A 140,879-nucleotide genomic window follows, 5' to 3' on the forward strand; every position below is an offset into this window, starting at 1 on the left:
TGAGTCAAGGAAAGCGCGAATGAAGTAGCCACTTCTAAATGGGACCCACTACACAGTAGCTTAAGGTGTTTTGCTAAAGCAGCCATAATGAAATGAAGGTGTCATTGTTTGGATACTTCACACACACGTGCTTTTTAATTTCACAGACTACAACTACCAAGTTGTAATCAAAGCACATCGATTCCCCTCTCACACCCTGCACGCACTTAAAACAAAATAAACAGGCGTCTCAGTCTCACGCATGTATAGGCAAAACTGTATCAGACCGGTGTAACGTTGGTAAATCTTCCATTGCACAGAATGATTTTGTAGCACGTGCAATAAATGACAGTCGAAAGATACAAACAGTGCTGCTATACATTTGCTTGGTATAACCGCATTTATAGTTTTCTACAAATGCAATCAATCAAATGCCTCCATCACTCAACCGACGCTAATGGTAACATTACCTAGGTCCTTATTGATATTAGAAGATTAACGTACCTGCAGTAAAAACCAAGCATGTCCGATAAACATCCTCACTTCATCCTCACTTACACTTCATGTGAACATCGTCCTGTCCTTATTAGATGTTCGCTGCGGTAAATTACAGTCCTTGTAGGAAGTGTCCATTATTTTTTCAACCCACTTTTAACTTCCAAACAAATTACGTCTCACTGCAACGATGCGCCATCTAGTGGACAAACGACTACTTATCGCCAATACTGAAAATGGGGGGGGGGGGGGGGGGAATCACAAATGAGTGATTATGAGCCAGGTTCGCTGCGCGGCGGTCATAATTACATGAAGTTGGACTCAGCACCTGCAACAGCTCCAGCATATGCAACTGGATTCAGGACAAACCACACTCAGTATGTAAGGGTCGTCAGGCACATATCATCTACCTTGCCCAATAACACCCCCCCCCCCCCCCCCCCCCCCAAGAGCCATGGATGCTGCACCACAACCCCACCCCGCCCCCCTCCCTCCTAAGTCTTAAGTGATACATTGTTTACTTGAGCTTGGATGTGATTAACCCAGGTCAAGTCCTCAAATAGCCTATATGTACTCCAACATACTTGAAGCTGCTCTCTCTTGGGCTCCGCCTAGTGGGCTGTCCTCCTTCAGTGACAGGTTTCTTCAATGCAGGTCCTTTTCTCTTGCTGCTCTCAGACTTTACTGTTTACTCTTTACTGTTTTATTAATTGCATCATAGTTGCAAAGATAGAGCTGAATATCACTTAATTAAAGATGAAGCGGAACAGAAAAAAAGCCACACAAACATCATATTCATTATAGTTATGGTTATGATTTAGAGACAAAAACAACCCTTTCATTAATTAAGTGTATGCTTAAGAGTATGCTGAACCGATCTTTAAACCAGATCTTTAGACACCAGATGTAGATCTTAATAACAGATCTTTAGACACAAACGAGGAACCACTGAATTTGACATTTAAATGTTATTCTGGCCCCTATAGGAGCACAAACAGGTAGGTCAATTAACAGTGAATTACACCAGTACAATAAGTTGTGTGGAATCCTGTGTCATATAAGGTCTGACCATTATATATATTATATATATATATATAAAAAAGTGAATGCACTTTGCAATTGTAAAGATTTGTATAGCCTACAGTCACTGGCTAAATTCCCAGAATAGAGCCCTTAGAAATGTAATAATATGCACAAATAAAATCTCTCATTAATAACTCAGGCTACACTGCAAGTGTGATTACAAAGGTCTTCATAACCTACAAAAGAGTGTTAACTAATAAGAGCCCTAACCTATATTATAAGAGCCCTGGCTGATGAATCTATAAAAACAAAAACACATATGCAATCACTTAAATGTAAGAGCCCCAAGTGCAATAAGAGCCCTGGCCTATATTATAAGAGCCATGGCTGATGGAGCTATAAAACAACAAAAGAACAAGAACAACAAAAACACAAAAACATTAATATATTAGGTGAATAAATTTTGCAATTGCAAAGATGTGTATGCAGTGACTGGCGAAAGTCCCCCAAAGTAAGAGCCCCGAGCGCAATAAGAGCCCTGGCCTATATTATAAGAACCCTGGCTGATGAAACTATAAAAAAACACCCAAAACAAAAAACATAAAATGCAACCAAATGGAAAAAAAACGTATCAACTTACTTCCAGCCGTTTTCCTGCGTAAAATTATACTTTTATACTACTTTTATAATTACAAAACCTCTCTTAGTTGAGCGTTTCGGCGTTCGTTCGTGTCACTTCGTCTCTCTACGTACACATGCTCCAGACGCCAGCGTTGACGTTACTGGCGTTGCTGACGTGGTTGGTTGCGTGTGTCACATGACCGCAACCAGCCTATCACACCGGGGCTCTTATACGGGGCTCTTCGGCGTTTTTCGAGTGTTTACATACCTCCCATGGTGGCTAACGGAAGGAGTGTGACTTCGGCTCTCTATACGCCTGCTTTTTTGTGGAGAGTTGGAATATTAATACAGAAATGTAATATATGTAAATTACATATATTGTGCCCATGTACAGTATGCCTGCTGCCTATATGACAATATATGCAAAATTCATATATATATTACATGAAGTAATATATATATATATATATATATATATATATATTTACATATATATTACATGAAAACAGCCATTTTTGCTATATGTGTATGTGTTTAAAACACATACACATATAGTAAAAATATCCGTTTTCATGTAAGTGCCCTATATTTTCCCATATATGCACATAAATGTGAAATACGTAAGACGCATGTGTATACATGCATATATGTACTTATTTCCATAGTATATACTTTCACTTACATTAGGGATACAAATGCGTCTAATATGATGACACTAATATGATGATACATTCACTTATATTAGTGGCACAACTATGTTTCTTATACAGCCTGCATATACAGTATACTTGTACGCATTCTATAGAACACACAATTCCACGTCTTTTCAAATACAAACTTTACTGCATTATTTCTTTTTTCTTAACACATTTTCCAATTTTTTTAAGAAAAAAAAAAACATTGAAACATTTCAAAACTCGCCACCATTTGGGAAAACACACTCATATTTAATTAACATTTTTTCCTGGACATTGCCAGTCTTAGTTCTGGCATCTTCCCATTCAGGGCTGTTCCGATCTGGCCAGCCGAAACCGAGTGCTTTGACATAACTGGATCTGAGAAGGTAGATTTTAAAGAAAAAAGCTTTAGGTATAAAGCAAACAAAACACTGGTGAATAAACTTATCACCAAGATTAAAAAAAAATCTTTATTGGAATTTCTTCTAGTGCAAGTCAGTTAAATTGAGTGAGAATGCAAGTAAGGCCACACTTACACTGTCAGTGTGTAAGTGTGGCGGCCAGTTTTGCACCGATTTAATTTGCAGGCGAGATAGGGTCATAGTGCCAAACACCACTACCACCTCTCAACGAAAACCAGAGACTTTCTAATGTGGAGACACAGCACTCAAAAAATACTCCATAGAAATGCATGGGGCTAGTTTGTCACGCCAATATGGCCGTTGTCTACACATATCCCACCCCTTTCTCGGCAAAACCAGAGACTTTCTAATGTGGAGACACAGCACTCAAAAAATACTCCATAGAAATGCATGGGGCTAGTTTGTCACGCCAATATGGCCGTTGTCTACACATATCCCACCCACCCCTTCCTCGGCAAAACGTCGACATGTGTATACGTTGAGCCAATCATGTGGTATGATGTGAAGACATCGTGCCAATCATGTATTGTGATCTCGCCGCTGGAGCAAGATTGGTGTCGTGAAGCCTTGCGCACGCGCATTTCTATCGAAATGGATGCCCGGCGAGTATGGCGCGGGAATCGTGCCTAAAACCTTCCGACCGTCCATCTGATCAACCAACCGATCGACCAACCGAACGTCATACCACCCGCCTTACTTACATGTATCAGAATAATTGCCTTTTTATAAGCAGCCTACATATACCTACATAAACCTACACGTATCCAACATGTGCCCAGAATTGGTGCAACATGTACTTATTCTGTTGGAACATGATGGATACATGTAGGCTTGTGTTGGAACATGAATACGTATATGTAGGAAAACTGTACACTGTTGAAACTTCATTAAATGAGCATTCATTAGTCTATTTGTGTCGTTATTAGTGACAAGCTATTGCTATTGTTGCTTAAACTATTATGCGTAATAACCATCTGCAAAACAGGACTACCAATTATCTGCGAGATATGAGAAATGCCATAGGCTGGCCTTACCACATGTTCTCTTTCTTACATCAATACGTTATGGAAGCATATGAGCCCACTTCAAATCATCTCCAAATATGTGATTATGTATCCAAGCCTATAGGCTAAGTTTAACAACGTTCTTTGGACAATATCCCTCGGACTGCAATTTGAACAGATTTTGCTGTGCTGTACTGCAAGAGTGGCTTGAGATTAACATAGCCTAAATACTGTAATGTTGACACTAATAAAGATACATTTATTAAGTAGGCTAACAAATGAAAAGTGTTTTCAGCTGAAATGGCATGAAGGCTATATGTGGACCGCCTGGACCTTTGAGCAAAACATCAGCAGACAGAGAAGCCCTCAGTGTAGCAATGCAGACTGCTCGGGGGAACCTGCTTATCCAACTGTGGGTCGCCAGTCGAACTGACAGGCTTGGGTCACAACTACTTGCAATATGCTACCGACACCAGTTAACCACAATGTGTAGCCCTATTGGTCATGTTAAGCGTTACTTGCAATGTGAAACTAAAATCTAAGACAGTAGAAAATTATGTTTAAAGACAAGTCTAAGCATAATTTTCTACTGTCTTAGATTTTAGACAAACAGACAAAATGCACCAAAAACAAAACCTCCGAAAAACCTCCAAAACCTCCGTATAGAGAGGTAGCTACACATTTGTTGTTGCATGATAAAGCAATGAACGTGCGTGTAGGCGTTTGACATGATGTTTGATGGATCCACCGGTTGGTAGGAAGGGAGGTTTTTGGCATCATTCCCGCGCTATAGGACGAGTGCCCAAAAAGCGTTGTCAAATGGCCGCCGAGTGGAGGGACTTGCCTAAAGTGACTTTGGCAAAACGTCCATGTGAATACATTGAGCCAATCATGTGGTGTGATGTGAATACATTGAGTCAATATGGTGTGTTGTGAAGACATCTTCCCAATCATGTGTTGTGAACTTGCAGCTGCAGCAAGATTGGTGTCGTGAAGCCTTGCGCACGCACATTTCTGCTGAATAGGATGCCCGATGAGTGCCCAAAAAGCATTGCACTATGGCCGCCGAGTGGAGGGACTTGCCTAAAAGGATTTGGTTTGGTTTTGGTTTGGAACAATTATTTTCTTGAACATGTAGACATTAACAATTAAAATATTTAAGAATCAACATAGACATAGACAACAAAATAAAAATGAAACGTCACATTTTGTTCAAAAAAAAGGAGTAGAGGGAAGCAAAAGCCTGTAGGTCTCTACCCCCATCTTTCAGTTAAATGAATCTTTTATCATCAACGTTTAGTATTTACATATATATATATATTTTCAAACCTTTATCTTATACTTGCACATTTAACAATCATACCTCCTATGTTTATTTATATTCACAAATAATATATATTACGTTGAAGATTAAAATCACTCCTATGTTCATCATATATACATACACCCATACATACACACACACACACAATATATAATTGTACTCATTAAAGGCCATGCATGCATGCCTGCATGCATATTATACATACACATATACATACACAGCCCCCAACGAGCACAATTTAAGATAGTAAACTACTTGTCATTTCCATCACTGAATATTTTCACACATCTCATATTTTGCTATTGTGTATAATTTAAGATGCTTTTTAAACTGTGCAATATGTTTGCAATCTTTGATCCTATCTGGTAAGTTGTTCCACAACTTCACCCCACAGACAGATATGCACATGCTTTTGAGTGTAGAGTGTACCGTTGGTTGCCTCAGTTTCAATCTCCCTCTTAAATTATAATCACATTGTGTTACATTTGCCAAAAACCATAAATTTGGTTTTCTTTACATTGAGTGATAATCTATTTATATCAAACCACAATTTCAACTTGGTTAACTCAGTAGAGACAACCTCCAACAACTGTTTGAGGTTCCCTCAAAATTTTTGAAAACTGGTAGAGCAGGGAAACTGGTCTGTAGTTATTGTAGAGATTTTTTTCACCTTCTTTGAAGATCGGAATTACCTTAGCAGTTTTCATTTTGGTTGGGAAGGAGCCCGTTTTAAGTGAAAGGTTACAGATATGTGCTAAGGGATCTGCTATATTAATAATAACTTTTTTTACTATTGTCATATCAATACCATTCCAGTCTGTTGATTTTGGACTTTGTCTAACCAAAGTCCTTTTAGGCAAGTCCCTCCACTCGGTGGCCATTTGACAACGCTTTTTGGGCACTCGTTGGGCATCCATTTCGGCAAAAATGCGCGTGCGCAAGGCTTCACGACACCAATCTTGCTCCAGCGGCGAGATCACAACACATGATTGGCTCAATGTATTCACATCACACCACATGATTGGCTCAATGTATTCACATGTCGACGTTTTGCCGAGGAAGGGGTGGGATATGTGTAGACAACAGCCATATTGGCGTGACAAACTAGCCCCATGCATTTCTATGGAGTATTTGTTGAGTGCTGTGTCTCCACATTAGAAAATCTCTGGTCTAACTCCACAACCACCACCTTGAAAGAACATGCTTCTCACAACAAACCAAGGGTAACATTCATGATTCTGTGTAGGCCTCACATCCTAGCTTAAGGGGGCACCAATTGAGGTGTAATGCATCTGCATGTTGTTCTATTCACGTTTCTCTAAATCACCTCTGGACATGAATGGAATCCAATTGAAGAGCAAAAAATCATATCTTCACACATATATGTGTGTTTATATATATATATTTTATCACATTTGCCATGTGCTGTACCTTTCCACAGATTATAAAAATTATAAATTGCTGTCACATGATAAAACGTGTTGGTTTCCTAGGGGTGGCTCATCTTACTCCTATGCCTGTTGGGTCGTGTATACAATTTTAAAATACATTATATTGGGTAATTTATTACGGTAACACGTCATAACTTCTATCTAATGCAACAGATGCATCCAAACATGAAACAAAGTACTACAAGTACCAAATGTGCCAAAATATCTCAGGACGTCTCGTTAGTTTACTGGGTATTATACGTTGAACATCTGGAAACTACTTCTCGAATTTGCTATACGTTTTCTTTTTTATAATTAAACTAACGGTATAAAAGGAAGGTGGAAGTGTTATACGCGCCAAATAGATTTCAAAATGACGTCATGCAATGAACTACACGTTGATTGGCTCTCACCTTTGTGTTCTCATCCAGTGAGGCACGGAGTAGCACCGTGGCGCTGTGGGATAAATAGACTTGCCTTGCCACAACTTTGCATTTGAGTATTCAGACGAACTCTCAACACCTACTGAAAAATGAGCGGCAGAGGCAAAACCGGTGGCAAGGCCAGAGCAAAGGCCAAGACTCGTTCATCCAGGGCTGGACTTCAGTTCCCCGTGGGCCGTGTCCACAGGCTGCTGCGTAAAGGCAACTATGCTCAGCGTGTCGGCGCTGGTGCACCAGTCTACTTGGCTGCTGTGCTTGAGTACCTGACTGCTGAGATTCTGGAGTTGGCCGGCAACGCTGCCCGTGACAACAAGAAGACTCGTATCATTCCCCGCCATCTGCAGCTGGCTGTACGTAACGACGAGGAGTTGAACAAGTTGCTCGGCGGAGTGACCATCGCTCAGGGTGGTGTACTGCCTAACATCCAGGCTGTGCTGCTGCCCAAGAAGACTGAGAAGTCCAAGTAAATCTGCTCCCTCCAAGTACCCTAAACAAAGGCTCTTTTAAGAGCCCCCCAAAAAACAATAAAAAAAAAAAACATTCCAAGTTGTCTTCGCCATTGACGTGTTTTGTGCAAAATCAAAAATATTTATTCACACCCGTACATACACAATGTACAAAGTCGTCGAGTAAACCGTGCTTTCCGGCCAATATCTGATCACTCTTACCCCAGAAAATGTCAACCACTAACTAAGACAAATAAGTCTGGTTGAAGAATATAAATCGTTCTTTCATTTATCACTCTGGACTGTTAGTTAATCATGAATGGCTGCGAGATGTTCCTGGGGCCTCGTAGTTCAAGGTGATGACAGTCTTGCAATTGGATCATTTAAATTATATATAAAAAATATGGTATATTCGTGGAAGCTTGGGGTTTTCTGTTTATAAACAAGCAACTATTTGTAGGCTTTAACGTAGTGAATACAAGCCATCGGTCATAATTTGTGTACATGACGTCTAACAAGTTAATTGTTTGTCGTGCTTGTTTCTATAACAGTCTACATGCACTGACCGATGGAATGTTTCAGTATGTTTCTTTTATTTATCATTTAAAACACAATGATATAGGCCATTACGGGGGTAAGCTTTGTATTTTGAATTTCAGGCGGCACTCGGATGACCAATCAGCGGCTCCCAACAACCTGACGTACAAGGGGGCAGGCTGAGACCGTAGGCCTTATATACCCAAGATTCGCAGTTGTAGCTATACTGTTCAATTCTGAAGAATAAGTAGCAATGGCCAGAACCAAGCAAACTGCCCGCAAATCTACCGGAGGAAAGGCTCCGAGGAAGCAGCTCGCCACCAAGGCTGCGCGTAAAAGCGCACCTGCCACCGGTGGCGTGAAGAAGCCTCACCGTTACAGGCCTGGCACCGTAGCTTTGAGAGAAATCCGTCGTTACCAGAAGTCTACTGAGCTGCTGATCCGCAAGCTGCCCTTCCAGCGTCTGGTCAGAGAAATCGCTCAGGATTTCAAGACCGATCTGCGCTTCCAGAGCTCTGCTGTCATGGCTCTTCAGGAGGCTAGCGAGGCTTACCTCGTCGGTCTGTTCGAGGACACCAACCTGTGCGCCATCCACGCCAAGAGAGTGACCATCATGCCCAAGGACATCCAGCTGGCTCGTCGTATCCGTGGGGAGCGTGCTTAAGTGATTTGAAGTCAATAACTGAAAATTCAAAGGCTCTTTTAAGAGCCACCCAAACATGTAAAAAAGCTGGTTTCCATGTCTTGGTTAAATTGGTTCATGGGTAGTCGTACTATTCTTTGGCATATCTGCATGGTTCGGTATTTTGTAGTAAGTGTCGCGTCTTCATTGCTAAATGCACTGCCAACATGCAAGAGGGATCGATGCTAGCAAGTTAAACGTAATCTACACTCCGATGATCCCTCATATGATGTAGTCATGTCCCCTTCACACGAATTTAAGTTTCGGACTTTTGACCAGAGCCACACAAAAGGAAGTTTAATCTCGTTTTGCCATGACGAGATCAAACTAGACATATTGACATTAAACTCCAATATTCGTGAATGAAGTTGAAATATCGGGTAGACTAATCTCGACATCCCATATTTATTCTTGACATTCAAACGTGGTATAGCAGGCTACAGTAAATACACAAATGAGACCAGTGCAACACCGCTGTAGTCTTCCTTATCCAGTCTTCCTTCCTGGTCAGTGTTTCTACCACTATCGTGCAGTTTCTCTCTCTCCAAACCACACTAGGAGTTAATCATGTCCTTTGATGGCGTTTGGAGCATCACTCAGCCGTGGCAAAACACGGGCAATATGGTAAATAAAAGGTTCTAAGTGTAGGCTACGCATTCTACCTAATCCAGGAAGTAAACGGCTTTGGATACCTGTTCGGTCCAGCGAAATATGCTCTTTAAACAAATGTATCGTCCCTGTCTGGACACATGTGTTAAAAACAAGTTGTGCCGTTTTCGACATATTGGTTTTAAGAGTGGGCGCTTTCTCAGATAACTGTTGAATGCAAATGAATGCAGTGCAGTATTGGAATTACTTTTCAAAGAGAACGTGGTGGCTCTTAAAAGAGCCTTTGGATTAAAGCGCGTTCAAAGTCTGGCTTTACTTGGAGCTGGTATACTTGGTGACGGCCTTGGTTCCTTCGGACACGGCGTGCTTGGCCAGCTCACCGGGCAGAAGCAGACGCACTGCGGTCTGGATCTCTCTGGAAGAGATGGTAGAGCGCTTGTTGTAGTGAGCCAAGCGTGAAGCCTCTCCAGCAATGCGCTCGAAGATGTCGTTCACGAAGGAGTTCATAATGCCCATAGCCTTGGAAGAGATACCGGTGTCAGGATGGACCTGCTTCAAGACTTTGTACACGTAGATAGCATAGCTCTCCTTCCTGCTCTTTCTGCGTTTCTTACCACCCTTGCCGGCGGTCTTTGTCACGGCTTTCTTGGAGCCCTTCTTTGGAGCAGGTTTCGCTGGATCAGGCATGTTGATGTCTCGACTGTCTGTTAGATAAACTGACTCTTCAAGTCACCCTGTATATGTGTGTTTTATGCAAATAGAGGACTGCGTCACTTTACACGCCCACGGCCAGAATTCTCTGTCATTTCCCTCCGAAATCAAATACCCACACGGTTGGTCGTTTTGAATCGAAGGAGGCAGAGGCGAGAAGGTTAGCACCACCCACAGATAATCGGTTTACAGTACACCACCTTCTTTTGTTCTTATTTCCCTCACTTTTCTTTTGAATGACAGGAATCCTTCGAAATGGCAAAAAACATTAAGCGTTACAAATCAGTTAGTTTTTCTCAGTGTTCCTGATTTCTCGAATTATGATTAAAAATGTATTAACTGATCAACAAAACTAGGGTAAAAAGGACAACAAACTGTTCTGTACTGCACTGTGGCTTCTACAGCATGGTGTGAAGGGAAATGACAAATTTACAGTAAAATATAGGAAAACTGTATTTACTGTAAAAATGAATCTTTCTATACACCCTGACGTTCCTGTCTGTCAAGCCACATGTATGCTTGACAGATTATGAAAACTAGTTGACACCAACTACTTTAAGACTTTGTAATGGCACACGCGACTTTTCACCATGCATTTTCGTTTTGTTGTTTCTGCAGACGATTTGGTTCCATCATTTGTGAACCCTAAGTTTAGACTTAATTTATGTCATTCTATAGCGCAGTCATGGGTCGCACTTCATACATATGAGAGATTATGTTCTGCATTCAGATTATGATATGCAAATGTTCTGGCGCTTCTTGGGTTGTTTTCATATGAATACATGGTTTTCTTTTGGCCACCACGGGATGAGGACTGCACGTCTGAGCGTCTCATGAGATGGCAATGCACCAGTCAAATCGTGCGACAACATATTATATTGCCGACAGGCAACAGCATGCAAGTGGTTTATTTATAGATTTTTCATAATTCAAACTTCCCTATACTTAATGGAACACAACTTTTTATGAGAAACTGGGTGGCTCTTAAAAGAGCCTTTGTGTATAAATCGAGAAACAAAGCTGATCTTTATCCACCAAAACCGTACAGTGTACGACCCTGGCGTTTCAGAGCATAGACGACGTCCATGGCGGTCACGGTCTTTCTCTTGGCGTGCTCGGTGTAGGTGACGGCATCACGAATAACGTTCTCGAGAAAAACCTTCAACACACCACGGGTCTCCTCGTAGATGAGACCCGAGATACGCTTCACACCACCACGGCGGGCAAGACGCCTGATTGCAGGCTTGGTAATTCCCTGGATGTTATCACGAAGAACTTTGCGGTGACGCTTTGCGCCTCCTTTTCCAAGACCTTTGCCTCCTTTGCCTCTACCGGACATCTTTCAAAATTCTTGCGACCGAGAGTTGCACGAATGTAAAGCAACTATGGCTCGCAGCTCATACTACTTTCCACAGAGAGGACCTTGTTGAAAACTACTAAGCACTGCCCCTTCACTCTCCCTCATTTTGATGAATGGAGTGTGCGCGGGCATTTAGGCGAATATACGTCACCGAAAAAACGCCCACATCTGAGCTTCACCCCACCCCACATCACAATGAAACAAAGTTGGACCGACATTGTTACTTTGCACAACTGTTTTTTGTTTTTGTTTTTTATTTTCTATCACAATTCGACACAGGACAGGCATACTTAATCTTTGTGCGGTCTCCGAGTCACATTTACCCTTTTTATTTGTTTCTAAGAAAAAAAAACTGTACAAGAATGTTTTTTCTTCCTGATAATGGCCTTACCAATTTGGTAAGGCCATTATCAGGAACATACCCCTACACATTTGCAACCTTCAAAAGATGTTTGGGTGAAATTGACCCAAAGACACATGAAACACAGATGTAAAAAAAAACACAATAGACACACACACACACATGCTCGCACACACACTCACACACATACTCTCACTCACTTACATGCTAAAGTTTTTTCAAACCTAGCCCAGAAGTTCCTGTTGTCCTGCAGTCTTTACACTTTACTCACTTTCACCAGAGACTTTTTTTAATGTGGAGACACAGCACTCAAAAAATACTCCATAGAAATGCATGGGGCTAGTTTGTCACGCCAATATGGCCGTTGTCTACACATATCCCACCCCTTCCTCGGGATAACGTCGACATGGGAATACATTGATCCAATCATGTGGTGTGATGTGAATACATTGAGCCAATCATGTGGTGTGTTGTGAAGACATCATGCCAATCATGTGTTGTGATCTCGCCGCTGGAGCAAGATTGGTGTCGTGAAGCCTTGCGCACGCGCATTTCTGCCGAATAGGATGCCCGATGAGTGCCCAAAAAGCGTTGCAATATGGCCGCCGAGTGGAGGGACTTGCCTAAAAGGACTTTGCTTTCACTCTCATGTTGTTTCTAAGTTAGAGTTTCTGAAGACTCCTCTTCCACTTGTCCCACTCTCGTCCAGTCCTTGCTTCATGGTTCTCTGAACAGATAATCTTTTTTAATATTTTCTCAATCTGTAGTCTCTCGCTCAAGATGGTGGTGAATTACTGTACTGAAGGGCCTATACAGGGAATTTATCTATACACTGTCAGGTAGAGCAGCTATTATGAATATTTGAGGGTGTTGAAATACCAACAATATGTTATAACATTGTGCTGGATCGATACAGAGTAAATACTGAAGGACTGCAGGACATTTTAGCATGTATGCAGAGACTTTTTCTCATGAGGAGACACAACACTCAAAAAAACTCCACTGAAATGCATGGGGTTATGGGTCTATCCACTTGTCTCGTAAGTCCCCCTCCGGAGTTGGAAAGTGTAAATTACCCAGCTTTCTTGCGGCATTTCACTGAGGCACGCCCCATTTAACTCGGAGCTCTTGAGGGTACCCACAAAGTCCTTATAGGCAAGTCCCTCCACTTGACGGCCATATTGCAACGCTTTTTGGGCACTTATCGGGCATCTATTTCGGCAGAAATGCGCGTGCGCAAGGCTTCTTGACACCAACCTTGCTCCAGCGGCGAGATCACAACACATGATTGGCACAGTGTCTTCACAACACACCACATGATTGGCTCAATGTATTCACATGTCGACGTTTTGCCGCGGAAGGGGTGGGATTAGACAAGTGCCATTTTGGTGTTACAAACTAAGTCCATGCATTTCTATGGAGGGTTTTTTGAGTGCTGTGTCTCCTCGTTAGAAAGTCTCTGGTAGTAAATGTAATGTTTTGTTTTCGATCGGGTTTTCTAAAGAGGCTAATGTAGCTAACAATAACAATGCATACCATAACAATGCATACCAACGGGCCTGGCTCTTTGCCGTTGCGGTCAAGCTGCAGGGTTAGTACCCTGGAGACCCGGGTTTAAGACCGGGTGGGGTCACAGCTCTCTCCATTCGCTACAGTGAGTATGTGTGTGTGGGTGTGTGTGCGAGCATGTGTGTGTGTGTGTGTTCATGCAAATGAACGGGAGTTAGCGTCTTCTTTAGTGCACCCGATGGGAACCAAAGAGAGGAGGGTTTATTTGCAGTCTATCAGAAATGAGGGCAATTACAGACACAATGCAGAGGTGATCAGGACCGGCAGGGGTGAACTAGTTCCCCGAAAAAGACCAATGACGAAGGCAGAACGCTCTGATTTTTTGCATTGTTTGTTTTGCCATGGAGAAAGAGAGGAAAAAGTCTGCAACACTAGTATATGCTCCCAATAGTTATGTTTTTATTACCGTGACGTTTCAAGCCAGCTCAAGCCCTTCATCAGACGTCATTGGTGTTTTGCCATGGACTCTTTCTGAGAAAAGTTTTAAGGCGACATCACAAAACATGTCCAATGAAACCCAAAAGTTCATGCACAACCCCTGGCAACAGTAGAAAGAACAGAGGCACACTCAAGGGCTTGATACTCATACAAATATGTATTGAGAGCCGAGGTTATTACAATAAGTCTACGGAAGGTTGCGAAACTTGGAAAGAAACACCTGAATGAGAGGAAATGATGAGATGGTTGACTAAGCTGTGGATTTCCAGAAGGTACATGAAACCAGATGGTCTGACTATATATCCTCGACTGCAGTCAGAACGAGGCCAAATGGAACGCTCCGATGATCCTTCCATTTACGGAGGATATCCAAAAACTTCATTTGTACTTGGGCTCCAAGAATGATGAGTATCCCAAACTTCTTCCTTTGACCCTTCAGATGTTAAGATGGTCATGTTTAGCCCAGACATGTTTGGAAAGTGTTTTTCTACTTTTACAACCACACAAAGACATAGGCTGGGCATTAAGTGAAACGGAAAAACAGCTCTGTTGGCATTTTTCTAGAATCAAGACAAGGGGCAAACGTGGACGCAAAGTGTCCATACTCCTGACCCCAAAGATGGTCTGCTCATTAGATTGGCTTGTCAAGACAAGAGAGAAGTGCGGCATACAGAAGGACAACCCATTCTTCTTTGCCAGACCCGGCTCAATGTTTCATCACAGAGGCTCAGACTGCCTTCGCACATGTTTACAATAGAAGGATATACTCTTCATTCTAACTCATCAACTTCAAAACTATCTTACAATCACACAGTAGCAGAATAATAAACAAATTTAAAATTTGTTTTTCTCCAGACTTACCACTAATCACCTTATTATTAAGAGGAACACAACACAAATAATTATGCAGTCCTAAATGTCTATGCTGTTCAAACACCACTAGACCTCATTTCCTAATTTTGACAGGGGAATCTCATGCTTACAGACCCATAAGATAGATAGATAGATACTTTATTGATCCCCAAGGGGAATCTCCCCCTTACAAAAATTAAATGTTTGTGGCAGATTTGCAGCAAACTTGTGAGTGAACTTTGTGGGAGACAAATGAGTTCACTAGAAAATATCGCCAGAAGTTTGCCAGTGTTGGCCGCTAGAGGCAAACTTCCAGCAAGTTTGGCACTAGTGGCAAATGTGTTCGCCAGTGATTTGCCATCACACTTCGCCAATAATGGCAAACTTCCAGTGAACTACTGTTGACAAACCTAATTTGCATAATGGCATTGCTGCAAATTTGCTGCAACATTACCAAAGTTAACCGCAACTGTTTGCCAGAAACCTAATTTTAATGTAAAAATATGACCTGCGTCAACTTCGCCAGAAACCTGAAATTTCTGTAAGGGCCTGCCACGCACAAATCATCAGACAATCTCCTCACACACCAACTCATTGTTGCACCTTCGCAGAGCTGTAAAGGCATCACTTATAATTAAATTTCAAGGGTGATGAGCACACACACACACACACACACACACACACAGACATCCCAGCTAGAGCAGGTCTGTCACCCACATCACACACAAAGAGAAATGTCTTTCTTATATAGACTCTTTTCGTTGAAATTGACACAAAATGTGTTGTCTCTGAGCATCATTTTAACACATCACTTTTTAGAATGGATTACTGAAGCCCAAGTGAAGTTCCTACTCCATCCTATTCTTTTCTTTCCACAAAAATTGTAATTTACGTTTATTATTATTATTATTATTATTATTATTATGACCGCCGCGCAGCGAAGCGCCCCGGTCTTTCAGTGTCCCGGGAATCCTTGTCAGTGTACGTCACTAAATGTACACACACACACATACATACACACACACACACACACACACACACACACACACACCCACACACATAATATAAACATAACACAAACAATCAAGAATTTCTCAGAATTATGAACAGGCAAGATGGAGGTGGGGTTGTATAAAATGACATTTACATGTGAAATCTATGAACTAATCATGTTTTGGTACTTGTTGTCTAGCAGATACCAGTGAGAATTGAGTGTGGATAATGCAATTTAGTGAGACAGTTAGAATCATATAGGCCTTTCAGCGTGATTTCTTTTTGTGGAAAAAAAGTGCTGGACTGGGCGGCGGTCATATTTTGTACCACTCTGCGGTACATCTAGTTATTAGCGATTTTGAGCCAAATGAGTCAGAAAAAGGCACTGAACTTTTCCCCCTTTATTTTCAACTTGTTTCAGGAAAAGGAAACTTTTGAAAAAGATGTGAAAAAGAAACAAAATACAAATTAGGCCTATGTGAAAATAGATGTTTGAATGCTGTAGCTGGTTGGGGGCTGTAGAGCTGCTTGAGAGTGAATGAGAGCAGACTGGAATGGGAGGAGGAGCTTGGCCTTGCTGGAATGCTGCTGGTGGGCTTCTGCTGGTCTAGATGATCCTTTGTTGATGCCAGAAGTCCTTCTTAATTTGGATCAGCGACTATGTAGGGATGGTGTATTGCTTAAGACGCATTCTCATTTTTTTGATCACAACAAGGTGATTGAAAAGCACATTTTTCAAAATGTTCAGGGTTGTGTATAGACCAGTATTTGTTTATTTCAATGGATATTTCTGTACGGGGGTGGCAAAATGACACATTACTAAGACATTTCCCTCTGGATTCTCTGAGGTTAAATTATAATAAGTAGAAATGTTGGCAAATTTGGCAGATTGGCAGATTTTGACAATTATAGATAAATGCTATGTGTTAATGGTGTCCTCCAACGGTTTGCACCCACTTTTTTTGGCATTTCTTGATGATGTCCCTGACGGTCCCTTGATCTCTCTGAGGGGCGAACCTGTCCACCATCTTGATAAGGTCAGGATGGGAAGCCAAGAATGCCAGCGTGTTACGGGCATGGGTCCTGTTTAAGACACAAACAATACATCAACGCCAATAATGACAGCATTAAAACAATAATTGTGATGTTTTTGTACGTTAAATTAACATTCAAAATATGTTTGATGCCACAATGACTTTTCATAGGCAGAACCGCATGCCTATTTTCATTTCATAAGAGGGCATGAGACACACACTCTCTATTTAAGACAGTGGAGTAGAATCATTTGACCGACATCACACTTGACACGCTTGGCACATTAGCTGAATACATTTGAAGTGGCTAAGCCAGACATCACATTTAGGGAGAGTCAATCAATCTACTCCAAACTTCTCTGTCATCAAATTTTGAATTACATTATTAATTCTATGTAGTATTGATATATGACATGACATGGCTTTTGGATACCACATAATAAGTTGATTGTTTGGTTCGGTTAGCTGAGTGTTTATTTAGAAACTAGAAGCAAAGTCCTTTTAGGCCAGTCCCTCCACTTAGCGGCCTTTTATTGTAAGACTTTTTGGGCACTTATCGGGCATCTATTTCGGCAGAAATGGGCGTGCACAAGGCTTCACAACACCAACCTTGCTCCAGCGGCGAGATCCCAACACGTGATTGGCACGATGTCTTCACAACACACCACATGATTGGCTCAATGTATTCACATGTCAACGTTTTGCCGCGGAAAGAGGGTGGGATATGTGTAGATAACAGCCATTTTGGCGTTACAAACTAACCCCATGCATTTCTATGGAGGATTTTTTGAGTGCTGTGTCTCATTAGAAAGTCTCTGCTAGAAGTAGTGCTCCCACCTGACTTCCTGTGCACTGTCGAGCGCCAGGTAGCTGATGGAGTGAATGAAGCGGTCAGTCAGGTCCTTTTTCCCTGACAGGACGCGGGATGCCCCCATGATCTCTGCCAGTCTCTCCAGGAACTGTGCAGTGGTCTTCCTCACGGCCGCATTACGGTGCCTAAGAAGTAGAGAACCATTGAGACAAACCAAGGGAAACACAGAGACAGAGAATGAGTAAGCCAGAGAACCAGAGGAGACAAAGAACCACAGAGCCAGGAGAGACAGGTGAGAAACCAGGTGAAACAGAGAACCAATTAACAGTTGTTGTGGACTAGAGGAACCATTAGTATCATCAGTACCACAGAGAACCAATAAACTTCAGAAAGTCTGAAGTAAAGGCTCATCAGGGTTCTCTCTCCCCCTCACCTGAGCCCTGTGTTGATGAGGGCGTTCATGCTGCGAGAGGGGGTGACGTTGAGCACCATGTACCCCAGTGCCAGCTCCATGTCCTCCCTGATGAAGCCGCTGGCCTCTCCAGCTTTCGGCAGCAGTGTCTGGGCTGTGCCCTCGGCCTCTGTGTCCATGCCTCGCCCCAGGTGAGCGTGCAGGTGGGCCAGCGTAATCATGGCAGCGCGGGACACCATTGAGCGCAGGTTCTTCACCTGGGTGTGTTGAGAAAGGTAGAATTATAAAATGTTACAAGCTGTCTCAAAAATACTCAAAAAAACACAGAGAAAGTTTGTTACAACGGTGTTCTAATACTGTCTAAAAAATTGAGTCCAGGCACAACATGATTATACATTGTAGTGGCACCAAGACGAGTACTGAAAGTGTGCTGTAAAACTAAGTCATTTGAATACATATTCTCAGGTCTGAAACAGAACAAATGCAACATGAGCTCCATCTTGTTTTCCAGCAGAGAGCCTCTGACCTCGCGGTAGACGGCCAGACACACATCATGCAGCCTGGGCAGCAGCACCTCAACGTGGTGCTGGGACAGAGACCTGATGGATATCAGGGCCTCGATCTTCTGCTCCCTGCAGAAACAACAACACACACACAACTCAGAGGAGCATATACAGTACTTGGTCATACTAGGCTGTCTTAAAAATAAGACACTCTTTGCACAGAAATCATTTGTCTCAAGTAAATATGTTAAAGTAGCCTATCATAGCTATATCTTATAATTTGCATAGATTTAATGTGTTAGCCTAGCCTATTTTGGCTATACTCCCACCAGTCATCCTCTCTGAGCAGCCTGAAGGCCTGCAGGATGGCCTCCTCGGGACAGGACACAGGGGGCAGTTTGGCCAGCTCTGGGAGCTCCCTGATCTGCTGGGTGCTGCTTGTTTGCTTCTCTATCACTCTCTTCTTCTTCACCTCCTTCCCTGCCAGACACTCCACGGACTTTTGCTCTGGGAGGTCAAAGGTCAAATCTGTTTGTCTCTCTACACTGCTATGGCAAATTATGCTATGGACTGATGTTTGAGTAATGTTGTCACGACTGTATGAGATGGTCTGCATGTGCTCCTTGGCTACACTCATGTGTTATTAAGTTTGATTTGTAGATCCTATTCCTGTGTTGCAACTAAATATATATCAGACACAGTGTGTGTCAGTGAGAGTGTGTGTGTGTAGGAAGGTTAGGGATATGTATCTAACTTTACCGACTTCACTGCTCACCTGTCACAGCAGTGGCCACACTAACTGAAGCCGTCTTCTTGAGGCGGGGTAGTCTACTGACGAACCGTCTCTGATTGGTTATCTGGGGTTTTGCTGTCTCTGGGGGGGAGGGGACAGCATGGCCAATGGGTGGAGTGGGGGTGTTGAGGAAGGGCAGAGCGCGCAGTGCGGACGGGGTCCTGAGGTCCACAGGGCTGAGGCTGCTCGTTGAACTGCCTGCACGGTCAGAAGCACTGGCATTGCCACTGAGGACACTGTTACAGCGGAGACTGGTGAGTCTGATCTCCTCAGCAACACGCAGGGCCTCCAGTCGGAGGTTCTCAGGGATCTGGTAGACGTTTAGGGGTTCCAGCACACACCCCATATCCTGCTCCTGCTGGGGTTGACAACCGTCATGGTTTTGGCCACTGTTAATGTTGTCCTGTTGACTGCTGGTTTTCAGGCCAACATCTTGAACAGTTTTAATACAGCGCCTGGCCTTGATCTTCTTCGGCTCGTTGTTATGACTTTTGCCCGTTGCCTTGGTGATGACAGGTGGAGCAGGTGCCATGCTGCAATTGGCAACGCCACTCGGGGCTCTGTTGTGATGGAGTGGCATCAGTGGGTGAGCGCGATCAAGGCCAGTCAAATTCTTCCTACTTAGGGAATGCGGAGCACCTCCTTGTGGAATTGCAGAGAGCCGTCTGTCACCTAGCAACAGCTGGACCGGGTCCTGGCCCTGGGCAAGCGCAGGCAAGGAGGGGAATGAGCCACAGGACTGCTGCTGCTGGGCTCGTGCAGGGGTGATAGGGGGCAACAGATCATGCTGAACAGACGCTACACCGGCTCTGAGCGGCTGGAGAGAGCCGCAGAGCATTGTGGGATTGTGGTCTGGCAGCATCACAGGCACAAGATGAGGATGGAGATGTGGGTGAAGCAGCTGATGATGACACTGTAGACAGGGAGGAGGAAACATGTCAAACATGGCCACCACCTGCACCCAACACCACAACCCCCCCCCCCACACACACACACACACACACACACACACACACACACACACACACACACACACACACACACACACACACACACAGTTCTTTAGGCCTATATGAACCTAACATGAAAGTTACTATAAGTAGCCCATGGTATGATTTCTAAAATTGATTAACAGCCAGATTGAGCCAAAGCTGTATTCGTATTTGGCCCCAGGGAATATGGGCTATTAAATTTACATACCCGTAGTAGCTTAGGCTATATTGTACTACTACTAGATTTTATAGGGAACTCACACATGCTGGGAAGCAGGTCCTGGAGCCGGTGTACTGCATCCGCTCCAGGTTTTCCCTCAGGAGTTGCTGCATTATGTGTTTCATCTCCTGGTTTTGGGCATGGAGTCTATCCAACTCCTCTTCAAGGCTTTGGGAATCCATTGAACTGAAAATGTCCAATTCACTGACTGGAGCTACACATACGATGAAAATGGGCTGAAGTTAAACGTCCTGAACTTAAAATATAATATGGTATCAAATTAGGAAAATTATGATGTAAAAGATATATATCTTCGAATATAATCGAAACGGGAAAACAAGCGTGTATATCTAACTGAGATGTTGCAACAAGTGAAGCAAAGCAGTATTTTGGCGGAGGATGACAGCTGCGCTATTGTGAACTCACCATTATGACGTAACGAGTTCCAATTCACAAATCGCCTCTGTCTACATATAGATAAACTAACCAATAAACATCAGTAAATGCAACCTCATGTAGTCTTCTTAGGCTACCTTCTCAGGCTTGATAGCAAGCAAATTAGTCAGTATGAATTAATTGATAGTTACAGGCCTACTTAATCTTGTGCTAAACCGCTATTAAGTAAAATACAAATATAAATGAAGGACTACGGTTTGATATCATTATTTCACTCCAAAACACGTAAAATCAACCACTGAACAAGAACGGTCATCAACCCTGTAAGGCAATTTGTCAAAGTGAAACCAAATTCCTGAATCTGCAGATTCTGAAGCTTAACCGGATGATAATGGAGAACTTTACCTTCAAGCCTACATACAATTATTTGCAGTACGTGTTTTAACTGTAAATTTGTATATTTTACACAATGTTGTGAAATGGTTTCTGTCAACAAATTGCAGTTCAGTTAAATAAATATTGTTTTACATGAGAAATATGTTGCACACACGTTAATAATGATTCGAGAAAACTGCAATCATGAACTGAAACGCTAAATGTAAAACTATGTTGCAGATTTCAAAGGATTCCCTCCCTTCAGAAGAAAAGTGCGGGAAAATAACAAAAGATGGTGTAAACTAGTGGTCTGGGGGTGGTGCTAACCTTTCACTGACGGCCCCCCCAAAAACAAAATGACCAACCGTGTCTGAGTATTTGGTTTCGGAGGGAAATTATACAGCCATTTTGGTCGTGAGTGTGTGAAGTGACGCAGTCCTCTATTTGCATATAACCTGGAATGTATACCAGATAACTTTATGAGGAGCCCGGCCATTATAAATGAATGGGTGAGAAAATGGTCAGTGTATTAAATTGATTGCAGACACATACTTATTGATCATATGGACTGTATATGTGCTACATTAAAACACACTCACTCTTTGCTTCTTTGCCAGCCCCCACTGGAACCTTATTTTCCCAATATTGTCTTCCCCCTTCTGACTTGCACGAGCTCAGGTCAGTGAGGCCTGAAGACCTGGCAAATGGAAGTGCAAAACTATTTTTTATATCAGAGACTTTCTAATGAGACGACACAGCACTCAAAAAAACCTCCATAGAAATGCATGGGGTTAGTTTGTAACGCCAATAATGCATATGGCAGTTGTGGCACCATAAATCATTAGAACCGCTTAGTTATGTGTATGCTTAACATATATGCGTTTAAACCCAGACCAAAACACCGGAACACTAAGCAACCCAAATGCGTAAGTACCCATGTTCACAGCAAACCAAATAGGGCTAACAGTATTGAGCAGATTTTAGATCCTTAACAGATGCAGATTAATCATATTTCAAAGTCTTTGATAAATTGATTAGCAGTAATGAGTCCTTACAGGTAAGTAGGATTACTGGAATTACTTTTCAAAAGAATGTGGGTGGCTCTTAAAAGAGCCTTTGTGTTGAAGAACGTGTTAACACTTTACTTGGAGCTGGTATATTTTGTGACGGCTTTTGTTCCCTCGGACACGGCGTGCTTGGCCAGTTCACCGGGCAGAAGCAGACGCACTGCAGTCTGGATCTCCCTGGAAGAGATGGTGGAGCGCTTGTTGTAGTGAGCCAAACGGGAAGCCTCTCCAGCAATGCGCTCGAAGATGTCGTTCACGAAGGAGTTCATGATACCCATAGCCTTGGAAGAGATACCGGTGTCAGGGTGGACCTGCTTCAAGACTTTGTACACGTAGATGGCATAGCTCTCCTTCCTGGACTTTCTGCGTTTCTTCCCTCCTTTGCTGGCAGTCTTGGTCACGGCTTTTTTGGAGCCCTTCTTAGGCGCAGGCTTGGCTGGATCGGGCATACTGATGTCTCAAGCGTTAGTTTGTTAATTAGACTCCTCATGAAGTTATCTGGTATATATTCCAGGTTATATGCAAATAGAGGACTGCGTCACTTCACACACTCACGACCAGAATGGCTGTATAATTTCCCTCCGAAACCAAATACTCTGACACGGTTGGTCATTTTGTATCGGGGGGCAGTCAGTGAAAGGTTAGCACCACCCACAGACCACTAGTTTACACCATCTTTTGTTATTTTCCCGCACTTTTCTTCTGAAGGGAGGGAATCCATTGAAATCTGCAACATAGTTTTACATTTAGCGTTTAAGTTCATGATTTTCTCGAATCATTATTTTTCTCGAATCATTATTTTTCTCGAATCATTATTAACGTGTGTGCAACATATTTCTCATGTAAAACAATATTTATTTAACTGAACTGCAATGTGTTGACAGAAACCATTACACAACATTGTGTAAAAGATACACATTTACAGTAAAACACAGGAAACAACAGAGACTTTCTACTGAGGAGACATTAATCCTCCATAGAAATGCATGGTAGTTTGTAACGCCAATATTGCATATGACAGTTGTCTACACATGTCCCACACCTTCTGCGGCAAAACGTCGACATGTGAATACATTGAGCATATCATGTGCTGTTTTATGAATACGTTGACCCAATCATCTGGTGTGTTGTGAAGACATCAGGCGTGTTCGTCTTCATGCAGATCTAGAGACAGATCTGACTTGATGTGATTGCATGCTGGGTTGAACACAATGGAGAGCTCACTTTGCAATTTTGTAACACACACTTTGCACAACTGTAGGCACAATCCACTGCACAGCACTCTTTTTGCGGAACTGTAAACACAACTTACTTCTTTACACTCAATTTCCAAATGATCAAAACACTCCTAGCAAATCTATGCAGATTATTTACACTATTTACACTATTTTGCCAACTCTCTGGCACACTTTCTCATGTCAAAACTGTGGAATCAGTTGGCCGACGACTCAATACAATGCCTTGTGTAGTCTAGAAGATTTCGTGAAATTGTCGGCTACTTATAGCCTACTAACTAGTTTTGAATGTTGAGAATAAAGATGAAATGCCAAGATTAAAGTTGACATGATATTTCAACTTTATTCTCAACATTTCGAGTTTACAGTTTACAGAATACTGTACTCAACCTGCACTTTGGTATGTAATGCTTCTTTTGCACTTCTTAAATTGTATTGAATTCTTACTTCCTGAATCAGCTGTGGGTGGGACTGTTGCTATACTCTGATTTATTGGCGGAAGCAGTTACACATGAATGAGCACACATTTTTGAAGGGATTTTTTTTTTGTTATTGTTAATAATCAACTCAAGACATTGCACAATGTAGCCATTGCCATTGATATTGAATGCAAGTGGGGCTTTTATAATTCACATTACCATAAAGCATCATTTCCCAAACTTGGGGTCAGGACCCCACGTGGGGTCATCTGAAACATCAACATTGTTGTGTTGTGTTGTGTTGTGTTGTGTTGTGTTGTGTTGTGTTGTGTTGTGCTTTTTCCAGGCGGTTTGTGTTACTGTGTGTGTGTGTGTGTGTGTGTGTGTGTGTGTGTGTGTGTTATAAACAACAGCATAATAATGTATATGACAAAAAAGACAGACCATGACAATTTTAATAGAAAACTTTACTCATAGAAGTACTCATAGCTCGGTCCATGTCACAATAATTGCTTTCCATTTACAGATCCAGAGCCGTTATACAAATAATGCTTTTTTTTAGATCACACAAAGAATAGAAAGTTCTGAGAGGTATAGAAAATTTAGCTGAGCACTGTGAATTTCACCTATTTAACTTCTGTCCTACAATAAACTAATTGTTTATTGTACAATAAACTAATTGTTTATTGTAACCAATTGAGTGGCTTCCTCATCCACTTTCTAAAGACAGACCATGACAATTTCAATAGAAAACTTTACTCATAGAAGTATAGGTTACTAACATTCTGATCACAATATTAACAGAATTATTCTAATAGGAAAACATTTATGAAGTTAAGAAAATGAAAATAAAACACATATGCTCGCTCTGGTACTGTGCAACATTTTATATTATATTTCTAAAAATCAAGCTATCAAAAGGATTGATTGGACTTAAAGATCACATTTGCATCTAATTATAAAATATATTTTAATCACAAAATCAGTTTCTAGTTCATACTTTTTAAAATTATTTTTTTTGTCTGCCACAATTGAATCACCAATTCTAATAATTGATGGTTATGGTTATGGTAGTAGTCGCTCATGGTCACCACCTCTAGGGGGCTTTTCAGCCTTCTCTCTGCCCATGTAACGAAGGGAACTGATGTTGTGCGCACATTTCTTAAAAGGATTTCGCCCACTACTTTCGCTCTCTACTTTTTCCAAAGCGACTTACCGAATATATGAACATTACAATAGTTAAACCTTTTTTGTTTTTGTTTAAAAATGAATAAGACTGCATTAAGCAAAGAAATATAATAATTTAATCAAAATGTCTACAAGTTAGCAAATATGACACAGGTTTTGGACCAATGGAACAGTTTAGGAAGTGTATTATCTTGGCAAAAAGTTGGTAATTGGACTCAGATGCCAAGAAAATTGCTCTGATGCACTAGAATGACTCATAGCTCGGTCCATGTCACAATGATTGCTTTCCATTTACAGATCCAGAGCCGTTATACAAATAATGCTTTTTTTTTTTAAGAACACACAAAGAATAGAAAGCTCTGAGAGGTATGGAGAATTTAGCTGAGTACTGTGAATTTCACCTATTTAACTTCTGTCCTACAATAAACTAATTGGTTTATTGTAACCAATTGAGTGGCTTCCTCATCCACTTTTCTCTTTGTCGGAATCAGTCTGCTGGGCAGTGTGCAGAGAGGTCTCACCAGTCTGTGAGTCGCTGCAGGACCGAGTTGTTGTGAGGTGGCCAGAGGCCGAGGTCCCTGGGAGCTTACTGCTCAGGCCACATTTCTTCCACCAGGTGGCGTACTGCTTGCGCACCTGCGGACAATCCCGAATGACACAAGCACGGACATGGCGTGAAACATGTGAAAAGACGAAGGCCCGAAAGATACAACCCCAAACAAAAAAGTCGGGACGTTGTGAACATCATGGCAGATGAAGTGCTTGGCCTTGAAACACCACACATGAGGTGGTAAACCATTAAATCTATTTGGAAGCAGAATCCGGTGTGCAAACCCCTATGCTTTTTACTGTAAATTGTGTGCACCTAACTGTAACTGTAATATCTATATCAGACATGATACCATAATGTATTTTGAGGTTAGCTGCTACATAAAGAGTGAATAATCTAAAACATAAAGATAATCTCCCCTATCCACACTGTCCACTGCATAAGACAGTGGACGGAAGCCCATTCATTTTACATTTACATTTATTTTCTCATTTGGCAGACGCGTTTATCCAAAGTGCATAACATTTCAGCTACAGAGCTACAGCTACAACAAACAGAATAACATTTAAAGCTACAGTGCAGATGGGACTAAAGCTAGGAATTACCACTGCATTTTACTAGTACTAGAGGATAGAGGAGTGCCTACATTTTAAGTAGTTAAAGTGGTAACAGGAGAAGTGGTAGAAGAGGAGGTAGAGGAGAGGAAGGAGGTAGAGGAGAGAAGAGAGGGAAGAGGAGAGGAAGGAGGTAGAGAAGGGAAGAGAGGGAAGAGGAGAGGAAGGAGGTAGAGGAGAGAAGAGAGGGAAGAGGAGAGGAAGGAAGTAGAGAAGGGAAGAGGAGAGGAAGGAGGTATGACAGAGAGAAGACAGAGAGGGACTGTGGCACTGACTGACCTCGTTGTTGAGTAGACAGTGGATGAGGAAGATGACGGTTCCTTGCTGGGAGGTGAGGAAGACGAAGAGGAGCTCCAGCACTCTACTCTTCTCTGACGCCATCAGAAATATCCAGGGGCAGCCGAGGATCACACACTGGGCCATGATTTTAAACAGGAGGAGTCTGCAAAGAAATGACCATCAAACTCTGTCTGTCTGTCTGTCTGTTAAAGGAGAATTCCGGTGTGATATTGACCTAAAGTGTATTGAAACATGATACCGAGTGTGAACGTATGTCTCATAGCCCATCTCGACTTGTCCCCTGCACTCCAAAATCTGGCGCTAGTTAGCCGATGCTACCAACAATTCAGTGGAAATGCATGGATTCCAGTTTCTTCCAGTAGCAGCAACTGGAATCCATGCATTTCCACTGAATTATTTTTGGAATCTGATCCCTTATCATAGCTGTTCATTCTTACTCGTTTCTCGACTTATCGTGACTAAATTCAAGATGGCTGCAAGCGCTAAACTTCGTGAAGATACTGTCTGTATAAATCGTCTTGTAAGTAAACTACCAGTGCTTTTTCAAAGTTCTCAATGTCTCGTTTTAAATGTCAGGGCCCTCGGAAGTCTACCAATGAAGTGTGGAGATACATTGAGCCTCGTAAATGGGTGTAAAACAGTGATTTATTTGCATGGCTAGCCCGATGCCGAAGCACCACTATTGAAAAAGATGTTGGTAGCATCGGCTAACTAGCGCCAGATTTTGGAGTGCAGGGGACAAGCCGAGATGGGCTATGAGACATACGTTCACACTCGGTATCATGTTTCGATACACTTTAGGTCAATATCACACCGGAATTCTCCTTTAAGGTGTGCTTGCTTGAGGGAGGATGTGATGGGTGTTCTGTTCTCATACCTGGTGTATTTGACCTTAGAGGCTTCACTGCAGTTTGCCCTCAGAGTAGTATGGATGGTGATGAAGATCATGATGAAGAATATGATATTTCCCTTAAAAGAAAGAAACAAAGGCAAATCTATACCCATGCAACAGCACAATTCTTTCTATCTCTCTCTCTCTCTCTCTCTCTTTCATCCTTTTTAATAACACAATATCATAATTTGTTACGCACAGTGAGGATTAAGCAGACAGGACCAAGAAAACTCCAGTTGAATCCTTTCTCTGTCACCAGCCAGCACCTGTGAAAAAAAAATATTTGAAAACTTGGGCTAAAAACAGACCAGCCCATTGGATATAAATATGTTGCCTGAACATGTACAGAAATACAAAAATGGGCTGAAACAACATATGCAAATTGGCTAATATATGGAAACCCTATTTGTTTATTGTGTATTTGCAGTTGCATCATCGTCAGTCCAAAAGCATCTTGTTTTTTGTTTTTATCAACAAAACTACTTGTGGTATCTTTAAAAACTTTACTTTGGATGTGCGCACCGACTCTTCGAAACGTATCTTTAAAACCCCTCACACCCCCTCCCTACTCACTTCTCACTTCCATGTCCATCAGGCATAGCCATCGCAGACACACTCACGATGACCAGTGGGATCCCATAGCCAATCAGAAGCTTGTATCGCCAGTGCGGGCCAGTGCGGTCCTTGGCCTTGATCTGCCGCAGCTTGCGGACAGACAAGAAGAGCAGCACGGCCTCGGCGGACATCCACACGAAACAACACAGGAAGAGGAAATGGAGCACGCCGGCCAGCAGCTTGCACAGGACCTGCAGGACAGACAGACTTCAGCTAGTGTCCAAACCAAATTAACCTAATATGTCCCATAGACAGGTAACACTATTTATTACCTGAAGCTACTTTGGAATCAGTAAAGGTCATATTATTCCTGACCTAAATCTACTTTGAAATCAGTAAAGGTTATATTATTCATGATGACCTAAATCTACTTTGGAATCAGTAAAGGTTATATTATTCATGATGACCTAAATCTACTTTGGAATCAGTAAAGGTCATATTATTCATGACCTAAATCTACTTTGGAATCAGTAAAGGTCATATTATTCATGACCTAAATCTACTTTGAAATCAGTAAAGGTTATATTATTCATGATGACCTAAATCTACTTTGGAATCAGTAAAGGTCATATTATTCATGACCTAAATCTACTTTGGAATCAGTAAAGGTCATATTATTCATGACCTAAATCTACTTTGGAATCAGTAAAGGCTATATTATTCATGACCTAAATCTACTTTGGAATCAATAAAGTATCTATGTTTCGATATATAGCATCCACACCACCTGCAGAACCTTTAAAGGTATACTATGCAGTTTCAGGTATTTTTGGTAACTCTAGACCTCCCCTTAGAGTCGTGATATATTTATATTTTACTTTGCCATTGTAAATAGCCTACTTCTCATGGCTTGCTCCCCCTGTACACAATGAAAATGCTTTTTTTTGTGGAGGCAGTCTATCTCCAAAGAGCTATATCTACTGACAAGGTAATGTTTCACGAGTATCGTAAGATGTCAGCAATTTTTTGAAGTTACATTGCTAGCGACCCACTACACGGCTATGCTCTATGGCTATGCTAGATGAACGATTCCCCCGAGTTTGTTTACGATCTCATCAGTTTTCTTTACTTGTGCCCTTCATAAAGCATTATAGATTTCCTGCCATATTTTATTAAACTGCTGCTTTTTATTTCTGTCCTCACACATTTCTTTTTCTATGTTTCAATAATATCTCATCAGTCCCCTCTATTCTTGTAAGGTCGGGGCCTGTGTGTCCTTCCAACGTTTTAAAATTATTTTTTTAAGGAAACCTGATGGGGAACCTTTTGTGTTTGTGAGTGTGGATGTGGATGTTTTGTCTACGTTAGGTGTGTGTTTGTGAGTGTGAATGTGGATGTTTTGTCTATGTTAGGTGTGTGTATGTGGGGGTGGGGGGCAGGGTACCAGGGGCAGAGCCAGAGGGGTGGCTCCGGGTGGCACAGGCCACCCTTGAGATTCGATTGGCCACCCCAGGTGCCACCCCAAATCCTAGTCTACGATTGTCCATTAACATGGTGTAAGGCGGGACCTTTCTTGATGCACTTGCAGCAGTGTGAAGTGTCAGACGTCAGAAATGTAAGTGGCAAACACACTTGTCTTTATTGGCCTGCGGCACAATTGAACTGCAGAACGAAAGGTTTCCCCGATCAGGAAATACTCCTTAATACACAACTTTGTGTAGGCTTAACAGAGGTAGCCTAAATATCGAGCCTATGACGATGACAGCTTTAAAAAAAAACATTTATTTTACTTGTCTCGCTGGATTGAAGGCAGAATGTGGGCTGTTGTGCAAATAGATGAATGAGGGTCGGGAGATTCCGTTAACAAAAACCTAAAGTTTTGCTATCATTTTCTCCATTATTATTGTAAAATATGTCTCCATGCAGGGCAGGGCTGGTTCTAACCTAGGCTAGGCTACTATATTTGGGTGGGCTGGTAGAAATTTTGGGTGGGCAACATAGCAAAGCTGTCAAATTGGATCAAAACTAACATAAACACAAAACAAACACAAAACAATCAGTAATTGCTGCAGCCAACAGCCAGGGATAGGCAGTATGTCTGATACATGTATGTAAAATACAAAATAGTATGTTGTCATTTTTATTTTATTTAGTTGGAAAAAAAATGGCATCATATTTTGTATCAAAATACTTTATAGGCTTGTAGTTTAAAAATAGTGCCAAATTCTTGGAACCAGTTATGTGGTTGCCCTGCAAGAAGTTGCACCATGTGCAACGTGCACAATGTTTGCACACATCCACAATACACTCCTTCATACCAACCTCAAGTTTCTTGAGAACTTTAAAGTTCTCAAGAAACTGATGATTAATCATCTAATCGGAAGACATGGAAACGGTTATGGTTGCCCTGCAACAAGTTACCCCATGTGAAAATGTAATTAATAATTTGCCCAGACTTGTTTGATCATAATATTGAGATTCAGGAAGATGAAATTGCTCACATACACAATACACTCCTTCATACCAACCTCAAGTTTCTTGAGAAAATAAACAAATAGACAAAAAGCAGGTCAAATTATTGTAACAGCTACAAAAATAGATGGCCATAGAGTGGGGGAAATGTCTTGGATGAGTATATTTTGTATATCTTCATTTACAGTAATATAATAAAATTGATTATATTTTAATGTCCCCATGATGGAATTTGTTTTAGAGCAGCATAGCCCAGTGACAGACAACTTAGATAATTAACTTTAATATGTTTGTATTACATTGTATTCAAATACAAAGACATTTTATGTGAGAGTAAGGTATTTGTGTTTTTTTTTGTCCTTCAATTTATGAGTATGGTGTTTGCATCTGGTTTTTCCTAATGTATTTGTGCTAATTTCACATCTTGAGCCTGTTTCTGTTTATCTGGGTGTTTTGCCTCATGCCACCCTTGAATTAATCAGTGCCTCACTAGTGCCACCCTTGTTAAAAATGTCTAGAATCGCCACTGCAGGGTACAGGGGTAGATGGATGGTATGTGGATATGGGTGTAGATGTATGTTGTGTGTGGAAGACTATGTATTGTGTGACTGAGTGATTTGTTGTAAATCGAGATTATGATGGTAAAGTTATAATATTCTGTTTGATATGCATATTGGGACTCCAATGTAATCTCTGAAAAGTAAATAAAAATAATTATAAAAAAAGACATTTTATCATAACTCTGTTGCCGCTTTGGGTCGAATCAGTGACGCATGCACGTCATGTCAAAACCAGGCCATTTTCGTGGGTCTATCACTAGGTGGCAGTCTCGCCAGGTCTCGCTGATCACTTCCCGGAAAGTTTACACAATTAAGTAACAGGCAAACTTCATATTTCATGAAAGATGTTATATCTCCATTTCTAGAAAAAAACAGTGATGTTGATGAAAACTAGCCACTGTTTAGCTTGGGATTTCTCAGGAACAGAGGCGTGTAGAAATACACGGTTTGCCCCCACCGAGAGCTTAAAGTCTCACCTTTTAATCGAGCCATTGTATGTGTTCATAGCTATAACACAGAATATGCTGTGGCTGTACAAATATCATCAACAATGGTCTAGATTGCTGGCACTCTAGGACAAAGCTCCCGAAAACAGCTTGGCATTCAATGAGTTAAGGTAAAAATATTGCATAGTGTACCTTTAAGTTGAACTTTGGAGGCTATTTGTTTGGAAAAATAATTTGTTTGGAGGCTATTTGAGTAGAAAAAGAATATGACAATGGCATTTTGACAATGGTCAAAATTCTACATTGATCTTGAATTGAGCTCACATACTAGTCAAAGAAAAGATCTTCTTTTGAATGGTCCTTTCCTCTGAGTACAGTATCAGAGTACCTACCTACCGACCTATCAACCTACCTACCATCATAACCAATACTCCACCTCCTCCTCCTACTACTACTACTAATACTACTACTACTACTACTACTACTACTCATAGCAACACAGGAAGGTATGTAGGAGAAATATATGAAAGATATACTGAGAAATATATGTGAGCACCCTGTGTGGCTGGATGAGTCGGATGGCCGTCTGAGTGAGGAGGAAGAGGGCGTGAGCCAGCAGCAGGCACACAGAGAGGTTGAGCCGCGCCATGTTGGACACTCGGGAGTTCCTCCGGCAGAGGGCAAAGGTCAACACGGCAACGGTCAGGAAGACGAGGCCAACCAGCACGAAAAATGCACTCAGTGCCTCTACAACGGGATCGCTCTGAAAACAAATCACAAAAGTGAAATATTAAATAGATCATACAAATAATAACATAACAATAAGAATTATAAAATAGCAGGGATAACAACAACAACTACAACAAAAAATAAAAAGGCTGCTCTCTCGACGCTGGTCTCTCATAACAACAACAAAAATAACAAAAATAATAATAATAATAATAATAATAATAATAATAATAACTTGACATTGAAGTTGTAGTCCAGACCTCAGTGTTCGGGTTTGTCTGCATGATCAGTGCAAAGGTGGACAGGTGGCTACAGGAGCACACCGTGTGTGTGGAGTTGGACTCGCTGGCAGAACAGCCGTCCGTGACCCAAGCACCCTCACTCCAGTACACACAGGCAGGCTCATCCGCTGGGTCTGAGACCTAGCACAGAAACAGTGTAAAGACGTTTCAGGATTCAAGATTCAGAATTCAAGATTCATCACACCTCATTATATGTGTATAAACAGAGTAAATTTATTTGGTAGATGTACACATGACTTACAACATGAGGATTAAAATCCAAGCTACATTGCAAAGGGGACCTTACAGAAACAATAAATACTATTTTACAAACACTACAAGACTTCCACTGGATGAGAGTGCAGATGTTTAAGCCCTCAACATGTATTCAAAAGGGATGGTGGTTGAAGGAGAAGGTAGAAGAAAGGTACATGTTAGGTAGGTGCATGTTAGGTGTATTGGGCATGCATGAATGCTCTCCACACATAATATGTTAATCAAACAATTTTGCTTCAAAACCCAGTCAATAACACTCTCTCCCTGGTCTGAAATATTGATTTGTAGGCAAAAACCTATAGGAGCCTTATACAAAATAAATGCTCATTTAAAAAAAAAACTGCTCAAACGGATTTAGAGCGTTTTGCATCTGAACTCTTTATGAGAAGAGGTACTCTTGGAATAGTTGGGTCTTCAAGAGCCTGTATGTTATGTAAGTGCTAATGGTGTGAGTGTAGTGCTGAAGTTGTTGTGGCAGCTTTGTCTGAGTAGGACAAATGTATCTCCCAAAAACTTCACTAAGAGACAACTTGTGTCTTTAACTTAAATCAATGCACTATCAAACTAGAAAATATGACCGCTGCCCAGTCAAGCACATTTTTTCCACAAAAATAAATCACGCTGAAAGGCCTATATGATTCTAACTGTCTCACTAAATTGCATTATCCACATTCAATTCTCACTGGTATCTGCTAGACAAGTACTAAAACATGATTAGTTCATAGATTTCACATGTAAAATTAATTTTATACAAGCCCACCTCCATCTTCCCTGTTCATAATTCTGAGAAATTCTTGAATTGTGTGCATGTGTGCATGTACATGTTTATGTTATGTGTGTGTGTGTGTGTGTGTGTGTGTGTGCTTGTGTGTGTGTGCCTGCGTATGTGCCTGTGCATGCATGCGTACATATGTCTACTGTGTGAGTATGTGTCATACGTATGATTACTGTGAATGTATGTGTGTGCGTGTGTATCTGTTTGTGCACATGTGTGCACATGAAATGGGTTAACATGACCCCTGGAGGCAAACATACGGAAAAAATTGGTCATCCTAGGCCCTACAGTTCTCAAGATATTCACAGAGAACTGTGTCTGCCCTACCCTCCTTTCGGGGATCCAGTCCAGCGGGGGGGCTACAGATCAAAACGAAAAACGACGGTTCCATGCTATCCATGTGGGGTTACATGCCCACCAAGTTTTGTGTACCCCGGTCTTTCAGTGTCCCGGGAATCCTTGTTGGTGTACGTCACTAAATGTACACATAAATTACTTTATTGTAAGGCCCCCCATTAACGAAAGTACACAAAACTTCGCATGCATTCGGAGGGTGTCATAATGATCTTACACTTTTAATTTCGTGCAGTTTTGACCATGTCAGCCAGAGATATTGTGATGAAAACACCTAACACCCTTCGCTGCGCGGCGGTCATAATAATGTCTGTTAATAAAACTCCACACAAAGTAAAGCAAAGTTAGACCTTACGTTAAAGTGTTGCAAGGTCAGGATGATTGGCTTGGACAGCCTCTTGACCATTACTTGGGGCAAGATGACTAACACCACTTTGGCACCCATGTATGTACGTTTAGCATTTCTTGCACGGAAATGGCTGTTGTTGAAGACAGTGTGCATGTGGTTGGAAGTTAAGAGGACCACTGATGCTGAACCTTATAAAAGAAAGAAGGACTTTAATACATATTAACAACTCTAACAAATAAGGTAAAAGGACACTGGCAGATACATCCATCGACACATAGAGTTCATAAATTGGATTCCTTAAACATCTTGAGGCAGAAAAGGGTCTTTGTTTATGCCATATTCTTCTGTTTGAAATATAAATCATAAGTTTGTCACAGACACTGTGCTCTGTGCATAAGTAGTCGTACCATTATTGTTTTGTGCGATCGCCAGAAGATCAATTTCAAGAACTATGTCAACAGTCTTCAGCTGCAAGGACCCAGTTAAGGAAGTGTTTGGTCCTAAATGCATGATGTCCACCTCTAGGTAAGAGAAACAAAAGAGAAACACACACACACACACATTTTGTGCCTGGTGTCACGGCCCCTCTACCATGGGTGCCTGTGCCATGGCCATTGCCCTGTCTTACTGCAGGGGTCCACCGGGGCACTAGGTGTCCCTATCTTGTCTTGTGTGTCTTACAGGCTTCCTGATTGTTACACCTGGGCCCGGGCAGAGACTTTCTAATGTGGAGACACAGCACTCCATAGAAATACATGGGGCTAGTTTGTCACGGCAATATGGCCGTTGTCTACACATATCCCACCCCTTCCTCGGCAAAACGTTGACATGTAAATACATTGAGCCAATCATGTGGTGTGATGTGAATACATTGAGCCAATCATATGGTGTGTTGTGAAGACATCGTGCCAATCATGTGTTATGATCTCGCCGCTGGAGCAAGATTGGTGTCGTGACGCGCAGTTCGACCCAAAGACTGTGCCCGATGAGTGCCCATAAAACGTTGGTATATGGCCGCCGAGTGGAGGGACTTGCCTAAAAGGACTTTGGCCCGGGTGTACCTTTATAGGCTAGCCTGTGGGAGTGTCCGGTCTCTTCCCTCTTCCCACTCACCTCGCCTGTGTCTGGGTGGCTTGACTGCAGCAGGCCCAAGTGTTGGCTGAGGCGTCTTCTGCTTTTGTTTTGTTACTTTCTTTTTTGTAAAGACCTTTTTTGTAAATAAATTATTATCTTATTAACGCTAACCCCTCGAGTTGTCTCCATATTTGCCATGGTCTTGAGCCAGATCGTGACACTGGGTACTTGAAATAAGTTGATCTATAGCATCTAGTAGTTTTGTTGATAGTTGATCTGAAACTAACCGAGATGACAGGTTAGAGCTGAATTCATTGTATTTGATGTCCACACACCTGTATTGTTGTATGTGAGATGTTCCGTGTGTTCCGTGGTGAAAGAGGAGGTCTGCACGTTCTGCACCAGCTTCTCAATAAGCTGGAGCACAACATCCTCCTGACCCACCGGGGGAGCTTCCAGCAACACGTCCAATGATCGGAACAAAACCTGCACACACACACACACACACACGCACACGCACACGCGCATGCACGCACACACACACACACACACACACACACGCACACGCGCACGCACGCACGCACACACACACACTCACACATACACACATACACACACACACACACATGCATCACAGGGATTCATGCAGACCAGGCTCATAGAAAGTCAGACCCTGACCGTGCAACCCATTAAAAAAGACACAATGAAAAATTGAGCCAAGTTGATAAGAAACTATACTTGACAAAGAGGATGTTTCTTTAACTCACTGGGCATAATATGTTCTACACTTTCACATTCATATTTATGACAGTGCATGCAAAGCAGTGTTATTTCGTTTTTTAAATTTGTCAAACATTAATTCAGCTTGACCCACTTGACGTAGAGAGTTAGTTAACATTTTTTCACCTAGGTCACCTAGGCCCTTTAATGGTTATGGTAATTGGCAGAAACTTTTGTCCAAAGCAACATACAACAAATACTATAATATACAAACGCATAAAAAATGTTTAATAAACTAAGTGCATGTTGAAGAGATATGCCTTCAGCCCCCTCTTGAAAGACGCAAAACTATTACCAGAGACTTTCTAATGAGGAGACACAGCACTCAAAAAAATCCTCCATAAAAATGCATGGGGTTAGTTTGTAACGCCAATATGGCAGTTGTCTACACATCCCACCCCTTCCATGGCAAAACGTTGACATGTGAATACATTGAGCCAATCATGTGCTGAGTTGTGAATACATTGAGCCAATTATGTGGTGTGTTGTGAAGACATTGTGCAAATCATGTGTTGTGATCTCACCGCTGGAGCAAGGTTGGTGTCGTGAAGCCGAAATAGATGCCTGATAAGTGCCCATGTAACTACTGAGGAAAAGAGCTGACCTAGCATTTATGGCTGACACAACAGACGCTCATCAGAAAACCGCAGTGGGCGGTTGGGGATGTAGGCCTACATCTTAATATAGTGAATTAAGTAATTAACTGAATTAAGATAACAGGAAGCAGATCCAGTCAGTGTCCTATAGTATATGTTATATGAAGTTATATGATATGGGATTTAAAAAAAACCTAAATGAATGGCCGTTCCATTAGGTTAGCGAAGAGATAACCACAGCTGTTTCAACAGGGTGTTTCAACTTCCGGGAATTCGCCTGCCCCCTTGATCATGACTTATGCCTATGCCTACATGAACTGGTGTTTCCTTCAGTAACTTGGGGTTAAATGCCTTGCTCAAAGGCACAACCGTGGGAGCCGGGAATTGAACCTTCAGCTTTTTAGGCTACTGCATGCTAACCCAGCTCCTTAGCCACTACACTAATGCACTGCAGATGCTGCAGATAGAGTGGTGCATAGATCAGCTGATCTATAATGTTTGCATGAGATTTGAGTGAACTGAGACGTCTGGGACATTCTGTCAGTGCATTGTCAGTTAGTTGAACTCACAGGAGGTGAAACTCTGGAAGACTCTGTCAAGTTCTTCGTCAGATCCTGCAGGGTTTTCAGCTTACAGACATTATCAGCCTTCTGTAACACAAAGGTCAAAGGTCAAATCAAAGGTCGCTAGAGAGGAAAGAGGGGTGTTGTGTGGGGGCGTACAGTTTCACAGCAAACACAACTCAGCAAGGTTTGTTGACCCCTGACCCGAACACTTGAGCCCTCTCACTGTTTATCAGAGTGTCTCAAAGCAAAGTTGTCAAGGACATCGTAAAGATGTTAGTTTAATTGGCTTGGTTGATTGCACCATTCATGTTAACTATTGCAATAAATACCATGTCCATTTCCAACCATACCTTGCATTTCTGTTGCAATACATTGACCCATTCTGAAAGATAGAGAGATAGAGAGAGAGAGAGAGAGAGAGAGAGAGAGAGAGAGAGAGAGAGAGAGAGAGAGAGAGAGAGAGAGAGAGAGAGAGATGAAACTCAAAAGGGTAATATTGCATCAGAGAAACAAAAGAACAACATAGATGTCAAGTGAAACATTATGAAAGATCAAATCTAGAAACATGAATGTTGTATTTTAAAGGTGTTTGTATCTTGATTCAGGGGCGTAGATTTGCGTGGGGACCGAAGGACGTGTCCACACCAATGTCAGATTACGACTGAAATGTCCCCACCAATATTCAGGTTGAAATGGGGGGGAAAGCGCTCACATGCGCTACAAAGAGTTAAATACTTTCTCACTTTGCTGCGGATCATCTCGTACAGATCGTGTAGTGTGCTTACCTCGAGTAGGCTACTCATCACACATGTGTCACATGAAAGAGCCTTTTCTCAGCTTTTAAACGGTGCTATATAGCCACTATTTGCTGTGATAAACAGTTCGCGAGAAAAAATAACTTCAAGAGATTTAATAATTATTCTCTGTGCCAATCTCCACATCCATTCGTCTCGGTGGAATATCATAGGCCTACACACTCTTCATGCAACACATGACAACCCTTATATCAGAATAAACAGCAGACCTTACCGAACACAAAGGGTGTAATGCATTCCCGTGTATAGTTAGCTGTTCCAGAGTAATCTGGTTTTGAAATAAATTGTAGAAAAATTCAACATGGTCTTTCGGCTTTAAGCATTTCTTAAAACTGAGCTGTGTTTACATTGTCTAGATATCTGTAAATATTAGAATCAGAGAATATACAGGCAGCTATGGTTAAGAGTTGTCAATGTAGCCTTAATGATTCTTTTCTCAAAATGCTAAGCATGCATGTATTTAAGTTTCTTAAAACTGAGCTGTGCTTAAATGGGTCAATGCATGATTTCATAACAGACCAAATAGAAAATAAATGTTAAATATAGCCTACATATGTATACATATTAAAATCAGATTATGTGCTACACAGTATAGATCAAGTTGGACAGTAGCACATTTTAATCATGGGTAGTTGGACAGTAGCACATTTTAATCATTTTATATATCTAGTGGCTGGTGAAAGAGTTGAGTGGCTTTTCCTTTTTTTCCGGGGAATTAGTGGGTAGAGTCCCCACCAAAGCTCAGACCAAACCTACGCCCTTGTCTTGATTACATGAAAGTTTTCATATTTTTGTTTCCATGTCACCAGGAAGCATACCAATAGAAATTGGGTTGCCTGGAATCTGACACTATAAGAATCATGATGGTGGGATACTGAATGGCTTAACAATGTATATAAATTAGGGCTGTCAAAATAACTGATTAATTTCGACTAATTAATTTGAGAAAAAATAACTGATTAAAAAAAATAACGCAGATTAATCGATTCCATATGACCTTTGACCCTGAGCCGTTGTAGTCAGTAACCATTAGACTGTAAAATGAAGGAGAGAGAAGAAAATGTGCTGACTAGATCATTGATTGGAACATTTACTTTTAAACAACTGCCTGATGGTGTTGATAAAAATAAAGTGTTGATTAAAATAAAGTCCTATGCAATGTCTGCAGCAAGGAATTTGCATATCACCAGAGTTCATCAACTCTATAGTCGCACATCAATGCAAAGAAATAGTGTTGACATTGAGGGAGGTGTTAATTTATTTTCATTGTGTCCCCTAGGTTATATCTGTGGCCTGAAATATCTTGTATGTGAAAAACAACTTCTTCCCGAAGCACTTTTGAATTTAGTTCCTCAGCATATTAGGTCATATCCTAGATTATTATAGCCATTATTAAAATAATAATAAAAGAGTTTTTCAACTTTAATGTCACTAATGCTGATTATTCAATGATTTATTTGAATTTAAAAAAATTAAATACTTTCACAGCAAAAATTATATATGCAATTAATTTAGATTAATTAATCACAGAGTATGTAATTAATTTGATTATTTTTTTAATCGATTAACAGCTCTAATATAAATAAATATGCAAATATGTGAATATGTAAATATATGTGAGTCACTTAACCGAAAACAACAGTTGTTTTCAAGTGAATTTGGAACCAAAATGCATGACATGATCAGACTTCAATTTAAAATACATATTCAACAAATATCAAAATAGTGGTGGGGTCAGATTTAGGAGATATCAGTACCGTCCCTAACATAAATCACGCCCATGCTTAGTATTGCTATATTTTTCTGTTATGTAGGGCTTTCTTTAACTAGTAGTATTTATTTCATTGCTGTTTCAATTCTAATGCTAATTGTTCAGTCTGTGGAAAAACATTCAAGGAAGAATCATTTAAATACGTAAATAGTGCACACGCTTCATATCATCAATGGTACACATGCTTCATAACATTTTGCTGTCAATGAAGTCAGCAATTGCATATGTATATATTTTTTAAGTACTGAGACTGAATATCTATAGATAAGTATTCATTTTAGAATCAACTTTTCTTTCTTGGAATAGTGTAACATTTTGCAAGAGCTCCATGCTATCCCTGTTTTTTCATTGCATTGATGAGAAACGTGTAATTTCCTCAATCATAGTAGAGAGAGAGAGAGAGAGAGATTTCTCTGTTTGTGTCTGCAGTCAAGGCTCAAGTCTTGCTGGCTTTGTATTATTTGGGAGGCAAATAGTGTTTATAGAAGTCAGCATTTATCATTTCAGATAGTACATACACCCGTCCTTCCTGTAAACTATTCAAATTAATTTGAAGATGATACAAAAGCTGTTTATACAACGAACAGCCAAAGTTATTGTAGTTAGGCTAGTAGTCAACAAAGGATTTTGCCATATTCCTCAAAGTCACATGATTTCAAACATGACAAATGTCCACTTAACTGACTGGCCAACAACAGACCTCCTCAATTTGTTGCATATTTAAAAATGTTGGTACAAGAACAGTGAGAGAACTGCTGGTACCATCCTGATAAAATGGGGTATATGTTCCTATTTGTAGTCATGATGTGTATCATTTATATAATGAAATTAAACTTTTCAGTAAGTGAAGAAGAAGAAGAACAAGAACAAGAAGGAAAGTTTGTAACGACAATATGGCAGTTGTCTACACATATCACACCCCTTCCACGGCAAAACGTCGACATGTGAATACATTGAGCCAATCATGTGGTGTGTTGTGAAGACATCGTGCCAATCATGTGTTGTGATCTCGCCGCTGGAGCAAGATTGGTCTCGTGAAGCCTTACGCACGCACATTTCTGCCAAAATAGATGCCCGATAAGTGCCCAAAAACCGTTGCAATATCGCCGCTGAGTGGAGGGACTTGCCTAAAAGGACTTTGATAGACCATCTGTCACCAAAGCTGGAACTGATGTATTTGTGAACGTATATATGTACTCACCCAGAGTTGGCTTAGCTCCCCTTCCCTTAAGTCACAGTCTCACCTTCGCAAGGGGTTCTGGTGCTGTTATTATTGGGGTTCCTGAAGCCCTCAGGACAGGTGCAGGTGTAGCTGCCTGGGGTGTTTGTGCAGTTGCCATGTGTGCCACACACAGGAAGAATCGCCATACACTCATCCTCATCTGCAACAGAACAGAGAGAGAGAGAGAGAGAGAGAGAGACAGAGAGAGAGAGAGAGAGAGAGAGAGAGAGAGAGAAGACATACATAGGTAGAAATTCACTTGCGTTTGACAAAAAGTATTGGCTTTTTAGCTTCCATTCTGCAGCACCTCAGCCCCAGGAATGAGTTTTCTCCTGAGCTCTTGTATCTCTTCCTCTTCATTAGGGTCTTTCAAGGTATGTGTTGTTGGCCCAGCTAGTCAATAACCTAATTGCTCAATCATACAGCAGAAATCCTCATATGGAGACTGTCCCTCTTCTTTTTGGTTTGGACCTGACTGAAGAAGATTCTCCCTCGTTTTTAATTTGGACCTGACTGTACCCTATATTAGCGCTCTTGATTAGCTTGATAGTATACCTGGTAGAGCTCTGAATAGTCTACACAAAATACTGTAACAAAACTACAGAGAAAGGGGGAGAGAGAAACAATTAGAGAGATGTTGATTTTTACCTTCACAGACCAGTCCATATCTAAATTCATACAGAAATCTCTGTCTAAACCCGTCACTGCAGACACAGTTGTAAGAGCCAGGTGTGTTCTCACAGGTCAGACTGGGCGCACATATATGACTTCCATCCCTACACTCATCTATATCTGCAGAGAGGAACAGAGCAGAGAGAGAGAGAGAGAGAGTAAATTGTTTTACAACAGGTCCATGATCAGCCTACTTCAGTCTAGAACAAAAAAAGCCAAAAAAAGCTGGACGCATCAATCAAATCATCTGTGTGGGCTTATATCATGTCAGATGAGCAACAGTACCTAGTCATCTGATTGCGCTTCAGTTGATTTTGTTCAAAAAACAAAAAGACTGTCGACAGAGAAGCTAAATTGTTAAATTTAGCTATCACATCTGTAACATAAATGCAATAACTTAAAAAAAAAAAAACATCAGAAAACAGCGATTAAGGCATTTGTTGAAGAAGGATGTTTTTGCTGTTCTACAGGATTTACGGTATATACTGTAGGCTATTTTGTTGCTCTGATTGGTTAATTGTGTGCAGAGGCATATTTCCTTCTGTATCGGTTGAAACATGTCCCATAATCACCTCCCAATCATGCTACATCAGGCTACATCAGACAGCGACAGAGAGAGAGAGAGAGTTAGTTATGTGGCTGCACTTACCTTGGCAATGGTCATCTGTTATAAACACCTTCTCTGTATTTGATACATATCCTGGATTACATCCGCAGTAGTAGCTGCCTATTGAGTTGATGCACTGGGCCTTAAGACCACAGACAGGAACATCAGACTCGCAACATTCATTCATGTCTTAGTTGTTGTCATGTAAAAAAGGATGGAAGAGTCTGTTGAAAATAAATCTAAAGAAATATTGTTTTTTTAAAGTGAATAAGCATGTTTTTTTTTTACCTTCACAGGCCAGTTCACCACGTCCCTGCCTAAAACCATCAAGGCAGACACACTTGAAAGAGCCAGGTGTGTTCTCACAGGTCTGAGTGAGGTTACATGCGTTTGTTCCATCCACACACTCATTAATATCTGCAGAGAGGGATTACAGAGTTGGGTATTTCTCAGATTTCGGGTCAATTTGAGTTACTGAAATTTTGAAAAATAAAATAAAAAAATTGACTAATTGTTATGCATCAAATTATCAGTCATTTTGATGTCATTTTGAAAACAGTAGCAAAGTGCCTTTATGTAGAGTGTGCTGGTAATAACGGCTAAACCATGGGACAGGTAAACATTAAGCAAAATAAAGTAGGAAATGCATGCATAATGTGTGCATGCAGTTCATTAGTTCAGTTAACATTTAATTCATATGCATGATTTTTTTTTATTAATTTTTGATAAATAATGTTTGAGATATGGCCCAACATGTAAAAACTCTGGTTGCGGACAACACCAAAACACAGATATTGTACCACAAAACATCAATAAAATGTGTCAAAATCATGAGAATGAGCAACCATTAAAAAAGTCTAGGCTTGTTTTTGTTTATACTAATTAGTGGTGCTAAACATTATTAGATTTAATGTAGTTTTAATAGAATTACACCCTGTGGACAGACATAGGCCTGAATTCTGGGAAATACCCAGTTATATGGCTGCATATCTCTATACTCTTTGAGATAGGTCTGCAAAAATAACACAAAGAAACCAATCAGGATGCCCCCTTCATCATTCTCTCTCGCTACTTATGTCACGTGTTCGCTCTGTCTCTCACACTTGCTAAAAAAAAATCCGAATTGCGCTATTTGCCGGAGGTTGTGTCACTGGCACCCTTACCTACGCATTTTTCATTCTGAAAGACAAATCCCTTTTCGCATGTTCCACTCACACGCCATCCAATAATCAAACACAGGCCTGTGACAGACAGACACAAAAACACAATTATAATTCAATGCACTAGTGATCAAAATTACCAAATTGCTCCTCACTGTGCTTTTTGAGACATTGAGACTTGCTGGCATCAAATTCAAAATGTGCTGATATTTTCCATGAAATAGTCAAATTTCTCTCCTTCAACAGTTGATATATTGTCTTTGAACTATTCTCAATTAAATATAGGGTTGACATGATTTGTAAATCATAGCATTCTTTTTTTATTCAAATTTTCCCAACTTTTTTCCGGAATTTGGGTTGTACACACATGGCTCTATTGTGCACCCGGCGCAAGGTGGCACAAGGTGAAGCTTAAGCAAAGCTTATTCTTATCTTACACTCAATAAAGTGTTGATTTTTTGCCATGCGCTCCTCTGGTGGTACAAAAAGTCCCAATGCTGGTTCAAGTTTTATTATAGAACTGTAACTCATACTATAAATATACAGACGTTAAAAATGTTAAAATGGTTTGTGTGTCTCATGCTGTATCATGTGAAATATACTGTTTATATAATGAGATTGTGTGTGCATATGTCAAGCTGACTGACCAAGGGCATTTAGCAACAATACAGTTGCATTTCAAAAGATCTAGAAACTCCAGGAAGTGTCACTGAAGTGGACTTGCAACAGACAACTTGCAAAAGTCTCTCTCTCTCTCTCTCTCTCTCTCTCTCTCTTAAAAACTACATCCAATTATTCTTTATATTCTTTTGGCATGAATGTATGAAGTCATTGTTGCCAAAGCTACATGTATGACATGTATCAACATTTGAATTGACATTATGTAGGGTGCAGTTTTGATTTAAAGAAGAACAAAACAAAAAAATAAAGTCTCTCTAACTCTCTCTCTCTCGCTCCCAGTCAATAATAGCACATAGTATTCTTGCCGCTCATCAATCAATTATTCACCTCTGGAAAAGGATTTGCACAGTGAGGTGAGGTGACAGTCATATTTGAACATTATATTTGAAATATGCAATACATGACAAAACAGACAAAACTACAGAACCACTACAAACTCTCTTTCTCCATCTTGGGAGCTATTTGTATAATTAATAGATGTAACTCATAAATATAAATCAGGTTTCTCAGCCAAGGAATTTGGTCTTAAACACAGAGTCAGATGAAGCACACACTAACTCAGTGAGCACTTAGGTGCCTTGCTCAAGGGCACTTCAGCCGTTCCTACTGGTCGAGGATTGAACCGGCAATTGTTTGGTTACAAGCCTGAAGCCCTAACCAGTAGGCCATGACTGCCCAGTAAGCCACGACTGCCTTATTAGGGCACATTGCCCTTGTTCATATAGATAGCCATTGTTTTGGTACTCACCTAGTATCAAGATCATGACTTTAGTTTCCATAGAAGCGGCAGGGACAGTATATGAAATGGTTAATTTCAGTGGTGAATTAATCCATTAATTAATCCAACCGGCTGGTAAAGATTGGAAGCAGGAAGGGGATTCTATCTGTTGTGCCTGCAATGACTTGTGGCTATTTAGACCTTACCCATGTTACTTCATTGAAGATTTCATCTGAGATTTGCCTCATCTGAGGTTACTTCATCTGAGATGTACCAAAAAAACATTTGGGCACAGACAACAACACACACACACACACACACACACACACACACACACACACACACACACACACACACACACACACACACACAGGGTGCCATGTTTTCTGAATAGAAAGCTGTATTTATATATTGTTTTGGCTAAGAGCATTATTGTGCAGAAGTAAGAAGACATTTCTCAAAGATGCCTTTCACACAAGCTGGAATTGCATTTGCAACAGACATCTTGCAAAAGCCAGTTTGTCCACATCCCTTTTCTCAGCAGGGGGGAGGGTGCAGACAGACACTCTCTTGTTGTTTTATAAAACAATATTACAAGCCTCATTCTATCTATATTGAACTACTAGCTCACAAAGTTAAATATGCTTGATAAAAGTATAAACTCCCAATAATTAGTAAATGTTTTTTTCTTTAAGTGCTCTGCATTTTACACAACGTCCCAACTTTTTCTGTTTTGGGGTTGTACAAATGTGTTAAATCAAAGCAGGAAAAGAATAACATCAACTTCACACACATCATATGATGGAATATACTGTAGGCTACTTACAGTACATGTATGTTGGATTATGTTGCAATATTGGGGTATGCACAAATAAAGGCAGAGACTTTCTAATGTGGAGACACAGCACTCAAAACATACTCCATAGAAATGCATGGGGCTAGTTTGTCACGCCAATATGGCCGTTGTCTACACATATCCCACCGCTTCCTCGGTAAAACGTTGACGTGTGAATACATTGAGCCAATCATGTGGTGTGATGTGAATACATTGAGCCAATCATATGGTGTGTTGTGAAGACATCGTGCCAATCATGTGTTGTGATCTCGCCGCTGGAGCAAGATTGCGCATTTCTGCCAAAAAGGATGCCCGACGAGTGCCCAAAAAGCGTTGTCAAATGGCCGCCGAGTGGAGGGACTTGCCTGAAAGGACTTTGATAAAGGCAACTGATTAGACAAGTAACCAAAAAAACATCATGTTGGAAAATCTCATACATGGCGCTCTACTCTTTATGAAAGTAGGCTAGGAGATGTCTGAAATACTTTTATGAATTGTGCATATACGTCATGGTTAAAAACTTCAGAAGTCATCAGAATCTCAGAAATAATTATGCAGTCAGTTTAAGGCGGTAGCTACAAGTTGAATCCCCCTAATACTACAGGCAGATGGGAATCAACATAGGCTAGTTCCTGTTTTCAAGAAGAACTGGGGGGGGGGTTCTAGCAGAGCAGGGCTCCAACATGGGCGCATGACTCATGTAAGTGCAGTAGGCTGAAGACCAGAGGCGGACAGAGTACACAGCTTCATTACTTGAGTAAAAGTACAGATACCCTTTGCTAAATTTTACTCAAGTACAAGTAAAAGTACAACAGTCAGATGTCTACTACTACAAGTAAAAGTACTTGTTTTTAAAAGTACTTGAGTATCAAGAGTAGCCTACATTTTCTAAATATTGCATTACTACTGCCACAGTACTTACATTTATGTACAGAAATGTCCTACATGAAGTTATGAAAAATGTTAATGTTAATACCTTGGAGAATGTAAAAGGAATTAAAAGTAAAATCAAGTCATTTTCATCTTTTTACCATGTTGCCAGGGATGGGCAGTATTTCTAATACATGTATGTAAAATACTTATTTCAAATACAAAATACTATTTTGTAATTGAAACACTTGAAGCGAACACTACCATTAACTTGTTCAGAAAATTTAAATAGTCTGGCGAGGTGGGGCGACGGGTTGGCACATTCCCGGGATGGACCTGCTGCGTCTTCATCCATTGTTTTGTCCATGGTTTCGTCTCTTATCTAAATCTTACCATGGAGTTGACTTTGGCGGAAAGCTGAAGGTGATTGCTGATAGGCTGTCCCAATCAGTGGTGCCTGCACAATCCAATCACGTTTGAGAGGGAAACAACAAATCGAGGGTTTCCGAGATTTTTCTTTTTTCCTTCTTTTAGTAACGTGAAGGAATCAGCGTTACGTTTTCAGAATACAAGTTATGAACTGTATTCCGTACAGTTACCATTTAAATAGTTGATATTTAGAATACAGTTATATCGTTGAAATCAATGGATTACATGAAAATACTTCTCTGTTTCACAAGTTTATTCACTCTCTAAATAAATTAAGGCAACTCCATGCATTTCCACTGAAAGCAATATATGATAAAAATTGTTTGCATGTTTAAATCCAAGCCCCGCCGTCTTGCACTAGCCTCACATTGAACCCGTCAAAATGCAGCCAGCACGCATTATCTGTGACCTTGAAATGACTAATTGCAGAGCAAATTAGGAGTAAAGTAAGGGCAGGTAACTTCTGTTCCTCACTGATCATGGTTCTTGATATCTGTTCAAAGGATATTTTCCCAAGTAGCTTACTTACCCCAATCGGTTTGCTAATCAATAAACAAAGCCTGGTTCATGTGTTGATTTAGACCTACAATAAAACACATCTCTAAAATAGGCAATGCATTCTGAGTTTTTCCATTCTAACTTAAAATAGCTTATGGCCTAACTTGATCTACTGTACATTTATTTATATTTTAAAGTTTTTCATTGCCATTATGCGATCACGTTAATTTTGAGAGCACTGACATACAGTATTAGTGTTTCCAGATAATTTGCGTCCCATCTGTCATATGCGCCCCTCACTTTTTGATTGATGCCACCTAAAGGGTTAATGCCACCTAAAATCTCACAGGCACACCCTAATTAACCAAATGTACATACTGTAATTACCCTTAATCTGCTCTTCATACTATCCATCCTGCACATACACTTATTCTTACAGTGTTCTGATTGCTTAAGCACATTTTTTGTAACTATGGCATTTTGCAAAACTCTTCACACAAATAGGAAAACCTTTCACCCAATCAGCAAAACATTGTAGTTCTCTTTGACGTGTTGCCAGAACACCAACCGTATGGACCCCAGAGCGATAGCACAAAATCAATACGTCTTACAAGGCGAAAACGCAGAAAGGCTAGATTCAGCGCTAGCTATCAAGGTAATCTCTTTGATCTAGAAAATATGATTAGACAAATTAGGAAAGAAACCGACCAGGAATTGAATCGTAATGACCAATAAACCAATGACCTTGCAACCTACTCTTGAATTAAGTTCACCTGAAAGCGTGGAAGTGAATGAATGTGTTGAAGATGTTGAACAATGTGCAGGATTACTAAACCAGATCACCTTGACCTCAGAAATAGTTGATGATTATTGAATGTGAATAAAAGAATGGAAAAATAACCATAACTGCAAACAATGACCTCATAATAAATAATAAAGTGCGATGAATGAAATGTATCATTACAAGTATTTTAGTAGCCTGACCTTGTTAAGTCTAGGGAATTATGCATGTAAAAAAATGTATGTCTCAAACTGTGAAATGGGTAAAGTGCCTTAAACTGTTTAAATGAATGTATTCAGATTGCATTGTGTGAAGAGTTAATGCCATAAGTGTTTGTAACCTGTAAGAATGTAACCAATCTCTCTTGATGACTGTAAAAGTGTATGTTGCTAAATGTAATGTGTCACATGGTTATAATTGCCATTAAATGTAAACTGTTTGTGTAACCTCTGGAAACTATCTGTAAACGTGAATGTAATGTATCATCTCCGAAATGTAACCCGGAGAAGTATGTTAATGCGTTAAGATCAGTGACTTCTAGAATGTATTAGCTATCGTGAGAATTTTCCCAGCTATTGTGAGAATTTTCCCAGCTATTGTGAGAATTTTCCCAGCTATCGTGAGAATTTTCCCAGCCATCGTGGGAACTTCTAGAAGGTTCTAAACTGTCATGGGAAAATAGGATTGATTTGTCTCAGGAATGTGTGGGGGAGATTAAGTCCACCTAGTATAAATAGGGGTCGAACTAAACGGTCGGGGCTGCTTCTTCTTTTTTCTTCTACTGCTACGTGCTTTTTGCTGTTACGCTTGATTGTCAGGATTCGTTGTCCGTATTTCGTTGAGAAGCCAAGTGTTGGAACTTTGTGCCAGGCTGAAGCCGCGGACCGTAACCGTAGCCACGGACCGTAACCGTAACTCCGCACCACCTGTTGCCGGGATCGCACTGCTACTCCGACAGTAAGAGACTGCAGAACGATAATCAGCGGATTTTTTCCCTTCTTGAGGACTTACTCTTTTTTTCCTTATATACCCTTTTTCTCCGTTGGTGGATTTACTATTGTATTCTCTTCTCCGTATGTGGATTACTCTTTTTTATATTTTCTATAACATTGTAACCTGCAAGTGGATATTACGCCGCATTTTGTAACATCACCAAAGTGCTGAAAAGTAAAGAACTCATTTAACCTTGGCATCCAATTCTTCAAGCAGTATTTTTTCTTTTCTTGGTTTTTCTACGAATTCCATCAGGAGGGTAAGATAACTGGTTCCTTCTGTGGTTATTCATCTGCTCTGTCTAAGACTTGGGTTAGTTGGACTTGAGTACTGCTGGACGGTAACAAAATCTCCATCCTTATAAAACCTGAGCAAGAAGTAGCCTATAACCTGTGTCTCTAGATAACTTCTAGGGTCAAACAACTTCGCACGTTAGCCAACTGTTCGAGACCTAGGCGTAGTCGCTCCTTATTTCATAAACAATAAATCAATAAATCCACCACGGAAGCCTGATCAACTTCCGAGGGGGATATTTAAAATAGGAGCAATTGGTTATCTGCGCCGCAGAGGGAAGACGTGCGACTGCACTCGACAGTAGGTCCCTGCTATCTACAATAACCTCAAGGGGGTATCGTAGGTCTTAACTGCCTAAGCCTGGGGTTACGTCTGAGAAACGGCTGACGTTGACTAGGTTCTGGGGGTTACCTGCAGGGGGCAACACATCTTGCAAAAGCTAACACACCTTGCTTAACTCTTCACACCTTCGTAAAAATTGTGTTTTCGTATCAAACAGTAAACACAAGCCATCACAATAATAAGCACACAATGTGCCAACTACACACTGATGGTATGAATAAAAAACACATCTGGCTTTTGCTTTCCTAGGGTTAAACTGTCAGTTTGAGGTCATACTTTTGTCATAGTTCTGTAAACATACAGGGATCCAAACTTCAAGTATTAGTGTTTATTTACACACATCGAAACAAACACAAGTGTGTTTTTCCAAGTCAAAACACAAAATAGCAATTTCACAAAGACAACAAAAAAATCAGTCTACATCGTGTCGTCTCTCTCAAAATTTCATCTACATCACATGCAATGTCCTAGTCCAAGGCACCAGTGAAAATATATTGTGGAATGCCGTCCTGACATGACAATATCCCCACATGTAGACTGATTTTTTTGCCTGTAAAAGGGCTATTTCTTTCTCTTGTTACCCTTCCTCTTCCCCCTCCCCATCCTCCTTGTCCTCTTCCTCTAACTTCACCTCCTTGTCCTTGTCATCCTCTCCCTCTCACTTCTTCACCTCTGCGTCCTCTTCCTCCTCTTCTTCCTCCTACTTCTTCGGCCTCCTCTAATTCTTACTCTTCTCACTCTTCCAGCTCCCTCCATTGTACGCATTGTACATTACCTGTGGCTTATTTACAGAAGAGTGCTTAGGCTGATTGCAAAGTTAACTAATTATCTAAAACAGTTTTTACATGAGAAAGTGTGCCAGAGAGAGGCAAAATAGTGTAAATAATATCCATACATGTGTATAGATTTGCTAGGAGTGTGTTGATCATTTGGAAATTGAATGTAAAGCATGTAAAGTTGTGTTTACAGTTCTGCAAAAAGAGTGTTGTGCAGTGGATTGTGCCTACTGTACAGTTATGCAAAGCGCGTGCTACAAAATTGCAAACTGAGTGCAAAGCAGTGTTTGTGCTTTTAGTTTTGTGAACTCAGTAAGTGGTTTTGCTATAAGTATTAATAGTTTTAGAAATTGTGCTATAAGAATCACGGTTGTGTTTAAGCATTCAGAAAAAAAACTCTAATACACTTATAATGTTACTCTATCTGCACTACAATGGTACTGTTACCACACTGCACATAGCTGTACAGTATATCTGTCTATATGGTTCATACTGTATATCCATATTTATTCTGTTTTTCTCATAATATATTCTGTTAATACACTGCATATATCTATCTTTATACTATTATATTGTTACTGCTACATTTCACATATCTGTACATGTTCTTTATATATTGTTCATATCACATATTTATTTGCCATATTTATTCTGCTCTTATATAGTAACTGCTAAAACACTGCATATATTTATATCTCATTTATATTACTCTAAACTTCTGTAAACCTACTGCATACTACCGTCTACACTGCACTATATTCTTTTCCTGCCTATGCATCACCTGTCTATACTTTGTGTCACATTGCACTTTTCTGCTTTTTTGCACTTTTGGTTAGACGCAAACTGCATTTCATTGGCTTCGTACTCTGCACAAAGACAAAGTTGAATCTAATCTAATCGAATCTAATCTAATCTAATCTAATGATAATTTATGACTATGCTCCTGCTCCAACCTGAAGAAGCATCTTAAAGTAGCCTAGCCTAAGTTTAGAAAAAAAAAAAAAGTCGCCTGTTGTAGTTTTACTGGTCACCTTGCTATTTTATAGTTGTACTTATATCAGGTAGCTTAGTTGACTTTACATTCTCCTATGTGGGCCTAACACATTCAGCCATTTGGAACAGAAGAACACACCATATGCCTGTTTAGTAAGTAGGATTTGATGGCCACATTCCTACACTTATAAAATGCAATTCAATGTGGAAGTAATCCAAGTATTCAGAATACGTTACTCAGCTTGAGTAATGTAATGGAATACGTTACAAATTACATTTGTGGGTATGTATTCTGTATTCTGTAACGGAATACGTTTTTAAAGTATCCTTCCCAACACTGACGAATGATTACCCACCCTGTCAGAGAGGTCTGACTGGGGCGCTGTGGATGCATAACCTGTTAAAAAAAATAACGTTTTGGTGCCCCTAGTTGGCACCAATTGGCCCAATATGGGCCACTGGCTCATGGACTATGTGGTCCACTGAGTGTTTGTGTCTTGAGGGAAGAAGAGGAGAATGTGTTCCAGTGGAGGGAGATCTGGCCTGAGTAGATTCTGTGAAGTTAACAAGTGGTGCAATTACATATAAATCAAAGGGTTTGTATAAAGGCTGTTATTTTATTGGCAACTGTGAACAACTGCATGATTATAAAGAGGCAAAAACCTTATAATAAATGTCTAAGCCATCCAACCCATGCATGCTTTCACATAGCAGTAATATTTTATCAATCCAAGCCTGGTGCAAGATGTTATCTAAACCCGAGAAATAGATTGCCAACTCATAATGAACAGGCAAAATGCAACTGCGTAATGTCCTCCCAGCACTCACTTACAGCATATGGGCAGTCCAAAGAAAAGTCTAAGCCAAAGTGTTAGAAACATATATGCTATTGTTAATCATTCTCGGTCACATCTGCATGAGCAGCCTCATCAAATATTGCCACAACACTTGTGTTTCCCATGACTTGGTCCTATAATATTTAGAACTTTGTGGTATGTATCCGTGTGGTGCGTGTTTCGCAGTGTCCAAAAAGGTGTGTTTCGCAGTGTCCTAAAAGCGCCCGATTGGAATGTACACATTCGCAAAAAAGACATCGTCATTGCTTTTACGTGTAACAGAGGCTCATGTCTTGGTCTGTGGTACTTCTTTGTCGACGTATTGCGCGGTTTTACTATCATTATGTGCATGTTTTCCTCACACAACTCAGACTGACTGCAACCTCTCCACCTAGAGGTCCGAATGTTTCAGTTCGTTGCAAAAGTGATAATGGGCAATCATAAGCCCCCGTATATTCATTTTAACGTGTAGTCTGTGCTCTTCACAACAGACATTTTCTTGTTGGTAAATGTCGTGTTGCTACTCGTATTTCTTACAAAGAAGTGTGTGGAGAAAACACAAGTGATCTCTTCTCCACAGTAAGACCGGGACAGCTCTCACTCTGCTGAGTCTAAATGGTTCTCATGTTTATTTTAAGTCCAGCCCACCGGCTTTCGCAGCCATTCATTCTCTCAGGACTCCCGAGTAGTCTGTGCGTGAAATCTAAACGACACAATGGCAGAAACAGCTCCAGCTGCGGCACCAGCAAAGGCCCCTAAGAAGAAGGCGCCACGACCCAAGAAAACTGGCCCGAGTGTGGGCGAGCTCGTCGTCAAGGCAATCTCTGCTTCCAAAGAGAAAAAAGGAGTTTCTCTGGCGGCGCTGAAAAAAGCACTGGCGGCTGGTGGATACGACGTGGAGAAGAACAACGCTCGTGTCAAGCTGGCCATCAAGAGTTTGGTCACCAAGGGAACTCTGGTCCAGACTAAAGGGACCGGCGCGTCCGGCTCCTTCAAGCTGAACAAGAAACAGGCAGTGGAAAAGAAGAAGCCGGTAAAGAAGGCAGCTCCTAAAGCCAAGAAGCCTGCAGCGAAGAAACCTGCCGCGGCAAAGAAGCCCAAGAAGGCAGCAGCCAAGAAGCCTGCGGCCGCCAAAAAGTCTCCGAAGAAAGCAGCCAAGAAGCCCGCCACGCCGAAAAAGGCAACGAAGAGCCCGAAGAAGGCCAAGAAGCCCGCTGCCCCCAAGAAGGCAGCGAAGAGCCCAAAGAAAGTAAAGGCAGCGAAACCCAAGGTGGCTAAGCCTAAAGCTGCCAAGCCCAAAAAGGCCGCGCCTAAAAAGAAGTAAATGTTGCGCGCATTCTTCGGGTCTATTTCACCATGTGTACAGAAAGGCTCTTTTAAGAGCCACCCAAACGCTCTCTGAATGCTTTTATTCCATCAGTGCCTGCTGGTTGGCAAACCAAATTCGGTTTGCAAATACACATTCATACTCGGCTCCTTTTACATGCTCACAAAACCCTTACTGCATCATAGATCAAATTAATGAGTCCATAAGCTATCCGAGAGGGACATATTAACAAAAGTGAGTGGTATTAAGTAGTGTCACTATTCACTAATGCAATACAAGTACTAGTTAGCTAGCTCAACTTACCCCAGCCTTGGTGGCTTATCTAACCCCTCAACCCACCATCTTGAAAGAACATGCTTCTCACAACAAACCAAGGGTAACATTTACGATTCTGTGTAGGCTTCACATCATAGCTTAAGGGGGCAACAATTGAGGTGTAATGCGTCTGCATGTTCTATTCACATTTCTCTAAATCATCTCTGGACATGAATGGAATCCAATCCGAGAGCAAAAAATCATATCACACACACACACACACACACACATATCTATCTATCTCTATATATATATAAAATAGAAAAGTGGTACTTTAAGACAACATCTCCTCCAGAATATATATGTGTGTGTTTATATATATTTTACCACATGTGCCATGTGCTGTACCTTTCCACAGATTGTAAGGAATGAAAAATTGCTGTCACATGATAAAACGTATTGGTTTCCTAGAAAAAAAGGGTGGTTCATCTTACCCCTATGCCTGTTGGGTTGTGTATACAATTTTAAAATACATTATATTGGGTAAGTTATTACGGTAACACATAATAACTTCTAACTAATGCAACAGATGCATCCAAACATGAAACAAAGTATCCAAAACCTTGCAATACAACAATTTCAGCTTGTTACATTGTAATAGCCAGTACTACCAGTGCCAAATGTGCCCAAAATATCTCAGGACGTCTCGTTGGTTTACTGGGTATTATAAGTTGAACCTCTGGAAACTTCGCTGTAAGTTTACCTGGGAAACTACTTCTCGAATTTGCTATATGCTTTTTTTATGATTGAGCTGACGGTCTAAAAGGAAAGTGGAAGTGTTATACGCGCCAAATAGATTTCAAAATGATGTCATGCAACGAACTACACGTTGATTGGCTCTGACCATTGTGTTCTCAGCCAGTGAGGCACGGAGCAGCACCGTGCCGCTGTGGGATAATAAGTCTTGCCTTGCCACGTCTTTGCATTTGAGTATTCAGACGAACTCTCAACACCTACTGAAAAATGAGCGGCAGAGGCAAAACCGGTGGCAAGGCCAGAGCAAAGGCCAAGACTCGTTCATCCAGGGCTGGACTTCAGTTCCCCGTGGGCCGTGTCCACAGGCTGTTGCGTAAAGGCAACTATGCTCAGCGTGTCGGCGCTGGTGCACCAGTCTATTTGGCTGCTGTGCTCGAGTACCTGACTGCTGAGATCCTGGAGTTGGCCGGCAACGCTGCCCGTGACAACAAGAAGACCCGTATCATTCCCCGCCATCTGCAGCTGGCTGTGCGTAACGACGAGGAGTTGAACAAGCTGCTCGGCGGAGTGACCATCGCTCAGGGTGGTGTACTGCCTAACATCCAGGCTGTGCTGCTGCCCAAGAAGACTGAGAAGTCCAAGTAAACCTGCTCTCTCTAAGTCTCCGAAACAAAGGCTCTTTTAAGAGCCACCCAAAAAACAATGAAAAAAAAAACATTCCAAGTTGTCTTCGCCATTGACGTGTTTTGTGCAAAATCAATATGTATTCACACACGTACGCAATGTACAAAGCCGTCGAGTAAACCGTGCCTTCCGGCCAATATCTGATCACTCTTACCCCAGAAAATCAACCACTAACTATGTGTCTGATGAGAGAAGTCTTGTTGAAGAATGTAAACCGTTCTTTCATTTATCACTCCGGACTGTTAGTTAATCATGAAAGGCTGCGAGATGTTCCTGGGGCCTCGTAGTTCAAGGTGATGACGCAGTCTTGTAATTGGATCAATTAAATTAAATATAAAAATATGGTATTAGTGGTAGCTTCGGGTTTCCTGTTTATAAACAAGCAACTATTTGTAGGCTTTAACGTAGTGAATACAAGCCATCGTAGGTCATAATTTGTGTACATGACGTCTAACAAGTTAATTGTAATTTCTTGAATTTCCACTTGGGGATCAATAAAGTATCTATCTATCTATCTATGTTGTTTGTTGTGTTTGTTTCTATAACAGTCTATATGCACTGACCGATTGAATGTTTCAGTATGTTTCTTTTATTTGTCATTTAAATTGAAAATGGTTTGTAAATAGTCCATCAACACAATGATGACGGGGGTGGGCTTTGTATTTTGAATTTCAGGCGGCACTCCGATGACCAATCAGCGGAGCCCAACAACCTGACGTACGCAGGGGGTAGGCAGAGACCGTAGGCCTTATATACCCAAGATCCGCAGTTGTAGCCATATTGTTCTGAATTCTGAAGAATACGTAGCAATGGCCAGAACCAAGCAAACTGCCCGCAAATCTACCGGAGGCAAGGCTCCGAGGAAGCAGCTCGCCACCAAGGCTGCGCGTAAAAGCGCACCTGCCACCGGTGGCGTGAAGAAGCCTCACCGTTACAGGCCTGGCACCGTAGCTCTGAGAGAGATCCGTCGTTACCAGAAGTCCACTGAGTTGCTGATCCGCAAGCTGCCCTTCCAGCGTCTGGTCAGAGAAATCGCTCAGGATTTCAAGACCGATCTGCGCTTCCAGAGCTCTGCTGTCATGGCTCTTCAGGAGGCTAGCGAGGCTTACCTCGTCGGTCTGTTCGAGGACACCAACCTGTGCGCCATCCACGCCAAGAGAGTCACTATCATGCCCAAGGACATCCAGCTGGCTCGTCGTATCCGTGGGGAGCGTGCTTAAGTGATTTTGAAGTCCGGAACCGAAAATCCAAAGGCTCTTTTAAGAGCCACCTAAACATGTTAAAAAAAAGCTGGTTTCCATTTGTCTTGGTTCAATTGATTTATGGGTGGTTGTACTATTCTTTAACATATCTGCATGGTTCGGTATTTTGCAATAAGTATCGCGTCGTCATTGCTAAATGCACTGCCAACATGCAAGAGGGATAGATGCTAGCAAGTTAAACGTAATCTACTCTGATCCCTCACATATGATGTAATGTCCCCTTCACACGAAGTTTCGGACTTCTGCCCAGAAAGCCACACAAAATGAAGTTTAATCTCGTTTTGCCATGACGAGATTAAACTAGACTTTAATCTCGACATCCCGTATTTATTCTTGACATTCAAAAGTAGTTAGTATAGCAGGCTACAGTAAATACACAAATGAGACCAGTGCAACACCGCTGTAGTCTTCCTTCCTGGTCAACGTTTCTGCCGTTTCTGCCCACACAACACAAGAAGTTCATTATGTCCCCTGACGGGCGTTTGGAGCATGACCCAAAATACGGACAATATGGTAAATAAAAGGTTTTAACTGTAGGCTACTCATTCTACCTAATCCAGGAAGTAAACAATATTTGATATGCGTTCGGTCCAGCAAACTACGCTCTTTAAACAAATGTGTCGTCCCTGTCTGAGTTGTGCTGTTTTCTACGTGTTGGTTTTAAGAGTGTACGCTTTATCCCATAACTATTGAATACAGTGCAGTCAGTGTTTATTTGGAATTACTTTTTTAAGAGAACGTGGGTGGCTCTTAAAAGAGCCTTTGGATTAAAGCGCGTTCAAAGTCAGGCTTTACTTGGAGCTGGTATACTTGGTGACGGCCTTGGTTCCCTCGGACACGGCGTGCTTGGCCAGCTCACCGGGCAGAAGCAGACGCACTGCGGTCTGGATCTCCCTGGAAGAGATGGTGGAGCGCTTGTTGTAGTGAGCCAAGCGGGAAGCCTCTCCAGCAATGCGCTCAAAGATGTCGTTCACGAAGGAGTTCATAATGCCCATGGCCTTGGAAGAGATACCGGTGTCGGGATGGACCTGCTTCAAGACTTTGTACACGTAGATGGCGTAGCTCTCCTTCCTGCTCTTTCTGCGCTTCTTGCCACCCTTGCCGGCGGTCTTTGTCACGGCTTTCTTGGAGCCCTTCTTTGGGGCAGGCTTAGCTGGATCAGGCATTCTGATGTCTCGACTGTATGTTCGATAAACTGACTATCTTCAAGTCACCCTGTATATGTGTCAAGTTTTATGCAAATAGAGGACTGCGTCACTTTACACGCCCACGGCCAGAATTCTCTGTCGTTTCCCTCCGAAATCAAATACCCACACGGTTGGTCGTTTTGAATCGAAGGGGGCAGAGGCGAGAAGGTTAGCACCACCCACAGATAATCGGTTTACATCTTTGTCACGGCTTTCTTGGAGCCCTTCTTTGGGGCAGGCTTAGCTGGATCAGGCATTCTGATGTCTCGACTGTATGTTCGATAAACTGACTATCTTCAAGTCACCCTGTATATGTGTCAAGTTTTATGCAAATAGAGGACTGCGTCACTTTACACGCCCACGGCCAGAATTCTCTGTCGTTTCCCTCCGAAATCAAATACCCACACGGTTGGTCGTTTTGAATCGAAGGGGGCAGAGGCGAGAAGGTTAGCACCACCCACAGATAATCGGTTTACAGTACACCACCTTCTTTTGTTCTTATTTCCCTCACTTTTCTTCTGAATGACAGGAATCCTTCGAAATGGCAAAAACATTAAGCGTTACAAATCACAGTTAGTCTCAGTCCCTTTGGGGCATTTCTCGAATTATGATTAAAAATGTATTAATTGATCAACAAAACTACAGTAAAAAGGACAAATAAACTGTTCTGTACTGCACTGTGGCTTCTACAGCATTGTGTAAAGGGAAAGGACTGCATTTACTGTAAAAGTGAATATTTCTATACACCCTGACGTACCTGTCTGTCAAGCCACATTTATGCTTGACTGATTATGAAAACTAGTTATGACACTAACTACTTTAAGACTTTGTGATGGCACACGCGACTTTTCAGCATGCATTTTCTTTTTGTTGTTTCTGCAGACGATTTTGTTCCATCATTTGTGAACCCTAAGTTTAGACTTACAACTTATGTCATTCAGTAGCGCAGTCATGGGTCGCACTTCATACTATCTTAGCAAATGTTCTGGCGCTTCTTGGGTTGTTCAAATGATTTTCATATGAATACATGGCTTTCTCTTGGCCACCACGGGATGAGGACTGGACGTCTGTCACGACTGAGCGTTTTATGAGATGGCAATGCACCAGTCTCTCATATAGCGCGACAACATATGATATTGCCGACAGGCAACAGCATGGACGTGGTTTATTTATAAACATTTTATAATTCAAAATTCCCTATACATACAGGAACACAACCCTTTATGAGGAACTGGGTGGCTCTTAAAAGAGCCTTTGTGTATAAATCGAGGGACAAAGCTGATCTTTAACCACCAAAACCGTACAGTGTACGACCCTGGCGTTTCAGAGCATAGACGACATCCATGGCGGTCACGGTCTTTCTCTTGGCGTGCTCGGTGTAAGTGACGGCATCACGAATCACGTTCTCCAGGAAAACCTTCAGCACACCACGGGTCTCCTCGTAGATGAGCCCAGAGATACGCTTCACACCACCACGGCGGGCCAGACGCCTGATTGCAGGCTTGGTGATTCCCTGGATGTTATCACGAAGAACTTTGCGGTGGCGCTTTGCGCCTCCTTTCCCAAGACCTTTACCTCCTTTGCCTCTGCCAGACATCTTTCACACTTCTTGCGACTGAGAGTTGCACGAATGTGAAGCAGCTACGGCTCGCAACTCATACTACTTTCCACAGAGAGGACCTTGTTGAAAACTACTAAGCACTGCCCCTTCACTCTCCCTCCGTTTGATGAATGGAGTGTGCGCGGGCATTTAGGCGAATATACGTCACCGAAAAAACGCCCACATCTGAGCTTCACCCCACCCCACCTCACAATGAAACAAAGTTGGACCGACATTGTTACTTTGCACAACTGTTTTTTGTTTTTGTTTTTTATTTTATATCACAATTCGACACAGGACAGGCATACTTGGTCTCCGAGTTATTGACCCTTTTTATTTGTTTCTATAAGAAAAAAAAACTGTACAAATATGTTTTTCTGCCTGATAATGGCCTTACCAATTTGGTAGACATGCCAACATACCCCTACACATTTGCAACCTTCAAAAGATGTTTGGGTCAAATTGACCCAGAGACACATGAAACACACAGATGTAAAGAAAGACACAACAATAGACACACACGCACACATGCTCGCACACACACATCCACACACATACTCTCACTCACTAACATGCTACAGTTTTCAAACCTAGCCCAAGAAGTTCCTGTTGTCCTGCAGTCTTTACACTTTACCCACTTTCACTCTCATGTTGTCATGAGCTCTCTCTCTGCCTGGTAACACGTGCTGATTGAAGTCTGATGACCTCCACCTGTTCCTGCTCTGCTCTGCCTCACCCTCGTTACCTACCAGCTGCACTGCATTCACCACTCATCATGCCCTCTATATAAAGCCTTGCTTTTCAGTCCACACTTGTCAGATCGTCTGCAACCAGCACCAGTTACCTGCCTGTTTATTGAATACGCCGCTGACTCTTTGCCTGTGATCCCGGACCCGCTCGACTACTTCTGTGTTCTCCAGCCCCGGTAATCTTGACCTGCCTTCCGTCCCTCTTCTACGAATACCGCCTAGTCCTTGACTGTACTGCTGCTTCGTTTCAATTGCTGTTGTGTGTGTGTTTCCCCCAGGACTTCCCGGATCATCCAGCTCCTGCCTTCGCTGTTCGGCTACTGGGGGAACACACACACACGCAGACTCTTGGAACTCCTGTACCCCCCCCGGAACCCCTGAAACCCCCAACCCTTAAATAAACTTTTGAACGTGACGCAATTGTGGTCCTCGTCCTGTTTGGTGTCTGACACATGTTGTTTCTAAGTTAGAGTTTCTGAAGACTCCTCTTCCACTTATCTCACTCTTAGATAGTCTAGAGTCTATTAGATAATATTTTTCAAATATTTTCTCAATCTGTAGTCTCTCTCATGAGGAGACACTCAAACACTCAAAAAATCCTCCACAGAAATGCATGGGGTTATGGGTCTATCCATTTGTCTCGTAAGTCCCCCTCCCGAGTTGCAAAGTGTAATTACGCAGCTTTCTTGCGGCATTTCACAGAGGCACGCCCCATTTAACTCAGAGCTCTTGAGGGTACACCTAAAGTCCTTTTAGGCAAGTCCCTCCACTTGACTTGCATATTGCAACACTTTTTGGGCACTTATCGGGCATCTATTTTGGCAGAAACGCACGTGCGCAAGGCTTCACGACACCAACCATGCTCCAGCGGCGAGATCACAACACATGATTGGCACAGTGTCTTCACAACACACCACATGATTGGCTCAATGTATTCACATGTCAACGTTTTGCCGCGGAAGGGGTGGGATAGGTGTAGACAACTGCCATTTTGGTGTTACAAAGTCCATGCATTTCTATGGAGGGTTTTTTGAGTGCTGTGTCTCCTCATTAGAAAGTCTCTGGTAATACAATGTAACGTTTTGTTTTCGATCTGGTTTTCTAAAGAGGCTAATGTTAGTGGTGTGCGATACTGTAAAATTTGGTTTCGATCCGATACCAATTAAATATAGGGCCAGTATTGCCGATACCGATACAAATACTGATATTTGTAACTAAAGCCGTTTATATACTTTTATGTAGGGGAGAACAGTGTGTTATGTTTTATGACGTGAATAAAACATGCTAAATTTGAATACATTTCCATGACCACTAATGATTTTAGGATTTCCACTGTTAATAATTTACAAATATTTCAGCAACGAAACATTGCAAAGCGGGCATGCAATATGTGAAAGAAATGTTGTTTGCATGACTGTAGGCTAGCCCTTGGTGAAACAGGAACAATGCATTTTGAACAAATTGAGAGATTAGAATTAGATTAGATTAGAAGTGAACAGAAATTACAGTATCGATCCCATCACGCTAGTATCGATCCGATACCAATACCAATACCAATGTTGGTATCGATACTATCGATATTTGGATCGATATGCCCACCCCTAGCTAATGTAGCAAACAATAACAATGCATACCATAACAATGCATACCAACGGGCCTGGCTCTTTGCCGTTGCGGTCAAGCTGCAGGGTTAGTACCCTGGAGACCCGGGTTTAAGACCGGGTGGGGTCACAGCTCTCTCCATTCGCTACAGTGAGTATGTGTGTGGGTCTGTGCGAGCTACCAGCTCTCTCCATTCGCTACCAGTGAGAATTGAGTGTGGATAATGCAATTTAGTGAGACAGTTAGAATCAAATAGGCCTTTCAGCGTGATTTCTTTTTGTGGAAAAAATGTGCTGGACTGGGCGGCGGTCATATTTTGTACCGCTCTGCGGTACATCTAGTTTCATCCTGTGACAGTACTTCGCACTGTCCAAAGTTTTTCACTTATGTGGGAAGGTATGGGCTCCCTGAAAACACACATTTCCTGTACCCATTTCTTGCCAGGGGTTCTGTCATGTTTTTTGTGATGCGATAAGCACTTATGTGGATCTTGTATTATTGTGTATACTGTTGTCTTGTTTCCAGATATGTATACATTATGTCTGTATATATTTTCAATGTTAATTGCACATATGGTTGTTTTTTGGTTTTGATGTAGCTGTTGTGTTGACATTGAGTATTACGGTAATTGACACGTCACGTCTATAAAAAAACCTGAACACCCTGTGACGCGTTTCATAATAGAGACATTGATAATGGGCTAAGCCCATTTTGCTACTGTGTGATTGTAAGATAGTTTTGAAGTTGATGAGTTAGAATGAAGAGTATATCCTTCTATTGTAAACATGTGCAAAGGCAGTCTGAGCCTCTGTGATGAAACATTGAGCCGGGTCTGGCAAAGAAGTGTCATGAGCTCTCTCTCTGCCTGGTAACACGTGCTGATTGAAGTCTGATGACCTCCACCTGTTCCTGCTCTGCTCTGCCTCACCCTCGTTACCTACCAGCTGCACTGCATTCACCACTCATCATGCCCTCTATATAAAGCCTTGCTTTTCAGTCCACACTTGTCAGATCGTCTGCAACCAGCACCAGTTACCTGCCTGTTTTTGAAAACGCCTCTGACTCTTTGCCTCTGATCCCGGACCCGCTCGACTACTTCTGTGTTCTTCAGCCCCGGTAATCTTGACCTGCCTTCCGTCCCTCTTCTACGAATACCGCCTAGTCCTTGACTGTACTGCTGCTTCATTTCAATTGCTGTTGTGTGTGTGTTTCCCCCAGGACTTCCCGGATCATCCAGCTCCTGCCATCGCTGTTCGGCTACTGGGGGAACACACACACGCAGACTCTTGGAACTCCTGTACCCCCCCGGAACCCCTGAAACCCCCTTAACCCCCAACCCTTAAATAAACTTTTGAACGTGACGCTTTTGTGGTCCTCGTCCTGTTTGGTGTCTGACAAGAAGAATGGGTTGTCCTTCTGTATGCCGCACTTTACTCTTGTGTTGACAGGCCAATCTAATGAGCAGACCATTTTTGGGGTCAGGAGTATGGACACTTTGCGTCCACGTTTGCCCCTTGTCTTGATTCTAGAAAAATGCCAACAAAGCTGTTTTTCCGTTTCACTTAATGCCCAGCCTATGTCTTTGTGTGGTTCGGATGTATTTTTTGACATGAAGGCTTTTCTCAGAAACTTTTCTCAGAAAGAGTCCATGGCAAAACACCAATGACCTCTGATGAAGGGCTTGAGCTGGCCCGAAACGTCACGGTAATAAAAACATAACTATTGGGAGCATATACTGGTGTTGCAGACTTTTTCCTCTCTTTCTCCATGGCAAAACAAACCCTCAAGAGCTCCGAGTTAAATAGGGCGTGCCTCTGTGAAATGCCGCAAGAAAGCTGCGTAATTACACTTTGCAACTCGGGAGGGGGACTTACGAGACAAATGGATAGACCCATAACCCCATGCATTTCTGTGGAGGATTTTTTGAGTGTTTGAGTGTCTCCTCATGAGAAAAAGTCTCTGCATACATGCTACAAATTCCTGCAGTCCTTCAGTATTTACTCTGTATCGATCCAGCACAATGTTATTTAACATTTTGTTGGTATTTCAACACCCTCAAATATGCATAATAGCTGCTCTACCTGACAGTGTATAGGTAAATTCCCTGTATAGGCCCTTCAGTACAGTAATTCGCCACCATCTTGAGCGAGAGACTACAGATTGAGAAAATATTTGAAAAATATTATCTAATAGACTCTAGACTATCTAAGAGTGAGATAAGTGGAAGAGGAGTCTTCAGAAACTCTAACTTAGAAACAACATGTGTCAGACACCAAACAGGACGAGGACCACAATTGCGTCACGTTCAAAAGTTTATTTAAGGGTTGGGGGTTTCAGGGGTTCCGGGGGGGGTACAGGAGTTCCAAGAGTCTGCGTGTGTGTGTGTTCCCCCAGTAGCCGAACAGCGAAGGCAGGAGCTGGATGATCCGGGAAGTCCTGGGGGAAACACACACACAACAGCAATTGAAACGAAGCAGCAGTACAGTCAAGGACTAGGCGGTATTCGTAGAAGAGGGACGGAAGGCAGGTCAAGATTACCGGGGCTGGAGAACACAGAAGTAGTCGAGCGGGTCCGGGATCACAGGCAAAGAGTCAGCGGCGTATTCAATAAACAGGCAGGTAACTGGTGCTGGTTGCAGACGATCTGACAAGTGTGGACTGAAAAGCAAGGCTTTATATAGAGGGCATGATGAGTGGTGAATGCAGTGCAGCTGGTAGGTAACGAGGGTGAGGCAGAGCAGAGCAGGAACAGGTGGAGGTCATCAGACTTCAATCAGCACGTGTTACCAGGCAGAGAGAGAGCTCATGACAACATGAGAGTGAAAGTGGGTAAAGTGTAAAGACTGCAGGACAACAGGAACTTCTTGGGCTAGGTTTGAAAACTGTAGCATGTTAGTGAGTGAGAGTATGTGTGTGGATGTGTGTGTGCGAGCATGTGTGCGTGTGTGTCTATTGTTGTGTCTTTCTTTACATCTGTGTGTTTCATGTGTCTCTGGGTCAATTTGACCCAAACATCTTTTGAAGGTTGCAAATGTGTAGGGGTATGTTGGCATGTCTACCAAATTGGTAAGGCCATTATCAGGCAGAAAAACATATTTGTACAGTTTTTTTTTCTTATAGAAACAAATAAAAAGGGTCAATAACTCGGAGACCAAGTATGCCTGTCCTGTGTCGAATTGTGATATAAAATAAAAAACAAAAACAAAAAACAGTTGTGCAAAGTAACAATGTCGGTCCAACTTTGTTTCATTGTGAGGTGGGGTGGGGTGAAGCTCAGATGTGGGCGTTTTTTCGGTGACGTATATTCGCCTAAATGCCCGCGCACACTCCATTCATCAAACGGAGGGAGAGTGAAGGGGCAGTGCTTAGTAGTTTTCAACAAGGTCCTCTCTGTGGAAAGTAGTATGAGTTGCGAGCCGTAGCTGCTTCACATTCGTGCAACTCTCAGTCGCAAGAAGTGTGAAAGATGTCTGGCAGAGGCAAAGGAGGTAAAGGTCTTGGGAAAGGAGGCGCAAAGCGCCACCGCAAAGTTCTTCGTGATAACATCCAGGGAATCACCAAGCCTGCAATCAGGCGTCTGGCCCGCCGTGGTGGTGTGAAGCGTATCTCTGGGCTCATCTACGAGGAGACCCGTGGTGTGCTGAAGGTTTTCCTGGAGAACGTGATTCGTGATGCCGTCACTTACACCGAGCACGCCAAGAGAAAGACCGTGACCGCCATGGATGTCGTCTATGCTCTGAAACGCCAGGGTCTTTTAAGAGCCACCCAGTTCCTCATAAAGGGTTGTGTTCCTGTATGTATAGGGAATTTTGAATTATAAAATGTTTATAAATAAACCACGTCCATGCTGTTGCCTGTCGGCAATATCATATGTTGTCGCGCTATATGAGAGACTGGTGCATTGCCATCTCATAAAACGCTCAGTCGTGACAGACGTCCAGTCCTCATCCCGTGGTGGCCAAGAGAAAGCCATGTATTCATATGAAAATCATTTGAACAACCCAAGAAGCGCCAGAACATTTGCTAAGATAGTATGAAGTGCGACCCATGACTGCGCTACTGAATGACATAAGTTGTAAGTCTAAACTTAGGGTTCACAAATGATGGAACAAAATCGTCTGCAGAAACAACAAAAAGAAAATGCATGCTGAAAAGTCGCGTGTGCCATCACAAAGTCTTAAAGTAGTTAGTGTCATAACTAGTTTTCATAATCAGTCAAGCATAAATGTGGCTTGACAGACAGGTACGTCAGGGTGTATAGAAATATTCACTTTTACAGTAAATGCAGTCCTTTCCCTTTACACAATGCTGTAGAAGCCACAGTGCAGTACAGAACAGTTTATTTGTCCTTTTTACTGTAGTTTTGTTGATCAATTAATACATTTTTAATCATAATTCGAGAAATGCCCCAAAGGGACTGAGACTAACTGTGATTTGTAACGCTTAATGTTTTTGCCATTTCGAAGGATTCCTGTCATTCAGAAGAAAAGTGAGGGAAATAAGAACAAAAGAAGGTGGTGTACTGTAAACCGATTATCTGTGGGTGGTGCTAACCTTCTCGCCTCTGCCCCCTTCGATTCAAAACGACCAACCGTGTGGGTATTTGATTTCGGAGGGAAACGACAGAGAATTCTGGCCGTGGGCGTGTAAAGTGACGCAGTCCTCTATTTGCATAAAACTTGACACATATACAGGGTGACTTGAAGATAGTCAGTTTATCGAACATACAGTCGAGACATCAGAATGCCTGATCCAGCTAAGCCTGCCCCAAAGAAGGGCTCCAAGAAAGCCGTGACAAAGATGTAAACCGATTATCTGTGGGTGGTGCTAACCTTCTCGCCTCTGCCCCCTTCGATTCAAAACGACCAACCGTGTGGGTATTTGATTTCGGAGGGAAACGACAGAGAATTCTGGCCGTGGGCGTGTAAAGTGACGCAGTCCTCTATTTGCATAAAACTTGACACATATACAGGGTGACTTGAAGATAGTCAGTTTATCGAACATACAGTCGAGACATCAGAATGCCTGATCCAGCTAAGCCTGCCCCAAAGAAGGGCTCCAAGAAAGCCGTGACAAAGACCGCCGGCAAGGGTGGCAAGAAGCGCAGAAAGAGCAGGAAGGAGAGCTACGCCATCTACGTGTACAAAGTCTTGAAGCAGGTCCATCCCGACACCGGTATCTCTTCCAAGGCCATGGGCATTATGAACTCCTTCGTGAACGACATCTTTGAGCGCATTGCTGGAGAGGCTTCCCGCTTGGCTCACTACAACAAGCGCTCCACCATCTCTTCCAGGGAGATCCAGACCGCAGTGCGTCTGCTTCTGCCCGGTGAGCTGGCCAAGCACGCCGTGTCCGAGGGAACCAAGGCCGTCACCAAGTATACCAGCTCCAAGTAAAGCCTGACTTTGAACGCGCTTTAATCCAAAGGCTCTTTTAAGAGCCACCCACGTTCTCTTAAAAAAGTAATTCCAAATAAACACTGACTGCACTGTATTCAATAGTTATGGGATAAAGCGTACACTCTTAAAACCAACACGTAGAAAACAGCACAACTCAGACAGGGACGACACATTTGTTTAAAGAGCGTAGTTTGCTGGACCGAACGCATATCAAATATTGTTTACTTCCTGGATTAGGTAGAATGAGTAGCCTACAGTTAAAACCTTTTATTTACCATATTGTCCGTATTTTGGGTCATGCTCCAAACGCCCGTCAGGGGACATAATGAACTTCTTGTGTTGTGTGGGCAGAAACGTTGACCAGGAAGGAAGACTACAGCGGTGTTGCACTGGTCTCATTTGTGTATTTACTGTAGCCTGCTATACTAACTACTTTGGAATGTCAAGAATAAATACGGGATGTCGAGATTAAAGTCTAGTTTAATCTCGTCATGGCAAAACGAGATTAAACTTCATTTTGTGTGGCTTTCTGGGCAGAAGTCCGAAACTTCGTGTGAAGGGGACATTACATCATATGTGAGGGATCAGAGTAGATTACGTTTAACTTGCTAGCATCTATCCCTCTTGCATGTTGGCAGTGCATTTAGCAATGACGACGCGACACTTATTGCAAAATACCGAACCATGCAGATATGTTAAAGAATAGTACAACCACCCATAAATCAATTGAACCAAGACAAATGGAAACCAGCTTTTTTTAACATGTTTAGGTGGCTCTTAAAAGAGCCTTTGGATTTTCGGTTCCGGACTTCAAAATCACTTAAGCACGCTCCCCACGGATACGACGAGCCAGCTGGATGTCCTTGGGCATGATAGTGACTCTCTTGGCGTGGATGGCGCACAGGTTGGTGTCCTCGAACAGACCGACGAGGTAAGCCTCGCTAGCCTCCTGAAGAGCCATGACAGCAGAGCTCTGGAAGCGCAGATCGGTCTTGAAATCCTGAGCGATTTCTCTGACCAGACGCTGGAAGGGCAGCTTGCGGATCAGCAACTCAGTGGACTTCTGGTAACGACGGATCTCTCTCAGAGCTACGGTGCCAGGCCTGTAACGGTGAGGCTTCTTCACGCCACCGGTGGCAGGTGCGCTTTTACGCGCAGCCTTGGTGGCGAGCTGCTTCCTCGGAGCCTTGCCTCCGGTAGATTTGCGGGCAGTTTGCTTGGTTCTGGCCATTGCTACGTATTCTTCAGAATTCAGAACAATATGGCTACAACTGCGGATCTTGGGTATATAAGGCCTACGGTCTCTGCCTACCCCCTGCGTACGTCAGGTTGTTGGGCTCCGCTGATTGGTCATCGGAGTGCCGCCTGAAATTCAAAATACAAAGCCCACCCCCGTCATCATTGTGTTGATGGACTATTTACAAACCATTTTCAATTTAAATGACAAATAAAAGAAACATACTGAAACATTCAATCGGTCAGTGCATATAGACTGTTATAGAAACAAACACAACAAACAACATAGATAGATAGATAGATACTTTATTGATCCCCAAGTGGAAATTCAAGAAATTACAATTAACTTGTTAGACGTCATGTACACAAATTATGACCTACGATGGCTTGTATTCACTACGTTAAAGCCTACAAATAGTTGCTTGTTTATAAACAGGAAACCCGAAGCTACCACTAATACCATATTTTTATATTTAATTTAATTGATCCAATTACAAGACTGCGTCATCACCTTGAACTACGAGGCCCCAGGAACATCTCGCAGCCTTTCATGATTAACTAACAGTCCGGAGTGATAAATGAAAGAACGGTTTACATTCTTCAACAAGACTTCTCTCATCAGACACATAGTTAGTGGTTGATTTTCTGGGGTAAGAGTGATCAGATATTGGCCGGAAGGCACGGTTTACTCGACGGCTTTGTACATTGCGTACGTGTGTGAATACATATTGATTTTGCACAAAACACGTCAATGGCGAAGACAACTTGGAATGTTTTTTTTTTCATTGTTTTTTGGGTGGCTCTTAAAAGAGCCTTTGTTTCGGAGACTTAGAGAGAGCAGGTTTACTTGGACTTCTCAGTCTTCTTGGGCAGCAGCACAGCCTGGATGTTAGGCAGTACACCACCCTGAGCGATGGTCACTCCGCCGAGCAGCTTGTTCAACTCCTCGTCGTTACGCACAGCCAGCTGCAGATGGCGGGGAATGATACGGGTCTTCTTGTTGTCACGGGCAGCGTTGCCGGCCAACTCCAGGATCTCAGCAGTCAGGTACTCGAGCACAGCAGCCAAATAGACTGGTGCACCAGCGCCGACACGCTGAGCATAGTTGCCTTTACGCAACAGCCTGTGGACACGGCCCACGGGGAACTGAAGTCCAGCCCTGGATGAACGAGTCTTGGCCTTTGCTCTGGCCTTGCCACCGGTTTTGCTTTTTTTTTTTTTTTTTTTTTTTTTTTTCAATCAGAATGGGGTCATAACGAGAATAAATTCACGATCTCAAAGCAAACCATTCATCATTTTGATACATATGTATATATTTTTTTTCACCAAATTCAGAACCCCATTTTTTTCTCTTTTTCCCCCCTTCTTCTTTTCAGTAAAATACATGCAGATATATGTGAAAAATAATATTCACCTACCATCACCAAAAAAAAAGGCACATGTATACAAGAAAATCAAAGATTTAAGGTATCCCATGGTATGTCCAACCCTCTCTTCATATCTATATTTTTCCTCCGCTTTAATTCCTTAATTAATTGTTTACATACAATCTGACTGGAGACATATATATGGTCAATTGTCATTCGGCATCTGGTTTTCCAAATTTGTGCATTTACTAAGAAAATTATTTGTTTGTACAATTTCTTTTGTTTGTTTGACATATTTCCTTTAATTTCACCAAAAAATATTGTCTTACTATCTAAATCTATCTGTACACCAATTGAGATCATTTTTGTCCATATTTCTTTTGATCTTCTACAATCTAATAATAAGTGTTCAAGAGTTTCTTCTTCACTACAGTTTCTCATAGGGCATTTTGTGGTGGTTACATAACAGCTCCACCTCACCACTGCTCTAACAGGGAGCCTCCTTACAGAAATTAACCAGGTTGTGTCTCTGATTTTCTCAGGTAAATTCTTTGACCATAGGAACTTGGCAAATTTTTCACATTCTTTCAAATTTAGATCTCTATAATTAATAAGGCCTCCGTACAAAGATTCTATGACACTATTATATATAGCTTTTGCTGATAAACTATGCCAATTCAAGTTGTTACATTTATTTATAAAGTCTCCAAACATTAGTTTATAATATGGAACATTGGTCCTTTGTCTTCCTTTCTTTTTGTTCCATTCTGCATGAGTAGCCCATGGTGCTTTTCTCATCAAAGCCCTGCAAACATAGGCACAGAATTTGACTTTTAAATAAAGACCTATGCATATTGCTCCAAGTCCTCCATATTTCCGTGGTTTGTACATTAATTCTCTTTTTGCTACTTCTCGTGTTGAAGACCAAATTAGTTTAGTACATTCACGTTCTATCATTTGAATATTCTTATCCATAGGTGGGAAAATGATGCTTAAGAAAGATAATTTTGATAAAATATATATTTTGATCAGATCAATCCTTGTCTTATATGTTGTACTTTTGTTGGTCCATTTTTCTATTTCTTCCTTAATCTCATACTCTTTCTTCTTCCAATTATTTTCTGCACTATTTTGATTACTAAAAAACATTCCTAAAATTTTTATTTCTTCCTTTACAATAACATTTATTGGAAATTTCCCTTCAGGTCGACCAATCCATACAGCTTCTGTTTTAGCATCATTTAATTTAGCTCCTGATACCTCTTCATACTTTTTAAAATGATCGTTTATTATGTCCATTTCATTTAGAGATGTAACTAGAACAGTCAAGTCATCAGCATATGCCAATATCTTAATTTTGTTTTTCGGATTTAAATTCACCCCATTTAACCGGGTATCCTGCTTAATGTTTCTTATTAGAGGGCTGATTGCAATTATATACAAAGCTGCACTAAGTGGGCATCCTTGTTTCACTCCTCTATTAACTAGAAAGGGGTCTGTTAATTCACCATTCACTTTAGCTTGTACTATTGATGTATTGTACAGAAGTTTAATAAGACTAATAAAACTGTCAGGAAGACCAAACCATTCTAACACTTTCCACACGTATTCTCTTGATATAAAGTCAAAAGCCTTTTTTTGGTCTAAACCCACAATATAAAAACCTATGATTGATCTCCCATCGCAAAGTTCTCTCAGGGTGCTTAGATTATCCCATATATTTCGGCCCTTAATTGCACATGTTTGTTCTTTTTCAATTTCTTGTAATAAGGGTTCAAGCCTTTTCATTAATATTTTCGCAAAAATCTTGTAGTCAACATTCATAATTGTTAAATGCCTATAATTGTTAATATCAGACTTGTCCCCTTTCTTATACAGGAGGGACATAGTGCCATGATAGAAAGATTGGTGAAAATGTCCTGATTCGATACCTTCGTTTAAGACTTTCTTGAGGATTTCTGCCAGTGTGGAAATAGACATTTGGTAAAATTCTACCGGAAACCCATCCGGTCCAGGAGTCTTACCTTTATTCAGGCAGTTGATTGCATTTTCTACCTCACCAGAAGATATCGGGTTTGCAATTTGCTCCTGCAGATGGTTATTCTTGATGGTTCTACTTCCTAAAAAATGATTAATTTCATCTCTGTTGATGGTGATTGAGCTGTACATGTCTTCTAGCTGGGCCTTCGTTTCAGATTTGATTTCGTCAATTAGATGGACATAACCATTTGCAGTTTTGATTTTTTCAATCCAGGTTTCTTCTTTTCTCTTTTTAAAACTATCCAATAAGGAATGAATGGTTGGGGTAGATTCATAAGCGTGGCCACTATAAAGTTTCAAGTTCGTTTTTGATTCTTCATTGAATACATCCAATTTCTTCTTTAGTTTTTCCAGTTCATGTTCATTATCCTTGGCTAGTTTTAGTTCAATATATTTTCTTGTTAGGTCTCGATATTGACTTTCTTTTTCTTGGTTTAAAGCTTTACACTTGGAACGAAAAAAAATCCGTAGACGAGTTTTGACTGATTCCCAAAAACTACATTCTGATTTCCAGAGAGGACGTAAGTTTTCCAGGTTTTGAAATTCCTTCTGAAGAGCGTCGACGACTGAAAATTCCTTTAAGTATCGAGTATTTAACCTCCATAATCTCTGAGGGTTTCGTTTCTCAATTTCACATTGGGTGATTACAGCTAAATGATCCGAATCTACGATGTATTTTGTCTCATAAGACTTAACAAAAACTTGGCTCGACACATAAATTCGGTCGATCCGAGTTTTAGTATTCGAATCTATTCTCGTGTAACCTACCTGTGTAGGAAAAATTACACGATAACAGTCTTTCAGGTTCATGTTTTTACATATATCTCGGAGGATTTTCCCTTCTCTTGTTAACTTAAAAGGTTTTATAGCTACTCTGTCATTTTCTTCTGTTACTGTATTAAAATCACCACACACGAAAACATTGTAGCCCACCATACAAAGTGTTTGCAATTTTCTAAAGATCGAAATTTTTTTATGCCTGTCGGGTGGAGTGTATATATTAATCACTCGAATTTTTTCCCCTTTAAAAAACAAATCTACTAAGAGAAGTCTTCCTGGAATGATTTGTCTCACTTTTAAAACAGCAAAACTCTTTGATTTTAAAAGAATTCCTACACCGTCCGCTTTGTCTTCGCCATATGAAAGGATGCAATGTCCATGTGACCATTGATTTTGCATATCCTGAATGTCTTTATCATTAGTTATTCGTAATTCTTGTAAACAGGAAATGTCAATGTTTTGTTGCTTGAGTAATTGCATCTTCTTTTTCATGTTTTCCACTGACTTAACTCCACGTACATTGTAAGATAATAAAAACATTGAGAAGGAAAAAACAAACAAACAAAAAAAATAATAATAATTAGTTAGACTTTGGCCTATCATCCGGACTAGGTTGATCTTTCTTTTTTTTACTTTGTGGTGGTGTTAGGGATAATTGTCTCTTCTTTACTTTATCAGAGATTCTGGAGTTACTTGGTGGGCTTATTTGTAAAGGAGGGAACTCCGCATCATATACTTTTTCTTGTGAGCTTTTTGTAGGTGCGTTCTCTACTTTTACCTGTCCCTGTTGAACTTCGTTCACCTGATTGTCCTTCGCCAAAGAAGTCTCTAGGTCAATAAGATCACTACTCTCCGATTCTTCCTCAGATTCTTCCTCAGATTCGTCCTCCTCAGGTTCATCTTCAGATTCTTCTGTAGATTCACTTTCACTCTCAGATTCATCAGATTCCTCGGCGACATTATCAGCCCCAAAACTCGACTCACTAGCACTTTCAAAATTTTCTTCCTGTAATGCCTGTACACCCTGGTTCTCATTAGTTTGGTTTTCTGATTGTTTTTCATTAGGTTCACCAGTCTCAGTTGTTTGCGGTGGACTATGCGCCGGGTTTGGTTGTGGTGGAAAAGGCGCCGGGTTTGGCTTAGGCTTTTTAAAAAGATTAACATATGATTTAGGGCACTTGAAGTACGTGTGGTTTTTCTCGCCGCACAAAGTGCAAGTACTTTCACTGACGCAACTGTTAGCTTTATGCCCGCACTGACCGCATCTCCAGCATTTCACTGTTGGACATTCCTTATACTGATGTTCAGTGGAATTACAGGTGAAACACCTTTCGACTTGACCATTATAAAAGATTCGTCCATGGTGTGGACCTAATGAGATCGATGTAGGTAGCTCGGATTGTACTCCAAACTGCGTCTTTTTTAGTTGCACTTTGTACCTTCGTACTCCGTACCAGATTCCATATTTATCAACAGGTTTTTCGAATAAAGTAACCGAAGAACAATATCGATGTAAGAAAACTTCTACATCAGCGTCGAAGATTCTCCCAGTCCAAAATTTTACTACGATTACTTTTTCGTTGACATTATGTGATGTTATTAATTCCCAATCTTGCCAGATATCTCGTTTTGAATTTACTTCGTAGAAATCATTGAAACGTTTAAATGCCAAATCATTCACAAAAACTAGCTCGTATTCTTTGCGATTTGGAAGAGCTATGAAGGATACTACATCTGAAGTTGCCATCCATTGAGAAGCAAAGAGAAGATTATCCCCAACATACTCTCTATTTGGTGCTTCACCTCCACCTTTAAAAACCAAACGACACCAAAAAACTCGCCTATCTGTGCGTGATGTATCCATTGTAAAGCAATTTTGTTTAAACTAGTTAGGTCTAAACACGGACTAACCCACCGGTTTTGCCTCTGCCGCTCATTTTTCAGTAGGTGTTGAGAGTTCGTCTGAATACTCAAATGCAAAGACGTGGCAAGGCAAGACTTATTATCCCACAGCGGCACGGTGCTGCTCCGTGCCTCACTGGCTGAGAACACAATGGTCAGAGCCAATCAACGTGTAGTTCGTTGCATGACATCATTTTGAAATCTATTTGGCGCGTATAACACTTCCACTTTCCTTTTAGACCGTCAGCTCAATCATAAAAAAAGCATATAGCAAATTCGAGAAGTAGTTTCCCAGGTAAACTTACAGCGAAGTTTCCAGAGGTTCAACTTATAATACCCAGTAAACCAACGAGACGTCCTGAGATATTTTGGGCACATTTGGCACTGGTAGTACTGGCTATTACAATGTAACAAGCTGAAATTGTTGTATTGCAAGGTTTTGGATACTTTGTTTCATGTTTGGATGCATCTGTTGCATTAGTTAGAAGTTATTATGTGTTACCGTAATAACTTACCCAATATAATGTATTTTAAAATTGTATACACAACCCAACAGGCATAGGGGTAAGATGAACCACCCTTTTTTTCTAGGAAACCAATACGTTTTATCATGTGACAGCAATTTTTCATTCCTTACAATCTGTGGAAAGGTACAGCACATGGCACATGTGGTAAAATATATATAAACACACACATATATATTCTGGAGGAGATGTTGTCTTAAAGTACCACTTTTCTATTTTATATATATATAGAGATAGATAGATATGTGTGTGTGTGTGTGTGTGTGTGATATGATTTTTTGCTCTCGGATTGGATTCCATTCATGTCCAGAGATGATTTAGAGAAATGTGAATAGAACATGCAGACGCATTACACCTCAATTGTTGCCCCCTTAAGCTATGATGTGAAGCCTACACAGAATCGTAAATGTTACCCTTGGTTTGTTGTGAGAAGCATGTTCTTTCAAGATGGTGGGTTGAGGGGTTAGATAAGCCACCAAGGCTGGGGTAAGTTGAGCTAGCTAACTAGTACTTGTATTGCATTAGTGAATAGTGACACTACTTAATACCACTCACTTTTGTTAATATGTCCCTCTCGGATAGCTTATGGACTCATTAATTTGATCTATGATGCAGTAAGGGTTTTGTGAGCATGTAAAAGGAGCCGAGTATGAATGTGTATTTCCAAACCGAATTTGGTTTGCCAACCAGCAGGCACTGATGGAATAAAAGCATTCAGAGAGCGTTTGGGTGGCTCTTAAAAGAGCCTTTCTGTACACATGGTGAAATAGACCCGAAGAATGCGCGCAACATTTACTTCTTTTTAGGCGCGGCCTTTTTGGGCTTGGCAGCTTTAGGCTTAGCCACCTTGGGTTTCGCTGCCTTTACTTTCTTTGGGCTCTTCGCTGCCTTCTTGGGGGCAGCGGGCTTCTTGGCCTTCTTCGGGCTCTTCGTTGCCTTTTTCGGCGTGGCGGGCTTCTTGGCTGCTTTCTTCGGAGACTTTTTGGCGGCCGCAGGCTTCTTGGCTGCTGCCTTCTTGGGCTTCTTTGCCGCGGCAGGTTTCTTCGCTGCAGGCTTCTTGGCTTTAGGAGCTGCCTTCTTTACCGGCTTCTTCTTTTCCACTGCCTGTTTCTTGTTCAGCTTGAAGGAGCCGGACGCGCCGGTCCCTTTAGTCTGGACCAGAGTTCCCTTGGTGACCAAACTCTTGATGGCCAGCTTGACACGAGCGTTGTTCTTCTCCATGTCGTATCCACCAGCCGCCAGTGCTTTTTTCAGCGCCGCCAGAGAAACTCCTTTTTTCTCTTTGGAAGCAGAGATTGCCTTGACGACGAGCTCGCCCACACTCGGGCCAGTTTTCTTGGGTCGTGGCGCCTTCTTCTTAGGGGCCTTTGCTGGTGCCGCAGCTGGAGCTGTTTCTGCCATTGTGTCGTTTAGATTTCACGCACAGACTACTCGGGAGTCCTGAGAGAATGAATGGCTGCGAAAGCCGGTGGGCTGGACTTAAAATAAACATGAGAACCATTTAGACTCAGCAGAGTGAGAGCTGTCCCGGTCTTACTGTGGAGAAGAGATCACTTGTGTTTTCTCCACACACTTCTTTGTAAGAAATACGAGTAGCAACACGACATTTACCAACAAGAAAATGTCTGTTGTGAAGAGCACAGACTACACGTTAAAATGAATATACGGGGGCTTATGATTGCCCATTATCACTTTTGCAACGAACTGAAACATTCGGACCTCTAGATGGAGAGGTTGCAGTCAGTCTGAGTTGTGTGAGGAAAACATGCACATAATGATAGTAAAACCGCGCAATACGTCGACAAAGAAGTACCACAGACCAAGACATGAGCCTCTGTTACACGTAAAAGCAATGACGATGTCTTTTTTGCGAATGTGTACATTCCAATCGGGCGCTTTTAGGACACTGCGAAACACACCTTTTTGGACACTGCGAAACACGCACCACACGGATACATACCACAAAGGTCTAAATATTATAGCACCAAGTCATGGGAAACACAAGTGGCTGCTCATGCAGATGTGACCGAGAATGATTAGCAATAGCATATATGTTTCTAACACTTTGGCTTAGACTTTTCTTTGGACTGCCCATATGCTGTAAGTGAGTGCTGGGAGGACATTACGCAGTTGCATTTTGCCTGTTCATTATGAGTAGGCAATCTATTTCTCGGGTTTAGATAACATCTTGCAACAGGCTTGGATTGATAAAATATTACTGCTATGTGAAGGCATGCATGGGTTGGATGGCTTAGACATTTATTTTAATGTTTTTGCCTCTTTATAATCATGCAGTTGTTCACAGTTGCCAATAAAATAACAGCCTTTATACAAACCCTTTGATTTATATGTAATTGCACCACTTGTTAACTTCACAGAATCTACTCAGGCCAGATCTCCCTCCACTGGAACACATTCTCCTCTTCTTCCCTCAAGACACAAACACTCAGTGGACCACATAGTCCATGAGCCAGTGGCCCATATTGGGCCAATTGGTGCCAACTAGGGGCACCAAAACGTTATTTTTTTTAACAGGTTATGCATCCACAGCGCCCCAGTCAGACCTCTCTGACAGGGTGGGTAATCATTCGTCAGTGTTGGGAAGAATACTTTAAAAACGTATTCCGTTACAGAATACAGAATACATACCCACAAATGTAATTTGTAACGTATTCCATTACATTACTCAAACTGAGTAACGTATTCTGAATACTTGGATTACTTCCACATTGAATTGCATTTTATAAGTGTAGGAATGTGGCCATCAAATCCTACTTACTAAACAGGCATATGGTGTGTTCTTCTGTTCCAAATGGCTGAATGTGTTAGGCCCACATAGGAGAATGTAAAGTCAACTAAGCTACCTGATACAACTATAAAATAGCAAGGTGACCAGTAAAACTACAACAGGCGACTATTTTTTTTTTTTTTTTAAACTTAGGCTAGGCTATAATTCTTCAGGTTGGAGCAGAATCATAGTCATAAATTATCATTAGATTAGATTAGATTTGATTCGATTAGATTCAACTTTATTGTCTGTGTGCAGAGTACGAAGCCAATGAAATGCAGTTTGCGTCTAACCAAAAGTGCAAAAAAGCAGAAAAGTGCAATGTGACACAAAGTATAGACAGCTGATGCATAGGCAGGACAAGAATATAGTGCAGTGTAGATGGTAGTATGCAGTAGGTTTACAGAAGTTTAGAGTAATATAAATTAGATATAAATATATGCAGTGTTTTAGCAGTTACTATATAAGAGCAGAATAAATATGGAAAATAAATATGTGATATGAACAATATATAAAGAACATGTACAGATATGTGAAATGTAGCAGTAACAATATAATAGTACTAAGATAGATATATGCAGTGTATTAACAGAATATATTATGAGAAAAACAGAATAAATATGGATATACAGTATGAACCATATAGACAGATATACTGTACAGTTATGTGCAGTGTGGTAACAGTACCATTGTAGTGCAGATAGAGTGACATTATAAGTGTATTACATTTTTTTCTGAATGCTTAAACACAGCCGTGATTCTTATAGCACAATTTCTAAAACTATTAATACTTATAGCAAAACCACTTACTGAGTTCACAAAACTAAAAGCACAAACACTGCTTTGCACTCAGTTTGCAATTTTGTAGCACGCACTTTGCATAACTGTACAGTAGGCACAATCCACTGCACAGCACTCTTTTTGCAGAACTGTAAACACAACTCACTGCTTTACATTAAATTTCCAAATGATCAACACACTCCTAGCAAATCTATACACGTATGGATATTATTTACACTATTTTGCCAACTCTCTGGCACACTTTCTCATGTAAAAACTGTTTTAGATAATTAGTTCACTTTGCAATCAGCCTAAGCACTATAAATAAGCCACAGGTAATGTGCAATGGGGACAATGGAGGGAGCTGGAAGAGTGAGAAGAGTAAGAATTAGAGGAGGCCGAAGAAGTAGGAGGAAGAAGAGGAGGAAGAGGACGCAGAGGTGAAGAAGTGAGAGGGAGAGGATGACAAGGACAAGGAGGTGAAGTTAGAGGAAGAGGACAAGGAGGATGACGAGGAGGGGGAAGAGGAAGGGTAACAAGAGAAAGAAATAGCCCTTTTACAGGCAAAAAAATCAGTCAACATGTGGTGATATTGTCATGTCAGGACGGCATTCCACAATATATTTTCACTGGTGCCTTGGACTAGGACATTGCATGTGATGTAGATGAAATTTTGAGAGAGACGACACGATGTAGACTGATTTTTTTGTTGTCTTTGTGAAATTGCTATTTTGTGTTTTGACTTGGAAAAACACACTTGTGTTTGTTTCGATGTGTGTAAATAAACACTAATACTTGAAGTTTGGATCCCTGTATGTTTACAGAACTATGACAAAAATATGACCTCAAACTGACAGTTTAACCCTAGGAAAGCAAAAGCCAGATGTGTTTTTTATTCATACCATCAGTATGTAGTTGGCACATTGTGTGCTTATTATTGTGATAGCTTGTGTTTACTGTTTGATAGGAAAACACCATTTTTACGAAGGTGTGAAGAGTTAAGCAAGGTGTGTTAGCTTTTGCAAGAGAACTACAATGTGTTGCTGATTGGGTGAAATGTTTTCCTATTTGTGTGTAGTTTTGCAAAAAACCCATAGTTACAAAAAATGTACTTAAGCAATCAGAAAAAAACTGTAACCCATACACCCCACACATGGACCACATTCACTCACCCACAACAACAACAACAACAACAACAACAACAACAACAACAACATAAATAAATAAATAAATAAAAGGGTTCTAAAGATACATTTTAGAGGGCATTATAAATTTGGCTCCATTGGCTATCAAATTGTTTCTTTTTATTTGTGTCCTCTGACATTGATCTTTCAATACACAGGTAATAATTCATTAAGGCCTTCCAGTTATCTATTGAAGGAGCTTCCTTATTTTTACAATTTTGCAATATTAGTTTTTTAAAGATAAGAGAGGAAAAAAGTGTCTGCCAGCTAGTAGGATATCTTATCCCCTCTATATCCTGAAAAATATACATTCTTGGAGAAAATATGATTTTTCTGTTGGTATACTTAGATAACCAAATGTATATGCGGCGGCGGCGCGCCTGGTCTACAACCAACCCAAAAGGGCACATGTTACCCCGCTGCTCATCCAGCTACACTGGCTACCTATGGCGGCCCGCATCAAATTCAAGTCTCTAACGCTTGCCTACAAAGTAGTCTCCGGTTCTGCTCCCACCTACTTGAATGCCCTCATACAGACTTACACTACCTCCAGACCGCTGCGCTCCTCTGACGAACGACGTCTAGCTCTACCACCGGTACGCTCAAGCCAATCCAAACTTTTCTCATCTGTTGTTCCTCGTTGGTGGAACACACTGCCAGTTCCTACAAGGGCAGGGACATCCTTTTCCACTTTCAAAAAACTCCTGAAGACCATGTGTGACTATGGTGTATGCACTCATGATGATTCTCAACTTTTTACTGCATTGCCATGAACAAAGTAAAGGCAAAAAAGATGTTTCTCTGTTGAACAAATTGGGATGCAATGTGAGCCTTGAATTGGATGCCATGCAGGAATTTGCTAGGATCTCAAAACCGGATTATGAACATGTTTTGCCATAGAGAAACACACGATAGCGTTGGATTATAAACATGCTTTGCCACAAAAACAGACAAAAATGTGGGGTAAGTTGAGCTATATTAAGTTATTATTTTGCTGTCACTTCGTCTGTTTTATAACCCAGAAGGATGTATTTTGTATCAAATGATAGCTCTGTGTCTCCTCTTTCATCTAACATACGTGGCATATATATCCGATCACGGGTCCGCGAATAATTACTCCGAGAGTAATGGGTGTGCAGCGTTGGTTTGTGTACATGACGTTAATATTTTGCAATCACTTCGTCTGTTTTTATAAGCCAGAAAGATGATATCCATGGTACCAATGGATAGCCCTGTTTCTCCTCTTTCATCTGATATGCTTGCCATATCTATGCGATCACGGGTTCGCGAGTAGGCAAACGAGAGTAATGGGTGCGCAGGTGAATGCCGAGAAGTATATACTTTAAATATGATGCAATTTTATTTAATTTCATGATTTTTTTTAATTTTCATACTTGATCGTACAGTGCGTAGTGCGTAGTCTCTTTGGAAAGCCCCACTTCTTCTCTGTCATAAAATAAAGGTTTTATCTCGTTGTGATGAACAGTCGCGGAGCAATGTAACAGAGAAGAAAGGGTGTGTTTTTTGACGCACTTTGCGTCAATCGGGTTCTAAGGGTTAAAGCTGTGTCTCCACATTAGAAAGTCTCTACCTGAGCTCATGCAAGTCAGAAAGGAGAAGACAATATTGGGGAAATAAGGTTCCAGTGGGGGCTAGCATAGAAGCAAAGAGGGGGAGTGAGAGTGTTTTAATGTAGCACATATACAGTCCATCTGATCAATATGTGTCTGCACTCAATTTTATACACTGACCATTTTCTCACCCATTCATTTCTAATGGCCGGGCATTTTTGACCCGAAATACACATGGGTGTTCTAAAGTTAAATAAAACACTAATTGTTATAAAAATGAATGTTTTGTGTGTTCAGATGCCCTGTGTTAACAAAGTCAAGGAGCCTCATGGTAAGTGGCTGATAAGTTAACAATTTTTTTGGGAGAAAATAATTGTCAATCCGTCACATGTGACCGCGAACATAACAGGAGGGTTAATGTAGTTTTACCAACATTTTAAAACGTTTCACTGTCTCACACACTGACATGGAAACTAACCGACATGGAAACCGAAAGGAAAAACATTTTTAAATAAACAAAGCGTTTTTAAACTCTATCCTGTGTAATATAAAAAAAACATGTGGAAACTTGTTTTATCATTGCTCCCCAGTAAAGGATATTGTAAATTGGTCTGTTGTGTCTGCTTACATAAAAGTTTAAAACCACCAACCCGATGTAGGCTACTGCAAATAATTGTATTTAAGCTTGAAGGTAAACGTTCTCCATTATCATCCGGATAAGCTTCAGAATCAGAATGCAGATTCAGAAATTTGGTTTCACTTTGACAAATTGCCGAAGTTTACAGGGTTGATGACTGTTCTTGTTCAGTGGTTGATTTTACGTGTTTGGAGTGAAATAATGATATAACAGCGTAGTCCTTCATTTATATTTATATTTTACTTAATAGCGGTTTAGCACAATTAATCACTCACTGAACTCAAATCAAGATTAAGTAGGCCTGTAACTATCAATTAATTGATACTGACTAATTTGCTTGCTATCAAGCCTGAGAAGGTAGCCTAAGAAGACTACATTAGGTTGCATTTACTGATGTTTATTGGTTAGTTTATGTAGACAGAGGCGATTTGTGACCTCTAGGCTTATGGAACTCGTTACGTCATAATGGTGAGTTCACAATAGCGCAGCTGTCATCCTCCGCCAAAATACTGCTTTGCTTCACTTCTGCAACTTCTCAGTTAGATATACACGCTTGTTTTCCCGTTTCGATTATATTCGAAGATATATATCTTTTACATCATAATTTTCCTAATTTGATACCATATTATATTTTAAGTTCAGTACGTTTAACTTCAGCCCATTTTCATCACAATTCTGAAATGTAGCTCCAGTCAGTGAATTGGACATTTTCAGTTCAATGGATTCCCAAAGCCTTAAAGAGGAGTTGGATAGACTCCATGCCCAAAACCAGGAGATGAAACACATAATGCAGCAACTCCTAACGGAAAACCTGGAGCGGATGCAGTACACCGGCTCCAGGACCTGCTTCCCAGCATGTGTGAGTTCCCTATAAAATCTAGTAGTAGTACAATATAGCCTAAGCTACTACCGGTATGTAAATTTAATAGCCCATAATCCCTGGGGCCAATACGAATACAGCTTTGGCTCAATCTGGCTGTTAATCAATTATAGAAATCATATCATGGGCTACTTATAGTAACTTTCACATTAGGTTCATATAGGCCTACAGAACTGTGTGTGTGTGTGGGGGGGGGGGGGGGGGGGATTGGGTGCAGGTGGTGGCCATATTGAAGAGGTTCATTAGGCTTACTGTTTTACTAATTCTTACTGTTTCTCTGTACAAGCCAATAAGGTATTATTACAACCTTATTGGCTTGTACAGAGAAACAGTAAGAATTAGGTGGTGGCCATGTTTGACATGTTTCCTCCTCCCTGTCTACAGTGTCATCATCAGCTGCTTCACCCACATCTCCATCCTCATCTTGTGCCTGTGATGCTGCCAGACCACAATCCCACAATGCTCTGCGGCTCTCTCCAGCCACTCAGAGCCGGTGTAGCGTCTGTTCAGCATGATCTGTTGCCCCCTATCACCCCTGCACGAGCCCAGCAGCAGCAGTCCTGTGGCTCATTCCCCTCCTTGCCTGCGCTTGCCCAGGGCCAGGACCCGGTCCAGCTGTTGCTAGGTGACAGACGGCTCTCTGCAATTCCACAAGGAGGTGCTCCGCATTCCCTAAGTAGGAAGAATTTGACTGGCCTTGATCACACTCACCCACTGATGCCACTCCATCACAACAGAGCCCCGAGTGGCGTTGCCAATGGCAGCATGGCACCTGCTCCACCTGTCATCACCAAGGCAACGGGCAAAAGTCATAACAACGAGCCGAAGAAGATCAAGGCCAGGCGCTGTATTAAAACTGTTCAAGATGTTGGCCTGAAAACCAGCAGTCAACAGGACAACATTAACAGTGGCCAAAACCATGACGGTTGTCAACCCCAGCAGGAGCAGGATATGGGGTGTGTGCTGGAACCCCTAAACGTTCACCAGATCCCTGAGAACCTTCGACTGGAGGCCCTGCGTGTTACTGAGGAGATCAGACTCACCAGTCTCCGCTGTAACAGTGTCCTCAGTGGCAATGCCAGCGCTTCTGACCGTGCAGGCAGTTCTACGAGCAGCCTCAGCCCTGTGGACCTCAGGACCCCGTCCGCACTGCGCGCTCTGCCCTTCCTCAACACCCCCACTCCACCCATTGCCCATGCTGTCCCCTCCCCCCCTGAGACAGCCAAACCCCAGGCAACCAATCAGAGACGGTTCGTCAGTAGACTACCCCGCCTCAAGAAGACAGCTTCACTTAGTGTGGCAACTGCTGTGACAGGTGAGCAGTGAAGTCAGTAAAGTTAGATACATATCCCTAACCTTCCTACACACATACACTCACTGACACACACTGTGTCTGATATAGGTTTTGTTGCAACACAGGAATAGGATCTACAAATTAAACTTAATAACACATGAGTGCAGGCCCAAGGAACACATGCAGACCATCTCATACAGTCGTGACAAGTTAACATTCCTCAAACATCAGTCCATAGCATAATTTGCCATGGCAGTGTAGAGAGACAAACAGTTTTGACCTTTGACCTCCCAGAGCAAAAGTCCATGGAGTCTCTGGCAGGGAAGGAGGAAGTGAGGGAGCAGGTGAAGAAGAAGAGAGTGATAGTGGAGAAGCAAACAAGCAGCACCCAGCAGACCAGGGAGCTCCCAGAGCTGGCCAAACTGCCCCCTGTGTCCTGCCCTGAGCAGGCCATCCTGCAGGCCTTCAGGCTGCTCAGAGAGGATGACTGGTGGGAGTATAGCTAAAATAGGCTAGGCTAACACATTAAATCTATACAAATTATAGGCTATTAGCTATGATAGTTTACGTTAACATATTTACTTGAAACAAATGATTTCTGTGCAAAGAGTGTCTTATTTTTAAGACAGCCTAGTATATCCAAGTATATGCTCCTCTGAGTTGTGTGTGTGTGTGTTGTTCCTGCAGGGAGCAGAAGATTGAGGCCCTGATCTCCATCAGGTCTCTGTCCCAGCACCACGTTGAGGTGCTGCTGCCCAGGCTGCATGATGTGTGTCTGGCCGTCTACTGCGAGGTCAGAAGCTCTCTGCTGGAAAACAAGCTGGAGCTCATGTTGCATTTGTTCTTTTTCAGATCTGAGAATATGTATTCAAATGACTTAGTTTTACAGCACACTTTCAGTACTGGTCTTGGTGCCACTACAATGTATAATCATGTTGGGCCTGGACTCAATTTTGTAGACAGTATTAGAACACCGTTGTAACAAACTTTCTCTGTGTTCTATGTATTTTCAAGACAGCTTGTAACATTTTATAATTCTACCTTTCTCAACACACCCAGGTGAAGAACCTGCGTTCAATGGTTTCCCGCGCTGCCATGGTGACGCTGGCCCACCTGCACGCTAACCTGGGCCGAGGCATGGACACGGAGGCCGAGGGCACAGCCCAGACACTGCTGCCGAAAGCTGGAGAGGCCAGCGGCTTCATCAGGGAGGACATGGAGCTGGCACTGGGGTACATGGTGCTCAACGTTACCCCCTCTCGCAGCATGAACGCCCTCATCAACACAGGGCTCAGGTGAGGGGGAGAGAGAACCCTGATGAGCCTTTACTTCAGACTTTCTGAAGTTTATTGGTTCTCTGTGGTGCTGATGATACTAATGGTTCCTTTAGTCCACAACAACTGTTACCTGGTTCTCTGTTTCACCTGGTTTCTCACCTGTCTCTCCTGGCTCTGTGGTTCTTTGTCTCCTCTGGTTCTCTGGCTTACTCATTCTCTGTCTCTGTGTTTCCCTTGGTTTGTCTCAATGGTTCTCTGCTTCTTAGACACCGTAATGCGGCCGTGAGGAAGACCACTGTACAGTTCCTGGAGAGACTGGCAGAGATCATGGGGGCATCCCGCGTCCTGTCAGGGAAAAAGGACCTGACTGACCGCTTCATTCACTCCATCAGCTACCTGGCGCTCGACAGTGCACAGGAAGTCAGGTGGGAGCACTACTTCTAGCAGAGACTTTCTAATGAGGAGACACAGCACTCAAAAAATCCTCCATAGAAATGCATGGTGTTAGTTTGTAACGCCAAAATGGCTGTTATCTACGCATATCCCGCCCCATTTCTGCTGCAAAACGTTGACATGTGAATACATTGAGCCAATAATGTGGTGTGTTGTGAAGACACTGTGCCAATCATGTGTTGGGATCTCGCCATTGGAGCAAGGTTGGTATCGTGCGCACGCCCATTTCTGTCTAAATAGATGACCGATAAGTGCCCAAAAAGTCTTACAATAGGCCGCTAAGTGGAGGGACTAGCCTAAAAGGACTTTGCTTCTAGTTTCTAAATAACCACTCAGCTAACCGAACCAAACAATCAACTTATTACGTGGTATCCAAAAGCCATGTCATGACATATATCAATACTACATAGAATTAATAAAGTAATTCAAAATTTGATGACAGAGAAGTTTGGAGTAGATTGATTGACTCTCCCTAAACGTTCTCTGCAATAACTGATGTCTGGCTTAGCCACTTCAAGTGTATTCAGCTAATGTGCCAAGCGTGTCAAGTGTGATGTCGGTCAAATGATTCTACTCCACTGTCTTAAATAGAGAGTGTGTGTCTCATGCCCTCTTATGAAATGAAAACAGGCATGCAGTTCTGCCTATGAAAAGTCATTGTGGCATCAAACATATTTTGAATGTTAATTTAACGTTAATTTAATCACAATTATTGTTTTAATGCTGTCATTATTGGCGTTGATGTATTGTTTGTGTCTAAAACAGGACCCATGCCCGTAACACACTGGCATTCTTGGCTTCCCATCCTGACCTTATCAAGATGGTGGACAGGTTCGCCCCTCAGAGAGATCAAGGCACTGTCAGGGACATCATCAAGAAATGCCAAAAAAAGTGGGTGCAAACCATTGGAGGACACCATTAACACATAGCATTTATCTATCATTGTCAAAAAGTGGCCAATATATCTACTTATTATCATTTCACCTCAAAGAATCCAGAGGGAAATGTCTTAGTAATGTGTCATTTTGCCCCCCCCCCCCTCCCCCTGCAGAAATATCCATTGAAGTGAACAAATACTGGTCTATACACAACCCTGAACATTTTGAAAAATGTGCTTTTCAATCACCTTGTTGTGATCAAAAAAGTGAGAATGCGAATCCAAATTAAGGACTTCTGGCATCAACAAAGGATCATCTAGACCAGCAGAAGCCCACCAGCAGCATTCCAGCAAGGCCAAGCTCCTTCTCCCATTCCAGTCTGCTCTCATTCACTCTCAAGCAGCTCTACAGCTCCCAACATCTATTTTCACATAGGCCTAATTTGTATTTTGTTTCTTTTTCACATCTTTCAGTTTCCTTTTTCTGAAAAAAGTTGAAAATAAAGGGGGGGAAAGATCAGTGCCTTTTTCTGACTCATTTGGCTCAACATCGTTAATAATAAACGTTTCCACTGGTGTGCTGTTGTGCACATGTAGCCTAGCATTGCAGTCTTACAAAACTTTTAGTATGATACATGTTTTGCTGCAGAGCCTGTCAAAGAGTTGTTTTTGAATTTAGTGCTTGAATATCCTCATTTGACGTTACCTTAATCATCTAAAACTGATAAAAAGGTCATACCTTTATCTGTGACAACAATCTTACATGGTGCAATAGGAAACTTTCTTGGCACACATCGGCAATGTCAGCAATGGCATTATCCGTATTCTAAGTCAGTGTAACACCAAAAATATTTTGAAATGTTATATTTAGTGGTGGATTATGAGCCACTGGGGCCATGGGCACATACACAAAAATGCCCCCACAATTAAGCTAAGGGGTCCAGCTAAGAGCATACTCCCCCTGAATACTACTACTACTACTACTACTACTACTACTACTACTACTACTACTACTACTAATAATAATTATAATTATAATTAGGGCTGTCAAAATAACTGATTAATTTCGATTAATTAATTTCAGAAAAAATAACTGATTAAAAAAATGAGTGCAGATTAATCGATTCCGTATGACCTTTGACCCCGAGCCGTTCTAGTCATTAAAAATTAGACTGTAAAATGAAGAAAAGAGAAGAAATCGTGCTGCCTGGATCATTGATTGGAACATTTACTTTTAAAAAATGGCCTGATGGTGTTGATAAAAAAATAAAGCGTTGAAAATAAAGTCTTTGCATATCACCGGAGTTCATCAACTCTATAGTCGCACATCAATGCAAAGAAATAAGTGTTGACATTGAGGGGAGTGTTAATTTATTTTCATTGTGTCCCCTAGTTTATTAACCTGACTCTCGCCAGATGAATTTCGTTCCGCTTAGCTCCGCCTAGCTTCACTCACATCCACCTGGGACCTCTTCTGTTGAGAGTGATTTCTGCACCAGATTTTATGGAAGAGCCAATCAGGATGCAGGGCGGGAGTTTCATAGATGTGACATAGAGTAGAAGCGATTGTTATCAGCGTCACGGGTTGGCTTCGATGTGAGTGGTTGAAGTAGCACGTCAATAGATGACGGACATGTGGCTTATCCAATCATATGCAAGCATTTTTTGATTAGGCCCAGCCTTCTGAAGCAACACTTCAATGGATTGGTCCCAGATGGATGAGTGGAGCTGGGCGGAACGAAATTCATCTGGCGAGAATCAGGTTACTAGGTTATATCTGTGGCCTGAAATGCCTTGTATCTGAAAAAAAAACTTCTTCCCGAAGCACTTTTGAATTTATTTCCTCAGCATATTAGGTCATATCATAGATTATTATGGCAATTATTTGAACAGTGAAAATAATAATAAAAGAGTCTTTGAACTTTAATGTCACTAATGCTGATTATACAATGATTCATTTGAATTTAAATGTTTAAAATACTTTCTAAGAAAAAAATATATATGTGATTAATTTAGATTAATTAATCAGAGTATGTAATTAATTAGATTTTTTTGTTTTAATCGATTGACAGCCCTAATTATACTACTACTACTACTACTACTACTACTACTACTAATAATAATAATAATAATAATAATAATAATAAACGTAAATTACAATTTTTGTGGAAAGAAAAGAATAGGATGGAGTAGGAACTTCACACAGAGACTTGGGCTTCAGTAATCCATTCTAAAAAGTGATGTGTTAAAATGATGCTCAGAGACAACACATGTTGTGTCAATTTCAACGAAAAGAGTCTATATAAAAAAGACATCTCTCTTTGTGTGTGATGTGGGTGACAGACCTGCTCTAGCTGGGGCATAGGATGTGTGTGTGTGTGCTCATCACCCTTGAAATGTAATTGTAAGTGATGCCTTTACAGCTCTGCGAAGGTTCAACAATGAGTTAGATAGATAGATAGATAGATAGATAGATAGATAGATACTTTATTGATCCCCAGGGGAAATTCAAGGTCTCAGCAGCAGCATACATGCAACACAAACACATTCTTTAACAGCAGAAAGAGTAATTAAAGTATATAATATAAAAACACAACTAAGCAGTAAGGACAGTAGAAGATAAAGAATATGCTAAATATACTAAAATACTAAAATACAAATTATACTAACACTTAATCTAAATCCATTCTAAAAACAGTATCCACGATGAGTTCGAATTGACATGAGGTAGGGATGGAGGAATCAGACTGAACATCGCGAGACTTTGGGTGAGATCCAAAATGGCAGCGCACTGAACACTGACGCTTGTAAACAGAAATACAAAACTTTATTTTTCTTCTACTAAAAACAACCACTACCTCTCTACAACTCTCATCAAAAACCGGATTATATTCTCCACCTTTTCCAACGGCAACCTCTTCATTCTGGACGTTATGTCATCTGAACCCAGCAAGAAACGCACTCGTGACTACTCAACAGAGACTGAACCAGAATCACCTACCGCTTGCGCTACTTCTACATCCATCGAGGTCAGTTTACTACAATCCATAAACAACAAACTTGCAATACTGGAACATCTGCACGCAGATATTAAGGACTTAAAAGCCAGCCTCGAATTTTCCCAATCACAGATCGACACACTCGCATTAGAAAACCGTGAACTCAAAGGAAATATTACAAACTTATCCGACCATGTTAATCAACTCACCAGCGAAAATCGGATCATGAAAGAAACAATCCTAGACCTCCAGTGCCGCAGCATGCGCGATAACCTAATTTTTTCCTGCCAACTTCTAAAGATACACCCGACGACCCAGAGAAAGCAGTTAAAGAATTCTTGCAGTCATCTCTCAAACTACCGCCAGAAACAGTTGACAAGATTACCTTCCACCGTGTACACCGTCTCACTTCCAAAGACAATAAAAAACCTCCTCCAATTATCGCCAAGTTCGAACACTTCAAACACAAAGAACTCATCAAAAGCAAAGGGAAAGAACTGAAAGGCACTTCATTCGGACTAAACGACCAATTCCCACAAGTAATACAGGAAAGAAGAAGAGCCCTCTTGCCCATAATGAAACAACTCAGGCAAGAGGGCAAACGAGCAGCACTGTCAGTCGATAAACTGTAACTGTCAATGGAACTCTGTATCGCAACCCCAATATCACCACCTGGCTATAGCACATCATACCTCATGCCAACATACATCTTGATTATAACATTGTCACCCTCAACTCTCTCTAACCCACTGCCTACTGATGCTTGGATCACCTCTCTCTTCTCTCTTCTTATGTTTCATTCCTTTTGCTCCCCCACCCATTCTCTTTTGCTCTCTCAATGTTTAATGTTATTCATGGTGTTTTGTCTATACATGTTTGCTTGTGTGTCCTGTCTGTTTTTGTTTATTATGTCTATAGGCTAAAGTCAAATTATGATCTGTATGTTTTCAATGCTAAACAGGAAATGTTCATGCTGTCACCACTCCAGAACCAAATTCCTACCTCTTTATGCTCTATATTCTTCTCAGCCCCTACCCTTTACATCTCATTCGCACACCACATTACACACCTATTCCTCCACCCCTCCTTCCCCCTCTCCTATCTAACTGACACCTGCACACACTCGCACACACAATACCCACCTTATCAAACATTTTCATAACTGTACAATCACAACATGGTACCAGTTACATTCCTGACCTGGAACATCCGTGGGATTGGATCTCAGGCAGAGGCTCAAAATCTTAAATCATTTGGATAGTTTAAAAGCTGACATATGTCTCCTACAAGAAACTCATCTCTCAGAATTAGACTACACCCGCATCAAATCAAGACAATTCAATCACATTTTCTCATCTCATTACAATACAAAACAAAGGGGAGTTTGCATTCTGATTAACAAAAGAATCTCATTCATCCATAACGCCACCATCACAGACCCAGAAGGACGTTTTGTCATCATAAACATCTCAATTCACAATACCCCTGTAACAATTGTTAATGTTTATGGCCCTAATACAGACAACCCAGTTTTCTTTCAGAACCTCTTCACCTCCATCTCAACTCTATCTGGCTGTCCCATCATAATTGCAGGCGACTTTAATACAGTGTTAGACCCCACATTTGACAGATCTGATCACTCTAAAAGCAAACGAATCTGGCAATCCACAAAAACAATAAAACAGTTCATGAGCGATTCTGGCCTTGGCGATTGTTGGCGGCTTCAGCACCCAGACTCCAAATGCTACTCTTTTTTCTCTCCGGTCCACCACTCCTATTCCCGTATTGATTATTTTCTAACCAGCAACTCTATAATGAAAAATATCTCTGATTCAACTATTCATCCCATAGTCATTAGCGATCATGCCCCAGTTACAATTAAATGGAACATAACGAACCAACAGCGACCAATTAGCAAATGGCGTTTTAATACATCCCTCTTACAAGACCCAAATTTCATCAGTTTTGTTGGGAGAGAGTGGGCATTCTTTCTAGAAATGAACGGCTCCCCTGAATCATCTCCTTCCCTTCTGTGGGAAACAGGAAAAGCAGTACTCAGAGGAAGAATCATCTCATATTCAGTATACAAAAAAAAGAAGGAAAAAGAACAGGAAGTAGAACTCAACAATAAAATTAAACAGTTAGAAGAAACCAATGCAAGCAACCCAACTGAAGAAACACAGGCAACACTTAGGAAACATAAATTCAAACTCAATGAAATACTCAATAAACACACTCAATTTATGATTCACCGTCTAAGGCAGGAAAACTTCCACCATAGCAATAAATCAGGTAAATACTTAGCAAATCAAATCCAACGTAACAAAGAAAAATCAACAATCCCGGTCATAAAGAACTCAGCAGGGAAGCTAACCAGCTCACCTGAAGAAATAAATCATGTTTTTTACCAGTTTTACAATAAACTATATTCTTCAGAAATAAACCCCAACCAGGAATTCATAGACTCTTTCCTAAACAGCATCGAATTACCACAACTCAATGAGACCGAAATAAAAAACCTAGAATCACCTATAACTCAACAAGAACTGTTTGATGCTCTGAAACAGATGCCCGATAATAAAGCACCAGGTCCGGATGGCTTTCCTGCTGAGTTCTACAAACAATTTTGGACCATCTTAGCTCCACTTTTCATCAGAATGATTAATGAATCAAAACAGAAAGGACGTCTTCCAACTAGTTCCACCACAGCCTCAATTTCACTGCTCCTCAAGCCCAATAAGGACCCAACATTGCCATCCAGCTACCGACCAATTTCTCTCCTCAATGTGGACAATAAGATAATCGCAAAAATGCTAGCACACAGATTAGCAGAGGTCACCCCATCCATTATCCACCCAGACCAAACAGGCTTCATTAAAGGTAGAATTTCATCCACCAACACCCACAGACTGTTAAATATAATGTATCACTCTACAAATTTTCAAGATAATACCATCATAGCAACTCTGGACGCAGAAAAAGCTTTTGATAGGGTGAACTGGAATTTCCTGTTTTCCACATTAGGGAGGTTTGGCTTCGGGGAGTCGTTCATTAACTGGATTAAACTTCTATATACCTCTCCTTCAGCCACAGTAATCACCAATGGACTAACATCACAAAGTTTCACTCTTCACCGGGGAACTAGACAGGGGTGCCCACTCTCCCCCTCACTATTTACAATCTTCATTGAACCCCTAGCAGCTGCCATCCGTCAGAACCCCCTCATCAAAGGTGTCCAGACTCCATATATGCATCACAAAATCAGCCTTTATGCTGACGACATTCTTCTCTTTCTTCAAGACCCCACAACATCAGTAGAAGAAACCATCAAACTCATTGACACATTCTCTAAAATTTCTGAATACTCAATCAATTGGAATAAATCTGCAGTTCTCCCATTACATCCCAACAGCTGGGATGTGACAGCCAACTCTTCACCTATCCCACTCTGCACTAACTATATCACTTACTTAGGGATAAAAGTCATCCCCCAGGCTGTCAGACTTATTTAGCCTAAATTATTCCCCTCTACTCACTTCAATAGATGATGACCTTCAACGCTGGAAGAACCTCCCATTATCCATCATGGGCAGAATCTCAGTAATCAAAATGACAATACTGCCCAAAATAAACTATCTATTCTCTATGATTCCAACCCAGCCCACCACCCTCTGGTTTAAGTCTCTCGATTCATTAATCACTAAATTCTACTGGAAAGATAAGACCCCAAGGATCAAACTCGCCACTCTCCAAAAACCAAAAGCAATGGGAGGACTAGAGGCCCCACACTTCCAGCACTATGCCCTGGCCAACCAGCTCCACTTCATCCACAAATGGCTACACCCCACCCCCTCAGACAACACCTGGTTAGACCTAGAACAAACAATCTGTAAAGAAATTAAAATCTCAGATCTCCCTTTTTGCAGTCAGTCGGTCAAAAAACATCCATCCTTCAAAGCCCCAACAATTTCAGCTACTCTGACAGCCTGGTGGAGATTCTACCACATCACTGATTCACCTATAGCACCATCAATTCGCACCCCGATTTGGAATAACCCAGATTTCACCGTCAATAAAAAAACACTTAACTTTCACACATGGATAGGAAAGGGCATCACTCACCTTCAACACATTCTTCAAGACAATAATCTGGCCTCATTTTCCTGTTTGGTCCAGAAGCACGGCATCGAGAGTAAACACTTCTTACAATACCTGAAAATTAAATCATCTATCCTAGGAAAAATTAACATCCAGACAGCTAACCTTGACATTCCCCCACCAATCTCAGAGCTGCTTAATATTCCCTCTCCCAAAAAAATACTCTCCCAAATTTACAAAATTATATCTCGTTCAGAAAAAACAATTGGCCTGCCATATCACAAATGGGAATCAGACTTATCAATTACTCCCGGTGCCGACTTCTGGACCAAAACGTGCAAAAACATCTACCTCATGACAAAGAATAGTAATCTACAACTAATACAATACAAGGTTCTTCACAGATTCCACTTCACTGCACATAAATTGGCAAAAATGGGGTTTGGCTCGGATCTTTGCACTCACTGCACACAAAATAACCCAGATACATACATTCATGCGGTTTGGCATTGCACTCCAATCAACCACTTCTGGGTGAGTGTCACAAAATCTCTCTCTTCCATCTTTGGCTGTCACATCCCAGCATCCCCTTCCTTATGCATACTTGGTGATACATCCACAGTCAATTTAAGCAACTCCTGCAATAAAACACTGCTGGTAGCGCTGACTATCGCCAAGAAAACAATCCTCATGAACTGGAAATCTAAGAAAAAAGCTCACATCACTCATTGGAAAAACTTGTTAACAGACTATATATCATTAGAAAACCTATCAACTACAAACTTAATCAATACTCAGGATACAACCTCTCCTTGGTACCCCTTTATCACCTACTTACAGTCCTGACCCTCTTTGCCTGAGTTCCATCTCCACACGATCATAACACACTTCATCAACAGATACACATATCATCGAACACTAGGCAGGGGAGGGTAGCTGGAACTATTATTGTTATTGCTATTATTATTATTATTATTATTATTATTATTATTATTATTATTATTAGTAATATAAATAGCATCCCCTTCTTTCCCTCCCCCTTTTATTTACATTCTCTGATAACTTTACTAATTTCACTCTTTCTCTCTGCCTCTCCCATCGTTATTCTGCCGGGGCCCCATTGGATGGCTTGGGAGACTCAGTCCTGGCGGGTCGCTGTGTGGTTTTGGCATTGGTTGGGTCCTGTGGGTTATCTATTGGCCCTGGGCCCCCGGTGTGCACCCTCCTCATACGCTCATGCACACGCCTTGTCCTGGAAGCACACAGCACGCTTTACTCTCTTTTAATCGCACTACATGTTAGGTGACATACATAAACAAAAACTACAAAACAGGCTAGGGTAAGAGTGGAGTGCAGGTAGATGCCTCATCAGGTGTCTATCTGCATGCCTCACTTATTTTAATGCACACATTGTTGAGGCATACATCTTACACAGGGTAAGTGTGGTGTGCATGGGGAAATCCTGACAGATATTCACCATGCATGCCCACTTCTTTTAATGCTACACTCTAGATAGACCCCTCAACCTAGCCATTCACATACTGTACATATTTAGGTCAAGAGTGGCGTGTTGGGTGAAGGTCTGGGGGCGGGGTGTGGTTGGTCGTGGTAGTGGGGGATGTGTGCATATGCTGGGGGCCTGGGGCGATGGGTGGCACGCAGGTCCTCCCCTCTGTCAGCTCGTCGCAGTATAACTGCAGGGGCTGGGTGGAACTGTGGCCATTAATGGGTGCCCAGGTTGGCAATCAGTCAGGCAATCAACCAGGCAATCAGTTATTTCTATTATTATACTTATCATTAATAGAATAATTACAACTCCTCTCCTCTGAAACCCTCCCTCTCTCCCTCTCTATGTTCCAGCTTCTCTCCTCCTGGCCCAACAGCAAACCAGCCTTATACATATGCGCACACGCACACACACACATACATCCTCACATACTCACTACCCCTCACCCCCCATCCCCACCCCCATCCCAACACCACCTCATTCACACTCTTAGAGCTACCATCCGCACCCCCCCCCCCCCCATCCCCCCTTCTTTTCATTCCGGTCATCAATTTCATCCCTGATAATCATATCTGTAATCATCCTGGACGCAAATCATCCTTAGCCTTTCTGTTATTAATGTTATGTTGTGTCATGTTTGTGGAAGCCAAGTCAATGTGATGTCTTGTTAAGTTACAGTATGTGTTTATGTAATGTACGTCTGTTTGTCGTATGTAGTATTCATGTGCATGTCGTAGTGTTGCATTTTCTGTAATGTCAATGATGTTTGCAAATAAAAAAAATAAAAAACCAGTATCCACATAGTGGTGATTAATAAATCAGAGGCGCTTGCAATGACTGAGGCAGGGACTGAGCCTGTGATTCTCTGTGCATAGTAAGGTATGCTAAGGTGCTCTAAGGTGCTCTGTGTGAATGAGTGTCATGGTGGTAGTGCAATGGTGATAGTGGTCATGATGATAGTGCAAATGAGTAAGTCATCAGTGCAACAATGCAGAAATAAAGTAAAGTAAAGTCTATATATCTATATATTTAACTATTTAAGAAAATGTATACGTGTGGCCACAGTTCGGCTGTGGCATGGAGGGGGGGGGGGGGGGGTTATGCATATGTGCTGATGTGCTAATATAGCACGCAAACAGTGAGGCATAAAGACAGTGGTACAAGTGGCTAGTGGACAGACAGTACCAAACATGGAGGGGGTGAAGAGGCAGACAGACTATGCAGAGAAGTCTATCTCTCCTCTTCCCTTAAGTGAGGCATTGAACAGTTCAATGGCCCTGGAGACAAATGACTTTCTCAGTCTGTCAGTTGTGCAAGGCAGTGAGCGAAGTCTCCAGCTGATCAGGCTCTTCTGCTTAACAATAGTGCTGTGGAGTGGGTGACACTCATTGTCCAAGATGTTGATCAGTTTGTTCAGGGTCCTTTTGTCAGATAGTGAAGTGATGCACTCCAGTTCAGCTCCAACTACAGAGCCAGCTTTCCTTACCAGCCTGTCAATTCGCCCACATCCTTCTTCCTTGTGCTTCCTCCCCAGCATACTACTGCATAGAAGAGGACACTGGCAACAACAGACTGGTAGAACATCCTGAGGAGCTTACTGCACACATTGAAGGACTGCAGCCTCCTCAGGAAGTACAGCCTGCTCTGCCCTTTCTTGTAGAATGCATCAGTGTTGGCTGACCAGTCCAGTTTATTGTCCAGGTGGAGACCCAGATACTTGTAGGTGCTAACCACCTCCACATTGACCCCATCAATGTGGACTGGTAGCAGAGTGGGCTTAGACCTGCGGAAATCCACCACCATCTCCTTGGTCTTTGAAGTGTTAAGTTGAAGATGATTGAGTTTGCACCATTGCACAAAGTCCTCCACCAGGCTCCTGTACTCCTCCTCCTGCCCGTTCCTGATACACCCCACAATTGCAGTATCATCAGAAAACTTCTGCATGTGGCATGACTCGGTGTTGTAGCAGAAGTCAGATGTGTACAGGGTGAACAGGACTGGAGAGAGCACAGTTCCCTGTGGCGCTCCGGTGCTGCAGATCACAGTGTCAGAGAGACAGTTCTTCAGTCTGACGAACTGTGGTCGCTCGGTCAGGTAATCTGTAATCCAGGTTACCAGGTGAGTGTCCACACCCATCTGCAAGAGCTTGTCTCCCAATCTGAGGGGCTGGATGGTGTTAAAAACACTTGAGAAATCAAAGTTGAGTTGGTGTGTGAGGAGATTGTCTGATGATTTGTGCGTGGCAGGCCCTTACAGAAATTTCAGGTTTCTGGCGATGTGGCCGCAGGTTATATTTTCACATGAAAATTAGGTTTCTGTCAAACAGTTGCGGTTAACTTTTGGTAATGTTGCAGCAAATTTGCAGCAATGTCATTATTATTATGCAAATTAGGTTTGTCACCAGAAGTTCACTGGAAGTTTGCCATTATTGGCGAAGTGTGATGTCAAATCACTGGTGAACACATGTGCCACTAGTGCCAAACTTGCTGGAAGTTTGCCTCTAGCGGCCAACACTGGCAAACTTCTGGCGATATTTTCTAGTGAACTCATTTGTCTCCCACAAAGTTCACCCACAAGTTTGCTGCAAATCTGCCGCAAACATTTAATTTTTGTAAGTGGCTGTCTTATGAATTTCCCCTTGGGGATCAATAAAGTATCTATCTATCTATCTATCTTATGGGTCTGTAAGCATGAGATTCCCCTGGCAAAATGAGGAAATGATGTCTAGTGGTATTTGAACAGCACAGACATTTAGCACTGCATATTTATTTGTGTTGTGTTCCTCTTAATAATAAGGTGATTAGTGGTAAGTCTGGAGAAAAACTAATTTTAAACTGTGTGATTGTAAGATAGTTTTGAAGTTGATGAGTTAGAATGAAGAGTATATCCTTCTATTGTAAACATGTGCAAAGGCAGTCTGAGCCTCTGTGATGAAAAATTGAGCCGGGTCTGGCAAAGAAGAATGGGTGGTCCTTCTGTATGCCACACTTTACTCTTGTGTTGACAAGCCAATCTAATGAGCAGACCATTTTTGGGGTCAGGAGTATGGACACTTTGCGTCCACGTTTGCCCCTTGTCTTGATTCTAGAAAAATGCCAACAAAGCTGTTTTTCCGTTTCACTTAATGCCCAGCCTATGTCTTTGTGTGGTTCGGATGTATTTTTTGACATGAAGGCTGACAAAGGCATAGAAGACACTTCACCCTCTCTTCTCCTGTTGAAAAGTAGAAAAACACTTTCCAAACATGTCCGGGCTAAACATGACCATCTTCAAATCTGAAGGGTCTTCTGAGAGAAGTTTGTTATACTCCTCATTCTTGGAGTCCAAGTACAAATGAAGTTTTTGGATATCCTCTGTAAATGGAAGGATCATCGGAGCGTTCCATTTGGCCTCGTTCTGACTGCAGTCGAGGATATATAGTCAGACCATCTGGTTTCATGTACCTTCTGGAAATCCACAGCTTAGTCAACCATCTCATCATTTCCACTCATTCAGGCGTTGCTTTCCATAACTTTCGCAACCTTTTCAAGACTGTGGCCAAGCTTCAGTGCAAGGCCTTTGACTTTATAAGTTTCAGTCTCACTTTTGTATCCACAAGTCTTCTTTACTGCCTTCACACTGTCGTGCGGTAATCAGTAGTTGCCCGAGCTCACGCATCTTCTGCCTGATGTTCCCGTATCTTTTGGGGTTTTAACCATTCTTGTTCAACTGTTGTTGTCCTAATTGCAAAATACACTCATTATCATGTTTGACGGTGTGTGTTATTTCATCCTGTGACAGTACTTCGCACTGTCCAAAGTTTTTCACTTATGTGGGAAGGTATGAGCTCCCTGAAAACACACATTTTCTGTACCCGTTTCATGCCAGGGGTTGTGCATGAACTTTTGGGTTTCCTTGGACATGTTTTGTGATGTCGCCTTAAAACTTTTCTCAGAAAGAGTCCATGTCAAAACACCAATGACGTCTGATGAAGGGCTTGAGCTGGCCCGAAACGTCACAGTAATAAAAACATAACTATTGGGAGCATATACTGGTGTTGCAGACTTTTTCCTCTCTTTCTCCATGGCAAAACAAACCCTCAAGAGCTCCGAGTTAAATGGGGCGTGCCTCTGTGAAATGCCGCAAGAAAGCTGCGTAATTACACTTTCCAACTCGGGAGGGGGACTTACGAGACAAATGGATAGACCCATAACCCCATGCATTTCTGTGGAGGATTTTTTGAGTGTTTGAGTGTCTCCTCATGAGAAAAAGTCTCTGCATACATGCTACAAATTCCTGCAGTCCTTCAGTATTTACTCTGTATCGATCCAGCACAATGTTATTTAACATTTTGTTGGTATTTCAACACCCTCAAATATGCATAATAGCTGCTCTACCTGACAGTGTATAGGTAAATTCCCTGTATAGGCCCTTCAGTACAGTAATTCGCCACCATCTTGAGCGAGAGACTACAGATTGAGAAAATATTTGAAAAATATTATCTAATAGACTCTAGACTATCTAAGAGTGAGATAAGTGGAAGAGGAGTCTTCAGAAACTCTAACTTAGAAACAACATGAGAGTGAAAGTGGGTAAAGTGTAAAGACTGCAGGACAACAGGAACTTCTTGGGCTAGGTTTGAAAAAACTGTAGCATGTTAGTGAGTGAGAGTATGTGTGTGAGTGTGTGTGTGCGAGCATGTGTGCGTGTGTGTCTATTGTTGTGTCTTTCTTTACATCTGTGTGTTTCATGTGTCTTTGGGTCAATTTGACCCAAACATCTTTTGAAGGTTGCAAATGTGTAGGGGTATGTTGGCATGTCTACCAAATTGGTAAGGCCATTATCAGGCAGAAAAAACATTCTTGTACCGTTTTTTTTTTCTTATAGAAACAAATAAAAAGGGTCAATAACTCGGAGACCACACAAGGATTAAGTATGCCTGTCCTGTGTCGAATTGTGATATAAAATAAAAAACAAAAACAAAAAACAGTTGTGCAAAGTAACAATGTCGGTCCAACTTTGTTTCATTGTGAGGTGGGGTGGGGTGAAGCTCAGATGTGGGCGTTTTTTCGGTGACGTATATTCGCCTAAATGCCCGCGCACACTCCATTCATCAAACGGAGGGAGAGTGAAGGGGCAGTGCTTAGTAGTTTTCAACAAGGTCCTCTCTGTGGAAAGTAGTATGAGTTGCGAGCCGTAGCTACTTCACATTCGTGCAACTCTCAGTCGCAAGAAGTTTGAAAGATGTCTGGCAGAGGCAAAGGAGGCAAAGGTCTTGGGAAAGGAGGCGCAAAGCGCCACCGCAAAGTTCTGCGTGATAACATCCAGGGAATCACCAAGCCTGCAATCAGGCGTCTGGCCCGCCGTGGTGGTGTGAAGCGTATCTCTGGTCTCATCTACGAGGAGACCCGTGGTGTGCTGAAGGTTTTCCTGGAGAACGTGATTCGTGATGCCGTCACTTACACCGAGCACGCCAAGAGAAAGACCGTGACCGCCATGGATGTCGTCTATGCTCTGAAACGCCAGGGTCGTACACTGTACGGTTTTGGTGGTTAAAGATCAGCTTTGTCCCTCGATTTATACACAAAGGCTCTTTTAAGAGCCACCCAGTTCCTCATAAAAGGTTGTGTTCCTGTATGTATAGGGAATTTTGAATTATAAAATGTTTATAAATAAACCACTTCCATGCAGTTGCCTGTCGGCAATATCATATGTTGTCGCGCTATATGAGAGACTGGTGCATTGCCATCTCATGAGACGCTCAGTCGTGACAGACGTCCAGTCCTCATCCCGTGGTGGCCAAGAGAAAGCCATGTATTCATATGAAAATCATTTGAAAACAACCCAAGAAGCGCCAGAACATTTGCTAAGATAGTATGAAGTGCGACCCATGACTGCGCTACTGAATGACATAAGTTGTAAGTCTAAACTTAGGGTTCACAAATGATGGAACAAAATCGTCTGCAGAAACAACAAAACGAAAATGCATGCTGAAAAGTCGCGTGTGCCATCACAAAGTCTTAAAGTAGTTTGTAAAGTTAGTGTCATAACTAGTTTTCATAATCAGTCAAGCATAAATGTGGCTTGACAGACAGGTACGTCAGGGTGTATAAATATTCACTTTTACAGTAAATACAGTCATTTCCCTTTACACAATGCTGTAGAAGCCCCAGTGCAGTACAGAACAGTTTTTTGTTCTTTTTACTGTAGTTTTGTTGATCAATTAATACATTTTTAATCATAATTCGAGAAATGCCCTAAAGGGACTGAGACTAACTGTGATTTGTAACGCTTGATGTTTTTTGCTATTTCGAAGGATTCCTGTCATTCAGAAGAAAAGTGAGGGAAATAAGAACAAAAGAAGGTGGTGTACTGTAAACCGATTATCTGTGGGTGGTGCTAACCTTCTCGCCTCTGCCCCCTGCGATAGAAAACGACCAACCGTTGTGGGTATTTGATTTCGGAGGGAAATGACAGAGAATTCTGGCTGTGGGCGTGTAAAGTGACGCAGTCCTCTATTTGCATACAACTTGACACATATACAGGGTGACTTGAAGACAGTCAGTTTATCGAACAGACAGACGAGACATCAACATGCCTGATCCAGCTAAGCCTGCCCCAAAGAAGGGCTCCAAGAAAGCCGTGACAAAGACCGCCGGCAAGGGTGGCAAGAAGCGCAGAAAGAGCAGGAAGGAGAGCTATGCCATCTACGTGTACAAAGTCTTGAAGCAGGTCCATCCTGACACAGGTATCTCTTCCAAGGCTATGGGTATTATGAACTCCTTCGTGAACGACATCTTCGAGCGCATTGCTGGAGAGGCTTCCCGCTTGGCTCATTACAACAAGCGCTCCACCATCTCTTCCAGGGAGATCCAGACCGCAGTGCGTCTGCTTCTGCCCGGTGAGCTGGCCAAGCACGCCGTGTCCGAGGGAACCAAGGCCGTCACAAAGTATACCAGCTCCAAGTAAAGCCTGGCTTTGAACGCGCTTTAATCCAAAGGCTCTTTTAAGAGCCACTCACTTTCTCTTAAACAAGTAATTCCAAATAATCCAAATAAACATTAACTGCACTGCATTAATTTGCATTTAATAGTTATCTGAGATAAAACAACTTGTTTTTAACACATGTGTCCAGACGGGGACGACACATTTGTTTAAAGCGCGTAGTTTGGACCTAAAACGTATTAAATGTTTACTTCCTGGATTAGGTAGAATGCGTAGCCTACACTTGGAACCTTTTATTTGCCATTTTGCCACGGCTGAGTCATGCTCCAAACGCCCGTCAAGGGACATAATGAACTTCTTGTGTTGTGTGGAGAGAAACGGCAGAAACGTTGACCAGGAAGGAAGACTACAGCGGTGTTGCACTGGTCTCATTTGTGTATTTACTGTAGCCTGCTATACTAACTACTTTGGAATGTCAAGAATAAATACGGGATGTCGAGATTAAAGTCTAGTTTAATCTCGTCATGGCAAAACGAGATTAAACTTCATTTTGTGTGGCTCTCTGGGCAGAAGTCCGAAACTTCGTGTGAAGGGGACATTACATCATATGTGAGGGATCACCTGAGAGTGTAGATTACGTTTAACTTGATAGCATCGATCCCTCTTGCATGTTGGCATTGCATGAAGACGCGACACTTATTACAAAATACCGAACCATGCAGATATGTTAAAGAATAGTACGACTACCCATGAACCAATTTAACCAAGACATATGGAAACCAGCTTTTTTTAAATGTTTGTGTGGCTCTTAAAAGAGCCTTTGAATTTTCGGTTTTTGACTTCAAAATCACTTAAGCACGCTCCCCACGGATACGACGAGCCAGCTGGATGTCCTTGGGCATGATAGTGACTCTCTTGGCGTGGATGGCGCACAAGTTGGTGTCCTCGAACAGACCGACGAGGTAAGCCTCGCTAGCCTCCTGAAGAGCCATGACAGCAGAGCTCTGGAAGCGCAGATCGGTCTTGAAATCCTGAGCGATTTCTCTGACCAGACGCTGGAAGGGCAGCTTGCGGATCAGCAGCTCAGTGGACTTCTGGTAACGACGGATCTCTCTCAGAGCTACGGTGCCAGGCCGGTAACGGTGAGGCTTCTTCACGCCACCGGTGGCAGGTGCGCTTTTACGCGCAGCCTTGGTGGCGAGCTGCTTCCTCGGAGCCTTGCCTCCGGTAGATTTGCGGGCAGTTTGCTTGGTTCTGGCCATTGCTACGTATTCTTCAGAATTCAGAACAATATGGCTACAACTGCGGATCTTGGGTATATAAGGCCTACGGTCTCAGCCTGCCCCCTGGTACGTCAGGTTGTTGGGCTCCGCTGATTGGTCATCCGAGTGCCGCCTGAAATTCAAAATACAAAGCCCACCCCCGTAATGGCCTATATCATTGTGTTGATGGACTATTTACAAACTCCTATAAAAGAAACATACTGAAACATTCAATCGGTCAGTGCATATAGACTATTATAGAAACAAACACAACAAACAATTAACTTGTTAGACGTCATGTACACAAATATTGACCTAGGGTGACTTGTATTGACTACGTTAAAGCCTACAAATAGTTGCTTGTTTATAAACAGGAAATTCCAAACTACCACTAATATTATGCCATATTTTTTATACATAATTTAAATGATCCAATTACAAGACTGCGTCATCACCTTGAACTACGAGGCCCCAAGAACATCTCGCAGCCTTTCATGATTAACTAACAGTCCGGAGTGATAAATGAAAGAACGCTTTACATTCTTCAACCAGACTTATTTGTTTTATCATACACATAGTTAGTGGCTGACATTTTGTGGGATAAGAGTGATTAGATATTGGCCGGAAAAAGGCACGGTTTACTCAACGGCTTTGTACATTGTGTACGTGTGTGAATAAATGTTTGACTTTGCCGAAAAACACGTCAATGGCGAAGGCAACTTGGAATGTTTTTTTTTTCATTGGTTTTTGGGTGGCTCTTAAAAGAGCCTTTGTTTCGGAGACTTGGAGGGAGCAGGTTTACTTGGACTTCTCAGTCTTCTTGGGCAGCAGCACAGCCTGGATGTTAGGCAGTACACCACCCTGAGCGATGGTCACTCCGCCGAGCAGCTTGTTCAACTCCTCGTCGTTACGCACAGCCAGCTGCAGATGGCGGGGAATGATACGGGTCTTCTTGTTGTCACGGGCAGCGTTGCCAGCCAACTCCAGAATCTCAGCAGTCAGGTACTCGAGCACAGCAGCCAAGTAGACCGGCGCACCAGCGCCGACACGCTGAGCATAGTTGCCTTTACGCAGCAGCCTGTGAACACGGCCCACGGGGAACTGAAGTCCAGCCCTGGATGAACGAGTCTTGGCCTTTGCTCTGGCCTTGCCACCGGTTTTGCCTCTACCGCTCATTTTTCAGTAGATGTTGAGAGTGCGTCTGAATACTTAAATGCAAAGATGAGGCAAGGCAAGTCTTATTATCCCACAGCGGCACGGTGCGTCTCCGTGCCTCACTGGCTGAGAACACAATGCTGAGAGCCAATCAACGTGTAGTTCGTTGTATGACATCATTTTGAAATCTTTTTGGCGCGTATAACAGTTCCACCTTCCTTTTAGACTGTCAGCTCAATCATAAAAAAGTTAACATATAGCAAATTCGAGAAGTAGTTTCCCAGGTAAAGTTACAGCGAAGTTTCCAGAGGTTCAACTTATAATACCCAGTAAACCAACGAGACGTCCTGAGATATTTTGGGCACATTTGGCACTGGTAGTACAGGCTATTACAATGTAACAAGCTGAAATTGTTGTATTGCAAGGTTTGGGATACTTTGTGGATGCATCTGTTGCATTAGATAGAAGTTATGATGTGTTACCCTAATAACTTACCCAATATAATGTATTTTAAAATTGTGTACACAACCCAACAGGCATAGGGGTAAGATGAGCCACCCCTTTTTTCTAGGAAACCAATATGTTTTATCATGTGACAGCAATTTATCATTCCTTACAGTCTGTGGAAAGGTACAGCACATGGCACATGTTGTAAAATATATATAAATGTGTGTGTGTGTGTGTGTGAAGATATGATTGTTTGCTCTCCAATTGGATTCCATTCATGTCCAGAGGTGATTTAGAGAAACGTGAATAGAACATGCAGATGCATTACACCTCAATTGGTGCCCCCTTAAGCTATGATGTGAGGCCTACACAGAATCGTGAATGTTACCCTTGGTTTGTTGTGAGAAGCATGTTCTTTCAAGATGGTGGTTGAGGGGTTAGATGAGCCACCAAGGCTGGGGTAAGTTGAGCCAGCTAACTAGTACTTGTATTGCATTAGTGAATTGCCTACACACTACTTAATACCACTCACTTTTGTTAATATGTCCCTCTCTGACTCATTAATTTGATCTGACGCAGTAAGGGTTTTGTGAGCATGCAAAAGGAGCCGAGTATGAATGTGTATTTGCAAACCAAATTTGGTTTGCCAACCAGCATGCACTGATGGAATAAAAGCATTCAGAGAGCGTTTGGCACTTTATTTCAATAGCTACTTTTCAGGCTTATTGTTTTCTTAAATTATTTAAATGTGTTGACAAAGGACATTTTGTGATGACCTAAATTGAGTCAGGAAAATAAACGCAGTATCGGCTCCAAATATCGCCTCAAGAAAATCGGCAGCCTGTATCGGTCATCGGCTAAGGCTGATGGAAAAAAATCGGTATCGGCAATAAAAAATCCATATCGGTCGATCCCTAATTATGATGATTATAAGAAGAATATGCTGGGGGGGGGGGGGGGGGGGTGTGTGCTTTCTTTCTACAATCAGTTGCTTAAATTAATTGATTATACCACAGGCATGCTGAATTTCCCAAACGCACGCTATTTACCGGTTGGTCACGCATTTAGATTGGAACAGGTGTTCTATGCTAGGCCGTTACTCTAAGACCTTTATATATGGCAAAAAAGCTGCCACCCATACTGTCACAAGATGGAAACACTGAAAATTCAGGACAGAGAGGGGACAGTGACACTTAAGGTGTCTAAAGAACTTGCTGAAAGGCTGGTGAGTTGTTTTAAAAAGGGAATTTACTCAAACATTGATGACATAACTTATTCTTGGGATAATTATCTTTAGACAAAGAATTCCTGGCTTCAACAATTAAGCAGGTCAGGGAGTCCGCAACCATACAAGGTATCCAAGTTACACCATTTCAAGTGACTTATTCTTTATAAAGCCTAACTTATAATTCAATCATACTCACCATAGCTTCTACTAACCATGACTCTTTTGTTTGAATTCCGACTCTGCACCACCACCACCACCAACCTCCTCATCAGGCCCATAGACTGTAAAAGAAATGGACGAACAGACTCCGTCGTTCTCAATGGGAGGGCACCGAGTCATTTTTCAGTTGGTCCCCCCAGTACTGCGCAGACTCGCACTTAACTTTGTGACGTTAGCCATCGAACTGAATCTTGTAACTCATATGATAGATACACAGAAATTCTTCTCACACTTCCTTCGCCTTCAAAGTCATCAAAGTTAAACATGTATTTATCCTCACAAGTGACATCAAGTCGTGTTAATGTTGAAACTACCACACATCTTCAAAAACAGTCATGGTAAAACAAAACAAAAAAGTTATAGCCTTGAAGCTAATCTTCTTTCCACTTTTCTGACCTACGGTCAATCCATCGAAAACCTCTGAAATGATTATCGTTAGACTACCTAAAGGTAAAACTACTGTTTTTCATTAGGTTTACTTGCCTCTATGCTTTACCTTAACATACAATGCTATTGTAGGCTACATAGCTTTGTTCACGAGTTTCCGTGCTGGCTGGACTACGCTTCTTATCCAAACAATACGGTTATCTCCCTTCAGTGCGTTAGCTTCCCTTCAACCGGACATGCTAAACATTCTTCTTACGGGAACCTAACGTTACGTACGAGGTAGTCGAGTCTTGTTTTGCCTTTTATTGTTTATGTAGATAACACAGAAGCTAAAATATCGGCACATGATATATGTTATATGAAGTTATGGGAGTTCAAAAAAATCCGAAATGAATGGGAGTTCTATGGGGTTAGCAGAGTTGATAACCACCGCTACATCGGTGCTTCTACTTCCGGGAATTCGCCTGCCCCCTTGATCAGGCCCCACTGTGGTGAGGCAGCTGGCACTACTATTCCCCTCATCAGGCCCAAGCTCCACCTTCACTAACCCCATCCCTCTGTCCCCTACCACTGTGGTGAGCAGCTGCTGCCACTACCATCCCTCTCATCAGGCCCCAGCTCCACTGCACAGCTACCTCCTGTTGTCCGGCCACCACTCCCAGGTCCAAGCTCTGCTCCCAGACAACCTGTATCCCTGAACCAGTCACCCATCCAGCAGTCACCTTCCCACTCCCAACCAGGTATTGTATTGATAATAAAAAATACAGTAAGTACATTCAAATACATATGTCTAATATTCACAGAACTCAAACACCGGACAAACTTATTTCTCATCTCACTCCTCAAATCACACCATCACCTGTACTGCACCAATAAACATGCCTATTACACCAAAATCAGCAAACAAATGGAGGAAAAGGGATACAGGATGTCTGTGGAGCAGCTGAGAAAGAAGATTCACAACATGCTGTCGACTTACAAGAGAGTGAAGGACCGAGGCCGGGCAACAGGAGAGGAGAGGATTGCATGGGAGTATGTGTTTTTGTTACCTTTCCTCATTGAGATTTGAAATTGTGTGCAAAACATTTCAATTTCACATACACAAAAGCCATGAATGAGTCGTCATTTCAGCCTTGCAATTTACCTTTCTGTCTGGTCACACAGCACACGGATGACATTTTTGGGGGATCAGGGGTTGGGAGTGCTCCGGAGGGCACAGTTATTTCCACTCCCTTGTTCCCCAGTCGGCTGGATCCACAGCCTAAGCAGAACGGCTCCCAGCTCCCAGAAGATTCTGCCTCTTCAGACCGGGCCACCAACAACATCAGCCATGCAGCCAGCCGAGCCTCCTCTCCTTTCTTTCACAGCCGAGCCTCTCCTTTCTTTCACAGTTATGAAAGTCAAGCAGAGAGGAGGACGGCCGCGCTCGAGTCCCTGGTGCGCCCGGATCTGGAGAGGCAGAGAAAACTGGAAGAGAAAAGGAGGACTTTCTTTTGAAGTCTAGCAGACATTAAGAAATGGCCTGAAGCAAATTGTGGAGGGTCAAAAGGAAATAGTGGAGGGCCAAAAATAAATAATTTCTGCCCTTAGAGACTTGAAATGAAATAAAAAAGTGTCTGCATTTCTGGAGTTTTGTCGTCTTTGGGTATTCTACATTTTAACTTGTGTATATACAATGGCAGTGGTTGGTAAGTCACAGTCTAAACAATATAACTACACCTCTGGGGACCACTTACTCCGAGATCCCCTGCTGATTTTGCCTGGTTTGTATTCTCCCAGTTACCATGAGCTGCCACATGGAGGCACAGCAGGAGTCTTGATGATTGGTGGGCACCATTATTATTATGTAAATACAAGGTAATAAAGATGCTTGCCTAAATGTGGCAGAAATATTCCTGATTTAAATATTACTGCCATGCCACTTCAAACCAATCACCTTATGCTGTAATATGTTGCTCCCAGTCCTCCGCTGATACTTTAGAGTGTTCTGTGAACTGTTAATTAGGCACCATCTGTACTCTACATCTCCTTCATGGTGTTGACGTGGCAAGTCTTTATCTTCATATTTAGCTTGGGGAATAGAATAACAATACAAGTTCTACAATGATAAAAACAATGAATGAACTCTCAATATGTATGGAACCCAGTGCTTCAGGGAATGTAGTTCTCACAATCAATTCCGGCGCAAAATGAACCTGGGGTTAATAACAAATGTGTACTGAGTTCGGCCGTTCGCTGGGATTTATGTTCATGCTAGTCGAATGTGACCAGTTTTATTGCAGACTGCTAATTAGCGTTTAATGCTAGCCTTCGGGGCACACGTACAGTAAAAAGAAATCGCTATTTCTATACCACTAACAAGGCTCAAAATAGTAGGCCCTACCACACTTACACAGTAGCATAATGAGGGAAGCATTGAGAACTTTGTAAGTGTACTGGCAGTTTATTAAAAAGAAACACATTACTGTTCACGTCTGGTTCACATAGCCTAGGCAGGCGATGTGAACTAAAATCAACGTAATTTGCTCAATATAGGCCTATCACAAATAATAGCTCCGATGTAACATAACTTGTCTAGTGTACTTACTTAGTGGATGTCCATCTGGTCCCTCTGGTATGGATCGCTAACCTGACCCTAGCCAGATGAATGTCGTTCCGCTTAGCTCCGCCTAGCTTCACTCACATCCATCTGGGACCTCTTCCATTGAGAGTGATTTCTCCAACCAACTTTATGGTTTAGCCAATCAGGACGCAGGGCGGGAGTTTCATAGATGTGACATAGCGTAGAAGCGACTGTGAGTCTGTTATTAGCGTCACGGGTTGGCTTCGATGTGAGTGGTTGAAGTAGCACGACGGACAAGTGGCTTATTCAATCATATGCAAGCATTTTTTGATTAGGCCCAGCCTTCTGAAGCAACACTTCAATGAATCGGTTCCAGATGGATGAGTGGAGCTAGGCGGAGCGAAATTCATCTGGCTATTGCCAGGTTAATGGATCGCCGCCTCCAATTTCTTTTCTGGACATAGAAAATAGTTTCAACTACAGCCCTGTTTATCAATGAGGGGAAATCTTCATACTCAAAACACTGCGTCTCTTGGGTGTCGCGACACAACAGGTCCCACTCCATGCAACACAGGCACTCCTCTTTGGTGGCCATAGCTTCACAAAGTCCACAGGTACACCACCAGTTTCCAGAAGTGCAAGGCTGTGTGCAGCATTGACTACAGGTAGCTCTCTCTCGTAGCTCTTTCACGGAGCTCCCGCAGCTCTTCGTCGGTATAGCCTATATTCCAGCTCGAAAAGATAAGGACGTCCATCAAACCAAAAAGGTTTATCCTCGATGTCTTGAAATTCGTTAAAATAACCTGCCATCTCATATGTCTCCTGTTGCGTTCAGTGCTTTTCTTATGCGCTCAGTGCTTTCTTTCAGCAACAATGTTTCACGTGAGATTCACTTCACATCCCAGCGAACTGTCAAACTCGGTACACATGTGTTATTAACCCCTAAGTTCATTTTGCGCCGGAATTGTCCTTTAATGCCCCCCCCCCCCCCCCCCCCCCCACCCCACACACATCAGGGTTCTTGCAGGTTTCAGTAGGCTAAGTCAAATGTAAGACCTTTTTAAGACATTTTAAGGCAATAAAGATAGGCACTTAAGACCTACACAACACATTAGCAAAAAAATATTCAAATCAAAGAAATTCTGAAAAAAGTATTAATTTAATTTACAGACAAAGCAATCACTCTAGTAATCTTCCACATCCAATGTCTACTACAACCCAACTATAGGGCGCCTAATGTAATGATTATTTTGTGGACAGGATGACCTTTGTGTGACGAAATACATATATTCATGTATTTGTTAATGACCATATATCAAGTGAGGACTTTGCATGTGCCTTTGTTGACGCACTAATGAATGGGCTTGTATTTAGCTCTGTGTATTAACTCCAGGCAATGTGTTGGCTTTTGCAACAAGCAGCAGTGTTGTACCAGCCATAATTTATCAGCACACCCTAGCTTTACATATAATGCTGGATACTTCTTGAATTTCCCCTTGGGGGTCAATACGGTATCTATCTATCTTGTTTAGAATATGAAAGAATGGACTCCACCAGGAGAAGAGCCAGCAAGAAAAAAAAGAAAGACAGACAGACGTAAGAATATTTATTTTGTTTTTAATGTATACATTTTGTGCAATGATTAACTGTTAATTAGGTGCTCAAATACATTCTGTGTATTTTAACACAAGAAACAATGTTTAAGAGATACTGTGGCAAACAAACCTTGACCACCACCATTGTAATTTATTTCAAGAAGAGATGGGAGAGAGCGGGCCTGTGGCAGGTGAGGAGGCAGCCGTGGAGGCAGAGAAGAGGTCCATGGAGGCAGAGGAGGTAGCCATGGAGGCAGGGAAGCCAGAGGAGAGTGCCGTGGAGGCAGAGGAGCGAGAGGAGAGTGCTGTGGAGGCAGAGGAGCCAGAGGAGGTAGCCATGCAGGCAGGAGAGGAAGGGGCTGCAACTGCCATGGTAGTAATCATCACTATGACATCATATGATGTGAAAGACCTTGTGTAATCCAAAAGTACTTTAAGTGGTGTTACAGTGGATGGTGTCGAGGTGTGTGGTGGCTCAGGAATTGACAAGGGAATCATCTCCGCCTATTGTACAGACTTTGTTTACAACCTTCAATACCCAAAACACCTGATGAGCACCCTCATGTTTCTTCAAAGGTATATAGCAAAAATAATAGTGGATGGTGATCATCTTTTGCAAATAACGGTCACAAGGAAAATCAATCTTTTATGTTCTAAGCGCTCGAGGAGGGCATTTACTTTGAGGAAGCTTATTCAGCACGGGACTCATTCATGCACATTAACCCAATTTTTCTATCACTTGCAGACTTAATAACTGTCAGTCATCCTTCACAAAATACCCGTTGTTTTAGATGGCATGTGTATAGGAAACACAAAGACAATGGGCCCAGTCTAAAGTGCATGGTCACTAGTCAAAAGCTTATTTAAATTTAGTAGGATGGAACATCCTTCTTAAGTAGTTTTCCTTTGATTGGGCTAACCTGGTAAACTAATTATCACAGGTGTCTGAGATTGATTTCAATGATCCAAAGAGCCTTGAGACACAATACCATCCATGAGTGTAATTGAAAAACAAAAAAAAAAACATATTTATGATACTTAAATCCAACTTGCATAATAATTTGGAACACGGTGTAGATTATCACCTGCAGAAAAATGGTTTTGATGTAGCAGAATGTCCAGATTTAGCAAAAGATCTAGGGCAATTTTGATCTCCATATTTGATCAAAGAGCATTGCAAATCCTGGCTTAATATGATTGAACCTGTCCATAAGTTAAGAAGCACTGAAGGACATGCTGTGGGCTTCTATGTTCTGAAAAGTTACTTATCTCACGAAGACATTAGAGTTTGGTTAGAGGGTAGAGACAGGCAGAGAATATATTAGGAATTACACAGATGGACAATATTTCCAAAACCACCAGTTTTTTAAACTTCATCCAGATGCACTACGTCTTCATTTGTATGAGGATGAATTTGAGATAGTAAATACTTTAGTATCAAAAAGGACCAAACATATGCTATGTACATTTAATTACACCATTGACAATTTGAATTCGAAATATAGTTCTCAGCTGAAGCATATTCACTTAGCACTGTTGGTTCAATTTTCATTTGGGTGACGCTTAACATCATTTTAAAACCTATGCTAGATGATCTTAAAAAAAAAACTAGCCCATGATGGTTTTACACTAAATTTGGGTAGAATTGAGCTCACAATTTGTGCTGCTCTTGCAACCATATCTGGTGGTCACTAACACTCACATGGGTGGATTCACCATGCCATTTAACTACCTTAACGGTAGAGTTTGCCGCTATTGCATGGCTACTTACATGTACACAGACCTTCAGCGAAACCTTCACCTTTTGAGGAGTTGCCTTATTATGTACCCTGGTTAAGGGTTCAAATTGTGGACCCTTGAGGGTAGGGGTTAGCCTAGAAATCTAGACACACCCTAGCGGCAGCAAATTACATTTGCTTCTAGGGCTAGTCTAGCAACTCTCCGTTGGCTTATGAGCTCGAAAAAATTAAACTTCTATCAGGCCAATTGAACATAATGATTGAACGGTTTGGCCAGGGGGTCAGGATTTGAAGGGTTAGCTTCAGCCACTTAGCATGGCATTTGGCCGCCGACATTCTTGAAAACATGGCGTTACATGGTTGCAACTTCCGGCACCAGTTTTTACATGCTGATTGGTAGATGACAGCTCATGCACGAGTTTAGTGTTGGGCACGAGCGTCCACGTTGGTTTGCATTTCTGGAAGACAACAAACAACCAACTACTTGGATTAAGCTACTGATACTTGTCTTAATGCCTACATGGTTAGGCTGTATTATACCGGACTTTGTGGTAAATAAAAGAAAAAGTAAATGTTGTCATATCAGGATATTATTTGCCTTATGTGTGGGTTGACAAGGTAACTGATTATGGCCATACATTTTAGCAGATACATAGCAATGACCTATATCCAATTAATAGCCTACTCATTGTGTTTTACTATTTTAAAACGTAGACTGTATTCCTACCTGTAGTCCATGAAAACGCAACGTCTGGATCATGTAACCTATCTCCTCAAGTGATTTAAAACGAAACAAATGTCAATGACTTATTTAGTTTGCTTTCTTGCAACATTCACATGATTAGGCTATGCATTTGATTTAAATGGCCAGGCTTCCAGTTGAGGCAAAAGCCAAATATCAACTACAGTTGCAGACTCTTGAAATGCCTGCTCGAACCACAATACCCGAGGGATGTGCGCTTATCGGTAAGTTTAACTAGCGCTGGCTTTCGTCTGCCTGCAAAAGTTTCTTACATCCCATGTCTACTTAATTATAGTAATTCTCGTTGGATAGCCTATTTCGTAATAGGCCTACAACCTGTCCAAATATAGCATTTAGGAATCATTATTTGTGTAGCCTAAAGTGACTCAATATTGATTTGCATTGTTTATTATCACATATGAATATCACATTAAATAACCTAGGACTTCAGAGACAGGGCAAACTTCTACCACCATTCCCAAAATGTTATCCCAACCAATTAAATAAATTTGCGCTTATAACGAGGTGAAGTGAAGCGCGTTCCTGAACAAATTCTTTTCCTCAGAGGGAATGTCCAATCCTCAACAACGACATACCGTTGTACCTGACGTTGTCTCTGTCTGTAACGTGAAATCTAATAGGCTAATTCTAGCTGGTGCCGGAGACGAACACCCATGAAACGCAATTTTCATAAAGATGGCTGCGGTCAATTTCAAACTTTTTTGGCTGAAGTAGCTAGCCTAGCATGGGCCATTTAAATGAATGGGGGCGGGACTTAGTCACTCTCTCCAGTTATATATAATACCTGTCCTCCATGGGTTTGGCTTGAATTCCCTGCTACTTGAAAACAAAGAAGATGGATGTTGCTGTTGGCCAACAGTGTGACACGAGTTAAGCTTGTTTTAAGATGGCAAGTTTGAACTAGCCAACTTGCTCCGCTGGTGGGAAAACACATGGGACTCAGCGCTGTCCTATTGTGTGCAGAGGGAATTTGAAAGACAACCGATTATCCCGCCCCTCGGACTGAGCACAGCGAACGGTGAGTGCCCAGACCCTACATTTTAATGTGGGTCTGGCTAGGGGTGTCACAATATCAACATTTCAGATTATCATGACAAAATATATCACGATAACGATATTATCGCGATATCAATGGCAATCATTATATAGGAAAGCAATCACTTAAAGTAGGCCTAGACTATATATTAATTTTATTTTAAAATGTTTCTATCTTCAAAAACGTACCATTCAGGCCTACAACTCCCACTTTCTCATAAAAAAATGCCCAAACCAGGTCAACAATATTAAATTGCTATTTTCGGAAATAACATGTGTATACCTGTCAGTGTTCAGAGAAGTTTCCCCGTGGATATATGCTGTCAAGAGCATGCCAAACCTGTCTGTGGCAGTGTAGCTCAGTCCCACGTTAGCCAATCAAAATCCCGAAAATAGCAACAACTTCCTATTTCTCTTTTGAACTGTATTTGCAAATGTAAACAGGCCAAAAGCGTTTGCACAATCGTAAAAATGAGTACCACCTTAATAGCATCCATGCTCAGTAGCCAAACTAACTGTAAACAGAGGGCGCTCACGTGTCATTAAGCATTTTCTGGCGCGTAATGTGACGTTTAAGAACCTAACACATAAACGGCGTTATCAGAAATCTCCACTTTGGCCGAGTTTTTAGAAATAATCGTTTTCGTGTAAATGAGAGGCCAAACCGCAGGAAAATATCTGCGTCTTCCCTTCGTGTAAAACGGGGCCTAACGGCTCATACACACAGTTGCGTTTCGTCAACGCATGCCAGTGGGTGTTCCCGACGGTAGCTATGCAAATGACTTGAAGAATAACCGGAATTTGATTGGCTGGTGCCGTCCGTCGATTAGCTTGATTGGCCGGTGCCTTCCGTCGGTGCAGCAACAACTGAACTTCTCAACGCGAGCGACGGGACATGGCTCAATGTATTCATATGTCGCCGGTTTGCCGAGGAAGGGGTGGGATATGTGTAGACAACGGCCATACAAACTAACCCCACACATTCCTATGGAGGATTTTTTGAGTGCTGTGTCTCCTCATTAGAAAGTCTCTGATAACATTTCCAATAGGCCAGTTAGCACGTTAGCCAGCTTTTTGTGTAAATTGGGCTGTTTATGTTGTTTCACAGCCTTTTGCTTGTGGGTAGGCTAGTTAGTTCGCTAGAATTAATTAGACTAATAGACACAGTCTCCTGATTTCGCTTTTTGTTGTGCAGCCAAAATAATTCCCACACGCTTTTCTAGCTGCGGGGCAGAGCAGTAGAGACTGATAAAGGCTATTCTATCCACTGCATTCTCCATCATGCCCGGCATCTTTTTTAAAGTTAGCCTACAAAATCAAACGTTTGGCGTTGCTGTGACATCAGGTTTGAGTGTGTGACTTTGAAGGGAGCAAGTGAGGAGGAGAGAGAAATCACGAGAGAGTAACAGGCCCGTTCATTTAAAAATGTCATTGTTGTGCTACACGATAATACCGTGGGTACATGATTTCCACGATATTCATATTCTTATGTTTTAATCATCACGATTATCACAAAACCGGTATATCCCAACACCCATACTTGAGGGTATTGCCCCAGCGATGAGCCTTTGTACCTTTAAAAGTACAAGTTCTGTACTTCCTTTTCTGAGAGTGTGGGAGGGATTCAGCCTTACGAGAAGTGGGCATTGAGGCTATTCGCATTGATGCCAGGGGTGGGGATGAAATCAAACGCCTTAAACAGAGGGAGACATATTGGATCTACTCCTTGAGGGGCATAGCCATCCAGGTCTCAATAAGGATTTGGACCCTTTTTTGTAATTACTGTGTCTCAATAGGGACAGTGTATTGCTGTTAGTAAATGAAGACTTGTTTCTGAATGTAATAGACCCAATTGTCATGTTTGTATACTACTCATGCTGGTTTAGGACTAGTTATCTTGACTATGAATTGAGAATTATGTGTAACTGTCTTATTTATATGTATTGACTTTTGATACATATTGTGTGGAGTAGACTAAATGTTAATATTTGTAGTAATATCACTAATTTTCCCACTTTGAGATCTCTCACTTCAATTTGGTCTTGCTGTATTTGTATGCTGAAATGTCTGGCATTGGACATGATCTGAACTAAGTGCCAGAGTGGCACACCTGAAATCAATGCAACTATAAGTATGGCTTGACTCTGCTCGTTACCAACCTTGATGAAGGCCAGTGGCGTTTTAATGCTTTAGCCAAAAAGGCTTTTTAACTTTTGCCTCCTTGAGTGCCTGGACCTGGATTTCCCAATTATCTTTTGATGAACATTTAACCCTTCCAAGAGCACAAGAGGACACAAGGGATACCAGCAGCGCTCCAGCTCCCCTTTGGCTATACCTATAGGCAGGTGGGGGCCTGCACACCTTGATACATTGTAAACTGTATCAGTAAAAAATATAGTAAACTGGGGTTTTCATGAAATTAAAATTTGAAGAAATGTGCAAAACTCCAGATCATCTATACTAGGGGTGTAACGGTACACAGAAGTCACGGTTCGGTTCATACCTCGGTTCGGACATCACAGTTCGGTACGAGTTCGGTACAATGGAGGGAAAAGCAAAACAAAAATGCAGAAAGCATTTTTTTATTGTGCATGTCTCAGGCTGTACCACCTAGTGTCATACAGTCTCTTCCCTGAGCTATCTGCAACAGCCTGAAGTGTGTAAGATGTAGGCTAAACAGTACAGTAAGTACCCAGACTCCATCTGTAACTTGTAAACAAAATAAGACAATCAGCTATAAAACTGAAAATAGGCCTACAGCATCTCTTATTTCTGAAAGTGCATATTATTATAGAATAATGATTTTTAAAAATCCACTTAAGACCTTCAACATCTGTGTTTAGTTGTATATGGAAGGGTCTACAGTTTGCCTCAATATTTTTCAGTGTGTGTACAGTAATAATCTAGCCTACTAACTGTGAAAATATCACACTATTTTGCCTTCTTTTAAAAAACAAAATTGCTCCTTTCATTTCGTAAACAGACTACAACTAGAAGTCATGTGACTTTGCCCTTCCACGTTAACTCACCGTAGCATGGTTTGTTTATTAGCCTGGTTAGCGTTGACACTTTCTTTTACTGTCTGTGCACTTAACACTACAAGCTCCTCATGTGAGAAGTTACAAGTTACTCCAACATAAAGGTAATTACCACGCGATTTACATAGCTGTCTGTCATTGCGAAATCATTTAATTTAAGCCATAGGTTTTGGCCCTATTTGTATATCCAAAGGCTTGTAAAGCGCAGGGGAAGTTTTTTTTTTCCCTCTCGTTTCAATGATTGGTAGCCTACATCATCTGGGTGATGGCTTTGAATATGTGTAGCATGTTATATTTCCACTCACATACCCAACTGCTGAACAACGCCGACACACAGTTTCATCTTACCGCTCTCTTGCCTGTACTACTGTAACTTAACTGAAGTTCTCAAACTTGCGATCTTAAAGAGAACAGCGGATCCTCTAACTCTTGTGGGTCGCACCTTAGTGCTGCTATCTGACTAACTGACTCGACCGACGACCTGACAAAAAAAAAAAAAAACATAAGCGCCAATCAGAGCTTCAGAGCTAAGGCAAGGCTACAGATTAGCGTTAGGTGTCGCTAAAGAACTCTCGTACGGTAGGCTACTTAATAGTAATTGCGCATGACATTAATTCATTCGTACATGAGTTTTATGTATTTTTATACCGTGTATTCTCCGTGTAAATTCATGCACCGAACCGTGACGCCCGTACCGTTTCGGTTCAATACGAATACATGAACTGTTACACCCCTATCCATGAACAATGCACCATGCATGCAACTCCCCAGAGTGAGATACTTTAATACGTGCCCCCCCCAGCTAAGTGATCAGAATCCATAATATATTTGGTGTCACAAGATTTAATAGAAACTTGGCCCGATACATAGATTCTGTCGATCTGTGTTTTTGTGTTAAACCAACACCAAAGAGTTTTTTGTACCTTAAAATAATGTTTCCAAAATCGTTTCAGTGGTTCATCAACTTGTAACAGGGTGAACGATACTTCTGCATTCGCTTTGCAGCCCTCTATCGGCTATAACCGCACTATGTAAGTTTGCCAGATCGGGTAGCGGATCTGTAGTTCGATGGAATGAGACATAAGAAACTACAAATTTGACTTGCGTTTGATGTCGTCGTACTTTCATAAATCATGCAACATATTCTGCCTTGTCTGTGGACATTGTTATTTGCAAAGCCGGTGCTGGATAAACAAATACCGTGCGTGCGACAGAGGGAAAGTTCTTTGGTGTTGCTATAAAATCTATCCTTGTGTAACCTACCTGAGTAGGATAAAGTACTCGGAAACAGTCTCTCAGATCCATGCTTTTACCTACATCTCGGAGGAATTTTCCTTCTTTGGTCAACTTAAAAGGCTTGTTTGATATTCTGTCTTTTTCTTCGGTCCCTGCATTAATGTATCCACATACGAAAAAGTTATGGCCCACCATACAAAGTGTTTGAAGTTGTCTAAAAGTCAATATTTTTTGTGCCTATCAGGTGGAGTGTATATATATATTAATCATTCATTTTTTTCCTTTGAAGAACAAATCTACTAGGAGTCTTCCTGGAATTATTTGCCTTTTTTTTTAAATATCAATATTCTTTGATTTTAAAAGAATTACCTCACCATCTGCTTTGTCGAAGCCGTAGGAAACGATGCAATGTCCGTGTGACCATTCTGCCTGCATATCTCTGATGTTGTTAGTTATTCTTAGTTCTTGTACACACAAAATGTTGCTGCTTCAGGTATTGCATCTTCTTTTTCATATTTGCTACATACTTAACTCCATGTACATTGTAGGATAATATAGATAAAAACGTTGAAGAAAAAGATGGGATGGCAATGAAGTTTTAGTAAGACTTTGGGCCATCATGCGGATTAGTTTGGTCTTTTTTTTTCTTACTTTTTGGTGGTGTGAGGGATATTTGTATTTTCTTTGTTTTATCGGAGGTCGTCAAATCATTTGATAGGCTTGTTCTTGAGGACTTTTTGGAATTAGAATACAACTAATATTTCCATTCCTCTGGGGAGACGCTGAGAGGAACTGAGGACTGGAAGATGGGGAAGTCATGGGGTCAGGCTGAGGACTGGCAGACGGGAGGGACTGAGGACTGGTGGACGGGGGGACTGGGGAGATGGGGTCAGGCTGAGGACTAGAGACCCACTTGCAGAGGATCCGTGGCTGGGGCTCAACAAACTTTTTCAGCTGGTCCAGATCGATTATTTTTATTTCCTTTCCATTGGCGGCCAGCAGGTCAACACTTTCCCCCTCAATCCTCAGCCCCAGGAGCTCACACTCCATCTTCCCTCCCTTCCACTGCTCTTCTCTAATGTTCTTGGGGAGGATTTTGTCCCCAACCTTAAAATGGTCATCCATGCTCGGAGACCGTTTCCTCTTCCTCACTCTTTCTTGGGCTGCTTCCATGTTTTTCCCTCACCTTGGGATACACCTCCATTTGAACGGCTAAAATTTGTGAGGACATGGTTTTTCTGTAGCTGCCACTGCCTCTACTTGTGGCTTATCTGCAAGAGTATTTGAATAAGAGTGTGAAAAACAAACAAAACAAAAAATGCTCCTACATGCTTATTCTCGATTATCTAAGGAGGATAGCGGGCCTCCCTCCCGTAAAGCAAATAAAATGGAGAGTATTTTGTTATGCACTGCTTTTTTTTGCGAAGACCAAAAACCGTCAGCTTGATGTACAGGTCCCAATTCTTTGGGTGGTCCTTGACCTTTTCCCTTAAGGCCCTGAAATAGAAAACAATTATTATAAAATGCAAACACATTATATGACATAATATAAAATTAAATAAGTCCATATTAACCCTTGAATGGTTCTATTCACCTTCTCCACCAAGCCATTGGTTTGTGGATGGTACGTTTAGCACAGACTTCTTTTAATTTGCAGCTGCTCACACAAATTTAAAGTTAATCTAGGAACATACATTGAATGAGGAAAAAGTAGTGTTTCTTCTGGAAAATGGTTGTGTTGTTCAAAATACAGTTATGCACAAGGTTCACAACTTACTTTATTCACAAACTCTTTCCCCCTGTCAGTGAAGATTAGCTTGGGTGCACCATGGCAGCAAAATAAATCCAGTGTGTGGGAGAGGAGAGAAAGGCAAGAGGAACCGGAGTTATCTTCTCTTCCTTTAGAGTCAGACACCGAAGTGTCAGCTGATCACGATTACTGTGCCATTCCAGAGCCGTCGTCGTTAGATTTGTGCTGTGCAGCAAACGAGGATTTGGCATGTGAAGTGGAGGAGTTAAAAAAGCAGCTTCAGGTTTGCAGGATCCGATGAGCATATAAGGTTTTACACTAGGTAGGCTATGCAAATTGCAAATCTTTTCAAAGTCTTCTGGTGTAAGGATGGCAGACATAATAACATACTTCTTTCCTTTACCACAAAAACCTCAACAGAGGATAAACATACACTAGGCCTAATTTGTTTATTCGTCTGTAAAAATGATAAAGTAAATATTTACAATTAAAATCATCAAATGTATTTTTCCTCTATTAGATTCCCAAGCTATGATCATTTAATGGCCTTCTGGTGGCTCATATTCCTTGTCCATCTCTCAGTTGGTCTGAAGGAGAGAGACTTAGGACATTGCTTTGGAATTCATTCCTCGACAATCAGCAGAGTAGTGTCATCATGGACTAACTACCTATACACCCTCCTTGGGTATGTATGCATTAAGGCAAATCTCCCAGCAGTTTTCAGCGACTTCCCTGACACACAAGTGATCATAGATTGCACTGAATTTAAATGGCAGACTACGTCCTCACTGTTGCTGCAGAGTGAAATGTACTCACGCTACAAAAGTCACTGCACCATGAAAGGCCTGATTGGCATTGCTCCACATGGTGCAGTGACTTTCTTTCTCCTCATATGCAGGGTCAGTGAATGATGAGTTGTTCTAAAGATCAGGGCTAGCAGAGCTACTTACATAGGAGATGGCTTTTTTAAGTTTTGGGGAACCATTTTCCATTGTTAAGTATTTGCAGTCTACAAAGTTTTTGACATTAGGGCATTTGAATTCAACAAGGCCAAATTGGGGGTTTGCGTTTGCGTCATAAACAACACCATCTGGAGAAGCAGCAAGCCAGGGGGTGGTTGGATGAATAAATAACTAGACCACTGGGTGCATAGTTGACATGGACTAACTTACTATATTCAGCTGCCACTTCTGACTCCTTCGCAGACCCCCCTCTTCACGTCTGCTGTTTGTCTCGTTGCCTTAAATATTCGGTCTGCAAGCGACTCAGCAGAGCTCTGGCCTTTGACATGGCAGATCTCCTGAAACCTAGAGGTGGTCACCTGGTCAAACCATTCAGGGCAGAGAACTTTGTTCTCGTGTAGCCATTTTGATTTTGTGTGCCATTTCCATGGACACGGACAAACCGTTTAGGTGAAGCCTCTGCTCCTCGGTACATACAAATACGTAGTCTGATGGTGAGCAATCATGTCCTTCCAGCAGCAAGTGTGCTGTTGGTGGCGCGTCATGAATATGTGTGATGTTCTGTGTCTTCTTTGCAGGCTGTTGATATGACAATACACTTCCCTTTGGCACTAACGAAAATAAATCACACTTCAATTTGTCTCCATATTCTACTCCATCCCCCACTCTTGAAACTTTTGTGTATGCTTGTTTGGCATGCCTGAGTGTGTGTGTGCGGCTGCACAGAAAGTACCCTACTGGTGCTGAAAAGGTGAATAGATTGTAGAATAGCCAAAGATGTAGCATTGTTATAAAACCTTTAAAATCTCTAAACAATCACAAGTAGGGCAGTTCATCACAGTTCATCCATTGCAACTGGATTGATGAAAGGTCACTTACACCTGTAGGCTACATTGTATTTGGGAAAAGCAAAAGGTATCAGCATAATGTTGTTTATTTATTTATTTATTTATTTATTTTTTATGTATTTATAAACAAAAACATCTCTGTCAGTTCCATGCCGTTTTCAACAGCTATCAAAAACAAAGGTCATTTTTGGATGGATGGATTTTTTGTGAATGTTTCTTCTTCTACATAAGATTTTAGTCATCTTTCATGTAATACTTTATTGTCAATGCACAAATTAAGTAACAGTAGTCTGAAACGTTATTGTTAATGCACAAATTAAGTAACAGTAGCCTAGTCTGAAACGAAATGCTGTTTTACATCTAACCAGTGGTGCAAATAACTGACATGTCCAAATGGGCCTTGATGAAATGCGTCGCTAGACTGTTCATACACATTTTAACGGGCCAAAGTTGAAGAGCTTTTGTCCGTTATTGTTCGTGCAAATATAGGCTGATTCATGTTCCCTTGTATTGTTTAACTGAGGTCCATGGCTAGTCTGGCTTTCATCAGACCAAGCTCAATCTTTTAAGAAATCAAAAAATAAATAGCGGGCAGATCAGGCTGGGTTCACCCAGCCTAGTCCATAGGCACCCGATATTGTTTAATTTTCCGATTGAGATATACACGCTCTGGCTATTCTAAATGCAAAAATGCATCAGGGAGTTATGACAAAACGGTAACTAACAAACTAGATCCTAATAGAAAGCTGTTAGCTTCCATAAGCTACAGGTAGGATTATAAGGTAGGCCTATTTACAACATAAATTGTCAATAGGCTATGCTGGCGACACAAATAAAATCTCCTTTGGAAACCAATGGCTTACGCCTTACAGTATCAAGCGGACTTAAACTGTCATATCGTGGCGAAAAGTTGTAATAACATTCACGCAGCTCCATGAGTCAAGGAAAGCGCGAATGAAGTAGCCACTTCTAAATGGGACCCACTACACAGTAGCTTAAGGTGTTTTGCTAAAGCAGCCATAATGAAATGAAGGTGTCATTGTTTGGATACTTCACACACACGTGCTTTTTAATTTCACAGACTACAACTACCAAGCTGTAATCAAAGCACATCGATTCCCCTCTCACACCCTGCACGCACTTAAAACAAAATAAACAGGCGTCTCAGTCTCACGCATGTATAGGCAAAACTGTATCAGACCGGTGTAACGTTGGTAAATCTTCCATTGCACAGAATGATTTTGTAGCACGTGCAATAAATGACAGTCGAAAGATACAAACAGTGCTGCTATACATTTGCTTGGTATAACCGCATTTATAGTTTTCTACAAACGCAATCAATCAAATGCCTCCATCACTCAACCAACGCTAACGGTAACATTACCTAGGTCCTTATTGATATTACAAGATTAACGTACCTGCAGTAAAAACCAAGCATGTCCGATAAACATCCTCAGATTTATTTCGGCTTCAAGAAGAAATGGGAATTACACTTCATGTGAACATCGTCCTATCCTTATTAGATGTCCGCTGCGGTAAATTAGTCCTTTTAGGAAGCGTCCATTGTTTTTTCCAACCCACTTTTAACTCCCAACAAAATTACGTCTCACTGCAACGATGCGCCATCTAGTGGACAAACGACTACTTATCGCCAATACTGAAAATGCAGCCATGATGATGATGATGAATATTTATTTTGGCTTTCTTTTAATCCTACTGAATTTGTAATTATGTATCGGCCGTTCTAATACCGATAGTATGTGGGTGCCTGTGTGTGTGCATGTGTATATGTGTGCACCGCCATTTACAGGCCAATGAGTGTACAGTCACTAAATGTACACATAACCTAATTTTTTTTAGACCCCCCCATGGATGAAATTCTACGAAACTTGGCATACCCCCAGAGAATGCCAGGTCAATCATACACATAAAATTTGGTGCAGTTCTGAACATCTTAACTGAAGATAGGGGCAATTAAAGCAGAATAATATTGCATTTTCATTTTTTACCGGGGGGGTGGGGGTGCAAATCACAAATGAGTGATTATGAGCCAGGTTGATGTGGGCCCTTGAGACCAACATACCATAAAAGATTCTTCATCCTCAGTGCCACGGTTCAGGTAGTTATTTAGGAAAAACTGTTTTTTTTTTTTTTTGCGGTTCGGGGGGCCCAGCCCGGGGGGTGGGGGGTTGGTGGTGGTCCCCGTGGACGAAATGAAATTTTTCCGTAAAAGTCTAGTGGGGCTACATACCTACCAAATTTCATGTACCCCGGTGGTTCGGTGTCCCGGGTATCAATGACCAAAAATTCAGGGAGTAGATGACGGGAAAAATTCTTGAATTATGTGCATGTGTGCGTGTACAAATTTATGTTTATGTGTGTGGGTGTGTGTGTGTGTATGTGCGTGCTTGTGTGTTTGCCTGCGTATGTGTGTTTGTGCATGTGCATGCATGCGTACATATGTCTACTGTGTGAGTATGTGTCATACGTATGATTACTGTAAATGTATGTGTGTGCGTGTGTATCTGTTTATGCACATGGAATGGGTTAACATGACCCCTGGAGGCAAGCATACAAAAAAAAAATGGTCCTCCTAAACCCTACGGTTTTCGAGATATTCACAGAAAACTGTGTCTGCCCTACCCTCCTTTCGGTGGGTCCAGTCCAGCGGGGGGGCTACAGATCAAAACAATGGTTCCATGCTATCCATGTGGGGTTACATGCCCACCAAGTTTCGTGTACCCCGGTCTTTCAGTGTCCCGGGACTCATTGACGGAAATTTGGGCATGCGAAAAAGAAAAAAGAAAAAAAAATTTCGCTTCGCTGCGCGGCGGTCATAATAACAGATTAAGTTGTTAACGTTATGGGTCATTGCTCATTGCTGTGTATCAACCCAGAGGAAACTTTTGCTTCTTATTATGACCGCCGCGCAGCGAAGTGGCGGTCATATACTGTAGGTTTAGTCAGATTTTTTTTTTTTTTTTTTTTTTTTTTTTTTTTTTTTTTCGCATGCCCAAATTTCCGTCAATGATTCCCGGGACACTGAAAGACCGGGGTACACAAAACTTGGTGGGCATGTAACCCCACATGGATAGCATGGAACCATCGTTTTTCGTTTTGATCTGTAGCCCCCCCGCTGGACTGGACCCCCCGAAAGGAGGGTAGGGCAGACACAGTTTTCTGTGAATATCTCGAAAACCGTAGGGTTTAGGAGGACCATTTTTTTTTTGTATGTTGATCTCAAGGGGCCATGTCAACCCATTCCATAACCACTCATTTCATGTATAGCGCCACCTAGTTAAACACAAAAAAGTAAAAATGAGGTGTTGTAATTGAAGGTATCTGTGACCTAACATAGTCAAAACTGCACGAAATTGGAAGTGTAGGATCATTATGACACCCTCTGTATGCACGCCAAGTTTTGTGGAATTCCGTTCATGGGGGGCCACACAATAAATTAATTTATGTTACTATACCCCAACTGGCCTGTAGGTGGCCGGAGACAGTTTTCTGTGAATATCTCGAGAACCGTAGGGCCTAGGAGGTCCACCTTTTTTTATGTATGTTGGTCTTAAGGGGGCATGTCAACCCATCCCATTACCACTTATTTCATGAAGAGCGCCACCTAGTTAAAAATTAAAAAGCAAAAAATTAGGTGTTTTCATCACAATATCTCTGGCTGACAAGGTCAAAACTGCACAAAATCAAAAGTGTAGGATCATTATGACACCCTCCGAATGCATGCCAAGTTTTGTGTACTTTCGTTCATGGGGGGCCTTACAATAAAATAATTTATGTGTACATTTAGTGACGTACACCAACAAGGATTCCCGGGACACTGAAAGACCGGGGTACACAAAACTTGGTGGGCATGTACCCCCACATGGATAGCATGGAACCGTCATTTTTCGTTTTGATCTGTAGCCCCCACGCTGAACTGGACCCCCCGAAAGGAGGGTAGGGCAGACACAGTTCTCTGTGAATATCTTGAGAACTGTAGGGCCTAGGATGACCATTTTTTTCCGTATGTTTGCCTCCAGGGGTCATGTTAACCCATTTCATGTGCACACATGTGCACAAACAGATACACACACACACACACATACATTCACAGTAATCATACGTATGACACATACTCACACAGTAGACATATGTACGCTTGCATGCACAGGCACATACGCAGGCACACACACAAGCACGCACACACAGACACACACACACACACACACACACACACACACATAACATAAACATGTACATGCACACATGCACACAATTCAAGAATTTCTCAGAATTATGAACAGGCAAGATGGAGGTGGGGTTGTATAAAATGAATTTTACATGTGAAATCTATGAACTAATCATGTTTTGGTACTTGTTGTCTAGCAGATACCAGTGAGAATTGAGTGTGGATAATGCAATTTAGTGAGACAGAATCATATAGGCCTTTCAACGTGATTTATTTTTGTGGAAAAAATGTGCTGGACTGGGCGGCGGTCATATTTTGTACCGCTCGGCGGTACATCTATATTCTGAAATTTCAGTGGTGGGTAAACTGTGTTTAGTCTGCTTGTGTTTAGCGGTGTGTTTAACATTATCCCTTATATATATATATATATAGAACGCCGGTTATTATTGGGAAAATAAGTCCCGACAGGGTGAACCAGACCCCGACGTGCAACTGAGGGGTCTTGTTCCGCCCTGAAGGGACTTATTTATTACACGGCTACTTGCCAACACGAAACAATAAACTCCCCACGATGTGACTCTTTAGCCTACATAGCCTAGGCTATAGCCTATTTGTTACCGTTTCATCGTGGCTTTTGGTGAGAAACAAATAGTTTGCAACAGCACACGCTGAACTTGAATCAAACATTCTTTAGAACACAGCTGATCAACCGTCTGCTTTCATTTTTGAACGAAGTTCCAGTCCTTGCGCAGTAATATGAAAGACGTGAAATAGAAGCACAAAGCCCATTTTCCTTGACAGCGGTCTGTTATACTTAGCAACGGTCTGTTATTGAGAATTAGCAGACCACCGAACGTTAGGAAGGCCCATTCAAGTGAATAGAGCCATCTGCAGCACTCTGAAGAGCCGTGTAATATATATATATATATATATATATACCCTAATTCAACAGCTATTCATATTATCATTGCATGGTGTCTCATACAGTATATTTCATGTATGTGATACTATTTACTCCTCTATAATCCATTGTACATATATATTCCTTAACTAATATGTATGATCTCTCTGCTTACCTGAAAATGTCTTTGCCGTTAGGAATAAATCCTAAAAATGGGGCACATGTGGGGAAATTTCCAGTAATTAGACAACATTAAGCTGTTAAATGTCTATTGGGGTTGTTGTCCAACTTACAAGATATTAGATATTACAAGGATGAACTGAGTTATTTTGGGTTTCATGACCTCTGATGTCGCCCTTAGGGACTAGGGAGTCTGGAGTAATAACAGCTTTTCCTTATCATGACGGCTCTTTGTCTTTCATTTCATGCAATCCATCAAGACTATCCTGTTAGTCCTATAAATAATGGTAAAACTTTGTCTGTGACAGACTTGTTGCTCTCATGCTCGCTAAGATGCTTGTGTGTTTGTAACCTGTCTCCGGTGTTGTGAATACATCTTTGTACTCTGCCGTACAGTCTGCTTGTCTGTGCATTATACTTTTTGCCTCTTTGTGGATTAATACTTAATTTTTAACACAACCACAACGTCCACAAGGAAGACTATTGACTAAAAGTTTTAATTTTATTGTAGTTGGCTAGAAATGATGGGCATAAGAACAAAGATAAAGTCATATACAACAACTTGTACAATACTAATTCAGAAGGTATTACATTGGGTTTTATATAAGATTAACATAATCATTACTTTATCTGTTAAAACAATTGATTACATGATTTGGAGTTTATCACATTATGGGGTTTTATTGCCTTTTTAATGGACTTAACGAAAAACACTAACTTTTGGGAAATTGGTTATTTTCCGTCTACACCAGAGATAGATAGATATTCTCTTCTCTGTGTGATGCACTCGATGGTGTTTTATGCCCCCGACGTCGTCTTCCAGGCAGCGCTGCCACCGTCGACTTAAAGGCACCTTAAACCTAAACCTAACCCTAACCCATGCCTAACCATAGCGCCTTCCAGGCAGCGCTACCTTGAAGACAACGTTGGGGGCATAAAACACCAAGAAACATGTGATGCCGTTAGCCTAGCTTAGCATAAATAACTGGAAGTGCTATCGGCTAACTGGTCTGACTCACTTCCAGTGACTTGGGCTAACAGTGCCAGACTAGGTTATTGCATACACAGAGAAGAGAAGGGTATCCTTTTAAATGGGGTGGAGGGAAAAATAAGTTGGCTTTTTATTTGAAATGGCAAATTATGAATGTATCACACATACTGAGGGTGTAACATTAACATTCTTGAGAAATTGTTGAGTTGACATTATAACATCTGATTTTTCACCACAGTTGTGAGAGGCAGCACAATTGTCTCCAGGTTTGAGATATGTTCTTTTATGTTTAGTCAACAATCGCCATTCCTGTTTTGATGATTTGCTCCAATCCTATGAAGTGAAGCAAAACATGACAAAACAAGTCTGTTATCCTTTTCTAAAGTTCACCTAATCATTTACATCTCTATTTGTTTATGAGAAACTTATAAACAATACATCCAGTGAATTTACATTTAGATTTATTAATTTAGAAAACACATGATAATAATAATAATAATAATAATAATAATAATAATAATAATAATAAATATTCTTTGTGAATCCCACCCTTCAACTTTCTGACATTTACTCTGGAGTGGTGACCATGTTGTACTCTGATGTCTTACAGGCCGTTCCCAATGCAGTTAGTGAAAAGAGTAGTGCACGGTGTAGTGTGTACTCACAGCATTCATACAGCTTTTTGATCCTCAGGATGTCAGTGGGGGAGAGACCCTGTATCTGGCCAATGGGGACGTCCGGGTCAGGGATGGGGGTGAGCGTTGCCTTTCCATTCTCGGTGGTGAAAACAGTTCTACAGAGGCCAATGGGTGGTAGTTATTGAGATATGGGGGAGAGAATAATCATCTGATACATGTAATGACAGACACAGATTGATTGACTGATTGAGTGAGTGAGTGAGTGATTGATTGATTGATTGATTGATTGATTTATTGATTTATTGATTAATTGATTGATTAATTGATTGATGGATGAATATAAAGATAAACAGGTATGGGTAGATTTTTATATTTGTATAAGTGAGTAATTCAGTGCTTCATGTTGTGTTGCCTTACCGGGTGTAGTGCATCACAGATGTGTAGTCATATGGAGTGCCCATGGTGTTACCATATTGTTTTCTAAAGTTGTAAGCCTGGTCTGACAAATCAATAGAAATGGGATGAATAGAAGTGGAACATTTTAGTTTAATGACAGTGTTAGGGGAAAGTACCATCTAAGGCTTATGTACCAGCCACTCGTTTTCAAGTTAATTTATAGATATTCAAATATTATTATTACTATTAATGTAATCTAATGCAATGATATACTTATATAACATAATATTTAAATGTTATCATTACTTTTAAAAATAACCATGAAACTATCAAAAATAAGGAACTTTTTTATATTTCAATATGTATGTGCTGAATGGAGAGAGTAGGCGAGGTCAATCCCTTACCTGGGTCGACGTATTCCCAGTGGACTTTCACATACTGGTCCCTGTCGGCCCTGTTGTGCTCGTGGTAGAAGCCCAGGGCGTGGTTGAGCTCATGCTGGATGAGGCCATTGTAGATGCATTCATCCCTGTTCAAGGACACCAACTGCCTGCCTCCTGCTCTCCCAATGTAGGACCAGCACCTGAACAAAATGATGAGAATTGAGGACTATAGGGTACACGAAAAAACTGCTCATCTAATACAATCTGACCAAGTGTTATTAATCTCATATCAAGACCAAACAATCTAGTAGTTGGTATCGTTTTCAGTATAACGACACAAAGAGACAAAGAGCTCTTTTCCAAAACGCTATAAATCCATTTTTGAAAAGATCAACAAGTCATGTTATTTAAATGTGTATTTCAGGTAATGCAGTGCAGTGCAGTTGTGTTGTTTTGATTGAGTAAAGATAAATCAAATAACGATAACCTAATTACATTCCACTAAAATTACTTGGAAAACAAATCTCTGTATCTCTGTTCATTTTCATTTCACTCAGGTACTAGTCTAGCATCTGACAATACACACTGTCAGAAAACGTTTCCCTCACCCACCAGGGCGGAGGGCCAATCAGTCACAACAGGACATGGCATTAGTTTCTAAATCGAAAGTGGCTGTGGTAAACAGGAGTAGCATAACATAAAAAGAATTACAGTCTGAAAAGTGTAAATTTATGTACAGCATAAGTAGGCCTAAATACATTGTTTCCTGACTGCCAATACAGCTTATAATTAGTTAGTAAAGGTTATGCAAAGTAGGAGTAATGTTAGGAGTCCCTGATCAATGTGATTGGTTAGGCTGAACCAATGATTTCAAAGTTAAGGAAAACTCTATGCCTGTTACGATGCCAGGGTTGGCAACGTTTCCCAATCTCTTCACAAAGCGAAACAAAGTAGTGAAATTTAAATCCAGGCTACATGCCAGTGACTGAAGAGAGGGATTAAGATCCTCCTCGTGTTGTTCTAGAACGTTCCAAACAATGGAACAAACTCACCCTTTACCGTTCTCTATGCTGATGTAGTCAACCTCTGTTGAGCGAGGCACAAATCGGATGCAGGTCTCTTTTGTGAAGGTCAGCATCGCCTTTTCGATTTTCATCCTTTCATAGACAGCTAAACAAAGCAAAGCAAACGTCAGTGTTTTTAAGTATTAAAACACAAACATTAAGCAAGGGATAATGATTTGTCCAATGGTCAGTATTAGAATATAAATTCCCATAGGACAAACAGGACCCCATGATAGGCTATGTCTGTTTCAGCTTCGTTTAGATACAATAAAGTCAAGACAATACATATATTGGGCCCTAACTTAAATGGCAGGAAAAGTGCAAAGCCTTTTTAAAAGCAAAGCTATGTATCAATATTTGAGCTTAACATCTTGCCCATGTTGTTAAATTAGCAAATTGATTTTGTGTAGTTATTAAATTACATTTAGTTAGTCTTTGCACATTGGCCATTATTCAAATTAGGGTCATTTATGCTATAATATATATATATATGGAGAAACCCACTCACAGAAATCAGGGCTCACAATCACAGGCACTTCGACAAGGCCGTTGGCAGATTTCTTCCACTTGCAGGAGGAGCAGATTAACGCATTCCTCTGTCGCGGAACAGCAATATCGCCCTCCACGAGAAGCTCACCGGAGGCTACAGGAAGAAATGTCAGTCATGAAGGAACTCACTGTTGCATATTATTTTATATTTAAGGACCACAATGGAAATAAGCCCTGTGACTTTATTGCGTTTATCCTCTTGACCGATAGTGTACAAAGACATTTTATTTATTTATTATTTATTTTCTATTAGAAAACATTCTTTGTACAGTAACAACAATAAAGAATTTCAATCAATCAATCAATCAATCAATTAGGCACTTCACTCGAGCACTCTAAACATGCTGTGAAACACATTATCTTGTCATAAATCGGTAAATGATATGTGACCATCATCGGTAAGCTCAAAAGACTTGATGTCATGGCGGCCAGGGTTGGGTAGTAACGGTTAATCAGGTTACATTGTTGGGGATTACCTGATTACATTTTATCATGCAAATAATGCAACTTTTTAGGATAGCCTATTAATTTGACAAGCAGTTCATTCGGATGTTCACTTTTTAGACTTTTTTAAGATATAGTTAAGAACAAAATTATTCATACCCCTGGCAAATATTGATTTTCTCTTGACCAATATGTTTGTTCTTAATTAAAATAACACTTGCACATGCCAAAAGCTTGCAAGACAATGTGGTAAAAACATGGAATAAAAAAGTTTTTTTATTAAAAAATGCGTGTTCAAAATTATTCATACCCTTTTTAAACAATCACTGGAAACATCTTTATTTACCACCACAGCTTTTAAAATGGTTCATATAATACCTACTAAGCCTCTTCGGGCCCTATCATGATATTCTAAAGTGCATCGTCACTCGTCAAAAGTCTATTAAAATTTAGTAGGATGTCCAGTTCACATTGGGAGGGGTTTCGCTATCAAAAGCGGAGCGCATGGCGTAACAAGGTGTTCCTAGGTCTTTTAATCAGTCATATGGGTGTGTTTGGGGCGTAACATAATTTTTAACCAATGAGAATGACATCTGTCATTCCCTTTAACGGCGCAACGCGCGATATGTCAAATAAATGCATCGGTATTTTGGCATTCAAAGGCGCATTGGAAGGAGGCTGCTTGCGAGACCGTATAGAATAGTCATTCTTAAATCATGCTTTACTAAAACCTAGCATAGCCTTCACGCATTTGCACTCGTCTATTTGAACTCATTGGCAAAGTGAAACTTCACCAAGGAGTCAGTCAACGACAAGACAGTTATATGCAGTTACTTTCACTATTGACTGACAATGGGTTACCACCGAAAACATAGGCTGGAAAAAGCAACACTTACCCATACGTGTCTCTCGCCTCTCCCCTAATCACTTTTAACCGTCATTACCAATTTGCAAATGATGGTGAATAACTACTCATTATGAGATGTACAGTATTTCGTAATATCTTTGTTATGTTTCCCATTGTAATCGTGCAATTTGTAATGCTTTGCATGGACGTGCGCTGGTGTGCGTTCATGAATGATAAAAGGATGGTGCGTGCACCTGCCAATATGACTGGTGACATGCGCTCTTAAAATAGCATATGAACAACTCGCCATTGACTTCTATGATAGCGATTTTTAGACAACGCGCTAGGCCCCTCCCTAGGTTGTTAATTGCCACACCCCTGGGCGCAATGCTTAAAAAATAAACGTGTAAAATACCGAATTCAACTTTGCGCGGGTGAATAACGAGTATTACGCCATGCGCTGGTGACCCAAAATACAGCCCTTCATGTCTCCACAATGATTGTAGACTGCACCTTTTTAGCAGCAATCTGGGTTTTGAGGCAGGAACGATTATTTGCCATCACTTTGGCCTTGTGCTCACTTTTTTGACGGATTGAGGTCCGCTCTAAAATGTTGATATTGTTCTCTGTTAACCATTTCTTGCCTTGTTTGGCTGTATGTTTTGGATCATTGTGTGATTTAATGTTCAAATGCTACCTATTGGGGCAGCCATAGCCTACTGGTTAGGGCTTCGGCCTTTGGGCTTGCCGGTTCGACTTCACTAATTCACGGATTGGGATAAATGCAGAGACCAAATGTCCCTCACAGGATCAAAAGATATACTTACTTACTAACTTACATACTATTGGGGCAGGTCTCTCGGCACACTGCCTGATCTTTTCCTCCTAATCTTAATGTAGCCTCTTGTTTTAGTGTTACCGTTTACTTTGAGAAAGTCACCAGGTCCCCCTGGTTGAAAAACATCCCAAAATAATACATTTCTCACCTCCACAATTGAAATGGACATGGTGTCATTTGGGTTTAATGCTTCCCTTTTTTATGCCAATCTCAGGCCATGTCCCTGGGTAAAAAAAAATCCAGCAAAAGCTGAATTCTTTGTCCAGGTGTGCCCTTATAAAGGTTAAGCGGAGTTGTGCATGTTTGGAGAAGAGCAGAGAAAAATAGAATCAGAATTCTTTCATCAATTCTGTGGTGGTGTCTTTTACTTAATGGGCATATTTATTGAAGTAATCTAAAAGTAATCCTAAAGTAATCAGATTATGTTACATGTTTTTGGTAATCCAATTGATTACGTTACTGATTACAAAAATTGCCATGTAATTTGTAGTCAGTAATGGATTACATTTCAAAGTAATCTGACCCAACCCTGATGGCGGCTTATAGCCATGTTACATAAACTGTTTTGTGATAGACCCCTTCAATGTTTGTAATCATCCAGAGCCTATGTTTATTTGGCAATTGATAGGGTATACATCCTAGTTCCTTACATCCAACAAAAAATGTAACCTATTGTATAACTTTGCAATTGTTCAAATCTAAACTGTCACTGTCAAATAGTCACAAGTTTTCAAAAATATTAATACTTTAGCAAAGTACAGATACTCAAAAATCATACTTAAGTAATCAAGTTAATGTACTTAGTTACTGTCCACATCCCCTGGTCTTAGCTAATGGCGATTGTTTGCCTGAGCTGATAACAAAATGGGTAGGCGACGTTAGTAAGAGATTGATTAGCCCAACATGGCTATCTGGTTGAGCCCAGCTTGTATACATGCAAAAAGTAGTAATAGTAGGCATTTTTCTTGACGTTTTCTTGACGTTTCAGTTATGTTTCATGTCATCTGCCATGGCATGTTTATAACTATGTCACATGTTACACACAACTATGTTACATTTTTAAGTTAGTTATTCCATCAAGATATGAAATTAAGTATGAATTGACTGAAGCTCTGTGAGAGGTTAAAGGTGAAACCTGCCATTGTTAGCGGACAGAATCTGGGTTGTTAAGTCCACGTTGTCTGCATCGTCGATAAGCTTTTCAATGTCAACACCATCTCTCACCAACTGTAAGAGACACACCACAACCCTTAAAGTAGCCTGTTTTTTTAAAAAGGCATGATTGACATTTTTCTTTTAATTAGCGAGCTAACAGGCCTTGCAATCAGATATCTAGCTGACAGGCTTGCACTGCAATCAACATACACAGTACAACTGACAATGATTAAAACTAACTAATGTATTTTGGCTATATACTGTATACATGTATGTGTGATGTAATGGTTTACAATTATTTAGGGTTTAATACTCAATAACTATATAGTGAGATATACTATACCCTAATAGGGTGAACTAAGTCAAATCCTTCACAGACTGTATACCATTAAAACTATAGCATGTTGCTTTTTTAATATTTTTAGCCCAGAGAGAGAGATTTGTATAGCCTTGAAAATCTTACCATGAAGGCCAGACCCTTACACAAACCCAGCAACAGCACTAGGAGAGAGAGGGATGCTCTGAGGTCCATGTTCCTTCACTGTGCGTGTGTGGAGATGTTCCAGATTGTTCCTTGCTCCTTGACCAAAGCCTGATGTATGTGGGACCTTTATGTCTGGACTGTTAAATACAGATCCTCTAAGGTGTGTCCACGAGTGGGATTTAGGCCTGCTGAGAGGCTCAGGTGTCTAATGGACACTCTAGGAGGGTGGACGCCACCGCCTCTCCCACAAACCCAACAACTTATATAGAGTTGGGGAGTTAATTTGTTTTTCTTTGGACCTTGTCTAGCTGACATACTGTGGCTGATTGTGAAGGGTGTAGTATTTGTTTTGGCTTGGTTGTTTGTGATTTAGAGTGTTGTGCTTACAGTAGATTGACTTCCTCACATACAGTATGATTAGTGTGTTCTACATACAGTGCAACCGGAATGTTTTCAGACCTTTTCAAGTTTTCCCCATTTTGTTATTTTTCAGACTGATCTTAAAATGGATTAATTTAATTTTGTTAAAAAAACAAAATGTAAAAGAAACAGTCCTTCTTTACGCTTCTCTCATCGTCTCAAAGGAACTCAGTTAGCTGAGTCTGGAGCTGAGCGGCCAGATCTAGGAAGACTGTCGGTTGTCCCAAACTTTTCCATTTGAGAATGATGGAGGCTACCGTGCTCTTGGGCACTTTCAATGCTGCAGAAATGTTCTTGTATCCTTCCTCAGATCTTTGTCTTCACACAACCCTGTCTCGCAGGTCTACGGACAATTCTCTCAACCCTTGTGACTTGGTTTTCACTCTGACATACACCATCAACTGTGAGACCTTATATAAAAAGAGATGTGTGCCTCTCCTACTAATGTCCAGTGAATTCATTCAGGCACAGGTGGACTCCAATCAAACTGTAGAGGCATCTCAAGGACCATTGATAGAAGTAGGATGCAACAGAGCTCAATTGCAAGCATCATAACAAAGGGTCTTTTATTTTTTATAAATTTACAAAAGACTCCAAAAATCTGTTTTTTGTTGTGGAAAATCCACTAATTTTGTATAAGTGCATAGATTATATACTATATATTCAACAAAATATATAAATCCAAAATTTTTGATTTCAAAAGCAGTTAAGAGGAGATGACAACTAGGACGTGTCAGATCATGTCATATGGGCCACAGAAACAACCTGCTTTTGAAACCGGTGTGACCGTTTTCTGTCTTTTTTAGCACCGTGTGAAGTATCAGCTGTTAGCCACAGCCCTTCCTTCACATCTGGCCTCACTTTTTTGAAAACTGTATATATACAAACATACACACATTTTTTTCAAAAGCTAAAACTAAAAATGACACCACTCCTCAATCATGACAGATGTGTGATGTTTAGGGTGTTGCTTCCTGTGATAAACAGCAGAGGAAGTCTCTTTACTGTAGGTCGTATGTACTTACGTAGTTTTAGTAAAGCCATTCAGTGGTAATAAGGACCTTCTCAATATGATTATTAATATTGTTAGAACGTTTGAAGGCACTATCTACCATTCTGAGGTGCATTTATAGAAAAAAAAAAAAAAAAAGTGTTTGTGTGTGTATGCATGCGTGCGTGTGTGTGTGTGATAGAGAGAGTGAAATGAGGAAGTACAAATGACGTCAGCAGAACACTAATAACCCTCCCGTTTTCTTTTAAAGCCGCATTCTCAGTTCTTCTAAAGTTTCACTGAAGTCACGGACAAAGAGATATCAACTGGGGTAAATAAGAACCCATCATGCTTATTTCAATTGATATGAATGAACAAGCGAAAAGCGTATTACAGAGTTGAGATGATGATTATGATGATTATGATAGGCCTAATGATGATTATGATGATGAGGCTGAATGAAACTCTGAGTCCATTAGTCATTCAATAGACTCCTCTAAAATGCATGAACATCCTGGTAGGTTTTCACTATGCACAAGAAAATGCACAGAATCAGATGCATCATTCTGCTGTTATACACACTGGGTATGTACATCATATTGTAACACTGATATCTTGCTTGGGTTGTTTTACCATCTTATGTTTGTGTGAGTGTGAATATGTTTAATACAGTTGTTCCTGAAAGGGGTAACAAGTTGTGATTGACATTACAGACACAGACTTCATGTGTGTGTGTGTGTGTGTGTGTGTGTGTGTGTGTGTGTGTGTGTGTGAGAGAGAGAGAGAGAGTGTGTGTGTGTCTGTGTGTGAGTGTTTATGTGTGTGTGTGGGTGAGCTAGTCAGTGAGTGATGGAGAGAGAGTGTGTGCATCCATGATGAGTGTGTTTGTGTTTCAGGTATTCATGCCCAACCACCCCTCACTGTGACCTACTCTCCTCAGAACATCTGTGCTCTCACAGGCTCCTCAGTGCTCCTTACCTGCAGTTACACACTTCCACAAAACTACTATTTTGGAGCAGGATATTGGTACAAAACTGATGGTCAGAAACATGTGACGCTTGTGAAAGCATCTGAAACTCGTGTTAAATATGACTACAACTCCCCTGAATGTAGTGTGATGATAAACAATCTGATTCCTAGCGACTCTGGTGTATATGAGTACAGAATTATGGCACCATCTTTCACATACCTACAAGGCAAATATGGAGTTACTCTCTCTGTTACAGGTAAATACACTTTTTGCTTGGTTTACAGCTTTAATTATAATTGTAAATGTTAGAATCATTTGAGTTTTATTTTGCACTATTCAAAAATGGGTGCTTTCTCAGTAACAGGTAAGTACATCGATGAAGCTTTAATATATGATTTTTAAGATGATGATTGGTTTGAGACAGTAACCCCTGACATTTTTTTCAGATCTCCATGTCTTATTGACAGCTGGTACAGTTACTGAGGGAGGCAATGTGACACTGACCTGTGACACCAACTGCAAACAAAAGGCCGACATCACCTTCATCTGGTACAAGAACACACAGCCTACCAGACACAGAGCCATCAACAACACCCTCCACCTAAACCCAGTCAGCAGTGAGGATGCAGGCAGCTACTCCTGTGCTTTTAGAGGACATGAACAACATCGATCACCTGACACTGCTTTAGATGTCAGATGTATGTGAGAGAGCAGCTACTGGATATTAACTTGTCAATTAAATTTAACTGATGAAAAAGAATGTCAACAAAGGTTAAACTGATTACTGGTATATGTGACAAATAATTAACAGCATTAGAAATGGACCAAACAGATGAAGAAAAAAGTCTAAATATAACTGTTGGTCTTTGTGTTGGCAGATGCACCACGGAACACCGCTGTGCTTGTGGATCACCATGGTGAAATAGTGTTGGGTGAGTCGGTGAATCTGACCTGCCGGAGTGATGCCAATCCACCGGTACACACCTACACCTGGTACAGGAAGATGGGAACTCAAATCTCACTGCTAGGAGGAGGCCAGAGTTACGTTGTCGCTAACATCAGCTATGAGACCAGTGGACTCTACTACTGTGTTGCACAGAATAGTGTTGGTGAACAGCACTCGGCTGCTGTGTCAGTGCCAATAGCAGGTAAGATCACCTTTTGTCAGATTATTCAATCGTGTGTCGGAGTCAATTGTGCACTCTTATGACAAATGATTTTCTCCCTGTTTGGAGTCCTAAGTAAACGTGCTACTATGGACTAGTGTAAAAGCAAGTGGGTACCAATTACAGAACTGTATGGTTTCAAGGCATGTACATGCAAGCAACTGATCATTCACACGTGTTAGCGTACTCCCTTTCACCATATAGTACAGAACTAATAGCATGCTCACTAGCTCTCTTGCCTCATATTCCAAGGGTTCATGATCCAAGCCCACTACTTTGACTAATACTACTGTTCAGCTATAAAAGTAATTTTATTGGTCACTATTGTGAAACATTGTGATTCTGTTTATAGGGCAAGGCTGGGCTAAGTATGTAGCCATTAGGATCCTTATTGTAGTAGCTCTCCTGCTGCTCCCCTACCTTCTCTGTCTGAGGTGAGAAAACATTTTCCTCAAAACATTTTTTTGTGTGTAAACAACAGTCATTATGGAACCAATACAATAATGTGGTAAATATATAATATGGTATTATATGTTTTGTTGATTTCCCTTGATGATTCCCTGGTCCTAAGCCTTTCTTCTCCACAACTGCAGGTGTAAATCTAGCGCTCCCCAAAAAACAGGCAGCACAACGATTTCACAACAGGTGAGCAAACTGACTGTGCTAAAGAGAAACTATCAAACAAACTAATCAATGACGGCCCAAACAATAGATTCAGTCCAGACTGGATTGTCCTAATTATTGTTATCTTAATGCAGCACTATACGTTTTGGTCCAAAACTAGCAAGCTGCTTAAAAGACATGTAGAACCTGCAAACACCTACAGTAGAGCCTTATTAGTGCTGCTACAAACTTGTGAACATGCTGACATACAGTATATTCAGTAAAGTTTTCTTTCAGGTGTGAAGTGAGTAGCCTACATCCCAGAACACAGAACTGCACAATGCATATGCTGGATTGGACACAGATAGATAGAGGAGAGACTGCCAGGATGATTCTAGGTAGCCTGGTTTCACCAGACCAGTTCAACTTGTGTAATCTCAGTGAGGAAATTAACTGAGAGAAACAAGCTTGCAGAGCCAGACTAAATTCTAGGAGCTAGACATTTTTTTTTATTTTTTGGAGTTACTGTTTCCTCAACTTCCTCTTTTCATCCAGGAGGCAGACTCAAGCCCAGTGTACAACAACATAGTGACCTCTGACCCCTTATGAAGACTGAATGCA

At 41.4% G+C, this 140,879-nt stretch overlaps 22 protein-coding genes across 27 annotated transcripts in view; 10 read left to right on the forward strand and 12 right to left on the reverse strand.

The window, feature by feature from the left end:
* The first annotated feature begins 7,453 nt into the window (after positions 1-7,453).
* Positions 7,454-7,947, forward strand: LOC121718371 (histone H2A). Its single transcript, XM_042103403.1, has one exon. It carries the CDS (start codon positions 7,508-7,510, stop codon positions 7,883-7,885), a length of 378 nt encoding a protein of 125 aa, XP_041959337.1. The 5' UTR covers positions 7,454-7,507; the 3' UTR covers positions 7,886-7,947.
* A 707-nt stretch (positions 7,948-8,654) lies between these two features.
* LOC121718363 (histone H3) lies at positions 8,655-9,069 on the forward strand. Its single transcript, XM_042103394.1, has one exon. It carries the CDS (start codon positions 8,655-8,657, stop codon positions 9,063-9,065), a length of 411 nt encoding a protein of 136 aa, XP_041959328.1. The 3' UTR covers positions 9,066-9,069.
* A 935-nt stretch (positions 9,070-10,004) lies between these two features.
* Positions 10,005-10,379, reverse strand: LOC121718389 (histone H2B-like). The gene has a single exon (XM_042103421.1). The coding sequence runs from the start codon at positions 10,377-10,379 to the stop codon at positions 10,005-10,007; it is 375 nt and encodes a 124-aa protein (XP_041959355.1).
* A 1,050-nt stretch (positions 10,380-11,429) lies between these two features.
* Positions 11,430-11,742, reverse strand: LOC121718396 (histone H4). The gene has a single exon (XM_042103430.1). The coding sequence runs from the start codon at positions 11,740-11,742 to the stop codon at positions 11,431-11,433; it is 312 nt and encodes a 103-aa protein (XP_041959364.1). The 3' UTR covers position 11,430.
* Positions 11,743-16,362: 4,620 nt separating this feature from the next.
* LOC121718283 lies at positions 16,363-21,137 on the reverse strand. Of its 3 annotated transcripts, none has more exons than XM_042103231.1 (8): positions 20,783-21,135; positions 19,512-20,442; positions 19,066-19,243; positions 18,760-18,865; positions 18,255-18,490; positions 17,848-18,006; positions 16,934-17,059; positions 16,363-16,634 (listed from the first exon to the last, which is right to left on the reverse strand). In XM_042103231.1, the coding sequence occupies exons 1-8, from the start codon at positions 20,921-20,923 to the stop codon at positions 16,628-16,630; spliced, it is 1,884 nt and encodes a 627-aa protein (XP_041959165.1). In that variant the 5' UTR covers positions 20,924-21,135; the 3' UTR covers positions 16,363-16,627. The 3 variants fall into 3 exon arrangements, 2 of the variants coding, with proteins under 2 accessions (XP_041959165.1, XP_041959164.1); XM_042103230.1 differs by having other exon boundaries at positions 16,363-16,766; XR_006033902.1 differs by lacking the exon at positions 16,363-16,634 and having other exon boundaries at positions 16,942-17,059; positions 17,773-18,006; positions 20,783-21,137.
* A 1,516-nt stretch (positions 21,138-22,653) lies between these two features.
* On the reverse strand, positions 22,654-23,029 carry LOC121718378 (histone H2B-like). The gene has a single exon (XM_042103411.1). The coding sequence runs from the start codon at positions 23,026-23,028 to the stop codon at positions 22,654-22,656; it is 375 nt and encodes a 124-aa protein (XP_041959345.1). The 5' UTR covers position 23,029.
* A 1,656-nt stretch (positions 23,030-24,685) lies between these two features.
* Positions 24,686-45,504, reverse strand: LOC121718263 (adhesion G protein-coupled receptor E1-like). Of its 3 annotated transcripts, XM_042103199.1 has the most exons (19): positions 45,443-45,461; positions 45,267-45,284; positions 43,841-43,918; positions 42,966-43,094; positions 42,720-42,866; positions 42,047-42,190; positions 41,421-41,558; positions 37,941-37,972; positions 37,594-37,674; positions 35,984-36,134; positions 34,982-35,095; positions 34,581-34,762; positions 32,800-32,961; positions 32,367-32,573; positions 28,351-28,583; positions 27,977-28,043; positions 27,763-27,854; positions 26,865-27,027; positions 24,686-26,057 (listed from the first exon to the last, which is right to left on the reverse strand). In XM_042103199.1, the coding sequence occupies exons 1-19, from the start codon at positions 45,444-45,446 to the stop codon at positions 25,884-25,886; spliced, it is 2,316 nt and encodes a 771-aa protein (XP_041959133.1). In that variant the 5' UTR covers positions 45,447-45,461; the 3' UTR covers positions 24,686-25,883. The 3 variants fall into 3 exon arrangements, with proteins under 3 accessions (XP_041959133.1, XP_041959134.1, XP_041959132.1); XM_042103200.1 differs by having other exon boundaries at positions 42,720-42,819; positions 45,267-45,504; XM_042103198.1 differs by having other exon boundaries at positions 45,267-45,504.
* Positions 45,505-53,592: 8,088 nt separating this feature from the next.
* LOC121718351 (histone H1-like) lies at positions 53,593-54,207 on the forward strand. The gene has a single exon (XM_042103373.1). It carries the CDS (start codon positions 53,599-53,601, stop codon positions 54,205-54,207), a length of 609 nt encoding a protein of 202 aa, XP_041959307.1. The 5' UTR covers positions 53,593-53,598.
* Positions 54,208-55,470: 1,263 nt separating this feature from the next.
* LOC121718375 (histone H2A) lies at positions 55,471-56,345 on the forward strand. Its single transcript, XM_042103408.1, has one exon. It carries the CDS (start codon positions 55,489-55,491, stop codon positions 55,864-55,866), a length of 378 nt encoding a protein of 125 aa, XP_041959342.1. The 5' UTR covers positions 55,471-55,488; the 3' UTR covers positions 55,867-56,345.
* Positions 56,346-56,714: 369 nt separating this feature from the next.
* Positions 56,715-57,128, forward strand: LOC121718368 (histone H3). The gene has a single exon (XM_042103398.1). The coding sequence runs from the start codon at positions 56,715-56,717 to the stop codon at positions 57,123-57,125; it is 411 nt and encodes a 136-aa protein (XP_041959332.1). The 3' UTR covers positions 57,126-57,128.
* An 829-nt stretch (positions 57,129-57,957) lies between these two features.
* Positions 57,958-58,333, reverse strand: LOC121718381 (histone H2B-like). The gene has a single exon (XM_042103414.1). It carries the CDS (start codon positions 58,331-58,333, stop codon positions 57,959-57,961), a length of 375 nt encoding a protein of 124 aa, XP_041959348.1. The 3' UTR covers position 57,958.
* Positions 58,334-59,593: 1,260 nt separating this feature from the next.
* LOC121718403 (histone H3-like) lies at positions 59,594-68,935 on the reverse strand. Its single transcript, XM_042103440.1, has 3 exons — positions 68,607-68,935; positions 68,542-68,557; positions 59,594-59,951 (listed from the first exon to the last, which is right to left on the reverse strand). The coding sequence occupies exons 1-3, from the start codon at positions 68,933-68,935 to the stop codon at positions 59,640-59,642; spliced, it is 657 nt and encodes a 218-aa protein (XP_041959374.1). The 3' UTR covers positions 59,594-59,639.
* LOC121718382 (histone H2B-like) lies at positions 67,327-67,701 on the forward strand. Its single transcript, XM_042103415.1, has one exon. It carries the CDS (start codon positions 67,327-67,329, stop codon positions 67,699-67,701), a length of 375 nt encoding a protein of 124 aa, XP_041959349.1.
* Positions 68,936-69,304: 369 nt separating the features above from the next.
* On the reverse strand, positions 69,305-75,096 carry LOC121718372 (histone H2A). The gene is made up of 2 exons (XM_042103404.1): positions 75,039-75,096; positions 69,305-70,135 (listed from the first exon to the last, which is right to left on the reverse strand). The coding sequence occupies exons 1-2, from the start codon at positions 75,062-75,064 to the stop codon at positions 69,784-69,786; spliced, it is 378 nt and encodes a 125-aa protein (XP_041959338.1). The 5' UTR covers positions 75,065-75,096; the 3' UTR covers positions 69,305-69,783.
* Positions 75,097-76,345: 1,249 nt separating this feature from the next.
* LOC121718350 (histone H1-like) lies at positions 76,346-76,967 on the reverse strand. The gene has a single exon (XM_042103372.1). It carries the CDS (start codon positions 76,952-76,954, stop codon positions 76,346-76,348), a length of 609 nt encoding a protein of 202 aa, XP_041959306.1. The 5' UTR covers positions 76,955-76,967.
* A 6,086-nt stretch (positions 76,968-83,053) lies between these two features.
* LOC121718282 lies at positions 83,054-87,814 on the forward strand. Its single transcript, XM_042103229.1, has 8 exons — positions 83,054-83,372; positions 83,778-84,708; positions 84,982-85,177; positions 85,375-85,480; positions 85,747-85,982; positions 86,231-86,389; positions 87,183-87,308; positions 87,469-87,814. The coding sequence occupies exons 1-8, from the start codon at positions 83,232-83,234 to the stop codon at positions 87,479-87,481; spliced, it is 1,908 nt and encodes a 635-aa protein (XP_041959163.1). The 5' UTR covers positions 83,054-83,231; the 3' UTR covers positions 87,482-87,814.
* A 13,278-nt stretch (positions 87,815-101,092) lies between these two features.
* Positions 101,093-101,519, forward strand: LOC121718393 (histone H4). The gene has a single exon (XM_042103426.1). It carries the CDS (start codon positions 101,122-101,124, stop codon positions 101,431-101,433), a length of 312 nt encoding a protein of 103 aa, XP_041959360.1. The 5' UTR covers positions 101,093-101,121; the 3' UTR covers positions 101,434-101,519.
* Positions 101,520-102,464: 945 nt separating this feature from the next.
* On the forward strand, positions 102,465-102,858 carry LOC121718384 (histone H2B-like). The gene has a single exon (XM_042103417.1). The coding sequence runs from the start codon at positions 102,472-102,474 to the stop codon at positions 102,844-102,846; it is 375 nt and encodes a 124-aa protein (XP_041959351.1). The 5' UTR covers positions 102,465-102,471; the 3' UTR covers positions 102,847-102,858.
* A 789-nt stretch (positions 102,859-103,647) lies between these two features.
* Positions 103,648-104,084, reverse strand: LOC121718367 (histone H3). Its single transcript, XM_042103397.1, has one exon. It carries the CDS (start codon positions 104,082-104,084, stop codon positions 103,674-103,676), a length of 411 nt encoding a protein of 136 aa, XP_041959331.1. The 3' UTR covers positions 103,648-103,673.
* A 701-nt stretch (positions 104,085-104,785) lies between these two features.
* Positions 104,786-105,275, reverse strand: LOC121718399 (histone H2A). The gene has a single exon (XM_042103436.1). The coding sequence runs from the start codon at positions 105,258-105,260 to the stop codon at positions 104,883-104,885; it is 378 nt and encodes a 125-aa protein (XP_041959370.1). The 5' UTR covers positions 105,261-105,275; the 3' UTR covers positions 104,786-104,882.
* A 6,733-nt stretch (positions 105,276-112,008) lies between these two features.
* The window catches only part of LOC121718314 (B-cell receptor CD22-like), a 29,721-nt gene continuing 850 nt past the window's right edge, over positions 112,009-140,879 (forward strand). Inside the window, exons 1-9 of one of the 2 annotated variants that reach the window (XM_042103319.1) lie at positions 112,009-112,051; positions 137,791-137,850; positions 138,041-138,104; positions 138,416-138,745; positions 138,936-139,187; positions 139,368-139,637; positions 140,008-140,089; positions 140,249-140,300; positions 140,556-140,799. In XM_042103319.1, coding sequence (XP_041959253.1) covers positions 138,050-138,104; positions 138,416-138,745; positions 138,936-139,187; positions 139,368-139,637; positions 140,008-140,089; positions 140,249-140,300; positions 140,556-140,561 — 1,047 coding nt within the window. In that variant the 5' untranslated portion in view covers positions 112,009-112,051; positions 137,791-137,850; positions 138,041-138,049 and the 3' untranslated portion in view covers positions 140,562-140,799. The other variant, XM_042103318.1, reaches the window with a different exon arrangement.
* Positions 129,230-136,213, reverse strand: LOC121718331 (hatching enzyme 1.2-like). Its single transcript, XM_042103351.1, has 8 exons — positions 136,088-136,213; positions 135,609-135,696; positions 132,300-132,434; positions 131,780-131,897; positions 130,749-130,927; positions 130,366-130,447; positions 129,976-130,103; positions 129,230-129,643 (listed from the first exon to the last, which is right to left on the reverse strand). Coding segments are annotated over exons 1-8 (801 nt in total). The 5' UTR covers positions 136,157-136,213; the 3' UTR covers positions 129,230-129,641.

The sequence above is a fragment of the Alosa sapidissima genome, chromosome 9 (assembly GCF_018492685.1).
Source record: "Alosa sapidissima isolate fAloSap1 chromosome 9, fAloSap1.pri, whole genome shotgun sequence".
Taxonomy (NCBI): Eukaryota; Metazoa; Chordata; class Actinopteri; order Clupeiformes; family Clupeidae; genus Alosa; species Alosa sapidissima.

Bases quoted from the DNA above. Each gene is read 5' to 3' on its own strand.
- LOC121718371 (XM_042103403.1), top strand. From the start codon at position 7,508: ATGAGCGGCAGAGGCAAAACCGGTGGCAAGGCCAGAGCAAAGGCCAAG.
- LOC121718363 (XM_042103394.1), top strand. From the start codon at position 8,655: ATGGCCAGAACCAAGCAAACTGCCCGCAAATCTACCGGAGGAAAGGCT.
- LOC121718389 (XM_042103421.1), bottom strand. From the start codon at position 10,379: ATGCCTGATCCAGCGAAACCTGCTCCAAAGAAGGGCTCCAAGAAAGCC.
- LOC121718396 (XM_042103430.1), bottom strand. From the start codon at position 11,742: ATGTCCGGTAGAGGCAAAGGAGGCAAAGGTCTTGGAAAAGGAGGCGCA.
- LOC121718283 (XM_042103230.1), bottom strand. From the start codon at position 20,923: ATGGATTCCCAAAGCCTTGAAGAGGAGTTGGATAGACTCCATGCCCAA. The intron at 19,244-19,511 runs GTGAGCAGTGAA...TTGACCTCCCAG, and splicing joins TGTGGCCACTGCTGTGACAG to AGCAAAAGTCCGTGGAGTGT. The intron at 18,491-18,759 runs GTCAGAGGCTCT...CAACACACCCAG, and splicing joins GTCTGGCCGTCTACCGCGAG to GTGAAGAACCTGCGCTCAAT.
- LOC121718378 (XM_042103411.1), bottom strand. From the start codon at position 23,028: ATGCCCGATCCAGCCAAGCCTGCGCCTAAGAAGGGCTCCAAAAAAGCC.
- LOC121718263 (XM_042103198.1), bottom strand. From the start codon at position 45,297: ATGGAAACTAAAGTCATGATCTTGATACTAG. The intron at 41,559-42,046 runs GTAAAAATCAAC...GTTCTGTTGCAG, and splicing joins ATATGGACTGGTCTGTGAAG to ATGAGGATGAGTGTATGGCG. The intron at 32,962-34,580 runs GTAAGGTCTAAC...TTTCTGTGCTAG, and splicing joins TGACCTTGCAACACTTTAAC to GTCTCAGACCCAGCGGATGA.
- LOC121718351 (XM_042103373.1), top strand. From the start codon at position 53,599: ATGGCAGAAACAGCTCCAGCTGCGGCACCAGCAAAGGCCCCTAAGAAG.
- LOC121718375 (XM_042103408.1), top strand. From the start codon at position 55,489: ATGAGCGGCAGAGGCAAAACCGGTGGCAAGGCCAGAGCAAAGGCCAAG.
- LOC121718368 (XM_042103398.1), top strand. From the start codon at position 56,715: ATGGCCAGAACCAAGCAAACTGCCCGCAAATCTACCGGAGGCAAGGCT.
- LOC121718381 (XM_042103414.1), bottom strand. From the start codon at position 58,333: ATGCCTGATCCAGCTAAGCCTGCCCCAAAGAAGGGCTCCAAGAAAGCC.
- LOC121718382 (XM_042103415.1), top strand. From the start codon at position 67,327: ATGCCTGATCCAGCTAAGCCTGCCCCAAAGAAGGGCTCCAAGAAAGCC.
- LOC121718403 (XM_042103440.1), bottom strand. From the start codon at position 68,935: ATGGCCAGAACCAAGCAAACTGCCCGCAAATCTACCGGAGGCAAGGCT.
- LOC121718372 (XM_042103404.1), bottom strand. From the start codon at position 75,064: ATGAGCGGCAGAGGCAAAACCGGTGG. The intron at 70,136-75,038 runs GTTAGTCCGTGT...CAAAACCGGTGG, and splicing joins GGCAGAGGCAAAACCGGTGG to CAAGGCCAGAGCAAAGGCCA.
- LOC121718350 (XM_042103372.1), bottom strand. From the start codon at position 76,954: ATGGCAGAAACAGCTCCAGCTGCGGCACCAGCAAAGGCCCCTAAGAAG.
- LOC121718282 (XM_042103229.1), top strand. From the start codon at position 83,232: ATGGATTCCCAAAGCCTTAAAGAGGAGTTGGATAGACTCCATGCCCAA. The intron at 83,373-83,777 runs GTGAGTTCCCTA...CCCTGTCTACAG, and splicing joins GGACCTGCTTCCCAGCATGT to TGTCATCATCAGCTGCTTCA. The intron at 86,390-87,182 runs GTGGGAGCACTA...TGTCTAAAACAG, and splicing joins GACAGTGCACAGGAAGTCAG to GACCCATGCCCGTAACACAC.
- LOC121718393 (XM_042103426.1), top strand. From the start codon at position 101,122: ATGTCTGGCAGAGGCAAAGGAGGCAAAGGTCTTGGGAAAGGAGGCGCA.
- LOC121718384 (XM_042103417.1), top strand. From the start codon at position 102,472: ATGCCTGATCCAGCTAAGCCTGCCCCAAAGAAGGGCTCCAAGAAAGCC.
- LOC121718367 (XM_042103397.1), bottom strand. From the start codon at position 104,084: ATGGCCAGAACCAAGCAAACTGCCCGCAAATCTACCGGAGGCAAGGCT.
- LOC121718399 (XM_042103436.1), bottom strand. From the start codon at position 105,260: ATGAGCGGTAGAGGCAAAACCGGTGGCAAGGCCAGAGCAAAGGCCAAG.
- LOC121718331 (XM_042103351.1), bottom strand. From the start codon at position 136,156: ATGGACCTCAGAGCATCCCTCTCTCTCCTAGTGCTGTTGCTGGGTTTG. The intron at 130,448-130,748 runs GTAAGGGATTGA...TTGATTTGTCAG, and splicing joins CTGGGAATACGTCGACCCAG to ACCAGGCTTACAACTTTAGA. The intron at 130,104-130,365 runs GTAAGGCAACAC...TGGCCTCTGTAG, and splicing joins TCTGTGATGCACTACACCCG to AACTGTTTTCACCACCGAGA.